Raw genomic sequence first — 144,179 nt, 5'->3', positions numbered from 1 at the left:
AGAATGTTTCTAGAATTTCTCTTGTTATTTTTATTCCCTCTTTCTTTCATAAATTGCATTGGGCCTACGTTGTGTTGATGATTGGTGGTTTTGGTTCTTACATTATAGTAGGCTTGTCAAATGAATAGATTGGATATATTTTGATTTGGATTATGATTGATGGAATAAAGCATTTCATTAGTCCATTTATATCCATTAAAATTTCATTGAAAAACAAAGTCTATCCATACCATTTAAAAATGCATCCAATCCATCCATAAGGACTTTTTTTATGGATGGATATCCACCTTGTCCATAAAATATTTCTAAAAATTAAAGAGATGATTACCTTGGTCAGAGTAACTTTAGCTTGGCCTCAATTAGCATATCCTTAGCTCAACCTTGGCCAAAGCATTAGAGTATCTTCACCTTGACATTGGTTACAAGAATTTCAATTCGTCCATGGTCAGAGTTTATTTAACTTGACCCCAACCAGGATATTTTCAACTCGAGCTCGGTGATAACTTGATCACAATCATAGCATCTTCTTATTGGCTTCAACAAGAGTATTTTCAACTTGGCCTTGACCATATTTGGAAAAGTCCAAGTTCCACATTAACTAAAGAAAGGCCAATATAGAGTATTGTCTCCAAGTTTATTATTGAAAACCAAGCATATAGTACAATCTAAATATTTAACTATAAGTGTATTATTTTATTCGATAGAAATATTTTGTCTTAAATATATTTTTGCTTTTTTAAATTTGAGGGAAATATATTTTTGTTCTCTCAATTTTTTAAAATATCTATTGAATTCTTAATAATTTCAAAGAATCTTGTTTTATTAGTGTCTACTCTCCGGTCATTAATGACATTAGTAGTGTCACTTATATAGCTTACCAAGAACATGCTCACTAATGCCACATGAATTTGAATATGATGCCTCAATGTCGTTTGTTTGAGTAAAATTGGGCTTAGTCGCTTAGATATTTTAAGTAAGGCCTTGGAGTCAACTCTTGTTGATAAAATAATGTAATTGAAAAGCAAAATTTCACTAAAGATAACTAGTTAAATTTTTTAATAACCATTAGTCATCCTTAATATCAATGGACACTTCATATTAATAACATGGTTATTAAAAAAAATTCTTTTGATAAAGTTTGGTCGAGTGTTTTTCTTGATTCTCCAAATTTAAAAATATTTTTTTAGTCTTTAAAATTTAAAAATGATATTTCTAGTTCTCAAATTTAAAAGTTATTTTTTGTCCTCTCCCAAATATAATTATCCACCTCATGATTAAAATTATGGGACATACATGCAAGTAACAAAATTTATTTGTTTCTCACTAGCACTATTATTTCTATAATTTTTTATGCATATTTTTGTATGGAATAATTAAGAAGAATTTTGCAGCGGATAGATGGATTATATGGTAGACATGATTGGGCGACTAAGGCTAGGTTTCAAGAATGCTACTGCATCTCCACATTGAAAGGTGAGGGGTTGAAAATGTTCAGGTAAAGGGATAAGAGATATACAAATAAAGTTATGAAAATTAAGAAAAAAATGACATTTTATTTATATAAATTATTGAAAGATGAAAATAAAAAATTAAATTAATTATTTCTTTTCTTTATTATTAATTTTTATTTAATTATCAATGTTTATTTTGGGTCCCTAAAATATAATTTTTATTTTTTTTAAAATTAAAAAAATATACTTTAGTAATTACTCATTTCTGTTTTTTAATATTTTTTTATATATCAAATATAAAAATTTTATACTGTAATAAGTTTAAAATATGTCAAATATATAATCTAGTTTTTATAACTTCTTTAAAAATAATTCTCTAATATTTTCAGTATGATGTTTAAAATGATTAATTTCATATTTAAGAAATAAAGAATGTCAATTGCATTATCAAATAATAGAAACTAAAAAAATTAGTATTATTTGAAACGAGCCCAAAAAAAATAAGATAAGTAGTCATTTTGATATCTAAATACATAGACATGTAACAATGTTTGAAAGAACCAAAATTATGATTTTGTCATTCAATATGTAAAAAGTGCAATATTACTGATTTTAGGAAGTAAATTAACATTGATTTACACATCTAGAAACCAAAATAGTGATTTATCCAAAAAATATTGTTTGAATTTATTAATTTTTACTTGGCTAAATTATATATTTGGTGCTTTATGTTTTAGTTTTTTATTTGGTTTATTTTTTATGTTTTAGACGCTCCAATCTAGTTCTTTATATTTTTAAAATAAGTTAAAAGGATTCTTCTCAAATAATTATCAATTTCAATTTTAGGATGCAATTTTACATAATACTAAACTTCAATTAAATAAAATCAATATGATTATATTTTGTGGTTTAAGTTGGTTTTTATAATAATATTCAAAAACTGAGCTAAAACACAAAACATATGCAAATTTTGAGAATTTTTATTTTTGTGACTTATAATTTTTTTATCAGTTTTACAATTTACATTGAGTCCTTATAAATGTTATTATGAAATCACAAATTAACAATAATTTTTTTGGTTAATTAATAATGTATTTTTTATTAATAATGAATAAAAAATTAAATTCAACAATATATCATATATGACAAATTGTAATAATGTAAAATAGCATTATACTATTTATTTATTTTGAGTTCATCATGTATTATTTATTCAAAATATTTTTTTAATATAACAAATTATGCAGGAACTTTAGTTTTATAATGTTATTTGGTAGAACAATAAATTTAGTTTTCATAAGTGGTTAAATAAATTTTAAGTGCTTATTGAATTTCATTTTATGTTTTGGTTACTTTGAAAATTAGTGTTCATTTTTTTTGTCTCTTATTTATTTTTATTGTTTATAATTATTTCATTTGAGATTAATTTCTTGCTCTTTTATTATTTATATTTGTTGCCTCGATTTATTTTTATAGCTCATAATTAGTCTAGGAGAGGTTAATTTTTTTAATCTTTTTATAATCCATTTAATCCCTTTAAAGACTAATTATTAGCAGTAAAAATATAAAAAACTAAGGGGAGCAAAACGAGGTCGTGTTGCAGAGCCCACAACGTTTTTCATTAGAAATTTTCAGTTCCACCACATTCTCTGAACTGAAGAAACCTCTTGCGCTGTGGACGCAGCCTCCGCCGTTGGGCATTACCGCCATTGAAGCTCATTCAAGCTTTTTTTCACCGTTCCTCACAAGACTAGGTAAAAGGGTGATCTCACTTTTTCACAACCCCCATTGCTAAAATCTTCGGTGTTGATTAACAGAGCGTTTTGAAAGCAAAAATGGGCTTTCTTATAACCCCGTTATTTTCTGCTTTGCACTCGTTTTGATTCCTTTGAAAACGGAATTTGTTTAGATGGATTCATCTGATAAGGATTTTTTTTTAAAAAAAATTGTTTTGGTCACCAGCTGTTTGATAAAATGCTTGATTGCCACGTGCAATGGATTATTGTCCCGGTGAGAATTCTGACGTGGGTTGTTTGTTTTGTTGATAGCTAAAATGTTTAGCTATAATCAATGCTTATGTGGTTATTGGTTTATTGCCTAAGTTAGTGAACTGACCCTTTCCCCATCTTGCCTTTTGGTGTGTGCGATTTTGTGGATGCATTCACTGGGTTTGTGTTGCATGTTTAAAGGTTATTTGATTGTTGGTTGTAATAAAAGGCCAGTTCCATGTTTTTGGCATTAGAATTTGGTATATAGTACGCGCTTTCTTTTGATTGGTAGCTTGGGTTCCATGTGATTTGGTTTTATTTGGATTTGTAATGATTGTGTGTCTTTTCTTGTAGTGCGATTTGTAAAACTCCGTTTTAACTTTGACGCAACCAAACTCTCGTCCAATTAAGAAGAAAAAACGAAAGGCATGTTCGTTGGACTGTTGGTGGAGACTGAGATAGATACGAAGGCTGCTGGCTGCTGCACAAGCTCAATCCTTTTTAAACTTTGACGCAACCAAACCCTCGTCCAATTCATCTTCACTCAGTACTCTCTATCCCAATGCCCCACATTGTAAATTTTCGGCTTTTCTTACCCTTCCACACACTCAAAACCAAAACCAAAGCCCTTCCTTTCTCCACCCTCGTTGATATCCTCTGTTCCCATCTCCACCAAAGCAATGGTAGTGTTGAGAATTCATTGTCTATGGTTAAGCCTAAGCTCGACTCTCAATCTATCATCCAAGTCCTCAACACCTGCCCACCTCAATTGGGTGTCAGGTTTTTCGTCTGGGCAGGATTTCAGTCTGGCTACAGGCACAGTTCTTACATGTACACCAAAGCTTCGAACTTGCTTCGGATTCATCACAATCCCCAGATTATTCGTGACGTTATCGAGTCTTATGAGGCTGAAGGGTCTTTAGTCACTGTCAACATGTTTAGGGAGGTGCTCAAGCTCTGTAAAGAAGCTCGGCTTGCTGATATGGCTCTGTGGGTGTTGAGGAAGATGGAGGACACTTTCAACCTCCACGCTGACACTGTCATGTATAATCTGGTTATCAGGTTGTGTTGCAAGAAGGGTGACATTGAAACGGCTCTGAAGTTGACCAGTGAGATGAGTTCCAATGACCTTTGTCCTGATCTTATTACGTATATGGCAATAGTTGAGGGATTCTCTAACGCTGGTCGATCTGAGGAGGCCTACTCTGTGCTTAAGGTTATGAGACTACATGGATGTTCCCCCAATTTAGTGATTTTATCGGCCATTTTAGATGGCTTCTGTAGGTCTGGGTCTATGGAAAGAGCATTGGAATTGTTGGATGAAATGGAGAAAGGTGGAGTTTGTACTCCAAATGTTGTTACTTATACATCTGTCATTCAAAGTTTCTGTAAGAGAGGCCAGTGGAAGGAAGCATTGGATATTTTGGATAGGATGAAAGCTTTTGGGTGCCACGCAAATCATGTTACTGTTTTTACTTTGGTTGAAAGCCTTTGTGCTGGCGGTCATGTGGAACAAGCTTATGGATTATTTGATAAATTTGTGGTGGAACATGGTGTTTCCTATGGTGATTTCTACAGTTCACTTGTGATTTCTTTGATGAGGATTAAAAAGCTGGAGGAAGCAGTGAAGCTCTTCAAGGAAATGCTTGCTGGTGATGCAAGACTGGATACTTTGGCATCTAGCCTCTTGCTAAAGGAGCTTTGTATGAAGGACCGGATATTGGATGGATTCTACTTGCTTGAAGCAATTGAGAATAAGGGATGCTTGTCTTCCATTGACTCTGATATTTATTCTATTCTTTTAATTGGGCTTTGTCAAAGAAGCCACCTCAAGGAGGCCACAAAGCTGGCCAAGATAATGCTTAAGAAATCAGTTCTGCTACGACCTCCACACAAATATGCTGCAATTGATATCTTAATAAAGTCTGGGGAAAAAGATCTTGTGAACCAGTTGACTGGCATACATAAGAAGGAGCTTTGATGATAAAATGCTTTATGAAAGAGGTCACACCTATTGTTTATCCGCTGCGTTTGTTCACCCATTTCTTTCCCTTGTAGGAGACACATTATTAAGGTAGTTTTCCAACAAAAATTAAAACTGTTAGTTTGCTTCTGTGTGTTTTGTGTTCAATTCGTTCTTTTAGAATATGGCAACAAACTCTTTGTCCTTTGTGTAGGTATGCAGAGGAAAATATTAATATTTATAAAAAAGGAAAATAGTAATCATGTGCTAAGGGGTTGCTTTCTAGCCAAAGAGATCTGGACACGTCTCTCTAGGAGTATGGTGGATCAATTTATTTTTCTCTCCCAATGTTTTGGCATGTGGATGAGCTCCAACATCAATATTGGAAAAAGAAAGGGTGTGAATTGGAGCCTATATTTGCTGTTGTAATTGACAATTTCTGGGAAGTTCGAATTAACCTTATTTTCCAAAACAAAAGTACCTATGTGCAGTGGCTCTGCAAAATTTTTAGAGCTCGGGTGAAGGAAATTATCAAGGCCTATGACACTTTTGGCTTGGGGAAAAGTTTGACCAACCTTGGGAATATGGGGTCTGATCAAATAAATATCAAGTGGAAAAATCCTCCAATTGGAACTTACATAACGAGCTCAATTGTGATACAACAACCCGAGTAGGAAATTATAAAGCAACTTATGGGGAAATCTTCGAATATCATATAGTAAAATTTATTTTTTCTTATTCTGATAAACTTGAGTTTTGCCCCCTTTGTGCAAGTTGAGCTCTGGATATTTGGAGCATTTGTATAGAGATAGAGAATAAACACAAAAACACTTGGAAGTTGGTTTGCTGTTCTTCCTTTTTCAAACCCATGCTAGCATATTCATGGTTTTGAAAGAATCAAATCCTTATAAACTAACTCACAAGGTAAAATAAATTAATGTAATCAATGGAGAATCCATTATTAACTAGCAGATTCATTTTTACAGTCTTTGCATAAATCGTTTGTTGGTCCTCCTCCTTCAATAATGTTTTGCAAGAATGAAATGAAGCTCTAGAAACAAGTACTTATTTCTTAGTCATTTAAATCTATCATTTGACATGTAGACTTTTAGGATAAAAATGTAAACAGTTACATCTTCAGAAGGATTCAATGACATAGCAAGCAATATCCCTTGTTAGTATTGCACTAACGTTGCTAAATGAAATTGCTAAAAAAAAGTGGTGTTATTAAAATTGTCAAAGTGACACTGCTTGTTGTGTTAATTTTCATCCCTATGCACCTCAAATCAGAGAAATTCATGACATTTAAACACTCCTCATCAACTTTAAAAACAGATCAGCACAAACACTTGAAATAGTTAACAAAGGCTTAGTTTTGTACATTTATAAAAAGAAGCTGAATATCCATTGATTCTTGCCTTCCATGACTAAGATGACACTGTGATAGAGTCCAGCATTATGGGAGTTTAAATGGCAATAGATCAAGTGCCCAAATCATAAAATACTCATGAAAACGAGAACAAAGTACGATATAAAACCAAAAATAAGTACATAGTACTACGACATTAACTAAAAGTAAAAGAAAAAAACTAAAAGCTATGATATAATATCTTGTAACATAAAGTAAGTAAAGTCGCTGTGAATTATCTTGAGACTTTACTGGAAGTGATTATTATGATTCCCTGATTTCTTACGGTGTGAAGTAGTAACAACAGTGTTGTTAGAATAAAACAATAACTATAAAAAATCTGCAAATAAAATGATAATATTTTTACCTTTGAATCAACCAAACTAGAAGCTTCAAAGTCAGAGTTTGGAAATTAACTGTTAATAATATTACACCGACAAAGCATGATGAGTCATACATTAAACTTAACACAATAAACCGGAAAACCCAAAACATACATTAAACTTAACACAGTCATACAAAGCATGTGTAATGTGTTTTTTGAAGATACCTTGCTTGGTTTAAACTTGGGCATTTATGTTTGTTGTGACCTTTCTTCTTATAATACCTACAAGTAGAGGAACTTTTTTTGAGTAATTTCAAACCATCTTTCATTCTCAAAGTTCGTGGACGCCCTTTAGTTGTCACAAGGGGAGGATCATGCAAGGTTATAATAGTGTTAGAGACTTCTAGAATAACTTGATTTATCGAATTACTGAAGTCTTCCTTTGATTCTTCAACTTACAATAGATCAAGCCTTCTCATTAGCTCTTGTATACCTTCAATTGCAACATCATGATGTTTTTTTTTATCTTGATGCTTTTTCATATAGTTCAAGAGATTCAACCATAACACTATTAAACAATAAAATACCAGAAGCTTCATTGTTGTCTTCATGGAAATCTTCACTTGCCAATCCTTTAGCCTTTTCCTTCTTAGCATTAATGGTCCATCGACTTAGAATATATTGTGCAGGGAGAGAAAAACCTTTTTCTTTAGGAATACATTTAGCACATGTCTACAAAGAATACCCCAAAAATTTAAACATGTGACAACTACAACTTGCTTCTTTTGAAATATGGCATGAAAAGTCACATAATAGTTAGACTTCTCTTTATAAATTTCATGAACCTTGTATCTGGAGACTTCAATGGACAATTTAATCTTGTTTGCAACAAACAACTGAGAGACAATCAATTCTTCTTGAAATATTTTGAACAATTCTCATATAAAATTTTGAAGCTTTTTCTTCCATAGCATAACAAGTTTGCATTAATGGTTTTGAATTCACTATTTTGAAAGTCTTATCTCTTTCCATGTTATAACGTGCATCAAAAGTCTTCTCATATTGTATCACAAACTTGTTCGGTGGAGTACTTGAATTTAAAAATTCCTTAAAGAATTTATTCATGGTTTCACTTCTTTGTGTGATGGACATTCCAACACAAAAATTTAGACATTTGTATGAATAGAGTATATCTTTTCTAATCACTTATTATCTTGTAGCCTATATTTATCAATCATTGCTCCCCAATCAGATTCAAATTCTTCAACGGGGATAGATTGGTGAATATACTTCCCAAATTGACTTTTAAATTCACTATGCTCATGATAAATATAATTCAAATACTTAGGACTTTTTTCTCAATGTGTCACATGCAATAGTGATGATTAACCGTAGGAAACACAATTGAAATTACATTAGTGAAAGCAGTATCTTGGTCTGTGATAACAGTTTTAGGATACGCCCCTAAAATTGCTTCTAACCAAGTACTTAACAACCAAACAAAACTCTTTTCAGTTTCAACCCCTACCATACCACAACCAAAACAAATGGATTGTTGATGATGATTAACTCAAGTGAATGAAACAAATGGCATTTTGTATTTATTTGTCAAGTATGTTGGATCAAAAGTCTCTACATCACCAAAATTATTTGTATGCCATTCTAGACCTTGAATCAACCCAAAAACAATTTGCTAATTGTCCATCAACATCCATTTAAAATGCATTAAAAAATCCAGGATTCTTCAATTGACAATTCCTAAAATATGATAACATCAACTGAGCATCCCTTTTTGTAGTTGCTTTTGTCTCTTTCCAGTTAAGTAATTAATAAGATCTTGTTGGCTAAATCCCACATTATCAGCATTTCCACTTTCATAAAAGAAGACAGATGTTATTTTACAAGTACACAAACCGGAATCATGCAGCACACCAATGAGTTTAATATGCTCTTTACTTTTCTTTCTATGCACTCAAAGAAACTTTGAACTTCTTGGGGAAAATAGCACATGATTATGGTCTTTTATAAATCTAGAAATAATCCACCCATCTTCTTTTTTCTTTAAATATACCATTGCCTTGCATCCTATCCTTGTTTCATCATGCACAGCAAGGTTACTATTTTTCCTCTTTGCATAATTTTTGTGGCCAAGATCCCTCTTTTGAAATAAATGGATCTCTTAGCCAATTATCATGCCATTTGTTCTTGATTTAACAATACGACCCTGCGTACCTTGTGTAGTGATTCGTTGTGCCTTCAAGTGATGCAAACTCCATTCCTTCGAAGAACTCTAGAGGGGGATCTAATGGTAGTCCTTATTGAAAGGATCAACATCAAAAGCACTATGGAGTCTATTGTTAGCACTGACATTGGTAGAATCTCCATGTTCATTTATCATATATATCTAGACCTGTATAGTAGTAAAAAATATTCTTAATCAATCGAATGGCAAACTTGCATCAATATTATATAATTATCAATTGGTAAAATCTAAATCCATTCCGTCACCAACAAAGCAAGCAAGCTAATAAAAATTGGAAACAGCATAATCATATATGACTAATTAAATTTAATCCGAAGAAGATGAGGTCAAACAAATAAAATATTTCATTAGAAAAATCAAAGTATTCACCCGTAGAACTCTCTTTCACTCTTTTATGGCACATTTGGCACTTGTCTTAATTTCTTGACTATATTCCTGAAATTGAAATAAGCACTTTGTAGCAGTAAATTACGGAAAACTTTTGCATACCTTCTTTTATTGTTTTTGTCAGCTTCGGTGACTCATGGTGTTGGGACATATTCAATTCGATATTCAACTTTTCCCCTAAAAGTAACATAACTTTTTCTGAGAATGTATGAAACAAGGACCTATCAAACAGCAAGTTATTGAAAGTGTAAAATTAAATTAAGGCAAGTGATTGGTACATACGATAAAGTTTGGAACATTCCTAGTGTAGAACGAATGCAATACAACAAACTTTAAATTGAATTTTCGGTTTGTAGTGTATACAAGTGTGGAAAACACAATTTTTACCAGAGCCATCAAGAACGAGTTTATGGAGGAAGATGGGCAGAGCAAACCGTAATGGGTTTAGGAAAGATGAAGACACACACGATTGACTGACTTGAATGTAATGGAGTTACTCCCGTAATTTTATATTTTTTTATAAAAAAATTTTAGTTATTACACAAGATTGTCATTAGATTCAAAACGTGAATACAAGAAACCCATTTGGTTTAATTTGGAAAATTAATAGTTGTTGGAATTAGATTCATGGTGAAAATAACCAATTATTTTGTCATGGTAAAAGCAAAACAACAAATAGTTGTTTCCACCATGATTTTAAAGAATAGAATTGATTCTTAGGATACTATCTAAAGACACTATAAGAAAACTCGTAGAGTGTGAGAGACCTAACTCAATATCAAAAACTAACTCAAGAGGTGAAAATTGCTCCTCATTTATATATTCTAATGTGAGATTACTTTTAATCGATGTGAGATTTAGATTATTTTCAACACACCCCCTCACGTCAAGCATGGACTTGATGCGTGAATAACAAAATGGTGGATGCTTGTCACCACAAGCGAGAGCTAGCGGAAGCGTGATTAGAACCTACTCTAATAGTATCTTAGAGTGTATAATATGAGAGACCTAACTCATATATTCTATCAAAAACAATGACGTGATTTACTGATATATTAAACTAAAGAAGATACCTTGTTTCCACTGTTATTATTATAAAAAAATTCCACTGTTGTTAATTAATTGATTGCAGGTTCAGGAAAAATAGATATATACGGAGCTTCATCAGAAACGCTAAAATGTTCATCCGCGTAACAACCTAGAAATAGAGCAAAAAAATGGGATCTTTAGATTTCTTGCCGTAAGTTTCATGTTTATGTGCTTCAAAGTTTGATTCTCAGTGACAAGGGAATTCATACTTTGATTGAACACCAGCACTTGTGAAGGCAATAGAAAAGCCCAGGATTCTCTCTAATGATTGAGACTCATTCAAAGAACTTCAACATTTGTGTGATTCTCTTAGATTTTCAAGACACGATTGAGAATCCTGTTTGAATCATTCTAAAATTTCAATTTCAACTGCATCTGGTGCAATATAACAAATATATCAATCACTGACCCAGCACCCAAAATAAAAACTATATCAACACAATCATTTACCCCAAGATGATGACGTACTTTTTCTTATTTTAAAGACCAGTGATTATATCATGCCTATATAAATGTTAGCAATATTGAAGAAAGTACAAAGAAATTGGAAACCAAAGTATAAATGAGTTCCAATTCCAATCACCAAAGTATAAATGAGTTCCAATTTCTAAACATCTACAAAATGTATAAATACAAATAACATATGACTACTAACATTTTGGTAAGATCTTCATTCCATTACTAAACCACACAAATTCATCACAATATAATTAATAGGCTAAATACTTATCTAAAGTATCTGCTACACATTTAGTTTAGGTATCTCAATCAAATTCTCCATAACTACTTATAGGATAAGGAATTAAAAAGGTAAAAAGATTGACATTTCTTTAAAGTCATTTGGCTTAAGGTATTCGCTTATTTAAACATGTAACAACACCGTCGTATCCATTGAAGTAAAAAGTAATACAAACTAACCAAATTTCAAAGCAATATCAACTTGTTCAAAGAATTCAAATACAATACAATAGAAACCAAACTTTTGAATATTCATTCGTATTCTACTTCACCCTAAACCCTTAACAGTAACCATAAACCCTAATAATTTTTTTTTCAAAAATTAAATACCTATTTAACATTTTTTTAATTAAAAAAGGGTCATATGGATCAAGTTGATCCTTAAGTCTCATACGGATCAACTTGATCTGTATGAGGCTTACGGATTAAGTTGATCCTTAAACCTTATACGGATCAACTAGATCCATATGCACAAACCTAATTCCTACTTGATCCATATGCATAAACCTATTTCCTACTTCTAATGCGGATCAACTACATCTGTACGAAAGACAAAACCAAGAATGGAAGTGACAACCATTAACGGGGAGAAGAAGCTTACCTCAACGGTGGAGTAGCCCGTTCAATGCACGTCTTCAATGCCGACATTAGCGGAGGAGAAGAAGCTCCGAAGGCCAACAAAAATGACACGACAGTACAAACATAGGGAAGAAGAATAATGGTGGCGCAAATGGAGGCAAGTTCATGTATGGAAAGTGTGAAATGGTGGATGGGTGCACCAAAATGTTTTAAATTAAGGTGAGGGGTATTTTTGACCTTTCAAATTAAATATTGGGTGCACCATTATTATTGCCGGGTGCACCTAGCATCACCCCTTTTTCTTTTGGAAAAACAATCACTAATTATCCTTACACGCTCGTTTAGCTTGTTTGATCTACTGTGTGTGTATTTTTATTGTGTCTTTACATTTTTAATGTGTTAAATTTGACATATATTAATGTATATATGTAGTTAATAAAAATCAATTAAAATTAATATACATGTCATATTATAAATAAATAAAATTGTAATTTCTCTTATAAGGATGTCAAACCAGGTTAAGAAATAATATATTAAAAAATTTGGGAGTTTAATTAAGTAATTGGTAGATTTTTAAATCCAAAAATATTATTACTTTAAGTGGGAGAGTATGTAATTAACAAAAAGCAGAATGAGGCTGATAAACATCGTGGTAGATCAAAGCGGTTACCAAAAATTGTATTTTCTTTGTCTATTATTATTATAAATCATAGATAAATGGATTTAGGAATAATTTGCACATAATAAATGTTGAGAATGAGGATAATTGGAACATAGGTAATATCTCTTTAACTATTTAATCCTATATTTTTTTTAATTATTTTGAACATAAAAGAGGTTTTGTTGATTTTTTTTCATGAAAATTTATGCACAATGATATTTTCTGATATCTATTTTATGTCATATAATATATATTTTATATTATATTGGTTGATATATACTGTTAAAGCAAAAACATAATATATTTTATTAAAGCAAAAACATGAAGACTAAGCAATTTCTCAGTATGAGCTATTTTTATATATTCAAATTTACATTTTCATCATTGAGAGTTGAGACAATTCCCACATTAACCTGAATTAAAACATAATATATTTTATTAAATTAAAAAAACTTCTTATTTAACTTCTATATTGAACACATAATAACTATCTTAGTTAGCTAAATTTAGGTGAAATAAAAGAAGCAATTTTCAAATCTTTAATTTTATTTTAACTTTCCCATTCATTTTATTCTGAGTTTTTGAAAATTAAAATTTTCTTAACTATTTTCGAGTTTTATTTTATAAAAAATGTTTTTAGTTTAGTTGAAAAAACAAAAAAAGAACTAGTAGTTGAAACAATTATTCATCATCAGTTTTCGATTAACACTGCAACATATTTTAAATAGATACCAGGATATTTTAGTTGAATGAAATAATAATTATTATCAACTTGTGCTCATTGGTGCTATGTTAATAAGCTTTGTTAAAGTTTCTAATTTTGCTAATAAAAAAAAGAGTTTCTAATTTTGCTAGTAATTAAGATAAAGTCAACAAGTTTAGGAAAGTAAAAGAAAACAAAAAATACGTTATAAGTACAATACTTAATTTAATACATTTGTTAATTAATTAAAAATTATTTCAAGTGTAATTTTTAAAATACTTATTACAAAAATCAATAACTTTATCTTATATTACAAATTATAATTAAGTACTACTATATACAAAAAAATACGTTATAGGTAAATTGGAACTAAATTGAAAAGCATAATGATAGGATTCAAAAGAATCAGATACTCTATTAAATTAAGTGACGAAAAATATGCACTTATCTTCATATAAATGTTGCCAAAATTAGTTTAAATTTTAAAGTTTCCATTTGCAATGTTTCTGGTGGTTACGAGACACTTCTCCAACGTTGGCAATTGACTTACCAAAGACACAGAAAAAGGCAATATCATTGTGGCAATGAAAAGATTCCCATATTGATAAAGTCATATAATAAAGGTCTATTCAAATCCAGAATTTTCAAGAAACTGTAACGCACACTTTATATATACACTTCTTCACACACCAAATTCCACAGAGAAAAACAAGAGAACCAATACAAAGAAACGAGATAAAAAAAAAAACAAAAAAAAAACTCCCTACAAAACCAACTCATTAAAATATCCAATTCAATATCCGAAAACAGAGGAAACATGTCTCTGTTTGCACCCCTGTTGTTGAACCAGAGCGACCCCTTCGACCATTTCCGAGCCTTACTCGGTGGAAATTCAGAATCATTGGATCTCGGAGCATACACCCAAATGGATTGGAAGGAAACCCTTGACGCCCATGTGTTCGAAATCGATCTTCCCGGGTTCGCCAAAGAGGATGTGAAGCTTGGAGTGAAAGAAAACAGAGTGCTCTGCATCAAAGCAGAGAAAAAAGCAGAACAAGAAGAACAAGAAGAGAAGACAAAGCTGAAATGGCATTGCAGGGAGAGAAGGAGCAGTGGCGTGGTCTCTAGGGAGTTTAGGTTGCCTGAGAATTCCAAGGTTGATGGTGTCAGAGCTTCAATGTGTGATGGGGTGTTGACAGTAACAGTGCCTAAGGATGAGAGTGAGACCCTGAAGAAGCACAAGAAGGAGGTGCAGATTTTTGAAGAGGATGGTGAAGGGGTTGCTCCAAAAGGAATTGGTCGTTTTGTTTGCTGCAAATCTTAGAAGTTTCAATTTCAACATTTATCGTCCAAGAAAGTATGTTGTTTGGTGAAGGTGTTGTGTTTCAGTTTGCAATGTTGTTCTGGGCTTTCTCTTTGTAGCCTTTGTAAGAAATTTATATGGTTTGAGATTTTGTTTTCTTTTACATTTTTCTTTGTAAATTGAATTTGTACAATGTTGTTGTCTAGTTCTTTGTAATTGGCCTGTGCTTCTTGAGTGGTTGATTGAACATTTATGTCAATAAAAATGCAATCGGTTCCTATGCTTCTTGTGTGGTTGGTTGAACATTTATATCAATAAAAATGCAATCATAGTTTTAAGGTTTATTATTGAATCATGGTTCTTGGTTAATTACTGGCAGACTTGGTGACCATTGCAGCGTTGCTGAATCATTATTTGGAGTCTAAAATATCCTTGCACTTCTAGACCAAGATTGGGTTAGTGTGCTCAAGAATATCCTGGATAACTATATGATGTGTGTTGGATCAAAATGTAAATGAATCAATTGTTTCCTTCATCACACGTAATGGTCAATTATCCACGGTGACGGATCTAGGACTCTAAGTCAAGAGACAATGTAATTAAAAAATAAAATTAATAATAATTATTATAAAATAAGTAAAATAATTAAGGATAAAAGATTCAAATATATAAAATTAGAGGAGACAAAGTATACATCATTAAGATATTTATTTGTAATTTTTATTTAAAAGTGAGGGGGTGCTAGTGCAACTCTCATTGATATGTGGATTTGTCACTGATTACCCGCTCAGCCATCAAAGAACATTGTAATGATTTATGTACCACTTTGAACAAACCATTCCAAATTACCACGAAAGTAGCATATGGTATTCACTATGTTGTAAGAACAACGAGAATTCAATACCATGGCAAAGATGCAAAAACAATTTGTCTGAATCCCACCACGACAATGTAGTATTGAGTCATGTAACATTCTGGATAGTTTTTCAAGCATGTCACAATCATGGCCATTGAGGAAAGTTTCAGGTACACCCATTTTAGCAAGGAAATGCTCTAACCATGGGAAAGATGGATGATCTGGTAAGTACTCTAACCCCAAGCATTGAAGTCTTACTTCACTCCTTGGATCGGTTTTATGATTTACATTGAGTCCTTAAAATTATTATTATTAAATCACAAATTAACAATAAATTTTTTGGTTAATTAATAATGCATTTTTTTTATTAATAATGAATAAAAAATTAAATTCAACAATATATTATACATGACAGTTTGTAATAATGTAAAATAACATTGTACTATTTATTTATTTTGAGTTCATCATGTATTATTTATTTAAAATATTTTTTTAATATAACGAATTATGCAGGAACTTTAGTTTTATAATGTTATTTGGTAGAACAAGAAATTTAGTTTCCATTTAAATTTCAAGTGCCTATTGAATTTCATTTTATGTTTTGGTTACTCTGAAAATTAGTGTTAATTTTTTGTCTCTTATTTATTTTTATTGTTTATAATTAGTCCATTTGAGATTAATTTCTTGCTCTTTTATTATTTATTTTTATAGCTCGTAATTAGTTTAGGAGAGGTTAATTTTTTTTTTATCTTTTTATTATCCATTTAATGCCTTTAAAGACTAATTATTAGCAATAAAAATACAAAAAACTAAGTGAATTTTGTAGAGGAGATAAAACTGAAAATGTAAAAAAAATCGACAGGGAAAACTTAATTAACCTCGTAAACGAGGTCGCGTTATTATGTTTAAAAAATAAACTTTGGCACTGATGACAGGGGAGCAAAACGAGGTCGTGTTGCAGAGGCCACAACGTTTTTCATTAGAAATTTTCAGTTCCACCACATTCTCTGAACTGAAGAAACCTCTTGCACTGTGGACGCAGCCTCCGCCGGCGGGCATTACCGCCATTGAAGCTCATTCAAGCTTTTTTTCACCGTTCCTCACAAGACTAGGTAAAAGGGTGATCTCACTTTTTCACAACCCCCATTGCTAAAATCTTCGGTGTTGATCAACAGAGCGTTTTGAAAGCAAAAATGGGCTTTCTTATAACCCCGTTATTTTCTGCTTTGCGCTCATTTTGATTCCTTTGAAAACGGAATTTGTTTAGATGGATTCATCTGATAAGGATTTTTTTTTTTATAAAAAAATTGTTTTGGTCACCAGCTGTTTGATAAAATGCTTGATTGCCACGTGCAATGGATTATTGTCCCAGTGAGAATTCTGACGTGGTTTGTTTGTTTTGTTGATAGCTAAAATGTTTAGCTATAATCAATGCGTATGGTGGTTATTGGTTTATTGCCGAAGTTAGTGAACTGACCCTTTCCCCGTCTTGCCTTTTGGTGTGTGCGATTTTGTGGATGCATTCACTGGGTTTGTGTTTGTGTTGCATGTTTAAAGGTTATTTGATTGTTGGTTGTAATAAAAGGCCAGTTTCATGTTTTTGGCATTAGAATTTGGTATATAGTACGCGCTTTCTTTTGATTGGTAGCTTGGGTTCCATGTGATTTGGTTTTATTTGGATTTGTAATGATTGTGTGTCTTTTCTTGTAGTGCGATTTGTAACACACCTTTTTGTTCTATTTTGGTTCTTGTAAGGTTTGAAGCTGTTATCATTGGAAATTAGCACTTCTTTGTTAGTGAAAGATTAGAGCAGGATAAAAATGCTCAGACGAAGGCTATCTGTTCTCTCAACGTCAATCATCAGAAGGTCAAATCATAGCAAACCCATTCTCAGATACCCATCTATCCAATCTCACCCCTTTCAGCTCCGTCACTCTCCCAGTGCTTACCGAATAATTAGTCCAAATGCATTCCCGGATTTTCAAGGTTTTAGAGCTTACAGTCTTCTGAGCTTGAATGATCTGAGAGATAAGGTTCCCAGAAAACAGCCGACGAGGAAGGGGCGTGGGATTGGGTCTGGAAAGGGCAAGACTGCAGGGAGGGGTCACAAGGGTCAGAGAGCCAGAAAAGGTATAAAATTGGGGTTTGAAGGAGGCCAGACCCCTCTTCGCCGAAGACTACCCAAACGTGGGTTCAAGAACCCATTTAGCCTCACTTTTCAGGTATGATTTCATGTTTATATTTGAAGATTTGTTTTTGTTTTAATGCATTGGGACATAAGGAAAACCAAAAGTGCAGTCTTTCTTTTGGTGTGTTGAAAAAAAATATACAGTTTCAATTCTGAAGTATTAAACTTGGACTATTACCAAAGCTACCTAGATTTTCTATGCATCAGGGGAAATTATTGAACCTGATAAAATCCACTCATGGACCAAATGTACTTTATCAAGGTCATTTTTGTTGCTAAAAATACTTTCTTTCCCTATATACTTGCTGAATAATGGAGCAAAATAAAAAGAGACATTTTTTTGTCTGATCTCAACCATTTTGTTAGTGTTTAACTAGATTTGTTGCATCTTCTCTGAGTTAGTGAGTTACTACTATTGCCATCTTGAATATTGGATGTCCTTTCACTGTGTGTATTTGGATTGGTGGTAGCAAGATTGATTTTGAATGAAATTGATTTTAGAGAATTGATTATGGTCAGAATTGATAATGAAATGATGCCATTCTTGTTTGGATAACATATATCAAAAAAGTGATTTTTTAAGAGAATATTGTTTGGATACTTTGAATCAAAATTGATTTTGAGGGTTTAATGACCAAAATGGGTTTGGTTGTCTATGTACACTCTTCTATTATAATTAGTTATATATTACATATATAATTAAAATTAAATACACATAATTAAATTTAAGACAATATGTTTAAAATATGCTATCTTTTGCAATAGATCCACATTCCTTATAAAACATTAAAATTGGATAAAATAGATAACAAAAATATTAACTTAACATAAGCATCAAAGTATAAACAATATTAGGGGTATGGGTGAGAGGGTAAATTTTTTGTCAAAGAGGATAAACAATCTTTTCTTTTCTTTTTTAATATTTTTTTGGTTTCATTTTTTTAATATGATTTATCACACTATTATGGGTATGAGTGTGAGGATAAATTAGACAACATGCATTCAAAATTAAATAAATATACCAAGACTTTTAATTATATATTTTTAATCAATAAATAATAAACATACAAATGAGGGCATTGATATGAGGGTAAATTAGACAAAAGCTACCTAGAATTGATTTTGGTAGAAGTAGAAGCTACTTCTACTTCAACTCCACCATGGTTTTTTTCACCATGATTGATTCTACAAAGTTAACCAAGCATGCAAATTTTTGGTCAAAATCAAGTTTGACCCACGTAATTGATCCATGTCGTAGAGATTCGACAAAGTTTTACGTTGGCTGTCGAAAGCCTAACACAACCCTCTCCTTTTATCCGGGCTTGGGACCGGCTAAGAATAGCAAAGCTAACCTAGGCAGGATTATGTGAATCATCGCATTCAAGCAGGATGGATGAAATGGAGAAAAGCATCGGGGGTGTTATGAGGATGTTGCGGTGGATGTGTGGTAAGACTCGACAGGATAAAATTAGAAATGAAGCTATTAGAGAGAGGGTTGGAGTAGCGCCTATTGTAGAGAAGATGGTGGAAAATAGACTTAGGTGGTTTGGGCATGTAGAGAGAAGACCGGTAGACTCTGTAGTGAGGAGAGTAGACCAGATGGAGAGAAGGCAAACAATTCGAGGCAGAGGAAGACCCAAAAAGACTATAAGAGAGGTTATCAAAAAGGATCTCGAACTTAATGATTTGGATAGAAGTATGGTACTTGATAGAACATTATGGCGGAAGTTGATCCATGTAGCCGACCCCACCTAGTGGGATAAGGCGTTGTTGTTGTTGTTGTTGTTGTTGTATCAAGTTTGACCCACCTCACCATGCTCCACCATGATTTTGAATGCAATCCAAACACACATTGTGTAGTTCCAGCTTTATTTCATCTCAAGTAGTTGGAGCTACCAAATACCACTAGTCATGGGGTTATACAGAAGTCGTCTTTCAGAGTATGATCCATTACATAGATGCAATTTTCAAATATCACAATCAAAAGGATGATCTAAGAGCCTTGAGGCAGTTATCTTGTTGAAAGTTTAACCAAACCTTTGTGTGACTGTGTCTGTGTATAAGATCAATCTCTTGCCATCATTATTAGTTTCTTTTTCTGCATTTTCTCCCACTTAAAAAAATGAAATATTAAGTGGGAAGCATTTGACATCCTTCTTCCAAAGCTAGAGTAAAGTGCCATGCTTAATGCGGATTTTGTTTTATTTTTTATTACAAGAAATAATTTGTCTGATATGTATTTTCTTTAAGACTCTGAAACCTTCTGTGAATATATATGACTGAGTGGCTAAGTTGGTTTCAATTGATATGAACCTCTGTTTTCCATATGACATTTCCCATGCATGATTTGCACTAAAAGTATTGTGATCACTGGCATCATATGTTTTTCAACGTTTGTAGTTTATTTATTCAAGAGATTTATCCCTAGTATATCTTAACTGCTTGTATGTGATTGCTGATGTTCATGTAGTAAGGTATGATGTGAACATTGGAGTTAACTTTGGATTTATGAGCATCAAGTAGGTCATTTTTATTCGTTTGATATTAATTTTATTTTATTTGTTCATATTTTAATATATGGAACCCTTAATTGATTAGCCATTAATATGTCTATATTGTTAAATTTCATACGCATCTTTTTCTGCAGCCAATAGGTTTGGGGAAAATTGCAAAGTTTATTAATGCTGGGAAGATAGATTCTTCTGAACTGATTACAATGAAAACACTAAAGGTTTAATGACTGTTACCTCACTTCTTCTGGAAATATTTTTGCTTCATGTGCTTCCTCTCATTTTTCTGGTCATACCATAGGATGCAGGGGTACTAGGGAAGCAAATGAAAGATGGAGTAAGATTGATGGGGCGTGGTTCTGAGCAGATCAAGTGGCCAATTCATCTAGAGGTAGACTTGATTTGAAGTCTATATGCGTTTGGAGGATCATAATCATGCTTTTTGATTCTTACGTTGTTGAAAATGCTTTTCTTAACACTTTTTAATCATCATTGTTATTTTTGCTAAATAGTTTATGATTTCCTTGGATGTTTGGCTTGAAAGTCTGCTCTCTCCTTTCTCCATTGGCAGCATAAGTGAGAAGAATTGGGGGTAGCCAGGTTTTGACCTTGGCAATTAGAATGGTACAATGGTTGTAGGGCATCTAACTTGGAATTTGTTATAAATTAAGTTTGTATTATACTTGTATATTCAAAGTTTATATGCTATCTTTAACCTTTTGGCATTTTTTTCTTGTACTTTCAGATAAACAAACAAACAGTTTGAGATTTATGTTTCCATATTATGCTTTTGTTTGTCAATAGAAAAAGGGACGCAAAATTGGTCTTGTTTAATTTTAAATACCATATATTGTCTCAAACTCTTTTGGTATAAAGCAGGAATGTAGTTTAAGTTTAACAGTGATTTTACAGGTATCGAGGGTTACTGTTAGGGCTAAGGAAGCAGTTGAAGCAGCTGGTGGGTCTGTGAGAAGGGTGTATTACAATAAGTTGGGCTTGAAGGCACTGGTGAAGCCTGAGTGGTTTGAAAAGAAAGGAAGATTATTGCCTCGAGCAGCTAGACCTCCTCCTAAGCAAAAGGACAAAGTTGATAGCATTGGTCGGTTGCCCGCCCCAACGAAGCCAATTCCATTTTTAGTTGAAGCAAGCAAAGATCTTCCAGTTCAGCATCTTAGTTAAATAGCTAACATTTTTGGCACCAGTTTTTAGGATTTTGTAATTCTGTGTGGTGCAAACGTCTGACTCAAAAGTTTTTCATGCAGTTCTTGCAAATGCTCAGGTAGTTAATTCAAGAATGAGATAAATGAATTTCCTTGGGGACAAATGAAAGGGAAAAATCTTGTTTATTATTTCATTTCTTTTAAGGATTTGATCTTGGTCACTCAGTTGAAAAGAGCCATAGTTTCTTGTGTATGTGTGCTTGGTGTAGGATCATAGCCTCTTCATTAAGGGAAAATTGTAAGAACACTCTTCAATTTTTAACTTTTCTCCGGATATGGATGGTACTTGTCAAATGACTTGGCTGAATTTTAATAAATGGACGATTGTTTCAATCCGAATTTGTATTAATATACGACTTGTTATTATCCACTGATTCACATGTAAATAGATACTATTTATTTATTTTTCATTAGACTGAGGGCACAATTAAATATCCTTTAAGATTTTAATTTTCACAATTGCTCTTCTGAGATGAAATCAACACCACTAGTAACTTCTTTCACTGAGTTTAAAACTATCCACATAACATACACGTTTTGGTATAGGTAGAGGAAGAAAATAAGTAGTTTCCTTGATGGATTGGTTTTGTTACTGTTAAGTTTGCTGAAATCAGATATCTGTTTTCTATGTCATTGACTTCTTATAATATGTAATCAACAAAAGATAAATATCTATAGTAGTTGCAGGTCTTGGTTCATTTGTTTCTACTTTTTTGTTTTATTTAAATTAGCAGCATGCTCAGTTGTGCCTACAGAATAGCTTCAGGTACGTGCTAAATATTAAATCCTTGTTCCTGTTGAACTGAATACTGGGATGCAATCACTGTTCTAGTGTATAATTTTTTTCATTATGTTTTTTTTAATAATTTATCACCGATTTTGATTGAAACATGTAGTCGTATCTTGTAATTATATACTATTATGTTTTCTTCCATTCTAAATTAGGTGACTATTCACTGTCTTGTTGCTGATTGCAAATATAAATGCAAGAATTGTTTGAGCTCATTCATCAAACATTCAACAGTCAACAGCACTATAAAATGTTACCCGGAAGAGAACTAACCTTTCATGCTAAAGTAAAATATTCTTCTATTTTTTTAAGAGAAATATTTAATCAATGGGATTATTAACTTTTAGTTCCATTTTTTTAATTTGATATTGGCTCTTTGTCATCAATACATTTAATTTTTACTTCAACATTTTAGACCCTCACTGACCTATAGTACATATTAACTACTAAGAGCTTCCCTAAAATACAAAAGAAACTACCAATAACTGAAAAAAAACAACAGAAAATCCATTTTGGATGTTTGATAATCCACAATTTGGGCACAAGACTGTTACTCAAGTTTCTACCCATAGTTACCAGGTAGGTGGTATGGGTACACGTATGTAGATGCACTCGACCACTTTTTATATTATTATTATTATAATACTTACTTAAAAAAATACATGATATTTGTTAAGTAAATTTTTTGATGTGTTCAGATAATCATTATAGCTTGCACAACTCTCTTTACGAGTATTTAATATCGCTATATTTGTAAAACTCAAAATTAAAACCATTTGTTAAATTAAAATAATCTCATACAAGTTGATTTAATCGTTTAATATGATTCCTTAAGAGTATATTAAAATTATATTTCTATTTCTATCAATCAAAATATAAAACCCAAGCCGGTTGTCTTACGAGACCTCAATGTCTGCCTAGTTCTGCACCAAGTAAAACACCTGCTAACTATAAACAAAGTAATAACACCACCAAAGGGCCATATCAACGCGTTGGCATACATGTCAACCTTAAAGCCAATAGAGTAGTAGTAGTAGTGCCTACCACGTTTTCATCAAACCCCCAACCTTAAATACATGCATCACTCTCTCACATTAATGCATAAAAAACATACCAATACAATATTCTGGCATTGCTGATGAAACATGAGGCTCCACTACCTTACCCTTTTCCTTCTTTTGGTCCCTTTGGAGCTAAGCATCATTTATGGTCTTTCTACACTAGGAAATGTGCCTAAGAAATCATTCAAGCCCTTATTGCCCCCTGAGGCCTTGCTGTCCATTGGTCACTATCACACAACATGTCCTGATACTGAAGGCATCATCTCACAAAAGGTTGCAGCTTGGGTTAAGAAGGACCCTACATTGGCCCCTGCCATCATACGCCTTCATTTCCATGACTGTGCTGTTAGGGTAATCACATATCTCAATCTCTCTTTAAATTTGGCAATGTGTTTCCTATGCTTGTTTCTTGCTTACTTGGAATAAGGTACACTTGAATTGGCCACATGCATCTTGATTCATGCATCACGGATCACTTTAATTTGCTAGGTGTCATTTGATACATATGATGGACCATTAGAAAAAATAGAGTGTTTTGTGTTTATTTGGAGATAAATATTCCTATTTGATTTGGATCATTTTGACTGTTGTAGCCAAACATGGTTGAAATCCAGCATCTAAAATACATTCTCATTATAAATCCTTTTGCACTGTAATCTAATTACAAATAATTTTAGATATGACTTTTAAAATAATTATTATTAAGTCACAATCTTACCATACATGATCACTTATGATTAGACGAGAATTAAAGTATATAAGGATAAGATGACAATTTGAGGTAGAATATGATCTATCACAGGACCATCTTTATAAGATGGTCGTAATAACTGTAATGTTGTTGGGACCGAAACTTACTTCTGGTTTGAAAATAGGATCACATGGATTTGGTGCAAAAGGGTGCAAAAGGTGCAAAAGGGTGATGGATTTGGTGCACCTTGATGTCATAACCCCTAGGACTTTTGACACAACCTATTACACTAACCTTATGAGGAAAGTGGGGTTGTTGTCAACAGATCAATCACTGTTTTCAGATGCAAGGACTGCTCCATTTGTTGAAGCATTTGCAACACAGCCTTTCCTTTTCACTAGCCAGTTTTCAGTGTCAATGGTGAAGCTTGGGAATGTTCATGTTCTGACTAGGCCTAATGAAGGTGAAATCAGAGTTAATTGCAATTATGTCAATACTGTCTAATTGGTGCCCATTAATATGTGGTTAATTTCATTGTTCTAACTTTATTTTGGATGTCAATCAAAGTACAGTCAGAGGATTCGATTATTTATTAAAGAAGTCTAACTCAATTTGATGAACAGTGAGTTGAGTTATTGTGACTACCTATGTTTTTGGAGACAAATTGTGTTATGAGAAAATACTTTTTTCTCCATTAATTTTGTACATTAAACGTATTGATAAATCAGATACAATTACAAACTTACTCTTTACCAAGATGTTAGTAAATTACATAAGCCACACTATTGTATATATTCTTTGAAAAATTAGATTATATTTAAATATTTTAATGAACTTGAAAAATGTGGCCTAATAAAAACATATTTTACGTTGTTGTTATAATCGCGAAACTCTAATCATTTCTTAAAAAATAATCTAAGTACATTAATAATAAAAGTTCATCTTCAGACATAATTCTTCAAATATTATCACCATCTATATTATTGATAAAAAAAATAAATATTTAAAAAAATAAGTATAAATTTTCAGAATACATGAAAATTTCAACAGAATGGATAAATATTAATGTCATTATCAGTAAAAATTCAAGACTGAAAAAAATATGAAAGTTGAAAACTCACCTTGCTCTTTTAACGTACTACTAACATTCAAGCCTCTGTTTTCAAAAAGTGGCTGTAGATGAGCTTTCACGTGATGAAAGCTTTTGGGTTTCTATTTATGAAGTGATAAAGGATCAAAATGAAGAAAGTCACAGAAAGACATTGGAATTCTATTATGAAGAATTTTCCCTTATTACCTAGAATGACTTATATGATGAAAACTAACGACTTTTTCACTTCTCTTTTCCTGCCTAAAGTGACTAAGTGAGCAATCGTGGTTGAATGCAAGGTCTAAGTGAGGTTAGATTAGTCCTCAACAAAGAGCTGGTGGGTATTTAATGAAACTTTCCCAACTGTACCAAATGCAAAAATCTAAAAAGGTGAGGTAGCAAAATAAAAATAAAATTAATAGGTATTAATTTAAAAAAGAGTATATTATAAATATGAAAAATATATTAAAGGGTTCTAGCACTATAATGGAGTAATTTTTTTTAAAAAAATTACCATAATGGATATATTTGAAAAAAATTACAAAAATAGATAAATCATGCTTTGAAGTACGATTCTACTATTTTAAAAATTATATTTTAACCTATTTCAATTGAAAAAAGGAAAAAAAAAATTGAAATTGTATTCTAACATATAATTTTAGTTCTTAGAGAGAAATAATTTTAGTTCTTAGAGAGAAAAAATATTTTAAACAAATGAAAAGTAAAACTGTGCTTTGATATTCGGTTTTTTATAGTAAAATCTTATATCAAAGTATGATTTATTTATTTTTGTAATTTTTTTAAAAAAATACCTATTATGATAATTTTTTTAAAAATCTGTCCATTTATGTAATTAACCCCATATTTAAGTCATGTTTTATTATCAGTGTTGAAAGCTCTCCTAAGGAGTTACTTCAAATAGGATTTCAAATAGGGAAATAGGGTGGGAGTATAATATTAGAGTAAGTTTGGAGTTTTGTGTCATATTAAAAAATCTTAAGATAGTGGAGTGTAAATTACTCTATTTATTAAGGTAGACTCAAAGAAAAAAGAGAGGGAACAACCTAATTGTGGATGCATTTGAAGAACTACATGATATTTCAGAAGTCCATAACAAAATGGTTAAAGGAGGGAGAGTCCATGATATAGGATCAAGAAGTGAGTTCTTTTCCTTCTGAGGAATAGGAAGTTCTTCGACTTCATATCCCTATGCATCACTAATTCACTATCATATTATGGCAATCGTGCATCGTTGTGACGATCTGGTACACATTCGATTGTTGTGTAATTTGAAAACTAAAAAAATTAATTCAACATTTAAGTGATTAAAAATATATTTATGTGTTATCTTTTCATAATTTTAAGAGTTTTTATAAAATTAGTGTCTGACCCCACTTTTATTTTTAAGAAGAAAAAAGTTAATAATAAATTGGATCAAACAATACCTAAGTATCTAGTTTGGTGTCATCTATACATCAATGGACAATTTTTAAGCACATATTTTTCTCTGATTTTTTTTCTAGTTGCATCTCTTTCTCTAATAAAGAAATTAGGATGTTCATTAGCAGGATTGAATTGAGTTTGTGGTAAAATTAAATTGAAACTGATCAAATTTAAATGATTACATTAGGAAAACACTCAATTGTCCTGTCTTGTCACATGATGAGAAACACTCAATATATGTCCATTGAGCTAGATTAGGGTTTAAACTCTAAACAACTATATGCTTCAAGGGTGGTGGCATGGAGGAAAAGAGGCTTCTTCCGTTGGGGAGATAAAAAAGGATTTGATTCTTGCAGACTATGAACTTTATATTACTTGTTTCACATGCATTATGTGAAGATGGACTATACAAATATTTTATAAATTTGGAAGATTAAAAAATTAATTTTTAGTTTAGATGATTAAAATAAAAAATATCTTGTAATTGAAGAATTAAGAACATATTTAAATCTAATTTTAAATTAACGTAAGATATGATAAAATAATTTAAATAGGATTTTATAAATATAAATTATATTATACGAATTTTTAATTTAATATTAAGTTTCTGACTAAATTTAAACTAAAGAAACAGATCATAATTGTTTTTTTTTCAAAAACAAGAGACGTATTTTGTAAATCACCACAATGCATATGAATTTTCATATGCTATGCTTATGGCGGTGGACGGTGATAATGGCCGTCGTCGACCCTCACCACCCCCTTTTGTAAATCAGCACAATCGCGTCTCTCACAGGTTTTGCTCTTCTCTATCCACCTTTCCTAAAAGTCGAATAAGAAATAACATTTATAGCATTTTTGACTTTAAAGATAGTCGCATTTAGTGCTATGGTTCAACTTTTAATTCTATATTTACTATTTAGGTATAACTAATTAAGGGAAATTAATGTTTGTTGTGGTAATCAATGTCAATCAAGTATTTATAGGAAGAAATTTTTTTAGGTGATGTATATTTAACATGTGATATCTCTGTCACAAGTAACTTTGTTTTTCTTTTTTTCATAAGAAGATTGGTAAATTATGTTTCTGGTCTTTAAAATTACAAATGATTATATTTGATGCCTCAAATTTTTTATATTATTTTTGTCTCTTTAATTTTAAAATGTATTTTCAGGCACTCTAAATTTGAAATGAATAATTTTTATTCTTCTTTTGATAGCATTTTATATAAGATAAAAATCATTTAAATAACACCTATAGCGTAAACGAAAGATATTGAGCTGTAGAGGAGGAAGAAACACGGATTGGTGCTGATTCTTCTAGTGCAACCTCTAATAAATCTGAGAATTATAAGGAGGAAGCACGGAATGCAGCACAGAAGCATAAAGTAAAGAGGGTGGAGAGTGTCAATGCTGATGTAGAAGCCTTTTGGTGATCACTGGAAAGTTCAGATTGTTCTATGCATTCTGAAGCTGAAGCACTAGAACATATGAAGAAAAGAGATACATGCCATCAAAGTGTGTCATTGGAGAATAAGACAGGAGATTCAACTGTGCTGAAGATAGGAGATTCGGCTAAAGTTGTGATAAAATAAGACATGAAGGGAAGAATGCATAAATATGGGTTTAACAACAATAAACGTAAGAAGCCAGAGAAGGTAAGGGTGGTGGATGATGAAACTGGCGACAAACATCAGCTGGATGAAGTCCTAAGGATGCCATCTACATGTGTATTTCTGAAGATACAGTATTTATATTCCATCACGCATCCATTGGCTACTGATTACATGTAATAGACTTTTTTTAACATGCTATGTACAAAATGACACCAACCCCAATCAACCCCTCCCCTGGTAACCCCCAATTTCATTCCTTCATCATTCAAGGTCTTCATGTCATTCCTTCCCCGAGACTTTGAAGTACTGTTGTCAATGATTTCTCTACAATTCCAAAAATCTAAGAAAAGTTTGCTTGCATTCACCCCACTTTGACATCCTTTAAATCCCATGGAAATCTAGCTTTGAGTGCACACTATGTAATCTTGACATGTCTACGATTATTGTTACTTGTGCTACACAGTAATTTTCTTTCATGTCTTGAAACAAATTTAAAGCACAAGTATCACAACACATCATCAACCTTAATTTGTTATCAGACTATTGATTTATCAGACTTTTTCATTACTATTACATCTTATCCTGTTTTGAATCACAATTAAAAAGCACAACTAAATCACTTATGACTTATCCTCTTTTCATTAATCCTATTTTGTATGTTGTTGTATGTTATTGTATAAAAGATCATGGGTTCTCCACCTGCCTTCCCTCCTCCTCCTCCTTCTCCTCCTCATTCTCCTCCTCCTCCTGCTCCTTCGGACGCATCAGGTTCACCGTCTACCGTGAAGCGAACACGCAAAGCCTCACGTCTACGATCATTGTCTACTTGACCACCTGGTGCTGAGAGACTAGTGGTCCATGTTGATCCTGCTACCGGCAAGGCCAACGGTCCCCACAGGAAGAAATTAAGAACATATTTGGGGATTGTGGCGCGTGATAACGTGGACGTCACATACGAGAACTGGAAGGAGGTCCCTACTGCTCAGAAGGACCTGATTTGGGAGGATATTCAGGTATTTTTCTTTTCTTATTTCATTTTGTTTAATTAATAGCCAAAAAATACATTATTGTAACAAATAAACTTTATTTGATGTTGTCAAGCGAAATTTGATATCCCAGAAGCTTCTGACAGTAGGACGAAAAGGAAGTTACTTCAGACCGTTGGGTAGAGATGGAGGCAGTTTAAATCAGACCTCACGAGGAAATGGGCCCTTGCAGCTGATCAAGATGATGTCGAGGACACTGTCTGTGAGAAATACGGCATCAGCAAAGAAAAGTGGGCCCAATTTTGCCAGACTCGCAGAGACCCTTCTTGGGAGGTATGTTCCTTGCCATTTAACTTGTTTTTTTTTAAAAAAGTTGATGTTGTTATAGTTCATTCTACCAATTTGAAACATTATTGTTTAATTTCTTCAGGATGTGCGCAAGAAGGCACAAGCCATCCAGAAGCAGAATACTGTCCCCCACGTTTAGTCTCGTGGGGGTTATGACTATTTGGAGCAGAAGCTCCTGGCTGAGAAGACAAAGAAGAAGCTGCACAGTCAGGAAGTGTTGATGGCGTCATCGACCCTCCATCCCCTGTCAGACGCCACGTGAAGTGGAAGATGGCCCGTACGAAGAAAACAGGGGAGATAACGACTGAGGCCGCAAAGGAAATCACTGAGAAGATCGTAAGTCATTTTCAACTAACCATTACAATTATATTTCAATATTTTGTGAATGCCATGTACCACTGTGTGTTTTCTGTGCAGGATTCCTTTGAGGAGCAGACCACACAGGGATCCTTCGTCCCCCATGGATGTCAGGATGTTCTCATTGCTGCTATTGGACGTCCAGAGCACCCTGGACGTGTCCGTGCTGCTGTGGCCGGTGTCACCATCAAGCAATACTTTGGATCGGCTCCACGGATGCCCCGCAGCTCTTCCTCCCTGCCTCCTGAAGAATTGCAGCAGCTGACCCAGCAAATCAGGGACCAGCTAGAGGAGTCCATCACAGAGAGAGTGACACGGCAGGTCATGGCATCCTTCAGCCAGATGCAGTCTCAGCTTCAGTCGCAGATGCAATCTCACGGACATCCACTGTTGTTCATAACACTCCTTTGTTGCCTGACAAAGTAAAGGTGAGTGTGAAGGAGGTTACAGATGCAGATGCTCCAGTTCCTGTACCCACTGATAAGGTTTCCTTAGTGGGCAGACACTTCACACCTTCCTTGCTTGGCCGACACATTTGGTCAAGTCTTTATCACAACAAGTACTTATTGTCCTTACTATATGTTTCTTCTTTTTAAATTAATTCATTAAGCGTGCCTCAAATTAGGCTATTTAACTTTGTTTCATGAACAAGTAGCTGGGTCTCCGGAAAAACCACCTCCAAAGCCCGATCCGGAGGTTGATGATCCGCTTTATCTGATGACATTGACCATCCTAGAGCTTTTCTTAAGGCCTTATCAGGTTAGATGGGATGCCACTGTGTTCGGGGTCTTTAATCCAAATTTCCCCCGCTACATAAAGCACGAAGACCTCTCCGAAATCGCACACGGTGGTCAATGTCTCAGCATATCAGTGTTACAGTTGTGGATTCTGTAAGTCATTTTATATTACTTTTAATTACCTAAGTTATTGCTTTCAATTCATAAATATTTAACTTTGACTTAACATAAATAGGCATCTCACTGAGACATGTATGCGAGCGGGGAATTCTGATATCTATGGATTCCTCGAGCCACAGTCCATTTAGAGGTCTGGGCAATCGCAGTTTGAATCTGAAAGTTACATAAAGACTTGGATGTAGAGTTCAAAACGCGATGTCTATCTTGGAGCCTACCTAAATGGGTAAGTCACAAAATAACTGAATTTAATTAATGTTTACTAATGTACTAACCCATATTAATCTCCACTGCAGCGGACACTGGCAGATGGTGGTCATCCTGCCCAAGGAACACCTAGTTGTCTGGTTTTGTTCATTGCATAACAGGCCAGACAACTACCTTAAGGGGATTATTAATAGGTTAGTGTTCTTTTCAATACATTTGCATTGAAATACCTCAACGTACAACACCAATTTTTAATTGTTACTCATCTAGAACAGTGCTTTAAAAGGTCTTGATGATGCTCCATAGCCTAAATCAAAGGCTCCTGCTAGGTGGATTGTCGTCAAGGTACGTCATTTACATAAAACTTCCACTTATATATATTTCTTTATGTGTTTGTACACTAGTTGTTTAATTAATATCCAAATTTCATTATGTATTTAGTGTAATAGACAAAAAGGAAGTACTGAGTGCGGCTACTATGTGATGCACTGAATGTCCACCATCATTTTAGGAACTTTTAGGAATAATTGGGAAGCGGTAAGTTTATTTAAAATAAAATCGATTTATTTATAATTTGTATTACATTATTAACTTATTATGATTTATTTCATCATGCAATATTTTAACGATCCTAGACCATTGGAGCCAAAGAGATTAAAGGCATTGCGGATCCAGTGGGCACAGTTTTATCTCCGAGTTAGAGATCAAACCTAGGATTTAGGGACATTATCTTTAGCTTAGTTTACTTTGGTTTAACATTTTTGACATTTTCTATGTAATACGAACATTGAATTCATTTGATGATTGTTCTTTATGATAAATCAATTATTTGATGTTTATTATCATTAAAACTGCTTGAAAGCATAATAAAATGTTTATTTGTTGTGAATTGGACTTGAAATTGCATTTTACAGGTACAATTTTGGATTTACTGTAAAAACAGAAAGTCTATATAAAAAAATACTTGAAAACAACATCGATTATTAACAAAAATCGATGTTAATATGGTAAACTACATCGGTTATTTACAAAATCTGATGTCGACATGAACCTTAACATCGGTCATATAGAAAACCGATGTTAACTTTTGTACATTAACATCAGTTATTCATACATAACCGATGTTACCATTTCTATGTTAACATCGGTTATTTATACATAACCGATGTTAATGTACATAAGTTAACATCGGCTATCTATACATAACCGATGTTAATGTACGGATGTTAACATCGGTAATCTATAAATAACCGATGTTAAAGTTTTACATTAACATCGGTTTTCTATGAATATCCGATGTTATATACAAAGACGTACAACAAATAAGTATATGCATCATCAACGTTGACATCGGTTCTTCTAAAGAACCGATGTTAATATATAACATTAACATCGGTTTTACTATAAAACCGATGTCAACTTTCGTCATGCATACACTTTTTTTGCTATAGTTCTTTGTGTTTAACATCGGTTATTTAGAAAACTGATGTTATCATATTTATGTTAACATCGGTTTTTGAAAATCGATGTTAACGATGATACATTCAACATCGTCACTTTCAACATCGGTTTTAGAGCCGATGTAGAATGCCCTAAATAACCGATGTTGAAAGTGCAATTTCTAATAATGTATATAGAGGCACTACTACTGAATAAGGCTGGTTCCAATCCAAGGCTTACAAAATATTCTTCAATTGTTAATTATGGATGTGTAACTCCTGTTGTGTGTATACAAATTGACAGTATTAATTGTTTTATATATTTCTACTTTCATTCAAGTTTCAATTTTGTTATTTTGTACCTAGATCGAGTTGAATAGTTGATGTTGCATTAGTTCATGGAGCGTGCGTGTGACTCAATAGTTTCAAATCCTAACATATTTTAGATGCCCGGGATTTGTTCTCTTCTCTCTCTTTTTACACAGTCATCTTTTCACTTGATTCTTTTCAAATTGAGAATCCATTGAATTTCTCATCTTTATTTTCTCTTTCTCTCACTATCAAAGCACTAGGGACCCTATTTCTTAAATGGGTTTCTGTCACTGTCTCCTATAGATAGAGATTGTTTTCACTTTTTGAAAGACCTCAACACACACACTTCCCCTCTCAATGACTCAAGACAACAAACTATGCAATAGTTGTCTTCCTTTCATTTACCTCTTTCAAAAGGGTCATCTAGGCTTTTACCTATTTCTTAAATTGGCTTTTACCTTCTAGGTCTTTGAGAAGTGAAAAATCCAACAACAACAAAGCACAATGACCAACAAATTAATCAAGTGAGATAGTGACTCCTCAAAGCTCAAAACACACAACAATAAAATCAAAAGTAGAACATTGTTACATTTGTCATGGTGCTATGCGCATTACAACACACACCTACCTACCTAGCCATTAAGCATTCAAAGGACACAAATCACTCTGAATTAACTCACTCAAAATGACACCTTGCGAGCACAAGTTAGCACCCCAAATGGATTGCAAAGTCAGCATCCAAACAGTCCTAACAATGACCACGAGTTCCACAAACCAAATCCTTACAACACACACAAACAAACATCCTTGCAGTGAGCACCAGTTTCTCAAACAAACAAACAATACAACATGTTAAAGACAACAAAGAATCGCGAAACCTGTACCTAGGTAAGGTGGCGAGGTGTCACGGTTTCGTAGAAGAAGAAGACTAAGATCCTTGCAGTTACAAAGAAGAAGAAGAAGCTTAATTACATGGACAAGAAAGTGCAAGGAAAGTAGGGCTCGCGTTATGATATTTTAAAATATAAGTCTAACATCGGTTTTCAATAAAAAACCCGATGTTAACCCACTGATGTTAAGGTTAACATCGGTCTTTTGAGAGAAACCGATGTTAACATATCATACAATAACATCGGTTTTATAAACAATCGATGTTAATTAAAAGACGTTAACATCTGTTCTTCAAACTGATGTTAACAAATGAATGTTAACATCGGTTTTTCAACAACCGATGTTAATGTCAGTAAATTAATATCGATTTTTAGAAAATCGATGTTAACGAATATACATTATTTATAATTATGTCACTGTATTTAACTCAACATCGATTTTGTCAAAAACTAATGTTAATTTATCGATGTTAAATCTTCTTTTTGTAATAGTGATATGATATACTGCTATGTACGTAATTGATGATTACTTGTGTATAGAGCGACTAACAAGAGGATATTTGGTGAGAATTTGGTGTGGTTCTGATAGTAAACAAGGATGAGAATTTTTCTACTAAGATGATTGATGCTTACTAGGGTGTGTTGTATGATAAATGGTGGTTTCTAGGGAGACAACTTTCATAATGGATATTTTATCTTTTTTCTCAATTTTATTAATAATTTAATTTATATATTTCAATTTTATTAGTTTTAATTCTTATATAATAAGTTGTATACAATTATCACTAAATGTATACAATTATATTATAAATTTAATTTTAGAAGTTATCCATATGAATGTCTGTAGAAACTATACTAGTTTATATATAAAACTAACGTAGCAGGTCATGCATGCATTGAACGGTGAGAAAAAAACGAGAGAAAGTGTCAAAGAAAGTCGATCAAAATGGAAGCTGGACAAATTTTATATAAATATAACACCTTGCACCTACCTAGGATATATTTGTCGTAATGAAGCAAGCATGGCATGGCACCTACCTAGCATGGCACCTGCCTAGGTTATATACAACACCTTGCACCTGCCTAGGTTATATATAGCACCCTGCACATACGTAGGACTAAGTAGCAAGCATGGCAGGTTCAATTTCTTTGTTGGGGTTCGCTTTGGTCATTTTTATCCAAATCATGACACAGTGCCATAGCAGCATCACTACATGCTTGCCCGAGAAACATGCTGCACTATTCATATTAGGAGATTCGCTATTTGATAACGGAAACAACAATTACATCAACACCACCACCTCTTACCAGGCAAACTATCCTCCCTATGGAGAAACTTTCTTCAAATACCCTTCTGGCAGGTTTTCTGATGGACGCATGATACCAGATGCCGTTGGTATGATTTTTTCATATGTAGTTGATTTTTTTTTTAAAAAAAAAGATATCATTTCTGCTGAATACTGATTAAGAAAACCAAGTTAGTAAATATAAAAAAAAAAAAAACATGATTCATGATTTATCTTTCTCTTAAGCTTTTCTTATTTATTCTCTTAATCAGAAGTACTAGCAGTAAATCCTCTAATATATTTTTTACTACTGATTACAATTTATTGAGATCTATCAAATTAAGAGAGAAATCCATTAAATAGAGTGTGAAGTGCACAAAATTTTATTATTTTTAGTGAATCTCAACTAATAAAAAAGAAGTTCGATTAAAAGAATTTTGTTAACATTTTTCTTAACCAAAACGTCCAATTGGTGAATGATTCATTCTGAATTGAATATATGGTTAATATTCATTTCGTGGGTGCAACTTTGTACAAATGTAATTTGAACTATATAAATAGCACTTATGTTTATATTATTTTTTATTTTATTTTTAGCTGAGCTTGCTAAGTTGCCTATACTTCCACCGTATCTGCATCCGGGTAACGTTGAATATGTCTATGGTGTCAATTTTGCTTCAGGAGGGGCCGGTGCTCTGCGCGAAACATCCCAGGGAATGGTAAGACCATCATCAAATTTAATTAAATAATGTGTGAGTTATTAACTCTAATATCTTTTCTTCAATTTGTATGGATAATAAAATGAAAACATGTAATTTGAAGAAAAAAAATATTAATTATCTAACGTTTAAGAAATTGAGTGAAGAGTGTGGAAGGAGAGAATATATATATATACCAATCACGTCTCTATCTTTAGCATATAACTTATGATTGAAATTTTATGTATTCTGTTAATGATAGGCATGGGAGTTATGTTCCCGCGTACCTGTAAGACCTAATTAAGGTACACTAACATGTGAGGGGTTAATTAGAGTTCTGAAATGCCTTTGATATAGTTCGGACTTTACTCATCTCATTTCTCCATAATTAATTACTTTTATTAATCTTTGTTTATATTGAATGGTTTTTGGGAAAAAGGCCCCTCCTTAATTAAAGTGTAAAATTCTATTTTAATAAATAATTTATTTTGCGACTTTTCATTGTTCTATTCAATCAAATAATAGAAGAAAAAATTTAATAATTTTTTATTGTTATATCTATCTATTTAAATAATACATAATTTCTATCTTATTTCTTTCCATTCACTTTTTCTTCTTTCTTATTTTTTCCTTGGTTTTATGGTTTTCGTCTTTGTCATTATTCATTGATGGCATGACAAATGCATTAGAGAATAGGTTTCATGTTTTCTAAAAAAATACAGACTAAAATAAATATATTTTAATATAATAAGGACCTATATCAAAAAAATTTAATTTATAAGAACTTAAATATATCAGTAAAGACTTATACTATACAACAAAATTTTACAGAGCCAAAATTAACAAAATATTTTATAGGACAAACTATAAAATGAGTATACTAAATAATAAAAGCATATTTATGCCAGTTAAAATATACACATTATGTAGATTACATTTGACCAAACCATTAGATCAATTTGATTCTTAAATTATTTATAAATATTGACTAAACTCTTATTTTCTTTCCATGCTTTGATTACTTGGTCCACCCTTGTTGGCATGTTTGACCCGTGTCTTGACTAGTCTCATGGCACAGTATGACACCCCATGGATGAATTGTAATGATGACCAATTTGGCATATATAGCTTAATTTTAAAATAGAAAAGTCGAACTAACTTTTATATACAGCTTAATTTAAAAATGAAAAAGTTAAACATCAAGATGGTTGCCGAATTATAATGATGATGAAAAGGAAAATAAATTCAAAGTTATTTTGAATATTTGAATTTTTTATTATTAAACAATTAAATGATTTGGAAGAATTGAAGTCAACCAAAGTCCACAAGAAACTTTTACTCATCATGGATCCAAAAAAATTAGCTAGGAACGATCAGTTAGATAAGATTGAAGTTTTAGTCGGATGATAAGTTTAACTAAGCGTGTCTTGAAAATAGGAGAAAAAATAAGAGCAAAGAGGATGCCACTAAACATAAATTTAGTTGAATCCTATGTAAACTAATCGAAATTGATTATTAGACAACTAAGTAATGGCCTAACTTAATACGATCTTAAACATTTATTTCTTAAATTTATGTACAAATATGTGTTTAAAAACATTTGAAACAACATATATATTAAATACAATTATTTTTTTGACTTTTTTTCTTGTAGCGAACTTGTCTTCCATCTTGTTATTTTCAAATTCATTATCTTTAAGTCTCGCTTATCTCTGAGTTTTATTACAATTTACCTTTAATTAAGTGCTTTTCAGAATAACTTGAGAATCCCTTACAATTGAAAGTCAAATTTTTCCTTCTAACTCACAAATTGCTTGGTCACAATTTTAAATTTTAGAAGTGTTATAATAAATGTTAACAACAAAACATACTTGACTAATCTTGTTATTTCACGCGATAAATATATATATATATATATATATATATATATATATAAAAGAGAGAATCTTGTATGAAAGATTCACTAAACTGTCATAAAAAACATATTAATCTAATTTTATACATAAAAAAAATTGTTAGATAAATATATAAATATTATTTTTGGTTGGTCCTTTTTATAAGAAATAAATGATAGTATATTTTATACTATTAATTGCTTCTTATACAAATGATTGTATGGATTATACAAATCTAATCTTTGTCTGAGTTTTATACTTGACATGTATGTAGGTGATAGACCTCAAAACTCAGGTAAGTTACTTAAAAAATGTAAAGAATTTATTTAGTCAAAGATTCGGGCATGCAATAGCCGAGGAAATACTGTCCAAATCTGTCTACTTGTTTAACATTGGAGCCAATGACTATGGTTCTCTACTGGATCCAAACTCAACCAGTGTACTTCTTCCGGTTGATCATCAAGGATTTGTAGACATTGTAATTGGAAACCTCACAGACGCGATCAAAGTGAGTACAAACTTTGAATTGATTGTTGAGAAATAATTGCTTGTTATGTTCTTTTTAACTTCCTATTTTTATTCATAATTCTAATTAACCTTAATATTATATGATATGCTTTTAGGAAATTTATAATGTTGGTGGAAAGAAATTTGGATTTCTTAATGTGCCTCCGATAGGTTGTTCCCCTGCCGTAAGAATTTTGGTCAATAATGGAAGCACATGCTTTGAAGAATTTTCAGCCATCGCAAGATTACACAACAATGCACTCTCAAAAAGGCTTCACGAGCTAGAGAAACAGCTCAAGGGATTCAAATATTCAGTCATGGATTTTTACAGTGCATTTTCTCAAGTGTTCAACAATCCTACAAAATATGGTATGACCATTGACCTCTATATATATATATATACCAAAATCATCGTCAACATTCAACAATCTATAGGAGATTATAGACTTAACATTTTTTAAATAACAGGGACTAAAATGAATATATTCTAATAGACCAATATAAGAAATTTGCAATTTTATAAGAACAGAAAAAATATCAATAGGGACTCAAACTGCCAAACAAAAATTTATAGGACCAAAACCATTAAAAAAAATATAAGAACTAAATGCATAAAACAAGTATATTATAAAAATTAAAAACATACTTAAGTTTAATTTTGTTTTAGCACACTATTCATTGTTTTCTATTTGACGTTCTGGGAATTGAAGGCTTCAAAGTAGCGAGCGTGGCATGTTGTGGAAGTGGACCATTTAGAGGAGTGGATAGTTGTGGAGGGAACAAAGGGATAAAAGAATATGAATTATGTGACAATGTCAATGAACATTTGTTCTTCGACTCTCATCATCTTACTGATAGAGCTAGTGAATATTTCGCCGAATTGATATGGAATGCAAATCGCACTGTCACAAGTCCTTACAATCTGAAGCAACTATTTGAACTTTGAATATGTTCTACCAAGCAAGATATATCTAAAGAAAGACCTATTATCATGATAGCTTTGTTTCCGAGTTCTGTATCTTGGTTCACTCTGGTATTTTGTGTTCAATAAGTGGGTTGAGCTTGCCAAATAAAAATGGTCTTGATGACTTGAATTCATAATTTCTTTCTTTTTTTTTTTCACTGCAAAAAGGTTGATTAATATTAAGGGGTAATCATTTGTCACAAGAAGTGCAATTACTACCATAACCGTAAGTTACATAAACAAATAAAAAAAATGTTCCAGCAACTACCAACAAGTTCCCTTACAAAATATGAATCCCCTACTAAAAGAATATCAGTACACTTTAAACATAAAACCAGAATACTACCCTGACTGGAATTTGATGAACCCAAATGGCATTCAAAATGAAGCTAGTGTAATTACATTAGCTGCAATAAACATTCTAGCGGTTGTATATTCCATAAATATAGAGATGATTCAAAGCCAATCACTACTAAAAACAAGTATTTTTTTACGACGCATATTTAAAGACAACTATCGAAAAATCCTCATTATTTGGATAGGAGTGACAATTTTGTAAATATTACAAATATTTCAAAGACGATTTTTGTGAAACCGTCTTTGAAACCTTAAAATGATGACAATTTTAAGGAAAATCGTCGTAATTGAACGTAAAAGACAATTTTAAAAAACTGTCTTTGAATGGTACTTATCCTTATTGTGTGTTCCCCCGGGTAACATAAGCACAAATGACATAAACTTCTTATCCTCTCTCTTTCTCTCTCTCTCTTTTTCCACCTTGTTAATGGATCGACAAGTGTACCAATTCGTCCCAAGTAGTAAAGTTAAAACGGAAGTTCAAGTATCGTATTCACAAAGACTTTGTTTGTACTCAGGTAGATGAACATTTTATTAATAAAAGAAGTTAAAGAAAATATATTTAAAAAGGTTATGAAAAAAATAGTAATTTAAATTGACAGAAAATTAAATCAAATAAAAGGAGAAATTAAACATGAATTAATTAAGGACATAAAAGATGAGAAAATCCAATATTATTGTAAAAGGAAATTCAGAAAATGAGAATGTTGGAAACTTAGCTTACCAGAGTTACTTTTTGATGTAATTTTAATGATTTTTCTCTATTTATAATTATTCCAATTTACACCTACATCTACTAGTATACTTTAACTTTGGTCTCCTACATGAAAGAGCCTAATTTATCTATTTTCTCTCTCAAATTCCTTTGCAGAGCTAAAATAGTAAATTGCATTAAGAATAAAGATGTATAACATGATAAACGGATATCAACTTATCCCTAGTGATGACTTTATTTAGATACTTTTCCCAGTTCTAATAGAAAATAACATTTTCCAACGCTAACCTAAAACTTTGCAAATGGGTGATCAAGTCACAAACAATAATATTAAGTACAAGAAAGGATAATGCAAATGTAATATTATAAATAGATAGGAAGAAAAATTACATCAAGAGTAGTTGACTACTAAGTAATTACATCAAGAGTAGTTTTAATTTTCATATAATAAGTTCTATACAATTGCAACTAAATATATACAATTATATTATAAATTTAATTTTAAAACTTATCTGTATATATGTCCGTAGATACTATACTATAGTTTATATATAAAAGGGTGTTGCTAGGTGCACCCAACATTATTGCTGGTGCACCCAGCACCCTACGTGAAAAGGCAAAAATATTTCCGTGTATTTTTAAAAATGTTTTTGTGCACCAAGGTCATTCAGCTTGATCCACGTATGTTATGACGTGATCCGCATAGGTTTTTGTTGATCCGCATAAGCTATATTTGATCCGTAGTTGACATAGATGATCCGCAAGCTTGTTACAGATCAAGTTGATTCGTAAGCCTATCGCGGATCAAGTTGATCTGCAAGTGACTTACGGATCAACTAGATCCGTAACAAGATTGCGGGTCAACTTGATCTGCAAGAAGCTTGTGTCTTTGTTTTTTATTTTAGAAGGGGATTTTATTTTATTTTTGAATACGAATAACATAAAATTTGAACGAATTCAAACATAAAATCATTCACTACAAGAAATATGCCCATTTGCCAGGGATTTTTGACAGGGACATTAACCCCTGGCAAATTTCCCAGGGACTAAGCCAAGGAAACCCCTGGCAAAATGACATTTGAGAAGGCTGGGACCACTTACATTTACACAGGGGTTTGTCCCTCGCAAAAATACAAAAGCCTTGGCAAAAAAAAGAGCGGGAAATGAATTTTAAAACAGCATGTTGTTTTCACATGGCCAAACACACGGGTATGCCCTCGTTTTCTGTAAAGCTGACGGAATCTTCTCATAAGTCAACACGACATGACCATGCACTGCAAAAAGCTGTGCGGCCCAGACGTGACAGGGGTGTTACCCCTCGGAAATGGCTTGCAGCCCCTGGCAAAAAGGAATCCCTGCTTTCCTAGCTGCACCGTTCTGCTCATATAGCTGAAGCTAGGAGGTTAGCCTTTGACTCTGTTGTTTTGCGAGGGGCATTCCGTGAGTTATTCCCTGGGTTTTTTTACACTATATAGCCAAACCGCGTGTTTATCCTCATGCTCAGTGTTGTGTTTTTGAAACTTAGAAAAATTTTCGGTTTCCATTTCCATCCTCACCAGTTCATTTTCAGTCCATTATCATTCAGTTCATACACTTGTTCTATAATTTGGTAACACTCTTTTCACTTATTATATTTTTCTGTTTTTATTTGTTACTACTTATTAACATAAATATTTTTTATTGTATCAGTGTCCAAATTTGCCTCCTCCTGCTGCTCCTTGCTCTCTGAATTTGTTCTATCAAGCTTCAACAAGTTAGTAATTTTTCTACTTATAATTTTAGATATATGATGTTTATATATATGATGTTATAATTTTGCATGATCTGTCAAAGAAAATATGATGTTTCTACTTGCATGATGTGTTATAATATATGATGTTTATATATATTTCGAATTTTGTTGTTAATAAAACTGTTTAATTAGAAACTGTATAATTTTTTTGTTTAATAAAACTGTTTAATTTTGCATGATCTGTTTAATAAAACTGTTTATATAAAACTGTTTATATATAATATATGATGTTAACATTTTTAAAATGATTTTTAAAACAATTAATTATATTTCAAAAACAATTTTTTAAAAAAAACGATTTTTTTAATTATTTTAAATAATTTTTTTTAATTAAAATGATTTTTATTACAATAAATTATTTATTAAAATTTTTTTTTTAAAAAAAATATATAAAGTTTCATAGGGGTTTGCCCCTGGCAAAACCCCTGGCACTGTATGATTTGACTTGTGTCAGTACAGCAGCGCGTCAGAAAAGTGTGCAGATGCGTCAGTGAGAAGACAGGGGCTAAGACAGGGATTTTGCCAGGAATTTTGCCAGGGCCAGCTCCTCGTTTTTTTGCCAGGGGTGAAATCCCTAGCAAACTGATTTGCGATGGGCGTTTTTCCCAGGGATTCAGCCCCTGGCAAAATCCCTGGCAAACGTCCATTTCCCAGGGCTTTTTGTTCTTTTCCCAGGGAATCCGCCCCTGGCAAACGAGCTTGTTTCTTGTAGTGATTCCAAACATAAAAATAATATTACATTAACTTCAAATATTACATTAACTTAAACAGAGTCGAAAGAAATAAAATTAGCATCAAATACGACAACTAAGTGATGCTAATTTTGCGACAATGACATATTATCTTCCATTTTGATTACATGCTTACTAAAAACAACTAAAATTTCTATTAGGCCAAATTTTTTTCAGTAGTTAGAATGCACTAACACCTTCAACATGTCATCGTTGGTTTTCAGTTCAATAATTTTGAATTTGATAATTTTATCTGAATACTCATAGTGACTTGGTTGTCGAAAAAATAATCGTCTTACCATTTGTGTTTCATGAATATCATAAGGGGGAATCCCATGAGGTGCAACTTGTTTGATCAAATCCTTTAGTTCATTCATGGTACATCCGGAAAAAATGTCAAACTTTTTGTGATTTTTTCCTGTGAACGAGTAACCAACAAACTCATTTTGGCGTGGCATGTTCCACCTCCCATTGTAATATAGCAGGACATCATGAGTAGGGGTCATAGTGACTTCAAGTATGTTTAATATACCATCTGGTGTTCTACCAATGGTGCATAATAACTCAATCGGACCAACACTTGAAAATTGATGATTACACATTAACATTGTGTTAACATCATCATCATTTTTTAGTTGCATACATTGAAAGCGAAGATGATTACCTATATCTGTGAATGGTTGTCGCTAGTAAATTTTATCCAAATATTGTCCGTTAGTTAGCTGAAGGGTATTGTGTATTCTAGTTTTTAGCGTTTGAAAATCACAAGCGTTAGGTACTCGAAAAGGTACTGGAGTGGAGGTTTGAAAATAAACACCACTGTCGTTGTGAACAATGGAACCATTTGGAAAAATAAAACCTAATGTGGAGTTCACAATTGTTTGACTGCTTGTTTCTCCCAAGAATGCCATACTTTGTTCAAAAAGTTGAGCTAGGAATGAATGTTTGATTTTTTACAGTATTCGGCTGTGTGATATATATATATATGTATGTATATATATATGTATGTATGTATATATATATGTATGTATGTATATATATATATATATATATATATATGAGTTTCAGTATCATCGATTCAATTTTTTAAAATAAATACATACTCGTGCACATGATTTCTTTGTGTGTTGTCAACCACACCAATGATGTGGCATGCTAACACGCTTTATGTTAACACGCTTGCATTTCCCAATATGTAGTCAAGTCTTACAATGTCCTATCACGCTTTATGTTAACACGCTTGCATTTCCCAATGTGTAGTCAAGTCTTATAGTGTCCTATCATGCTTTATGCCAACACGCTTGCATTTCCCAATGTATTGTCAACTCAGACAACGATTTATCATACATGCGTACTTTATTTTAGTTGCACCAATTTTTTTTCTTCGAAAAAGAAACAATTAACTAATAATTTTTATGTTAACATAACAAATAAACAAAGACAGATAACTCTAATGTTAGATTCAAATTCAAAACAATCAATCATTCAAAGGTACATTTTCAATCATCATTTAAGTCAACATAGTTTCTTTTGTACATCGTGAAGCTTCTATAATGTTGCATTCTACTAATATATGGAGTTGGCCACTACTTCTACAATTGCTAGATCATAACAATACTACCGGCGGTAAAGGACAACGGTCTTTTAAATAAATCTATTGTACATGCAAAAGAAATATTAACTCAATTGTACACAACTGATTGCATAAATATATAAAAAAAAATTATATCTACAATGTACCTGAACAAAATGATTGTCATAGACGTGACCAATACAAATTATGCGATGCACCGAAGAATCTCCCGGTGGTTGACTTCTAAGAGGAAAGAACGTCATGCTTTATTAGTGAGACAAGGATACAAGGATTACATTATACCTTGATGCAATCACATATCTCATGTCGGTTATATCCATCCACTTATCCATAGTGACTTGAATGAAACAAATATAGACGTCGAAGTTAATTTTGAAGTTAAGTCTTAAAAATCAAAAACATAAATTAAATACCTTGGTTAACCCATCAACATGTAGTGACATCCTTAATTCCTTAAATTTGTTCGTGCTACCAAAGAGTTTGATATAGTCTTCTGAGAATTTGTCAAGTTCTATAAGCAGATAGGTGCGGACCAACGACCAAGAGTCTGCACCCATACCTAATAAATCGGAAACCAACCGATACCCACAGTTTCTATCAGCTTGGACATCAACAATGTTATCAATGAAGTCGTGGATAAATGGCTGAAATTGATCCAACATAGGCATGATCCTTCTTGGATTGGATTGCTCAGAAGATGATGCACTACGCTTCACTAAATAATTGCTATTTTACGTAGAATGAAAAGCATCTACATACTCCCAGTAAGATGGATCGCGCTTTGTTGACCTTGGGTTTCTTTTCATCGGTTTCTTCGGTGCACCTTTTGTGTTAAACTTTGCTGGAGGAGGACACATCGAATTTTGATAAAGGTATGCAATTTCGCAAAGCTTAGTCTTCAGAGTAAACTTACCACAAATATCAAGTTCTTCAAATCTTTTGGATATTGTTTCCATTACTTCCTTAATGCTCACATCGGGCTCAGATAACCCTTGGTCTGAAAAACCGAGTCTCCTCCAGAACATATGGATTGAATCTAGTGGGATGCAACCAACAACATATTTGGATAGCTCTCGAGCACAAGGAAGACCGTGCATGGTTCTCATCACACAACCACAAGTGGAAGGATTCTTGCCAGCATAGTGAACACACTCAAATTCAGCAGCAATCTGATTTAAAGCATACCTTGAAATCATTTCAAGAAGCCTCTTGTATAAGGTTTTTTTGAAGACATGTCCAACGACATGTGTACTTGTTTAAAATGATGCACTAATTTTCGTGTGCTGTAGCGTCATCATGTTGTTCATGGCATCCCAGAAACTGCATAAGTCTCCAAAGCTATTATGTAACACTCTTTTTAAAGCCCAGTGAGCAGATTCACCCTACATTTCAAATACACAAATAACAATAAACATATACAACAATAAAAATCCATCAATTCATCAACGTTAATAGAAATAAGTGAACAATTCCATACCTGTTTGTTGTTGTGTTCCCTAAGTGCATCACCTTATTCGTCCACAGGGTAACAAATTTTTCCTTGTGTGGGATTATCCATGTATCCTTGACATAATCAACAAACATTGGTCAAGGTGAACAAACCATTTCAAACCTCTTTAGGCACCCATCAAATTGCTGCTTCGAAGGACAATCAACAAGAGTTCCCCAAGCATCCATGACATATTTCCAAGCATTTCTTTGACCAATTAATGATTTACATTTGGCCTTCACATTCTTGTTTATGTGAAAGCTGCACAACAAATTTGTACACTCAAGAAATGCAATTTTCACTGCATTCATCAATGTTAGGTCTCTGTCAGTGACAATGACTCCAGGGAGGACATCATGTCTTAAAAATATACCTCATAAGCATTCTAAATCCTAAACCAAATTATTAAGACGTTCACCCTCCAGATATGCAAAACTGGCAGAGAATGTCATCCCAGTTGGTGTCATCCCAACAAAATCGAGCAGTGGGAGTTTGTACCTTTTTGTTTTGTAGGTACTGTCTATCAAAAACACCAAATTACATGTATTGCCTAATTTCACTGCATCAGGGTGACACCAAAAGATATCACGAACCACATCTTCATCCTTTAATCTGTGCCAATGAATATACTGATCTTGTTCAAGAAGCTTTATTAGATGTTGCATTCTAGTATCACTTCCTCTTATGGAAGAACGGTATGCACTTCTTGCATTATATATTTGTTTGATGGTCGTACAACTATTGGCATTGTGCTTATTCAGAGTCAGCGGAATGTTTCTTGGTTTGACCATTGACTTTGTCATATCAGGAATAAGTGTTTTTTCAGCTTTAGTCAATCGTCTGACATATGGATGTCCAACTAATGACTTGACCAATTCATGATTATGAATCCCACAAATCAACTTCACCATCCAGCCTTGTCCTCCAAACACTGGCTTGCCACGAAGCTTGAAGGGACACCCACATTTCCTAGTCCCAGTGTCTCTTCTAACAAATTCTTTCTTCCTACACCTATACTCGCCACTCCTTTCACAGCTAATTAACACAAATGAAGTCTTTCATCTACTACCTGTGTTTGTGTCAGACCTTACAATCACCGCCACAAATCCATTTTCATAAGCAAGGGATCGAGCCCACCGCAAAACATCCTCTCGGCTGTCAAACACCTACAAACCAATCCAGATAATTTCAGTTTCCTACAATATATTCATTTTATTAAAACACTCACAATCATGAACATTATTACCTGAGAAGTATTGAATGCATCCGAACAATCAACATGTGGTTCATTCACACCATATTATTCTTCATTTTCATAATTCATATCCACTTCTTCAGACATTATACTTTCATACATCCACTGATCTTTGTCCATCTTAACAATAAATAAAAAATTTCAACACAGACATACAACACATAACTGAACTACACATAACATACAAAACTATATATAATAACTCATCATTAGTAAAAAGCCAAAACCCTATTTCATTCTACAATTATAAACAATTCAAATAAAAAATGACAATACAAACAAAGTAATAATTTAAAAACAAAATTAAACTTTAAAATTTCAAAAAATAGAGCCTATTACGTATCAAGTTGATTCGTAAGTCTTTTACGGATCAACTTGATTCGTAAGTATCAACTTGATCCGAAGCCATGAAATCTACATGCGGATCAAGTTGATCCATAAACTTCTTACGGATCAAATTGATCCACGCGATCTGCGGTACACCAGAATGCAAACCCAACACTACGTACCTCGTATGTCGCCGATGACCACCTTAACACTAAACACTGGTACCTTCACCGAACCAAACCGATCACAAGGAAATGAACAAAATATGGCGAAGCACTCCGCATCGAAGAGAGAAAAGAATTAGGAGAGGATGCACAAATGGAAACACTGTGCCGTTTTTAAAACCTAGGTGCACACCAAATGGAAGCATTGTGCATGGAAAAGTATTTTAAGAGAGAAAGAAGGAGCAGGGACACTTTGGAGAATTTTAAAAATTGTTGGGTGCACCTAGCGACTCCCTACATAAAACTAACATAGCAGCCCATGCATTGCATGGTAAGAAAAAAAACGAGAGAAAGTGTCAAAGAAATCAAAATGGAGGCTGGACAAATTTTATATTTATATATATATATATATAACACCTTGCACCTACCTAGGTTATATATAGAACCTTGCACATACGTAGGACTAAGTAGCAACCATGGCAGGTTCAATTTCTTTGTTGGAGTTCTCTTTGGTCATTTTTATCCAAATCATGACACACTGCCATAGCAGCATCACCACATGCTTGCCTGAGAAACATGCTGCACTATTCATATTAGGAGATTCGCTATTTGATAACGGAAACAACAATTACATCAACACCACCACCTCTTACCAGGCAAACTATCCTCCCTATGGAGAAACTTTCTTCAAATACCCTTCTGGCAGGTTTTCTGATGGACGCATGATACCAGATGCCGTTGGTATGATTTTTATCATATGCTGTTGATTTTTTTTATTAAAAAAAAAATATCATTTCTTGTGAATACTGATTAAGAAAACCAAGTTAGTAATCATAAAAAAACATGATTCATGATTTATCTTTCTTCTCTTAATCAGAAGTACCAGCAGTAAATCCTCTAATATATTTTTTACTATGAATTACAATTTATTGAGAGCTATCAAATTAAGAGAGAAATCCATTAAATAGAGTGTGAAGTGCACAAAATTTATTATTTTTAGTGAATCTCAACTAATAAAAAAGAAGTTTTGTTAACATTTTTCTTAACCAAAAAGTCCAATTGGTGAATGATTCATTCTGAATTGAATATATGGTTAATATTCATTTCGTGGGTGCAACTTTGTACAAATGTAATTTGAACTATATAAATAGCACTTACGTTTATATTATTTTTTATTTTATTTTTAGCTGAGCTTGCTAAGTTGCCTATACTTCCACCGTATCTGCATCCGGGTCACGTTGAATATGTCTATGGTGTCAATTTTGCTTCAGGAGGGGCCGGTGCTCTGCGCGAAACATCCCAGGGAATGGTAAGACCATCATCAAATTTAATTAAATAATGTGTGAGTTATTATAAACTCAAATATCTTTTCTTCAATTTTTATGGAAAATAAAAACACGTAATTTGAAAAAAAAAATATTAATTATCTAAAGTTTAAGAAATTGATGAAGAGTGCGGAAGGAGAATATATATATATATATATATATATATATATATATATATATATATATATATATATATATATATATATATATATATTATATTTTGATCATTCATCCTATTATCATTTGGCGTCACTAATAAAATTATTAAGACCAATCACGTCTCTATCTTTAGCACATAACTTATGATTGAAATTTTATGTATTCTGTTAATGATGGGCACGTGAGTTATGTTCCCAAGTACGGGTAAGATCTAATTAAGGTACACTAACATGTGAGGGTTAATTAGAGTTCTGAAATGTCTTTGATATAGTTCGGACTTTACTCATCTCATTTCTCGATAATTCATTACTTTTATTAATCTTTGTATATATTGAATGTTTTTTGGGAAAAGGCCCCTCCTTAATTAAAGTGTAAAATTATATTTTAATAAATAATTTATTTTGCGACTTTTCATTGTTCTATTCAATCAAATAATAGAAGAAAAAATTTAATAATTTTTATTATTATATCTATCTATTTAAATAATACATAATTTCTATCTTATTTTCTTTCCATGCTTTGATTACTTGGTCCGCCCATGTTGGCATGTTTGACCCGTGTCTTGACTAGTCTCATGGCACAGTATGACACCCCATGGATGAATTGTGATGATGACCAATTTGGCATATATAACTTAATTTGAAAATAGAAAAGTCGAACTAACTTTTATATACAGCTTAATTTAAAAATGAAAAAGTTAAACATCAAGATTGTTGCCGAATTATAAGGATGATGAAAAGGCAAATAAATTCAAAGTTATTTTGAATTATTTGAATTTTTATTATTAAACAATTAAATGATTTGGAAGAATTGAAGTTAACCAAAGTCCACAAGAAACTTTTACTCATCATGGATCCAAAAAAATTAGCTAGGAACGATGAGTTAGGTAAGATTGAAGTTTCAGTGGGATGATAAGCTTGACTCTGAGCATGTCTTGAAAATAGGAAAAAAAAAATAGGAACAAAGAAAATGCGACTAAACATAAAATTAGTTGAATCCTATGTAAACTAGCCAAAATTGATGGTTAGATAACTAAGTAATGACCTAACAGAATACCATCTTAATCAATACAATTATCTTTTTTGACTTTTTTCTTACAGCCAATCTTGTTATTTTCAAATTCATTATCTTTAATTCCGATTTATCTCTAAATCTTGTTACAATTCACCTTCAATTAAGTGTTTTTAAGAGTAATTTGAGAATCCGTTACAATTAAAAGTCAAATTTCTTCTTGTAACTCATAAATTACTTGGTCACAATTTTAAATTTTAGAAGTAGTGTTGTAACAAATGTTAGCAACAAAACATATTTGACTATATATATATATATATATATATATATATATATATATATATATATAAGAGAATCTTGTATAAAAAAGTCACTAAAATGTCATAAAAAATATATTGACCTAATTTTATACATAAAAAATTGTTGGATAAATATATAAATATTATTTTTGATTGGTCCTTTTTATAAGAAACAAATGATAATATATTTTATATTATTAATTGTTTCTTATAAAAATGATTGTATGGATTATACAAATCTAATTTTTGTCTTAGTTTTATCCTTGACATGTATGTAGGTGATAGACCTCAAAACTCAGGTAAGTTACTTAAAAAATGTAAAGAATTTATTTAGTCAAAGATTCGGGCATGCAATAGCCGAGGAAATACTGTCCAAATCTGTCTACTTGTTTAACATTGGAGCCAATGACTATGGTTCTCTACTGGATCCAAACTCAACCAGTGTACTTCTTCCGGTTGATCATCAAGGATTTGTAGACATTGTAATTGGAAACCTCACAGACGCGATCAAAGTGAGTACAAACTTTGAATTGATTGTTGAGAAATAATTGCTTGTTATGTTCTCTTTAACTTCCTATTTTTATTCATAATTCTAATTAACCTTAATATTATATGATATGCTTTTAGGAAATTTATAATATTGGTGGAAAGAAATTTGGATTTCTTAATGTGCCTCCGATAGGTTGTTCCCCTGCCATAAGAATTTTGGTCAATAATGGAAGCACATGCTTTGAAGAATTTTCAGCCATAGCAAGATTACACAACAATGCACTCTCAAAAAGGCTTCACGAGCTAGAGAAACAGCTCAAGGGATTCAAATATTCAGTCATGGATTTTTATAGTGCATTTTCTCAAGTGTTCAACAATCCTACAAAATATGGTATGACCATTGACCTCTCTCTCTCTCTATATATATATACCAAAATCATCGTCAACAATCTATAGGAGATTATAGACTTAACATTTTTTAAATAACAGGGACTAAAATGAATATATTCTAATAGACCAATATAAAAAATTTGCAATTTTATAAGAACAGAAAAAATATCATTAGGGACTCAAACTGCGAAACAAAAATTTATAGGACCAAAATCATTAAAAAAATCATAAGAACTAAATGCATAAAACAAGTATATTATAAAAATTAAAAACATACTTAAGTCTAATTTTGATTTAGCACACTGTATTCATTGTTTTCTGTTTGACGTTTTGGGAATTGAAGGCTTCAAAGTAGCGAGCGTTGGATGTTGTGGAAGTGGACCATATAGAGGAGTGGATAGTTGTGGAGGGAACAAAGGGATAAAAGAATATGAATTATGTGACAATGTCAATGAACATTTGTTCTTCGACTCTCATCATCTTACTGATAGAGCTAGTGAATATTTCGCCGAGTTGATATGGAATGCAAATCGCACTGTCACAAGTCCTTACAATCTGAAGCAACTATTTGAACTTTGAATATGTTCTACCAAGCAAGATATATCTAAAGAAAGACCTATTATCATGATAAATTTGTTTCCAAGTTCTGTATTTTGGTTCACTCTGGTATTTTGTGTTCAATAAGTGGGTTGAGCTTGCCAAATAAAATGGTCTTGATGACTTGAATTCATAATTATTATTTTTGCACTGCAAAAAGGTTGATTATAAACAAGTTCCCTTACAAAATATGAATCCCCTATTAAATGAATATCAGTACACTTTAAACATAAAACCAGAATACTACCCCGACTGGAATTTGATGAACCCATATGCCATTCAAAATGAAGCTAGTGTAATTGCCTTAGCTGCAATAAACATTCTAGCGGTTGTATATTCCATAAATATAGAGATGATTTAAAGTCAATTACTACTAAAAAAAAATATTTTTTACGAAACATATTTAAAGACAGCTATTGAAAAATCCTCATTATTTGAACAACAGTGACAATTGTATAAATATTACAAATATTTTAAAGACGATTTTTGTAAAATTGTCTTTAAAACCTCAAAATAATGATGGTTTTAAGAAAAAAAATCATCCTAATTGAAATAAAAGACGATTTAATAAAATTGATTTTTGAATGTTACTTATCCTTATTGTGTGTTTCTCGGACTATAAGCACAAATGACATAAATTTCTTATCTTCTTTTTCTTTCTCTCTCTCTCGAAAAATTGGTTCTAATAAACATTAATCAAATAAATCTAGATTACCAAAAATGAGATCGCAATACAAGAGAGCAAAGGACCTTTGCGTATATAAGGAAGCGAACTTAATGACTTTCTTTTTGTTGAAGTTAATTTTCACAACGAAGTCTCGATAAAGCATTTCATCCTCTGTTTTGTATATCTCGTAATGCCGTCCACATCTTTGCTAATGCCATCCCACCCCTCTGGCATAACCTTGAAGTTTAGGATGTAAGGAAGAGATGCAACATGAAATTCACTATCATGTGAATTAAAAAACCTCCAAGCAATAATAAAAAAATTACACAACTATTCAATAGTCACAATCCACACAAATCAAATCAATCTCGATGCCAAACACAAAAAAATATCACAACACTAACTTGGGGAAGTATCAAGCAAGAGCTCAATAAAATAATCAAGCGGATGATTCCTTCTTCTCCTCTATCATTTTGAGATAGAGAATGTCATGAACCCTTTGTCGTATGATTTAGTAATCCTTAGCCAGTTTTTGACAGTGTAATCTGAGGGTTTTACTTGTGCAATAAGCTAGTACATTTTGACTTTCTCAGAATCTTTGAGATACAAATACTTTTCCTTTACAATTCTCAGCCTCCAGTTTGGGCAGCTCATCCTCTATTTCATGCATTTCTACTAGAACCACGAAGGACCTCCAGGGTTAGGGTCAGTAGAAAAGGAGAAAATAGGCCGAGGGAATGGGAAAAAGACTACTACAAATGTGACCTTTAGTAATTTATTTTATCTAACACTTAATAAAAATATTATTAAAAACTTTTGCCAACATCTAAAAAATATTACTAATGTGTTTTCTAACATTTTATTAAATATTGGATATGATCCATGTCACTAGAGGTTTATTTATGAAACATGGACTATATACAATATTTGATAAAATGTCACAAAAATATATTAATAATATTTATTCATATTTGACAATATTTTACAAATATTTCCAAATTGGGCCAACTTTTTTTTTCTTTCTATTTAGGTCTCATATCTGTTTGTTAAAATAAAATGGTTTCCTTTTACATGTTTTTCTTTTTCTTTTGTTGGTTGTAATTCAAGGTGATTGTGGTGACATACCACTTATTACCTTTCGAGTGTTGAGTGTAGTTAGTTTTGTTAGAGGTATTCTATTATGTCTAATAAGCTCTTAAAATTGAACTCGTACTTAATATTACTTGCATCTTTTATTCAATCAGTCCAATGAGTTATTTCAATAGAAGTCTTTTATTCTTTGAACTCTATGGCGTACGGCCATATCAATTTGGTGCAATTTATATTTGATGTAAAACATATCACGATATTTTTGTCAAAACCACATCTTATCTTTTATTGTAATTTTAGTAATACTTGTTGCTTTATTTTAGGAATTTTTTATTTTATTTTTTATTTATGGAAATTAGGAAGATAGAATCCTCATTTACTTAGGAAAATTAGGATAATATGATCCTTTGATTAGGAAAATTAGGAAGATATGGTCCTTATTTAGGTTTATGTTGTCTATGGGGCAATTTCTTGTATTCACAAAAAACTGAAATGAAATGAAGTAGTGAGATTTTCTCATAGATCAACCTCTCAGTAATCTCTAGAATTAATTAGCTGATCATTTTCCCAACGTATGCTGCATCAATATCTACTCAATTCTCTAATAAAAAAGCCTGTTAATTGTGAAAAATCATGGATATTAATCAATTTCTTACTATTTGTCAGGGTCAAATTTCCACCAGAAATAAACATGTCAGGACACTATTTTATTAATGATAAAAACTGAAGCCGTTGGTAATGTAAACAACACAAGTCAGTCCACACCGGACGATCAATTCTTTTAATTGATGTGTTGATCTCCTTTGACTGTTTAATTTGAAAAGGAGGTTCTAATTCAATTTATTGTGTATATGATAATTCAACTATTCCTCATATTTTGTCAATAAATTAATTTCTAGAGTAACTATAGTATAGGATACCACGCCACAACCGCTATATATATCTGTTGGCCGTTCTCTGTCATCACTTTTTATCTTTAAAGGAAAGTATCATGAGCACTATAGTAATTTACGTTCAAAACTTCAGGTGAAATATGGTCCAAATTGCCGGCATGCTCATGATAAGTCACAGAAAAGGCTTGAAAACTCATCTAGCTAGTGGAACTTATCCTTAACAGTTTCCTTATGTTGCAGCCTCAAGTAAGTATCTAGCACACTGGAACTTACGCTGCAGAGAGATAAAATCCCTGAAACCCACATGAAAGTTTTTCTAACAACATGGAGAAAGAAAGAAGAATCTGACCCAATTTGTCTTTTGTGCACAAACTAATACGGTCACTCCTACACCGAGCCAACTTTGGGGAATCTAATACTCCCTAATATATATATATATATATATATAATCCAAAGCCAACCACCGCTATAGAGAGTACACACTACACGTCACTCTTTATTTTTATTTTTATCTTTGCTTTCATGCACTAGAGCACTTTATCATCCCAACAACAACTAAGATCGTGGGAAAGGTTACATGGCTTTAGAAACCATTTAACATCTCTCTATGTATGTTATTCAAAAAAGAATAAAAACCATGTAGATAGTGCTAGATTTGGTAAAGTTATGGGTGCAATAACTGGATATGATGGTTTACTAAAATAGCTAGGTTTTGCTTTATATCTAGGAGTGTATATGTATATATGGTATTTACTATTTTATTGGGGGGGTAATGAATAAGTTTGGAATCTCTTTATGCAAATCAAAAGATATTCCGCTAAATTTTTTACAAATAAGGTTAGGGACATTATTATTCTTAGGGGAGAATGGAAAATTTACGTAGGATGGATTTTTAAGACAATAGAGAAAGGTCTTTCGGCAAAAGACTCTAGAACCTTTCTCTCTTATTTCCAAGGTAATTTGGTTTTATACAACTCAATCCACGTCACATTTGAAGAGTTAAAACAAGAAAGCTACTTAAGCAAAGATTCAAACCGATAAAAGGTGGTAACATATATGTAGGATTGTCGCGTAGCCGTTTTACTTGAATATGATTACTTCTCAGCCAAAATTTATGGGCCAAAAAGGATTTGACCTTAACTCTTTTGTTTTTTTTTCCAGCCATCTATAAATCCTCTAGTTAGTTCTTTTACTTTTTGAGTTCAACAAGCATCTTAGCCAGTTTTGGATTTAATTACTTTAGGACAAAAAAATATGCTACTTCTGGCACTCAAGCCGCAAAGACATTGCATCCCCTATTAATTAATGCTTGATAATTTCGTTTTTACAAAGTGCAACCTAAGTCTCAAATATATGCAAAAATATCAACAAGCCCCCCCCCCCAAAAAAAAAAAAAAAAAAAGGTCTCTTGAGTACCCACTACTTAGTATACACTAACATTGCACTATATAGCTGGGTATGTGAAAGAACCAGTCAAAGATTTTGTGTTGTAATAATTAAAGTGGTTGGTATGTCTTTACTCATATGAAAATGATTTTTTAAGGAAAGGACGATAAACAAGGAACAAAGGAAACAGTAAAGAAAAAGTGAGGGTTGGATGGCAGGAAAAAAAGAATTAAAGGGGCAAAAATTATAAAAAAGAAAAGAAGACAGTGACTGTGTGCCAGGTAGATTTGTTCAGATGCCCAGTGGGCCCCCCTCTTGAAGTCAGGAACTGATGCATGATAAAAGGGTTCTTTTCCTCTAGGGCTAAAATTAAAGGGAGGAGAATCATCTCTTGGACCCACTCCATGGCCCAGCAAGCTCACTTCCTCTATACTTGAATGGATCTATATGACGCACATCCAAGGAATTTTTTTCTCCTATGATCTATTTTGAAGAAGGAACGTACCCTTGGGAGATAATTTCGCATGAGATGCTTATAGTATTCTTCTAAACTGAAAGTAACATTTTTAACCCGAACCATGATAGCAACATATGAATAACAGCCATCTCGATCAGTTCAGTTACCACTCCAAAGAGCATGCTCACTAAAAACTAACAATTAATTAAAATAATCATCGTATAAACAACTAAGTACATTGTTTTATAGGCATATATACGATATTAATTATATAGGCTTATTAATTTGTAAATATCATTGAATTGATACTCTTACATTGAATTGTTAAATGCTATAATTCTGTAAATTCGTAAATATCAGTTTAAGGGTTTCTCAAAAAATCATTTTAAGGATTAATTTAAATACAACATTTAGCATTAAAACATTGATTTGATATTTATATATTTTGGAGATCGATATTATAGTTTTTTTAATTTACCAGGTTATATGTATCATCCATAAAAGATAATCATACTCGAACTTAATAAAAGTATTATAAACAATAAAATTCTCCTTAATGCACATGCATATTTAGAGTTTAAACTCAAAAATAATAATTAAGTTGAAATATTCTTGTTTCATTTGATTTATACGTACCATGATATATTAATTTAATATATTTATCATTATAATATTACAGCAACAGTCGGATATTCTTGAAGAACTAATTAAAATGGATATATAATGCTTTTGACAATAAGATGAAATCCTTCCATCCCAATTTTATTTTTACATTTTCTATGCATGTATTTATGTGCTTTCCTAAGAAAACATGTACAAAATAGCATTTCCTTTTTTAATATAAGAATCAAATAAATTATAATCTTACGTCTCAAAAGCCATACACAATTTTAATGTGATATGGCTATATTGAAATTAGCCCAATTTATTTTATTTTATTTTTTTAAAAAAAGTGAAACGCAAGACTACTTTTGTGCGCAATAATAAAGCTAAACCATGATTTGGCTATAGTCACTTTCATATTTCTAAACTGTTTTGTGTATGCATTTCTTGAGGCTAGAGCTAGCCATTATTAATTATTTCAAATCTCGTTAGTTAATGCTGCCTACTTTTAGTTGTTTGTGTTGCTAAGTGCTGGTCTTGATCATCTAACATTCATTGGTTGGATACGCAATCGATGATGATGTGACTAGTCTTCTAAACAATATGATTAGATCATAGAAACAATTTCAGATTGATCCCCCTTTGTCCAACATCCACTTAGATTATAATCACCGTGTATGCCACCGCGTTATACAAAAGTAAAGCCAAAATACAATATTATCTATAGACGTATATTTATCATGTGCAATTTTGCACATATTAAGTGTTATTAAATATTAATTTATTTTTTCTCTTCCCACTAAAATATTAATAGTTTCTGATTACTTTAGAGAATAAATTCATAAAATATATACAACGAAAATTATTTTTATAAAAAGCTTCAGGATTAATATTCATTCAAAAATGAGTACTACGTATTTTTTTAGCATGATTTTAGGAAGAAAATTTCCTAAAACTCAGACTAATGAGTATTACGTATTTTTTTTTAAAATAATTTAACTGGCTTTAATTAAGCATGATAAAGCAAAATAAATGTACGACGTAACCTGTGTATGTGTATGTGTATGTGTTTGTGACATTTTACCAAAACTTGCACGATTACTATAACACAATAGGAGTATAGGACATTGTTTTCTTTTTGCATTATATGAAACAAATGTTTCATGTATATTAATCTTATTCTTTAAAAAATCATTTTCATTTGTATATATTTTATGAATCTATTCTCTAAAGTAGTTAGAAATTATTATTATTTTGGTGGAAAGAGAGAATAATTAGTTGATTGGAAGTGGATCTTAATGACCCTTAACATGTACAAAGTAAATATTTAATGACTCTTAACCTATGCAAAGTTACACAAGATAGAAAAATCCTTATACTAATAGCATGTAGGCATTGTTAAAATAAGTGAAAGAATATAGCAATAACAGCTTTGGAAATAAATTATTAGTAATGTTGCAGCATGTCACTTCTTGCAACATGCTGAAGATACTTTACTCTGCCGCTTTAATTTTCTGTACATGATCGTAATTTAATACATCTGCTTCACTTACACTAATGATTTAGAGAGAGTTAATGTATTTTTCCTTATAAGGTCCATATTTATTTATTATTTCTAGGAGTCTCAAACCCAAGCTCAAACTAATCACTCTATCTCTCCCTCGCAAAGAGACACACACAAAAAGAGTAAAGCACTAATTTTCAATTAAGTAATGTTCTTTTAAGTTTTAACAATATTTTTTTCATCTATTGATGCGGGTTACATAATGAGAGGTTACTCTGGCCTCTGATTTAAAATTTGCATTCTTTCGTAAAGGAAAAGTGTAACAAAAGTCTCTTATAAGTTATATTAATGAAAAAACAAATATTAATTAATACCGTATTAGGACATTTGTATAATTCATGAACGGATATTTGAGTTTGCACGGGCCCAATTAAACTTCGATTGAGCCATTTATGTACTTACATATAGACGTGGGACTAACGACTTACAAGATCCACATGCCTAATATTAATTTTAAATAAATATAGATGTGAGACTCATTTAGGACTAACATGACTCGTATATTCTTAATAGGTTTCTACGGATTTAATTGAATTAAATTGTTTCAAAAGTGAAAAATCAATTGATTTAATGATTTCGATTTTTATGATTCATCATCCAATGAGTATTAGTTTGAATTTTAAATTCGATCCAATATAAAATCATTTGCATTGAATTGATTTTCTATTTTCATATTTTTTCTATGTTTTAGAAAAATATTAAATAAATGATAAGAATATAATAAATATAATAAAATTTAATTTAAAATAATAAATACTATTATTCTTCCTATTCATAAGACCTAATTACTTAATTCATAAAAATTAAGAAAAATGAATAATTTAGTTGCTAGCAATAAATTTATCCTAAATTTGTATATTTTTCTAAAGACATTGATTAAAAAACTAAAAGAAAAAAATATTTTTCTTAGGATATGTAAAATTATGTTATTCATAACTTTTAGGCTCTTTTATAATTTTCATAATAAATATTTTTTCCTTTTACTTTTTTAATAAATATCTTAAAGACACTGGTTAGCAAGATTCTTCTAAAAATATCATTGTCATTAATTATTCTTCTCTCTCTTCTAAATGTATGAATATCAATATAACATCTCTCATATTTAATTAGGCGTATTTTAGTCTAAAAATAATTAATGTAAGGATATAATGAATTAGGTCATATAAAAAGGAACAAATACTACTTTAAAATTAGGTCTTATAAATAGAAATGGAAGTAATATCTTAATGTTATGGATTAGAAAAAGAGTTATATATATATATATATATATATATATATATATATATATATATATATATATATATATATTGTGTGTAGGTCTAAAAAGGAGTTCATATAAATTACTATTATGATTGAAGGGTTGTGATAGAGATTTTTTATGTTAGATATGTTGTGATTCGGTGAATGTGGTTAATTTAAGGTATAGATGTGGTACATATGTATTGTTAGAAAAATAGAGAAAATACAGTATAGAACAGAAGATAAGAGAACTTATAGAAAGTTTGTTGTGTCCTAAAAATCACTGTTCTAAAAGCAAAAGCCGGCTGGACCTCTGTGCAATCCAAATTGTCGACTGCTCCCTAAGGTTAACACAAAAAACCTATGAACACATGTACTCGTGGCCTTAGGCTATGGAAACCACAGAACAATTGTCTAGATTATTGAGTTGTGAAAACAGGAAAAATTGAATAAAACAACAAAACAAAAGAGAAATCTTTTCTACCCTCTTTTTCTCAAAGTTGTGTGAATCTTTTTAAATAGAAAAAGAGTGTAAAAATGGTTCCCCTTGTTTTTCTCTAATAGCTTTGTTCCTTCCTCAATATTAGCCTCACCATCAATAGCCTTTTAATCTATTCAAAAATTACTAATTAAGTGGATGTTACAAAAGCTTATTTGATAACTAATAAAGAGCATTTAAAGAAAATAATTTTTAAAATCTCTACTAATGTGGGACAACAAAATGCAACAATAATATATGCTTTTGTTTTCCATTGTCCAACAATCCCCCACCAATGGTCAAATAGGAAGAAGAAAGAAAGAAAAAATTTGGGCAAAGAAGGACTAACACTTAAGTACCAATATCATAATGATTGAATTGATACGTAGTGAAGTAAGGCAACAATAGTGTCTAGGCAATGAATTATTCTTGAACTACTAAGACTTCAATTGAGACCCCTACAACACATGTATTGCCTTAATATCTGTGATATCCGTGATATTCATAACAAACGCTTTTAATGGTCATGCGTACACCTTGGGTACTCATGAGTGCTCTAGAAGGACTATCCAAGTCTTCCATAAAAGGCAGCCCACCTTCACACTCATGTAGGTGAATCCATCAAGTGTGTCTCAAAAACACCACCATAATATGCTATGGATTCATTAAGAACACAAAAATGCTCAACCTCAAATATAACATATGGTGAGTCCATCAAGTCCATCTCATAAGGACCACCCAGCAACTAGGGCTATGAACTCATTTAAAAGCTCAACCTTTCCACAAATCACTATCATGTGTCATAAAGATAAGAAGTATGATGCTATAGAGTACATATTCATATGGTTTCTTTTAACCATGGAAGGTATCCACCATACTTTCCTTAACACAAAGGCTTAAGCCCCATCTTCCTTAACAATTCAAGGACTAATTTTCTTGTTAGACCTTTAGTAAGAGGATCCGACAAGTTCCTCTCAGATCTTACAAACTCTAAAGAGATCACACCATTTTTCAACAATTCTCTGATTAAACCATGTCTAATGCGTATATGTCTTCTCTTTCCATTATACACATTGTTCATGGCAATTCCAATAGTTGCCTGAGAATCACAATAAAGAGAAACTGGTATAGACTGTTTTCCCCACTATGGAACATCTGTCAACAAGTTCCTCAACCATTATGCTTCTTGACTTGCTAAATCAAGAGCAATGCATTTTGATTCCATAGTGGAACGTGCTATACAAGTTTGCTTAGTAGACTTCCAAGATATAGTATCTACGCCCAAAGTAAAAACATACCCACTTGTAGAGTTAACCTCATCATTATCCGTAACCCAGTTTGCATCATAAAATCCTTCTAACACAACAGGAAATTTACAAAAATGTAAACACCAATCCATAGTACCCTTAAGGTACTTAAGTAAACGACGAAGTGCAATCCAACGTTTACTACCAAGGTTGCGAGCATATCTACTTAGCCTACTCACAACATATGCTATGTCAGGTCTAGTACAATTCATGAGGAACATTACACTACCTATGATTTTAGCATATTCAGCTTGTGAAACACTAGAGCCTTTGTTTTTCTTAAGATGTATGCTAGGATCATAGGGAGTTTTCACAGGAAATTCAGCATAGCAATTAAATTTTTTCAGTATCTTTTCTATATAATGTGTCTGACATAAGGAGAAACCATTATAATCTTTTCTTATTTTAACACCAAGAATAACATCAGCTTTTCCTATATCTTTCATATCAAAATAAGAGGATATAAACAATTTGGCCTCATTCACCATAGTTACATTTGTCCCAAAAATTAACATTTCATCAACATATAAACATATTATCACACATTCTAGTTCAATCAATTTAGAGTAAACACAAGTATCAAAAGAATTCACAACATAACCATCACTCACTAAAGTTTGGTCAAATTTTTCATACCATTGTTTAGGAGCTTGTTTAAGGCCATATAATGATTTTCTTGTTGGACAAATGACCTCAGTTATTTTAAGAAGGGGGTGAATTAATTTCCCACAAACAAACTTTTGACCCCCCTCCCCCTTCTGAATGATAGACTTAGAATGCAAAAGAAGAAGAATTCTCTCTTTAAGAGAATGATATTATAATTGAAGTTCTTAGATAAACTCTTAATAGATTTGCAAGTATTTGGCCAAGGATTGTTGAGAGAGCATTTGGCAATGAAGTTCTCTTGGAATATCTCCCTCTTGCTTTTTGAAGTTAGACACACATATATAGAGACCCTTCGTGCCTTTTCAAAATGGTTTGAAGAGATGTGTCTTTTTAAAAAGTTTTTTATGAAATTCTTCACTGATAATTGATTACAGGTTTCTGGTAATCGATTACATAGTTATATTTTGAAGGGTTATGACTTTTGAATTTGAATTTCCAGAGTTCCGTTGCTGGTAATCGATTACAAATATCTGGTAATCGATTACAGGTTCAAAATTCAAATTCAAAACCCTTTTTAACAGCTATTTTTTAAACTTGTCTTCTGGTAATGGATTACACTGCCTGGTAATCGATTACCAGAGCCTTGGATGACTTTGAAACCCTTTGTTTTGAGGTAAGACTTGATCTTGAAGCAAGACTTTGTTTGTTGAAGATATCTTGTATTAATCTCGAAGCAATGCTTATCCTTTGAAGCAGCCTTGTTTGATTCTTCTTTGGCATCATCAAAATCATGTATACATACATTCACATTTCTCAATTCACACACTTTGTTCTATTGACACTGGACCACAAACCCCTCAGGTTGTTCCACATAAATTTCTTCTCTCAAGCCACCATTGAGAAAAACTATTTTTACATCCATTTGATGTACTACAAGTCCATGAATAGCAGCTAAGGCAACTAGAGAATGAATTGTGGCAATCTTAGTAATAGGAGAAAATGTATAAAAAAAAGCCAATGTTGTTTTTTGTGTATAACCCACAACTACCAGTCTAGCCTTAAATTTATCAATGGTTCCATCAGTCCTTACTTTTTTTTCTAAAAATCCATTTACATCTAATTGGTTTACTTCCCTTAGGCAAATCAACCAAATCCTAAGTATGATTAGACATGATAGAATCTAATTCATTATTAATTGCCTCTTTCCAAAAGTTAGCATTGATAGAAGTTACTGCCTCAATATAGGTTTTAGGATCTTCCTCAATCAGAAAAGCCAATACAAAAGCATAATTTATTTTATCAATATCATTGTTTTCAACCAAGAATGCAGTAACAAAATCTGGTCCAAAACTACTTTCTATTCTTTGCCTTTTACTTCTTCTAGGTTCATTAACTTGTTCATTTAAAGCAAAGGAAGAATCAAGCAAAGATAAAGTCTAGAATTAGAAGAACCAACCACATCATTAACATATTTCTTCAATGGAAATTCTTGCTCAAAAAATTCTGCATTTCTAGATTCACAAATAGAATTATCATTCAAACACAAGAATATACCAGCAGCACTATTTTGAGCATATCCAATAAATACACAACCAAAAGTTTTGGTTCCTATGCTTGTCCTCTTGTAATCTGGTAGACCCATCTTAGCTAGGCACCCCCACACTTTCAGAAATTTAAAGTTGGGTCCAAAGCCTTTCCATAATTCATAGGGAGTTTTATCTAGCTGTTTATAAGGGACTCTATTTAGTATATAACAAGCATACAATACAGCTTCCCCCCATATTTGTTTAGACATACCATAACTTAATAGCATAACATTCATAATTTCTTTTAATGTTCTACTTTTTCTTTTAGCTGTGCCATTTTGTTGAGGAGTATAAGGGGCACTAGTCTCATGGACAATTCCATTTTTTTCACAAAATTCCTTAAGAAAAATTGTCCCATATTCACCCCCTATTAGATCTAAGCCTTTTAATTTTACGGTCCAATTGGTTTTCAACTTATGCCTTATATTTTAAAAACATTTCTTCGACCTCGTTTTTTGACCTTAGAAGGTAAACTTTGGCATATCTAGAAAAATCATCTATAAATGTCACATAATCCCCTTTACCTCCTCTACTAACAGTGTTTTTAAAATCTGCCAAATTGGTGTGAATTAATCCAAGTAGTTCAGTAGTTCTATTTGTGATAGGTTTAAAAGGCTTCTTTGCATATTTTGCTTCCACACATATAGGACACTTAGAAAGTTTATTTACATATGGTACATTAATCAAATTCATATTTTTAAGTTTCTTAATAGAAGCCACATTCACATGCCTTAGCCAATTATGCCACAAATCAACAGATTCAATAATATAAGCACAACCAGTCGAAGAATTAGCATTAGAAGCAACATAAATGCTGTTCAATACAAACAATCCATCAACCAAATATCCTTTCTCCACAAAGTTCCCATACTTAGTTATAACTACCTTATCAACTTCAAAAACTAATTTCAAGCCAGCTCTATTAAGTAAACTACCAAAAATTAGGTTCCTACATAGGGAAGGAACATATAAAACATCACTCAAGGATAAAGTTTTTCCAAAAGTATGTTTGAGAAGAATTTTTCCTTTACCAAGTACTCTGGTTGTAGCAGAATTTCCCATGAAGACACACTCTCCATCAACAACATCCTCAAAGTGGTGAAAAAGCTCTTTGTTGGAACATAGGTGTTTAGAAGCACCGGTATCCAAAATCCAGTCCACCTTGTTATCCACTAAGTTTGCCTCCACTACCACAACAACTATCACTTCTTCATTTCCTGTTAGATGTGCTTGAGGTGCAAACGGTGCAGCAGGCTTCTGGTTCTGATTTTGTTGTCCCTGTCTCATGTAGCACGGATATGCTTTGTGACATGTTTTGCTGTAAACATAGCAGATAAGTTTCTTTTTCTGAATCTTGTTATCACCTCTATTGATACCAATATGATTTTTCTGTTGTCCATTTTTTTGAAATTTTTTCTCTTTTCCTTTCCCTTTGAACCTGTTTTGATTATAAATCTCAAAAACATTAGCATTAACAGAATTTATAGAAAATAAAGCATGCTTATCTTTAAGTTTATTGGCCTCTTCAGTCTTCATATGATTGATCAACTCTTGAAGTGACAAATCTCTCTTCTTGTGTTTCAATTAGTTGTAGTAGTCACTCCACAAAGGTAGGAATTTCTCCAGAAGTACATTAGCCTATAATATCTCACACATCTTCATTCCTTCATTTAGTATGTCACCAACCATATTTTCATATTCATGAACCTGCTCCATGATTGACTTATCATCCAGCATCTGAAAATGTAGCCAATTCCCTACCACATATTTTCTTTTTCCAGCATCATCATCACCCTAATAGTTTTATTGTCCTTTTCATATTTCTTCTTAGCCTCTTCATCAAGTTTCTTGGTTCCTTCAAAGAGCGGTGTGACAACAGGAGTAGCAGGAGAAGGGTTAGCAAGAGAAACAGGGTCAGCCAGAGGATCTTCAGATAACACATAATCAACCTCTAAGGCTTCAAACAAAATCAACAATTTTTGTGACCACCTCCTATAATTTGTGACATCTAGAGGTTCCAATTTCAACATATCCGAAATCATTCTTAGAACATTCATCAACATTTTTGTTTAGTGTTGTAATAATGTCCTTTATACCATGTGTTTTGCTTTCAGGTTGTTAGAAAAATAGAGAAAAACACAGTATAGAACAAAAGATAAGAGAACTTATAGAAAGTTTATTGTGCCGTGAAATCCACTGCCCTGAAAGCAAAATCCGGCTAGACCTCGGTGCAGTCCAAATTCCTGACTGCTTCCCAAGGTTAAGACGAAAAACCTATGAACACGTGCACTTGTGGCCTTAGGCTATGGAAACCACAAAACAATTGCCCATATTATTGAGTTGTGAAAACTAGAAAAATTGAATAAAACAACAAAACAAAAGAGAAAGCTTTTTTGCCCCCCTTTCTCAAAGTTGTGTGAATCTTTTTAAATAGTAAAAGAGTATAAAAATGGTTCCCATTGTTTTTCTCTAACAGATCCATTCCTTCCTTAATATTAGCCTCACCATTAATAGCCCTTTAATTTGTTCAAAAATTTCTAATAAAGTGGATGTTACAAAAGCTTATTTGATAACTAATAAAGAGAATTCAAAGAAAATAATTTTTAAAATCTCTATTGATGTGGGATGTCACCGTTGCAAAATCATGCAATGTGAGTTGTAGAAAATTATGCTTATTAAGGGTAGCATGGTCAAATGTACTTAAGGAAAACATGGTCATGTTTTTTATTGTGTCTCAATTTTGAATTTTTTTGCACTAGAAAGCATGGTCATTCATATGGGAAGCATGGTTATTCTTGGGGCATTTGACCATTTTGGGTGATTTAAAAAAAAAATTACTAAAAAGGGTTGGTCTTTAAACTATTTACCTGTTATGGGTCTTTTTGCTACATTGGATTTGGGTGGCACCAGTCAAAGTGGCGCCACCAGTTTGTTTTTGGTCATGCAATGGGTAACGTCATCATGTTTTATGCCACCAGTTCATCTTTTGTCATGTAGTGGGTGACATCATCATGTTTTATGTCACCCCTCAAGTTATCAGAATAGGTGGCATCATCCTGTCAGGTGTTACATGGGAGGCACCATCGTGAAGGTTGCCTCCTTCGTTTTGTATTTAAGAATTATAACTAAATAATTTTAATAATTAATTTAATTTAAGTATTTTTAATAATTGAATAATTTAAGTGATTTTAGGTTTTAATAATTTTTATTTAAGTGACTTTAATTAATTTTGAATGTTATTTTAGTTTTATAAATTGTTGGTCTTTAGGGTTTAGGGTTAATTGTCTTTAGGGTTTAACTCATATATGATGTATTTATAATAATTGCTTAAAATATTTTTTTCAATTTTTAAGCTCATTTTATACTGATTTTGATATCGTTTCTGGCTACACAGATGGTAACATTGGAATGACCGACATAAAAACTAATGGAATCATTATCATTTTATGGAAAAATAACACATTTTAACTAAAAAAATCACCCACAACACACCCACTTGAAACTATTTTTTCCCCTAAAGTGATAGTTAATAGATCTTTTTTCGATTTTTAGGCTCATTTTATACTGATTTTGATGTTGTTTCTGACTGCACGGATGGTACCATTGGAAAGATTGACGTAAAAACTAAAGACCAATAATTGATAAAAGTAAAACAACATTCAAAATTAATTAAATTCGCCTAAATTAAAATTAAATTTAAAATTATTAGAACCTAACATCACTTAAATTATTAAATTACTTAAAGTGAATTAATTATTAAAGTTATTTAATTATAATTATTAAATACAAAAGAAAAGAGACAACCTTCATGGTGACACCTCCTCTAAAACACCTGGCAAGGTGGCACCACCTGATCTAACAACCTGAAGGGGTGATATGGAAGATGATGGCACCACTCACTACATGACAAAAGGCGAATTGGTGGCATGAAACAAGATGATGCTACCTGTTTTGACAAGCCTACCTAAAGGGGTGATATGAAACAGGATGACGCTACCCACTACATGATAAAAGATGGACTGGTGGCATCACTTTGACTAGAGCCACCTAAATCCGATGTGTCAAAAATCACCCATGGTAGGTAAATAGTTTAAAGACCAACCCTTTTCAGTAAATTGTTTTTGAAAATCACCCAAAATGGTCAAATCGGTTCTTGGGTTGTTATGCACTCAAAAAAGACCCTCTGGAGTGAATTGTAACTATTCTAACTTCAAAATAATGTTACCTAAATATTATATATGAATTTCCTCTGCTTTCCAATTATAATCTTTTTTTATATATGAAGAGAACCATTCCATGTCATATGGATCAATGAATGAAAATATTTATGTGTATGTATGAATGAGATATGATATTTAAGAGCCAAATGTATGGCAATGATAAGTCACAACAAATTTTCTTGATCTCCAATCTTCTCTAGCAACAAGCAACAATCATCTTAAGGTCTATAAAAAGAACACAAATTGTTGAAACTCGGTCCAAGGAACAAAAATAAGATAGATAAAGGTAAAATCAAGAAGCCAAGACGTACAAAGAGATTATCTTGTTTTTGATACTAGTCTTCCTTTGCCTAAACACTCTAGGAATTAGAGCCAAATCCTTCCAACCTATAAAGTGTTTGTAAACACCTTCACTCAAGAAGCCTTACTGAATGGAGCATCTCAAAGGTATCATAGGAGTCTATCCTTAAATTGAACCCCCTTAGGAAAGGAAAAAACTCAAGAGAACAATAAAAAAATTATTGCTTTTGTAGTTTGGAGAGAACACAATAGTTGTTGTAAGAGTCAAGTAGTAGTTGCTACTTAGGTGTCAATCTTAGAGATATTTTTTTGGAAAAATACTTGGGTATATAGAGGTTGTAGAGACTCAGAGAATAATATAGGGATATTCACGGTGCAGTTTCTTCAATTTTTAGACAAAAAAAATCATCTGAACCAAACATAAAATAAATATGTGATTCAGATTGGTTTAATTTAAATATAACATCAAATCTGAATCAAACTAAATCAATAATTTGCGGTTTGATTTGATTCGATTTCACAAGTTTTTTATTTTTTGAATCTATTACGATAGTTTAAATCTATCAACTAAACTTACATAAATATTATATATGCTATATAATTTTAAATATAAATTTTATTTTTATTAAATTTTGTTTATCATGCATGTGTTTGTTGCATCTTCATCATATCTTTTCAAAAGTCTTTAAATCTTAACCGAGTTATTATCTCCTGTATTTAAACAAGATTTTTTGAAGAGCTTTTAACTTCAGAAGTAGCATATGTCATGAAAAAGAAAAATCAGAATTCTAGAACTAAACTCAGATTTTGAATCTCTTAAGGAGCAACATTTGATAATATATTTTGCAATGTTTTGATTTATCATTTAATATCTTAAATGAGAAAGGAAGCATCTCCCTCTAACCAACTTATGAAATCCAACCAAGAAACTTAAGAACATTTCAGAAGCAACGTTATTTGTGTAAAAAAAATGAGTTGAGTATCACTATTCAACCTCATCCTTCTGGTAACCAACTGAATGTTGGGACCAATATTGTTACGTTTTGCCTATTGCTAGGTGTTATGAGGCTCAAGTACAATGTTGTTGGAATTGTCCCTTCTATAAGGTCTAAGACGTGAGAATATATTTGTACATAGATAATCTACATTCTGGCTCATGCATTCAAATGCATGTGTCAAGTGGTTGGATGAGAATTACATTCCCGAAATTCGAAATGTGAGAGTTAGGGACCTTGGAAACTTTTCGGTGAGAAATCCGACAGGAGACTAGGTTAATGTACACTTCATGTTGTAGGAACTCAATTAACATCCTAATGTATGCTAAGCAACTCATAGTTTGATTTATCTGCCAACTGATTTTTGGCACGTATTTTACGTTTGGACAAGAGGGTCTGGTAGATATTTCTATCATGTTAAGAGACAACTAACTGATTACTCTAAACGTGACAGTTAATTAACTATGAGTATCCAACACAAGTTGTCACACCTGGTAGCCTACCATTTGTATCTAACACATTTATAAACTAGACTTATAACCAATAAATATGATGATTTTCAAACCCATAATATATTGGATCACATAATTTTGGGATAATATGATGTTACTCATTCGATTTGTTTCATGAAACCAAATTCACTTTATTAATAGAAGTTCAAACTCAAAATGTATAATATAAAATACTTTTAGGTCATCATTTAATCCCTAACTGTTATATATAATAAATTTATTTTAACTTTTATAATGTTTATCTTTAAAATTATATAAATCATGATTTTTATTAGATGATAGTGTAAAATAAAATTATATTAACAATGCAGAAATTAAACTCCGTATTTAATTAGGTCTTACCAATTAGGATTCTATTCGAAAGATTAAATGTTTACAATGTTATACTTTGTTGAATGAAGTTTTAAAATAACTCACTTTTTTGGAGTTTCACCATTGAATCTACTTGGTATATTGTGATGATAGATGAACCGTATTATGCCCTAGCTACGTTCACATTGAACCTTACCTAGGTACAGGTCTAGCTGATAACCATCCCCGGTTTAGGAATAACACTGTACATAGAATTTAAAATATGGAAAAGCCTAGGTAATACAAATTCTGATGAGCCCAGAATTTAAAAGTCGCAGCCTACCGTCTCAAAAAACATAAAATGTCTGCAGCAGAAATACTGCAAATGAAACAAATACCCCGGTAGGTACATAGTCTGAATCTTTGTACCACAAGATTGTAGTTTTCTTTCTCTTTTTCTCTCACATTATTGTATTATAAAAGAAAACCATGGGCAGCTTTGGTATAATAGCTTGCACATGATGTTACAATACGTATAAGATTCTATACCTTATTCCATTTTGCATGGAATTCTAAGAATCTAATTATGATATCTAGAAAACGCCATGACATCATAAACCACATGCATATACGTACACCTGAAACAAGTAGTACATACGCATCAATTATATTATGCTATCTGTTATATGGCTGGAATACGTAACAGTATAATGATGAAAGATACTATATATTATACGATAAAAAAAATGTGACAGCGATTATTTAACTAAAATAGGCCTAGTATTGCGTGTTGTAGGGTTGGACGGTTTGTGGCCCACACAGCCTTTTGAAGGGGACTCTGATTTTTGTTAGTTTGTGAGCAGACAAAAGCAGAGAAGCTTCTTATCCTCACCCTCTAGGTTTTCACACAACATCTTACACATAGAATCTGTTCAAAAGCCAAAGGCTTACCCTTTGAGACTTTGGCCCCTCAATTCTCATCATAATTACTCAAACCAAACCACAACCCTTAATGCTTTATTTCTTTTGTGCTTGCCACGTAAAATCTACACTTTGTAATTTACATGAATTCCAGGGGCATGTCCCCACTACTTTGATCTCAACAGTGGCCTATTTAGTTCAATGTCTTATAAGCTGTTTTGGTTCATGTCCTGTGCCACCCATTTCCAAATCCCCCCACCCCCGTCTCTCTCTCTAACATTGATCTAACTTTGCAATGGCACCAATGAGTCTCCCACCTGGGTTTAGGTTTCACCCCACTGATGAAGAGCTTGTTGCTTACTACCTGGAGAGGAAAATAACAGGTCGCTCAATAGAGCTAGACATCATCGCTGAAGTTGATTTATACAAGTGTGAACCATGGGATTTGCCAGGTACATTATTTTACATATTTTTATTATTTATATGTCACATCATATGATTCATCATTACAAAAAATATTAGCATTTAGCAAGTTCTTCATTTTGTATTATATATATATATATATATATATATATATATGTGATATCATATGATTCACATCGTTTCATAAATATTATAGCATTTAGCAAGTCCTTCATTTTGTATAAGATATATAATCATTTATATTTCATGGTCCAACTAAACTATTATTGTATCTTCGTTGAAAAAAAAAAGATAAATCATTCCTCCCAAGCAAGGACATGGAGTGGTACTTTTACAGTCCTAGGGACAGGAAGTACCCAAATGGGTCAAGAACTAACCGTGCAACACAAGCTGGATACTGGAAAGCTACAGGGAAAGATAGGCCAGTGCACTCTCAAAAGAAACAAGTTGGCATGAAGAAGACATTGGTGTACTACAGAGGTAGAGCACCACATGGGATTAGAACCAACTGGGTTATGCATGAATACCGTTTAATTGAATCAGTTCCTGGTGCTACTCTCTCATCTTTGAAGGTATATATATATTTTATGGTACCCTTTTTTCTTATTTATCTATTTTCAATCAAGAAAATGAAATCCATGTTTGGCATTATGGCGAGTTTTACATTAGTTGCCGAGTGCCTAACATAACCCCTCCTCCTTAATTCGAGTTATAGGCGGAGTTCATCAAGAAAATGAAACGTTATTTAAAATTTATAGGGTATATATATGAGGTACAAAAACTTGTACAAGAGTCCTATTTGAGCTTTTACATTCAATTTATCGACCTACATATGTAAATCTATAATACTTATCGAATAAAATCACCAACAGTTTATATCATGTGCCCGTTACTTGTATCTTTTGTACAGGTTCATTATTTGCTTTTCTCTATCTCTCTCTCTCTATCTTGTTGTTTCTGGGGTATTAGGCGCTTAATTAATAATTTTGAGGCTTAATGAATATAAATATAATTATAAAGTAATTGAGGCTAGGGTTTTGAAAAACAAAAAAGAATATGGCAAATAAAGGAAGAAAACAGTTTATCGTACACTGTTTCTTCGATAGGTTATTGTCTAGAATAATAATAAAATTCATACGTTCCAAAATTTTCTCTTGCTCTCAACTTATTTTTTTTCTATCTCTCTCTTTTTTTCCCCATATCATTCATCACATCATCTCATAATTTCCATTTTTTATATAGGTGTAGCTTATGTTGGAGTGTACGATCATCATTTTCTATTGTATAGGGAAATGGATTCTTTGTTTTTCCTTTTTGGCACCTTTGAAAGTGTAGCTGATAATAATTGAGTGATTAACGTATATAGAAGAAACCTAAAAAGTCTCAAAAGTCTTCATAAGACGAGACCAATGACCAAATCCTTGCTTAGTGCTTGCTTTAACTAAGTCTTTTCCCAAATTGGTCTATCATTGAAGGAGGGTTTTAGGTACACTACTTTTAAGATTGATATATATATATATATATATATATCTGATTAAGTGATAATTAATTGGTCATAGAGTCAAGTTCACTAGACCATACCCATTTTCTATGCTCAGCGTGAATATAGAGTAACTATGCTAAACCACATATCTTTGTTTTGAACCTTGTTCTTCAAGGATGCACATGCCTGCAATATATGTTCCTTTTTTTTCTTCTTTTTCTTTATGTGATGATTTTCTAACTTATATTTTCTCCTCTTTAAAAAGAACAGCTTGTGATCGACACACACTATGATGAACAATTCAGATCCATGGACTTAGATACTTACTATTGCATCGACCCTTTTCTTTTGCCAAACTCTTTCTGAATTTGCTTTTTTGTTCGTTACTCTTTTCCTGCACTCATTGTGTTCAAACCAAACCAAAAAAGAAAAAAAAAAAAAGAACTTAGATCATGAAAAGCTAACTAACATACACATGTACTGACAATATTTTCATCACATCACAGGATTCCTATTCGTTGTGTCGCATTTTCAAGAAGACGATTCAAATTCCAGCCAAAACTAATAATAAAGAGGAAGAACAAGTTGAGAATGCAAAGAAGGAATCGATGTGGATCTCAGAAGAACAAATGCTAGGGGAAGACTCAAGTGGCACTGAGATTTCTAGAGAAATGGAAGCTGTGGATGAAAAAATTCTCAATCATGAACACCCTAAATTTCCTTGTGACGCTTCTTCCTCTGATCTCACTCAAGGAACATGTACACCAACAGATACCGGTATAGCAGAAGATTTTCAACCACAATTTGCATGTGATGAAGCAAACAGTGCAGCCAATTCATATACAATGGGAATAGGATACCCCACAAATCTATTTCAGGTAACATTTAAATTAAATTTTAAATTTCAAATTTGTGATGAATTTCATATGATTGTTTGAGTTTGTATCATATTGTACTAGTCACGTAGACGTGGCATGAACATATAGTTTTATAGGAGACATATAAAAAGCAAGGTGGGCCATAGCATGATCATTATTATATGCATTGATCTGATTAGTATTTTAACTTTTCCTTTTTCTCCATTGTCCTTGGCATTTATGTTCATGATGGCTCCCTTTGCCAATCCTACATTTCCAGCGACATTTACTTTATATTGCCGCTTTATAAATTCAAGGCTTCATTGTCACACCTCAAGTAATACACATAATTTTTTCCAAAAATACTAGGTACTGGATCTTAAATGCTTGCATATTTGTGCATGAGCTTGATCCCATCCCTATTTGTCAGTTTACTATTGACATATATGTTGTAATTAGTGGGGCCACATAGCATATTTTTGAGTTTCCTTTTGATCTTAAAGTGAAGAGAGTTGGAAGTATGATGAAGTTCCTATCTTTTCATAAAGCTCATCACTTCTCTAAAATTCATTTGGACTGACTCCAATTAATTTAGCTTTTCTTCATCACCATCCCCTATAACTTCTTTTGACTGACTACTCAAAACGTTTTCCAAAGTAAAGATGTCTTTACTCCCCCCCATTTTCCTCACGGGGTTGATACGTTTTGTAAAACTAAAGCACACATATAAAAAATCTACGTACACATCTTTATCTTTAATCACATTCTTTTTTATGAGTAATGTCTGGATCATTTCATATTTTAGCAAAAGCTAGTTCAGTGAGAAGCGGCTTCTGAATGGGTCAGCATTCAACTAGCTTTACAATGTTCATACAGCCATATATGCATTTGATTGGGGACTTCAACGAGTTCATTATTTGCCTCTTCCAAATCAAAACAAAACACCTTTTATTTCTTTTCCTTTCTAACCTATGAACCACAATTCTAACCCCACTTTTCTTTTGCCACTTGCACTACTCCCAAGTTGTGCTTTAGTTCCAATTTAGCATGCGTTCTACAAGTCTCTTCATAGTCAAATCACCTGTCCCTATTTCATATCTCCTTCTACGTTCTCTCAACTAAAAAATAATACTTTAGTAAAAACACTAATTTCAAGAAAGAGTGTGTTATTTTCTTAGTCACATCATTTTATTTTAATTAAGAGTTTCTATGGTACCAAAAAAAAAAGTCTAAAGGTTTAAGTACAGTTGTTACCAATGAATGAATTTTACATTGCTGATCCAAAAAACAAAAACCCAATAAATCCTTAAATATTTCAAGGGTACCCTAGAATTACTCTTTTTAATTAGTAAGGCAAAATATAGAGACTGGTGGTTTCAATTAAATATCTTCTCAATTCATCATTATGTATCAATTAATCCTCCTATACTTTAGTACATTGGCATTGGAGATTAATACAATTTCTATTATGGTGCAGGATGTACAAATACCTAGCTATGCTGGCATGCATTATCAACTCCCGTACACACCTTTGGTGATGGAAGATTTCCCACAAATAAATTTACCGGAGACAAAGATAACGAAGCCAGAAGTCACTGATGACTGCATGTTATATGACAGATACAGGGACTGCATGAATGGAACACTAGAAGAGATCATCTCTTTGTGTTGCACTCAAGATAATTCCGTCCCTTTTCCCATGCTAGAATGATTATACTAACCCAGATGATTCAAACTATAGCATCAAAATATTCATTAGACACAGAGAAACTTGTGTTGGCTTAATAACGACACAAACGGGGATTGTTTTTCCAGCCACATTGAAAAGGCTACACATATAATGTACTAAACATATAGTAGAAGATGCTGAGCCAAGGGAACCTCGCATACAATTTGTTTTTCATTTTGTTTTCTTCTTTCTGTGTTCTTCCTTTTTCTATAGGGGTTCTTCCTACTTTTATAGGAGTTCTTCCTTCTTTTATGTTGGTGTTCAAATCTCTTCTCCACTTCGGAAAGCAATGGATGAGGCAAATTTCCAGCTGTGATGTTTTATATGCTTCAATGTCTCACAAGTGCTTTAATTTAATTCATTTTTATCTTCGAAAAATTTACATATTCGAATATTTGAGATATCCACATTATCAAGAATTTGAGATATCCGATATATATATATATATATATATATATATATATATATATATATATATATATATATATAATATGCCTATCTGGACATAAATAAGTTCGATCAAAATAGTGTAAATTGTATATAAGAAGTACTATATATAAAAGGTGGGCAGAATTATAAAATTGGCTTGGGATTAGAAATGAGTATTTAATTGTTGGTTGAAGGGAGGAGGAGGGAGAAGTTGTGAATCCCAATCAACTCCAATAATATTTTTAACAAAAAAAAACATTGGTCAATTAAAAAATACATAAAAGATGGGCCATGTATAACAGATAATAAATAAAATCTTGATAAGAATTTTGAAATTTTTGCACAATTCAATACCAAATTTAGTCAATCATTTCATAAAATTAAATTAAAAAATTATAAAATATTAACAAAGTTCAGTTCCTCTAGAATATAATGTACAGTATTTGATAAAGTACTAACAATATTAGTCCATATATAATACTTATATGATAGAGTTTATCATACCTAATCCATTATTTATACACACTTACATTACTTTTTTTATTTCATGCGTACATGTCTTTTTCATTCCATATTTTTATAGCATAAGATAGGAAAAATTCTTTTAAAAAATATTAAATAACATAGTTTCTTAAAAGAATGAAGCAAATGTAAAAGTTTTCTTGCGTATTTAAAGTCAATAATATTGTTTCTATCTTAAATTAAAGCATCATCTTCTTTCTCTAAATTTGTTATTATATGAAATAAAATACATTAATTAATAATATGTTTATATTTGTTTAAATTATAGTAAATAAATGTTTTTTTAATATTTCAGTAAATTAAAAAAATGATTATTTTCTTAAAATAAACGTGCAAAATTTATTGTTATTAGGAAAATGTTGTTATCTATATGTGTGTTGGAAAATTTTGTTATGTGTGTGTAATGTTATGTCTGTGTGTTTTTATTCCCTTCATTTATAACTAATATTATTTTGAACAAAATGAATAAATTATCATTGAAATGTTTGTGTTTTTTATTCAATTTATTTGTAAATATTATTATTTAGGACAAATTGAATAAATTTTCATTAAAATATGTACTTATGACCTTCATTTTCATTTGATAAAAAATTGATGACTTCAAAATTATATATTCTTAAAAATGTAGATTTTCTTTTAATTTATTAAAGGGTTAATTATATTTTTAGTTCCCGAATGCTTTCAAATTTTCACTTATAATTCTTGAACAGAATTTTGATCAGTCTTAGTACCAAATATTTTTATTCGTTAATTGTTTTAGTTCCTATCTTCAAATTTCACATCATTTTTTGGCAATTATATAAGGACAAGAAGAAAGATGGGTTGAATGGCGTAATAGACGACGATGGATTAAAATGAATTATTAATTAATGGTATCCTAAATGCAATCCTAGTGAGAGGAATGAGAAGAAAGAGAGTGTACGAGCCTAAAGGTGGATGGGTTACCACAGTGGTACATGACATGAGGTATGCATGTTGGACAAAGCATTAGTCCTTGGGGATGATGATAAGGTGTAGGGTTTGAATGTTGAGCATATCCAAGACAAGTAGTTTAGGCCAAGACGTCACCCAAATAAAATGTAAAGATGTACGTCCTCTATGACTTGGGTAGTCAAAGGAATTTGGGCCCAAAGTATGAAACCAAACTAGTTAGTCAAAATAATAGGTTAACAAGTGTGAAGAAAGATCGACTTTACTCATATTGTTTCTTAATGCTAAAATATGAAGAAAGATCGACATTAATTTTGGTGCTTTAATGTTAACCTTATATTTAATTTATGAATATTGTTTCATGAAGAAAGATGGACATTAAAGCACCAAACTAGTTCAGTGAAACGTAAGGTTCATTTGCTTGAAACATGATGAGAGGTAAAGGAGATGGAGATGGAATGGAGATTTCATGATGAGAGTCATTGACACTAAGTAGCGAAACAAAGAAGAGGAAGATTTCCTTGAGAAAGCCTAGTAGGTTTAATTTAGTATTTTGGTTTTATCGTTTTGATTGAACCGGTGCTGAGTTATAGTCTTATAGAAATGTGGGTAGACAATAGGAATTTTTGATATTATGATATATTATTTTTCTTTAGTTGACTAAATAGTTAAAATGTATTATTCATTTTAAATGGGTATAAATGTGAATTAATGTCAATTGTAATAGAATTTCTTGATGATGAATTGTTCTTGTGTAAATGTGAATTAATAAATGAAATACCAATTATGTTTTAAAAGTTTTTGTTGTGCCACGGAATTTTGTAGAATAGGTTATCTCTACGATGAACAATATTTAATTTATAAATATTGTTTCTTAATAAGTACTAATGAGAAGAAAGATCGACTTTTGGTGCTTTAATGTATTTAAATTTGGAAAACAAATTCACACACACGTGATAAATTTTAAGCATTTTTATATAATAATTAATTTTTCAATTAATTATCTCTTATACTACTAAAATATTTGTATATGGCCTCATATGCTACCGAACAAAAAAAATAGAGAATTTAATTGTATTTTTTTGTGAAAAATTTGCAAGATACATTAAGAATTTTAGAGAAAATAAAATTTGAATGAAATGTATAAAAATATTTTTAATGCTTAAAATTAATCATTGGACTAATGTTATCAAAAAGAAAAAATTCAAAGTATATTATTAACATAAAATTTTCTCTAAAAATTAATAGTAAAGAAAATAATAGAATATTAGCTTCAATTAAAATATTACTCTGTGTTCATTTAATAATTTACAATTATTAATAATTGAGAAAAGAATAATTTTAGAAAATATGTTAAAATATTTAAACACACCCACACTATCTCCTTCTAAGGTGGTTGGGTAAGTTAAACGATATATTCTTCCCGGCACAACTTTTCTTCTACACCCAACATTAGTTGTGCAATTCCAATTGCGTGTTTCACTTAAAACTAATATATGCCGATTGAGCACCCACCCAACATTTTCGCCTCTTTTCATTGAACCTCTTCTTCTTCTTTGTGCTTTCTCCTTGTGTCTCATTTCCTCTAACGAGTTTGTTCTCCTTATCCGTGAGTCTCATCCTTTTTGACGTCGTGAGCAGTGCCATAAATGGTGAGACTTTTTTATTTTTGAACTCCATTTACTCAAAACATGCGAAATACGGATTACCAATTCATATTTTTGTTAATTTATATACTTTTTATTTAATAAATAATTTATTAAATATTTTTGTTTATTTAAAAAATATTGTATAAATTTTTGTTGTTTTTTTTAATTATTTTATAAATAAATATTTTAATACTTTTCTGTATTTTAAATAGTTATTTATAAAATAGTTAAATAACAAAAATTTCCCAATTGTTATAAATATTATTACATTAATACTATTAAATATTTATATAAATAATGATTTTAAGTATAAAAAATACATAAATCAATTTCTTCAGTCATTTATAAATATGTAAAAGTATTAAAATAGTTATTTATAAAATATTGAAATAGTCATTTATTAATAAATAAAAATAAAATTGTACTTTGTATCGTCAGTTTTATTAAAATTAATGTTAACTTGATTCAAATTTTGTTTTACAAATTCACTTAACAAAACGAAAAGTACCCTAGAATAAGTTTTTTAAATTTAACCCAAACATGTACCGAATCAATTGAACACCGTATCTCACCACAAAAAGCAAAAAGGAGGGATTGACTTGTGGATAGGATAATAAAGAGGACTGCCATCATTAATTATTCTTTCTCTTGAATCTAATTGCGATTTTCCTTTGATGAACTAGGCAATTGCTGAACGTCAAAGTATGGAAGTTGACCCAACCTTTCTTCTTGTTAATGTCAAGACTCAAGACTAGTTTTCACTAAGATTACCCTGTCACCCCAACCTCAAGCCTAAATGAATCATCAATGAGAATCAGGGCCATTCTATGAATAAAGAAACTATTTTTTTTTTATTCTGAAGCTTTAAGCTTATCAATAAAAAAATTATTATTAATTTTTTAAATAAAAAAGACCACATTTTGACAAAGAATCCAACATATCACAATTTTTTCCTTTTTTTGTGTGAACCAAGATATCCTCCACTCAAAAGTCAAGGACTAATTTTCAAGGTATTGAGATCTATTTTAAGGGTTGATATCTTTCAATAAATGTTTTTCCATATGCATGAGTCAGAGATCAAACCTATAACAATATGCTTAAGAGACAAGGTTATTTACTAATCATGTCACAGCATATTGGTTACATATCACTGTTTTATTTAATGTAAAAAAAAGTATCTCTCAACATTTGTTCTAAGTTTAACTTAAAGCACCAGACTCCAAATCTGGGCAACCATGAAATGCCATTTTCATCACATCACATCACACTAAGAGCGGAGTTTATACAATAAAGACTAAAGTGCGAATAGCAATTTACACATAAGATGTCAGTTTTGGTTCATTTTGGGCCTTTTGCGTTCCCATTTGACCCCAAAGATTTCGTTTTAAAATTCAGTTTTGAATGATTTATCTTATTTTAAGAAAATTAGAAAAGATTAATTTAGGAGTGTTGTCGTCTTAATATCATAAATTTAATGTAGCGGACAAAAGTTGTGGCATATTGGAGATCTTGAACCTATTTTGGTGAAACAATTTTAGCAATTATTTTATGTTTGCCTATATTTTGTGCTAAAATAATTAATTTAGGTATGTCGGTGATAGGATGGGCCTCTCCAGGCCCAAATAGGTGGTTTAAACATCAGATGATTTTGATATTATCCTTTTTAATATTAGTTTTATTTTAATTTTTTTAAAAACTAGATAATGCTACATGTATGGTTGTCATCTATTAGGATTATTATTTAATGTAAGCTTTGCATTCTCTTGAGGTATGAATGAAGAATATGAAGAAGAAAAATTAATAATTTCTATGTTCACAGGATATTTATATAGTGAAATATTAATACTACTTTTTAGAAATATTTTCATTTAAAAAGTACTATCTCATTCTTAAAGGACTACATATAAATTAAGATAATTCAAATTTGAGTTATCAGTCAATAGTAATTCACGTAAGTTATAAAGGGTAAGGGACTATGATGTTTAAATCCTGTGATATCCATTATTTTTCTCAAAATTCACCTGATCGTAACTATGATTAAACAGATAAATAAATAAGGGACGTAAGAAGCAAGATTTGCACAAGAATTTTCGCAGTTTCTTCTGACTATGTTTATTTTCTTAACAAGAAACCACTAGAAAAATCTAAGACTTATCAAGATCCCATTCTCTAACAGCTCCAAACCATTTTCAAATTTCATGACATACAATTTTCATTTCTCTTCTTCATTCCAACTAGTCTTAGTCTTAGTCTTAGCAAAATTACCATATTTTCCAAATTCCCGGCGGGTACAAATAAATATATATATGTATGTATATGTGCGTGCGTGTGTGTGAACGAAACTTTGCTTTATAATATACATAAGCAATGAATATATTTGAGGTATGGTCTAAAAGTTCCATGCAAGTTCATCCATACAATTGAAATCATAAGAGATGAATTCAGAGGTAAGTACACTCTCCAACAACCCAAAATCAAAGTTAGAACTCTCAAAAGAAGCACTAGTTTCAATATTGCCATTGTTAGCTTCTCTCACATCAATTCCCATATCCTCACAAGTCTTGTCCTTCTCATGCTGCACCTGCACTTGCACTTGCGTTCCCTCTTCCAATGTTTGAGCACTGAAGTCTTCAACATTAACTGTAGAAACCCAATTCACATTGTTGTCATTGTTAAACAATTCAACTGCCGAGGGGTTCATGTATGTAGGTGAACAAATGTTGGTGATGGCGTTCTCCATTAATAGTTCATAAGTCAAATGTTGGCGGGGTTCTCCATTATTTGAAGTTGTTGTTTGAAATTCTGAGGAAACATCGACAGAGGGGATTTGAACAATGTTTGCTGGAGGTTTAGGTAAAGTAGAAAAGGTTTTACTAGTATTTTCCAAGGGTGCATTTGGTATGTGCGAACTCATAATGAAAATGGAATTGGAATTTTGATGGATGTTGGAGATGGTACATACTGAGCTTCTCCTATGAGAAGAAAGGAGAGTGTGGGTTTGTGGATCTAACCCTTGTGAAATGAGCTTCTTTTTTATGCAGGAGTTCCAGAAATTCTTGACCTCATTGTCTGTTCTTCCTGGTAGGTGCTTGGCTATTTGTGCCCATCTGCAGGAGACCAATAACACATGCATTTATTAATTTGCAAACCTTTGCAATGAATTATATACATGTTATGTAAAATCAGTTTTAGCTCTTGTATTTATCTCTTTTCTCATAACATTAAATATGTCTTATAGACACAAAATTTGAATATAATCTTGCATTGGACATGCATGAGAGCATGAAGGAAAATTTGATGAAGATCTTGTTGTAGAGTTCATTAGATTAAGGTCATGAATCATGATTATGGATATCAAAAGGGTAATATTCATCTTTATTTGATCAGTGGTTCCTTGATCCTTGGTTGTGTGCAAAATCTTGTAAAGGACAGATTATACTGCTCTCTTTTATATAATAAATATGTTTTTGGTCGATTAAAAAATAATGAAGGTTTCTGTTCTCCTTTTACTACTTTTTTTTTCATCTGTCTCATTTTCTGTGCTTGTAATTTATCTCCTTTACCTGTTTCCAAGAATTCTATGAATGTCAATAATGATCTGCTCTTCTTCAGCAGTGAAGGAACCCCTCTTCAGATCTGGCCTCAGATAATTAATCCATCTCAACCTGCAACTCTTCCCACATCTTTGCAAGCCTGCACATAAAAAAAAACCACAACATCTTTCATTTTTTCAATCACATACAAGAAATTATTATATGATCCAGTAACTACTATATGGCAGTGGTCTCCATCAATCTTTACATGAAACATAACTATATCTTTCACCAGCTTACAAGAAAGGAGCTAACAAGACTTTATTATACGTGTCAGACGTCAAGTTGATTGAGACCATGATAATACCAGAATATGTAATATTTTTCATCACATAGACACAACTACAGAAGAGAGAAATGCATGCCTGCAAATTTTGGCACAGAACTCCAACTTTTCTGCCCATGTGTGTTGATATATCTGAGAAGTTTCTCATCTTCTTCAGGAGACCATAACCCTCTTTTGATCTTCTGTTTGCTGCAGCAACGGTGTCCCATCTCTAAGTTCTGTTAGAAACACTCCTCTCTAGAGAGAATATTGAGCTAGCACTTGAGGTTTTTCTTGCCACACTTCATTTATAAATGAAGACCATGGTGGTGATATAATTCATGTGGGTCCTCCCTCCCAAAAGGAATCAAAATTGTGACTCATTGTAGAAATGTATTGGTGGGGTCAAGGAGTGAGAGGGAAGGTTAATTGCTAGAGTGTCAGACAAGGGCAAGAATCGATGGATCCTTCCTATCATTTTATCCAAACGGCAACAAATGTGCATTAATAAGACTTTTGGAAAAAAAAAAAAAAAGAGGACCAACTATGTGATGAGGTAATGAGCGTACTTTACACATTTACATAATTTGTTTAGCCGTTTAATCAAAACATATGGGATGCCATAAAAATATGACAGAAAGGGTGTGTCTCACTCTTTTTTTCTTTTTTTTTTTATGCAATGTCTCACTCGTTTTAGAAACTCTTATATGATATATACACATGAATTACCAGGGTGATTGATAATAGAGGAGGGAAAATATTACTTTTTTATTCTCTTTCCATAGTTTGAAACATCTTAAAAAGTAGACCCACAAACCAATTAAAATCTGTGTTTTGGGAAAAAGAAGAAAGGTGAAAATAACGAAGAGAGAAAAAAAAAATAGATGTTATAGATAGTGTGATGTGATAAATAAAAAAGTGAAAATGAGATAAAAAATAAAGTATAATACAATAAATTATATGATTAATTATAAAATAATTAAAAGTAAAAATAGGATTGATCCAATTTTAAAATAGCTAAAGTTCGAGCTTTAGGCCTACCGAAAAAATTTATTATTTGTTATTAATTTTTATTAAATAAAAGGTCCCAAGTGTTGAGAAAATTTTCATATATATTGATAAAAAAAAAGGCTCAATATATAGCTTTCACATTTAAAATTTATTTTTTGAAAACAAATTACTTTAATTTTTACTCGAAGTTGGGCCGGCCGACCCTGATAAAAAAGTAGGATTTATGCCTTTTTTATGAAAAATTTCCATGTAATAAAATAGCAATGATAAAATACTTATAATATACTTTTAATTTTTAGATAAAAAGTTTGATGATTACACATATATATTGACATTGATATCATAGAATCATTGTACTTTGTCGAGTAGCGGCTCAATATAAAATTATGATTACATGTCTTTTTTATAATTACCATAAAAATTAATAAATTTATTATAAATAATATAATTTGTGTTGCATAATAACATGATCAAATAAATGATTAATTTTATATTATTAATCAATTGAAAATAATAACTGATATAATTTTTAAAGATAAAAATCAATATATAAATTTATCTTGTATAATAATTCAAATCTTGTATAATAATTTATAATTGAATGACAGTATAAAAATTATTTTACAATTTTTGGAACATAATTTTTTTTTCAGCATATCTATTTTATGTTATGGAAAAAGTTGTAAACTTAATTCTTAAAGTTTATTCCTAACAAAATGTTGCCTTTTTGTACGTATATGTTATTCCTTTGCCACCTACAGTACTTAACTTTTGTTTATCCCATAAATAGTCAAATGTGATTTGCCTATTCAAGAAACCGACAATCAATAAATTAAAATAATGGAAAAAGAAACGACCCCATTGGTTTAAACAAGCAAATCACGTTTAGAGAAATGAGCTGGACTTGAAACTTCAGGTTCACTCATGAATATTGGTGACCCTCTCTAAGGTCAAATTGAGTGTGTTTGTAGCCATATGACACTGACGACTGCTGATTGAAATTCTCTTTCGATTTTCGTAGACTGAGACCCATACCATTGATTGCACTGCTCGGCAATAATTAACTAACATAACATGAATTTGCAAACAGAAATGTTGAGTCACAAATACGGAAACAAGTGTACTTGAACAACAGGGACACACATGAGGATGAATAATTTAGTTTATGTATACTCTGCATTGCACGTAAGGCTTTGGGAAAATTATATATGGTGTCCTAGTAAATCTATTTCGGTGGGTCTATCAAATCTTCAAGAAAGTTAGTATGATCTTTGAGAATAATTTTATGCCATTTTGTTTTTTTTTTTGTCAGAATTGATTGATTGAGGGCTAGTTATCCGTGTTGGAATCTAAGGGAATAAATAAATTTAGTAATTCATAACTAGTTAAACCTACATAAGTCGCCAAATACATGATTAAGTTCATTTGTTTTAACGAACAAAACAAGTTCAAACTTAGTTTTAGGGTTAATTACAACACATACATGTTTAATGATAAAACACACATATATGCTTAATGATAAATAAAAAACTGGAAATTTTATGTGAGAAAAAAATGTATATTTGATTAATTGTATTTTTTAAAAAGATATCTTTACAATATTATATGTTTTGAAATATTTTTTATCTTTTTTTTCTTACTTTTATCTTATATTTTAACATAAAATATGATGGAGTTTAATTATAAAAATGAAATCTCACATTAAATACAAATAAACAAGTTAAACAATATATAAATGAGAGTCACAAATTCAATACAGATTTACTTATTTAATTTATTCATGACTCATTGGTTGATACCTCCCATGTAGAAGAGATTCATACTAGGGTTGAAGTATGAAAATGAAATTCAACATGAGATAAGAGTAAAAGAGTTATAAGGCAGATTTGATGAAAAAAAAAAAAGTGAAAATTTATAGATTCGAATCTTTTTTACTAATAAAAACTAACAAATTATTTAATAATTTATTAATAAAAAAATTGGGTAGGAGTGAACAAATTAAACACCCACACATTAAAATGTGATGTCAAATTTATTTATATAATTTGCTTTTGTGACCTATGAAAAAATACAATAATCAAGCTATAATGAGTTAAATAGGTTAAGTTTAAATTTTATACTAAGTCAAATTTAAGTTTTAAATTTAATTGATTTAAATAAAGTACTTAGATTTAAGCAATTTCTTTTATTACAAATTAAGATTGAACGTCAAATGCTACTTGACTCATTCACAGTCGCTAGAATTATCCATTAATAAGCAAACATTTCTTCACTTACTTCAAAAGTCTTAGTCGAATGCCCTCAAGACAAGTGTCTTTGTTACAGTTTCACTGTTTACTAGGAATGAGAAAAGGAGAGGTAATTAAATAGATCATATTCATATCTCATGTCTCTCTCTCTTTTTCTTTTTTTTTTTTCTCTTAAAGAGTGAAGCTAAATGGTAAGGATTCAAGTCCGAATGATGGTGGGATTATATTTGTGACACTTTTTAATTACACACACATATTCCTCATCATTAGCATTGACATGTTTAACCTGATCATCACATAATGTAACTATGCTATGAAATAAGAATAACTCGTGAGTTTATAATATAATAATTGTGTTTTTGATAGACAGTTTATAACATAATTTGATAAAAAAACACATTATGAAAAGATCATTTGATCATATTTAGAAGAAAATTAACCTGTTATATAGGAATAACTCAAGTGATTAATAAGTGGAATGCAATTTAAATACATGTAATATGTATTCAACTTCAAATTAATATAATGATTCTTTCATATGTACACCAAGACAATTTCGGAGGTGATCAAGATATGAATGAGAAAAAAAAGATGCGGTAGTGAGGGATCGAGGTTGAGGCCCCTATCTAAATTAACCTACTTCATTACAACCCCTTTTTTTTTAATGCATTAAGCAAAGCCACTTTCCTTAATTCCCGTTAGAACAAATTAATATCCATGGCCAGTGGAATCTGATGGAGGGGATCGTGACTGAAATAATTTCAAAGAGAGCAGAAGTATAGAGTTTTTACTTGAACATCATAAAAGTTTGACATGAGAAAAATGTGCCGTCATTAGTGTTAGGGATCAAATTATTGCCGTGCCATCATGGTGGTGGACAAGAGGAATTCTAATGATAGTAGTTGTGAGGAATGACTCTCACGGTTGAAATTGTCCACATATATAAGGTCCTCATAACTTTCTCCACATCATCATTGCCATATTTAAGACAATGTCAATCCAAAAGAAATAAACATTCTTACTTATTAAAGTATATTTCTTGTCTTCTATAATCATATATTATTATTACTAAATTTTTGACCCATACACGGGATAAATAAAATGTGTGTGAGAGAATATGTTTTTTTTTAGATTTTTTTTGTGTGTTTTTAAGATAATAAGAATGTTAAAAAAAATTGATAAATAATATGTGGTAACATGAATACAATATATCTATTTGTGCATGGCATGTATGTTTATGGCTAAAGTGACACAACCCTTATACTAATAACACCAAAACTCAGTAACTTAGTAGAGTCTTGTATTCCACCATCTTCAAAGTAGGCAAGTGATTTATATGTTATCAATTTATCTTTTTTCATTTGATTTGTTTGAAGACGTGTCAACCTCGATCTTTCAAATATTTTTACATACAATAAGATTTAAATAAATTTATTTGTGCTTATTCGGTTGCATGTGGCATGTTGTATATATGTATATGATCATATTTAAAACATTAAAAAAAACTATTATCACAATATTAGCCTCCTCTACTTTTGACCTATTTGCTTTTCCAATCAGTATAAAATCTTCAAGATTCACCTCACAAAAAAATAAAAATATATTAAATATTTGACACTTGCGGACAGATTTTAAATTGTATAAGATATATAAAAAATATTTTTAACTGTATATGTTAAATATTCATAAACTTGGAGTATTATCTTTATATATTTTCATTCACGTGATGTATCATTTTTCGCATAAAATTCATTTTCATCAATATTATTCTACATGTGAAAAAGAATTATAAAAATATTTATATGTTTATACATAAAAAATACTATACGTTCCATCAAACATCATGAACAAATTATTTACTTTTGGATTACTTTATATAGAATCATAGAAGCAAACATCTATGCTATGAAGGTGTGACATATATAATCTAATTTATGTGCATCCAACATGTCTCTTTTCTTCTCTTTCTACTATTCACTCACATTGGAACTCAAATCAGATAATACTCGTTTCGCTTTCTTGTTTCTTTCTTTTTTTCTTCTTCATCAAAGCTTTTCACTTAAATTGTTCGCGTGTTTCCTCTTCAAACCCTAAAAATCCTTAATTTAGATAAGACTAATGCAATTAATGCTTAAATTTTATATTCTTTATTATTTTTTATGAATATTTTTTTACATGATAAACATTTCTTATATAAAATATTATATTAATATTTTTAATTTAGATAAGACATAAAAAAATACTAATTAAAAAGGAAGATTAAAAAGATATAATTAATTTTAAAAAATTGAATTTCAAATTTTAAAATTATATCTCACTCAATTGAAGAAAGTGAATCAAAGAGATAATTTGTTAAACAGTAACTTAATTTTTAAAATGTATTTTGTTTTATATTTGTTAAAATTTAATCTTGCATTACTTCAATAGATTCATAGAAGTATCTCAGTTATGAAGGTATCACCCTTACCTTATGTGTAACGAAATTATATATTTTTTTCATGCTAGCTACTTTTACTGCTCACTTACGTTGGGACTCAGATCTTGTACCACCTTTATGATCTTTTCACCGTTTCTATTTGTTTCTTCTTCTTCAAAGCTTTTCATACGCATTGGATTACTCTCTCCAACCTAAAAATCTTTAATTTAGATAAGACAAACATAATGATTAAATATATTTCTTTCTTTATAGATACTTTAATTATGGCATAATAAACATTTCTTATATAAATAGTTTTATTAACACTTTTTATTTTAGATAACACTTTTTGCATAAGAAAGATTATATCGATGCATCAATCTACAAGAAAGATATAACTTATTGAACATACAAAAGATTTAAAAATCGTATAAATTTTATTTTTTTTGAAAAATTTGAAATCAAAATTTAAAAATATTACATATATATATATATCACGCTCAATTAATGAGATTAAAGAATAAACTCTTATCCCTTAATTTATAAGCAATACAAATTTGTTAATTTTTATTTACATAATTGTAATATTAAAACATTGAAAAACTTATACATAAGTTATCTAATTTATATTTTAAATAAAATCAATTATAGAATATTATAAAAACTAATGAAAGTAAATATTTTTTTCATTTTCCGTTTCTCTATTTTCTTTATCAAAGCTTTTCACTCGAACTTAGGATCAACTAACATTTCATCATCGAGTGCGGAGTTGAGAGTCTCCTTAACAGTCATCTGTATCGAAACAACGGCGATTTTGATATTAGATAGTAAGAGATAAGAGATGACAAAAATAATATATACCTCTTTAGCGGCAGAAGAGAAATGTTTAATTGTAGAGAAGGCAAGGCGAATACTCTGCAAATAAAATAAAAAAAAGTGTGTGTTCATCATATGAAATGCAATTGGAATAGGAATAATATCTTGTGCCTTATAACATCCAACATCTTGCTTCCTTTATCTTCAATCAAGCTTGTAAAATTCCTAAATCAATCAGTGAAAACACGCTATCGTAGAAAATATTGTAGAATTTTAAGTCTAAAGATAAGATACATACATATTCAGAATTAATAAATGCAAAGTGAAAGATTATATTTTACTAGATAAATTTTAGTTAAATAAATGTATTGGAAGTTATTTTTATTTCAAATTCCAAGAGAATTGATTTATTGTAGTTGGTGATAATTTTCACCATAAATAATAAAAAGATTTAGCGGAGAAACAACATATGGAGAGAGAGAGTGTCTGAAATAGAGTACTCGATCAGCGGTTTATAGAGTGATACACTATTTGGGTGAATTAATCATTTTTGTGATAGTAAAATATTTTGAGACAATTCTTTGGACGTAGGTAAGAGATGTCAAACCATGTTAAATTTTTATGTTTGTTATTATTTTTCTACGGTATAGTATTTGTTATGTTCTCACGATCTTTTGTAAGTGTGAATAATTTTATTTATAGGAAGGTTGATTACCCAACAAATATTAACCTGCAAACAAAAAATTCAACGAAAATGTAGTGAAAAATATGAAAAAAAAAATTAAAAACCTTACACACCTTTTAATAATGATTCTGAAGGAAAAAATAATATAGAAGAAAAAGAATACACAAATAATCTTATACCATATTGTTTATATAAGGAAAAAGTTATAACCAAGGAAAATTAATTTAATTTTATAATCATATATTAATTTTTCAAATTGTTGCATCTAACTCATGTGAATGTTATCTAATGTATCTGAGGAGAAAAAACAAATTTTAAACTAACAATGGTATTGCATTTAACTGATTTCAATTGGAATGCTTCTCTTTTATCTTTATATATAAGGAAAAAATTGTAACTAGAAAATTAATTTAATTTTAATTATAATCATACGCTAATTTTTAAAGTAATTGCATTTAATTCATATATTGATGTTATCTAACGTAACTGAGCAGAATGTTATCTAACGTAACTAAACTAAAAATAATTAAGAAAATTTAATCATTTAATTTTTATTAATCATATTTTCATAACCCTGAAAATATTTATTGATTTCAAAACTGATTATTCAGAATGCTATTAGATTAAAATTTTCTTTACAAATTATCTTTAACTAATTAATGGTATTAACTAATTGTATTAAGGGTAAACTATCTTTTTAGTCCCTAAACTTTTTAAAATTTTTATTTTAATTCTTAAACTTTTCAAGTTTATTTTTAGTCCCTTAACTGTTTTTTCATTTTCACTTTTAGTCCTATAATCTTTTTTTTAATCCTTTTAAGGAACTAAAAATAAGGACAACAAAAAAGTTAAGAAAGTAAAACTCAAAACTAAATAAGAGTTAAAGAACCAAAAAATGGATGAAAAAAATTCAGAAACTAAATTTAAAAAGTTTAATAACTAAAAAAATAGTAAACTCTTCTATGAATTATATATAACCAAAAAATTATAATTGAGAGGATTGAACACGACCATTAAAATTATAAACATAAAATTATAATTAAATTTTATAACATATTTGTATTTATTTAATATTTTATGTGCAGTAATTAATAATAATAATAATAATAATAATAATAATTTATGTATTGAAACCAACCGTTAAAACAAATCCCAAAAATTGCTCAAAAAAACCAACCCTTATTATAAAATCTTTAATTTAATTATAAAATGTAATGAAATACTTATATATAAAAAATATCATTCATTGTAATATTAATTAACTATTTTTATTATTATTTTTAATTTTATGCATTATAATTTTATGGTTATATAATAATTAGCTTGATATTTTCTTTTTATTTAAAACAAAATTTAATTTAAGCATCATGTAATTTAAGTGAACTAAGGCCAAAATTATTTCATTAGTAATTGATATTATTGTAATTGATTCATGATTTTGATTATTTAAAATATATTATTAGGTTAGGACTATCCACTTGCCATTGGACGACTTATCCTACATTGAATTTTGATGATTATAAAAGTATAAATTATTGATGAACTAATGAGTAATGAACATGACTTTCTACATAAACGAGCTAACATGTGTATTAAATCATGTTTTCTAGTATGTGTCCACTTATAATTGGAAAATAATTTTATTAAGATATATTCAACGTCCAACACATTGTTAAAATAATTGCATCCACTTATTGTGAAAATCAATGTTTGCACATTGAATTGTTTTTATTCGTGCCCACTAAACTTAAATCACTTATACACTTCATTTTATATCTTTATAAGTGACATCCAACAAAGTGCGAAAGGACAATGTTAGCCACAAAGGGAAATGCATGAAGTTGCTTTTTGAATTTCATATTTATCTCTCTTTATTTGAATTACTAACATTTGAATTTAAGAAATTGACATAATATAAAGGAATTTGAAGAATATTCCTTCAAGGGTCTCTTTCGTTGTGGAAGATGAGCACATGCAATTGGCAGGACTATTATTTGTTTCCTCTCCAATCAGAGCACACCACATTGCACCACTTACAGCTGTGAGACAACGCTCATTTCAAGACTTGACGTTAATCCCGTAACGGATCTTTCACTGAAATCTATAAAAGGTGTATCTTGCTTAGGAAATAAAAAACAAAGATATCAAATGAAAACAAACAAAATTTCTTTGAAGCAAAACTCTGTTAAAATCAGTGAACAATACACGTACACTTATATTGTTTATCCTTTGCTAAGCAATTATTTTTTGTATTCTAGCTTAATTGTGTATTCACTCTTTAAGTGTTATTGAATCGTTGTATTCATTCAAAATATTGCTTGTGAAAGCCAGAAGTGACTTATTGTTAAACAATACTTGGGTGTCCTTAGATTCAAGAGGAGTCTAAGGGTGTGCCACATCAACTTCAAACACAGTGATACCTACAACATTTTTATCCACCTCATCATTATCATTAAGCTCCACATTTTCCTCAGCTATAGGCTCAGGCTCATGTTCTCAACTTCTCTGACTTTAGTCTCCCTTGGTTCTCCATCAATAGCATGTTGTGCTAACTGTATCAGTCCAGAAACTCTTATTCAATACATTGTTTTGTTATGCCTTCATCTCTACATAATTCATCGAATTCAATAGAATAGAATTCCAACCCATTGTCAGTCCTAAGACACTTTAATGTCTTTCCTATCTGATTCTTCATAAGAATCGTTCAATGCTTGAAAATTTTAAAAGCTTCAAATTTTTGCTTCATCATGAATACCTATGTCATCCTAAAGTAATCATTGATGATCGAGAGGAAATACCTTGCCTCTCCCAGTGATGGAACTCTTGAAGGCCCCTAGCAGTTAGAATAGACTCAATCCAGTATGGCCTTTGTAATGTGCACAACCTTTGGGAACTTCGTCCAATATTGCTTCCCCTAGATGTAGTGCTCACAAAACTGAAAAGATTTCACCTTGTGATTTCCAAGTAAGCCTCAGTTGGTCAAAATATCCAAACCTTTTTCACTCATGTGACCCAGACGCAAATGCCACAAAAAATTATCAGACGAGCCACTGGACGCATGCCTTGCAAATTGGGAAATAGCAGAGATAAAGCCTGTCATAATGGACCCCTGAAGGATGTACAAATTTCCTTGCTTGGTTCCCTGCATTACCACAAACTTCCATTTCCATATGATCTTCATAACTCCACCTTTAATCCAACAAAAGAAACCTTTTGAATCTATGGCACCCATAGATACAAGAATTTTCTTAAGCTCTGGAACATGACGAACTTCAATTCAGGTTCTAACAACACCATCATGCGTTCTGATTTGTACAAAACCTATACCGACAAACTTACAAGGAGCATCATTACCTATGAGGACGTTACCACCAGACTTATTCTCATATGTCACAAACCAATATATGTGTGAACTAGGGATGACAATGGGTAGGGTTCTATAGTACTTGTCCCCATACCCGTATTTAAAAATAATACTCGTACCCAATCCCACATCTGCATGGTAACAATTTTAATCCACATCCCCATGTCTACTAGGTACCTATATACTCATACTCGCACCCGCACCCCGTACTTTACTTATGCATAAGTGTTAAGTGAAAAGACATTTGTGTCTTAAAACGAATCAGGACCCTTAATTATTTTGATTAGATGTAAACAAATACGAAGGTTAAAAGTTGAGTCTTATGCGCTATTAGAACATGCCTTGCGAAATCTATGTATGATGTTTCAAACGATAGCTAGATAAAAGCATGCTATGATATGACATTAAAGATAACATTTAAGACTTTATTTAATATTATGTGTTTGATATCTGTTTTGAAAAAACATTCTCCTAGGATCTTTGGAATCCTAGTGATAAAACATTTTCAAATCATTTTAAACTTGTGTAATCGATTACACAATACTTGTAATCGATTACCAGAGTTTCTAAACATTTTGATTTTCAAATTTAAACATGAAGAGTCACATTTGTTGATGTGTAATCGATTACACTATAATGGTAATCGATTACCAATGACTGATTTCGAAAAATAAATTACCAAAAGTCACAATTCTTAAGGTGACTTGTTTTTGAAGATTTTTCAAAAGTCACAACCTTTAAGTGACTAGTTTTCAAAAGAGTCAAAACTTTTAAAGTGACTAGTTTTTGAAAAGAGTCACAACTTTTAAAGTGACTAGTTTTAAAGAAATTGCCAAGAGTCACAAACTTTAACTTGAATCATCAAATGATTATAAATATGTGATCATGGCACGAATTTCATATACTAAAAAGACTGATTCCTTTCATGATTAACAAATTTCTTTCAGAGTTTTTGTTCAATACTTTCTCTTCCAAGAAAAGTTCATTATTCAAAAACTTGTGCTACTCTTCTTCTTCATTCACTTCTTTCTCTTGCCAAAAGATTCAAAGGACTAACCGCCTGAGAATTCTTTTGTTTCTTCCCTTCTTCTTCTTGACAAAAGATTTCAAAGGACTAACCGCCTGAGATATCTTCTATTTCTTACAAAAGATTTCAAATGACTAACCGCCTGAAATATCTTTTTCCCTTTCCCTTTATACAAAAGATTTCAAAGGACTAACCGCCTGAGATATCTTTTGTATCCCCCTCACAGAGAATTCAAGGGACTAACCGCCTAAGAATTCTTTGTCCTAACACATTGGAGGGTACATCCTTTGTGGTACAAGTAGAGGGTACATCTACTTGGGTTGTTATACTGAGAACAAAAGAGGGTACATCTCTTGTGGATCAGTTCAAGTGGAGGGTACATCCACTTGGTTGTTCAAAGAGAACAAGGGAGGGTATATCCCTTGTGGATCTTTGGCTTGGAAAGGATTTTACAAGGTTGAAAGAAATCTTAAGAACCGTTGGTTGCTTGGGGACTAGATGTAGGCACGGGTTGTTACCGAACTAGTATAAATCTTGTGTTTGTCTTCTTCTTTCCTACACTCTTTAATTTCTGCTGTGTACTTTTAATAGCCGCTTTTACTTTTGGTTAAGTTATTGTTTATATTCTTTACTTTCTTAACTTAGTAGTAAAAGCCTAGTTAAATTTAGTAACATTAAGAAGGATAAATTTTTTAATTAGTCAAGACACATTAATAATTAATTCAACTCTCCCTTCTTAATTATTCTAAGATCACTTGATCCAACACGTATAACTACTTGTGTTTGATCTTTATGTGCTTTCTTTCTATTTTAACTGACCTAGGGTTTGAATTTGCTTTTAGACATTTAAAAATATCTTTTGCTTGACGAAATTGTGTTTCATCGTCTAACTATGTTTTTGAAAATTTGTTATCTATTTTACAAAATTTTTCTTTAGGTGAAAACTTTGTTAGATTGCATAAATGACTTTAAAAATTTCTAAAATTACAATTCAACTCCCCTTTTTATGATATTTGTCTTTACAATAAGGTTAAAATAATAAATCAATAAAAAAATTAATAAAAATAATTATTACGCTTATAGTAAAAATTTATTCTTAAATAATCTAAACATAATATTTAAAACATGCACACATAATATTTATTTTGACGCAAATCTTTTCATTTTTCGTCTTCTTTCTTCTTTGTTCACACACATTAAGTACTATTTGAATAAACTTAGAAACCTAAAGGCAAAGAGAAATTTTTTTTTATTGACATAAATCATTAATCATTATTTGAAATTTTTTTAAAATAAGATTGATCGAAACATATTACAGCTAACTTTATATTTTTATGCAATAACAAAAGTTTTTGAGATACTAAACAAAATGTCTCGTATTTTAAAGACCCAGAACATATAAGTCTATATTAATATAAAATATTTTTTTTTAATCAGCAAAGAAAATTCATTTAAGACATAGAGTTAAGGATGCAAGAGATACCCAACCTTACAAAGTCATATATATTTCAGACGCTCCAAAAATAATAATCTTTTTGAACCATCTACCCCTCGAAAATGTATCCTATCCCAGGCCCTTTAAGCTAAGAAAAGTTTGTATACAACTATACTATTATTAGCTACGCACAAAAAGATAAATCCAAAATAATGTAACTCATGTTTAGTAAACCAGCCGCACAAATCAGACGAAATTGAAGTGGAAAACCACCTCCTCAAAGTCGTCATCAATTGTTACAATCCCACATTTGATCATAAACCCGAGTCTATATGATAGTTTACAAAACATAATTTTAAAAATTGTATCAATCCGGTTGGTTCCAACCAGAAATTAATCACATAAATTAGTGACCTGATGAGTCTATTATTAAATTGGTTATATTATCAACTTGGATTGATTCGATTTGACTCAACAGTTCTATAGTTAAATTTGTAAACTAATCATTGATCATGTATTAATTATTTTTAAAAAATATAAAATTTAATAAAATAAAAAAATTATGATACACTTAAGAATTGAACCAAGAATTTAAAATTTGATTAAGTGGCCAACTTATTATCAAACTATTATGATTAGTTATAAACTTATGATGCATTTAATATAAAAATTTATATATTATATTACTTACACGATCTGTTTAATTATTGATCAATCGGTTCGACCAATATCTATCAACGATGATTAATTTAGTTTTCAAAACACTGATGCAGAACGTCCCAGTGACATCTCAATGCACTGTACCAACAATTCCTGATCATATGAATTAATTTAACATATATATCCGTTAATATTATATTATATATGCGTTGATAAGTATGTCCTATCATCTTCTCAATAAATTGCTAGTTTGACGTAAAACAAAGTATGTAATTTTATTATCAAAATTACTTATATTTTGATAAATGCTTTAGGCATGGAAATAAAGTTAGTTAATAAAATATGAATTATTTTTTATTTGTATGTAATTTCATATGTAAACTTTATTTACAGTCAGTTGGGCTGATTGTGAGTTTTTTTTTAAATGTAATTTAAAAAATACACGGTTTGACAAAATTGAAGTTTTTTTTTCTGACTGGACAAAGCTAGGGGGTGCAAAATTGAAGCTTAATTGATTTTTAAGTTAATTTAAAAATATTTTTATATTTATTTTTAAAATCAAGAAAAATGATTAATGAATTTGATTTTTAATTTTAAAAGATACATTTTCACCACAACCACTGTCACCATCATTCTAAGGTTGTCACCACCACAATTATTATTGTCTATGTCACCATCTTTTTGTCATCATCATGTCATCATGGCCATTACTATTAGTCGTCATTACTATCATCGTCATAATTGTCATTACGATCACCATCATAACCATTAGTTTTGTCTATCTTTATTATTAGTATTGTCAACATGCTTGTATTATTTTTTAATATATTTATGATTGTTGTACAAATTTATATTTTTCAGACTTTTTACTATTTATTATTATTATTTTTTAGGAGGTTTAATATTTTTTAATTTTGATTTTTTGAATGTTAATATTTGTTTTATATAACATTATTTCATAATGAAAAGGGATAAGATAGAATGATTACTCATTTTAACCATTTTTAATTTATAACACCTTTTTAAAAACTAAAAATTGGAACTAAAAATTCAACCAAAACTGATTTTAATTTTTGAAAATTTCAAAATTAAAAATAGAAAACAACCTCAAACAGGACATAATAGTTAATAAAATTTTTAAGTCTAACAATAAAATTGAAAACAAAATCAACGTAAGAAATTATTAAAGGGAATATGTTGATTTTACTCAGCTCTGGCCTCTGTGCAAGCCGCCATCCCTTTCTAAATTGTTTTCGTTAATTCTTTGACGAAGTCCTCTATATATTATTGTTATGGTCACAATTTTACAAGAAACCATAGTGGGGTCCCTAGTTATTATTTGTAAGAAACCTTAATTATTCCCGTGGTTCAATTCTTAATTAGTATCTTGATATTAGGTGACCAAAGTTTGACATAAACCCTCTCTCAATAACGTCAATGCACTTATTATAACTATATGGCCGTGGTATTCTTGTCTGGGTGGATATTTTTTTCTTGGGACAATCATTATCAAAGATGTTATGTAATTCGCTTTCCGAAACCCATTCATGAATTCTTATGATATTTTATGCAATTTCTTCTTCAATAAAATATGTCTTTGAGTCTTAATCGATGTAAACTGAAGTCCGGAAGTTGAAATAACATATACAATTAATCTACTAATTCAATGAAATTTAATGGGCAAGTTATCCAGTATTATTATCATAGCAGTTGAAAGCTTCACATATACTAGATTTAGAAAACAGGACTAAAGCAACAGTTTTCAACCTTTAAAAGAAGTAGAAAGGCTACACATAAAACTAGATGATGAAGTGCCCTAGTGAACAATCAGTCTTGCACTTCAAAATTGATGATATTCTAATCGGTGCACATAAATAAATAATTAGAATAACATCTCAAACTTGACTTAAACAAAACCCTAACTAATCCTTCTATGCATTCATGTCACGAGCTATGACTTTCAAGAATGTTATGTCTCCATTATCATTCCCATCCTCACGTTCACTCACACTCTCCCCCTCCTTTCTCTTTACCCGCACGTCCTTCTTATATGTACTATTCCACAACATGCACAAATATAAATACATACATAAATATTATACGCAAAATGAAATAACTTCTATATGTTTATAAAAGATTAATTTTCCAGAAAAGATCATTTAAGAAGTTTGAGAAAATAAAGCATTATTTCTTTAAAATATCTAAGTCAAATCAAACGTCCATTTAATGATTTCTTTAATAGCAAGAGGGTGTTAACATGCACGTATATCCATCATGGTACTTGATGAAGACCAAGAAAAAAGCAAGCAACGGTGTGTATGGTCGGCAAAAGTTGTAGGGTTGAAGACTACACCAAATTTGTCCCATTATAAACCTATGTTGTAACAAAATGGTAAAACTGGTAAGGATCATCTTGTCAATTATATATAACGAGGGGTAAATTTATAGTAAAAGGAACTTAATGCACAAACCGCGCTTGAAGTCACCAAGAAAAGAGAAGAAAAAAAAAAGAGTAATGCTCTCATTGATATATATAAATGAAGAATCCTCCAACAGCGTGACATTGCAACATCCTTTAATTTGTGTGAAATTTATAGCCATTTATAATGTAAATAGGTCATGAATGAACCCTTGCTAGCTACTGGTTTCCATGCAAAAGAAATCAAGAGTGGGTCTTGAATTTGATTTTGTGAATCTTGAACCTATGTGATAAATATGAAAAATTAAGTGACAATAATTAAACTTGGTTCAAAGGAATAATAAAACTTAAATTTTGGTAAAGTAAGTAACCTACATAATTTTTGAATTAATTCGGAAAATGAGAGAATATTTCCTCTTAATGTGAGAATCCAAGATGCCAGGCTGAAACTCTTTTAGCATATCTGTAAACATACTACAAAAATAAAAGAATCAAATTATATATTTTTAAATTTATATCTCTTCCTATCACTTCATTAATCTATTTAACTATGATGGACACAATTGTCATTCTTAGGTTCTTACATTCCTTGAAAGAAAAAGTGAAGAAGAGGGCTAGGATAGAGGGTTCTATTTGCCAAGCTTATTTATTAGAGAAAACATTTACCTTTGCTTCTTTTAACTAACCATATGAAATCATCACAAGACGGACTAGAATGCCTGCAATGTTGATAGAGGTGAAGGTTCTTCAACTAGTCCTTCGATTTTTGTTTTTAACTATCCGGGACATGTGCCAAATCCCATGAATATTACCTAGAAAAACGTGACAGGGAAGTTGCCCAATTGTACGTTCTTCAACATTGTGAAGAAGTTGAGCCATATTTATAGTAAGTAGGTGTAGAGGGCATTTACTAATGAATTTTTATTCATTAAGTACATGTTACAACTTGCCTATTATTTTCACTTAATTAAAATATAGATACAAATGCACTGGGATAAGATCCAATTACACAACAAATATGGATTACGAAATTGTTAGAAGAAGCCTTATTTTTCTAGATTATTAAAAAACTAGTTACCTTCTACACAAAATTTAAAACATATTCTTTGCTACTAGGAAAATGCGGATTAGCCACTAAAGACTTTCCGACGCAAACCGCAACCGATTTAGTCACCCATATCGTCATTTTGGCAGAACAGCGACCAATTGGTGACAAAAAATTTAGGGGAAAAGGTCGTCACTATTTCAGTTGCAAAGAGTGTAAATTTTCAAAGAACTTTGGAAATTATAGCGACCAATTTGGCGACAGAAGACTTTTTCCTTAGTTCTCGGTCGCTTAAAGAGTTAATATGGAAGAAACAGCGACGGAGTCAATTTGGATCACTAGATAACAATATTTTTAGAGTAAATAGCCATTTTTGTCCTTGAATGTGTAATTTGTTGACAAATGCGTCCCTAAAAGATGAAAATACAAAATTTAGTCACCAAAAGTGTAAAAGATGCGACAAATATATTTGACCGTTAACTTCCGTCCCTCACCGTTAATAAAATAACCTACATGGCACAAAGGGACGAATTTGTCACTGAAGTGATTACTAATGTGGCCAAATCGAATTGTCAGCATGAGGACATATTTGTCATATAATATTTTTTTGACTTTTTGTATTCTCACTCCGCTGATAAATGCATTCTTGAAAAATGAAAATACAAATTTAGTCTTCGAAAATGTAAAAAGTGTGACAAATATATCTAGACGTTAATAGTAGATTGTGACTAATTATTATAATTTGGAAAGATTTATACTGATTGCGACAAAATGTTTTTAACAAACTCCTAAATTAAATTGAATCTAAAAGAAAAAAGAATACTAATTTTATAAACTCGTAAATAACTTTTTTATACTCACATGCTTGATGAAAGGTTTATGTAAAAAAAAATGTTTATTGTAAAGCATTATAGTTAAATTAGATCCATGAATAATTTTTAGAAAAAATTATAATTGCAATGACACTTTTAATTTGTAAAAAACACTCACCTCCTTGCAATGATTTTTTAAATGATCAGTCAATAAAAAATAATTGTATATGATATAAAAAATAATTTAAAAATCAACAAACTTTTATTATAATTTGTAATTTGATGTCATTGCATATACTAATAGACATTCATATTTTATTATGAAAAATTTATAAAAAACAATTAAATAAATAGTGTTTGATTAAACAAAAACAATGATTTTTTTATCGTTTCACAGTAAAAAAAATTGTGTTGATAGCATTTATTCAAGAGTTAACAACCAAAGGATTGAATTTTTTTTGTAGTTGAAGAAAAGTAAGAAAAATTCACCAAAGCAATAAAAAATCACTTCTATTGATAATATTTTGTCGCAATCATTATAAAATTTTCAAAATTATAATAATTAGTCACACAATCTACTATTAACATCCAGATATATTTGTTTGCACTTTTTACACTTTCAGGGACTAAATTTTGTCTTTTCATCTTCCAGTGACATATTTGTCAGCGAAGTGGAAGACGAAAAGTCAAAAAAATATTATATGACAAATATGCTCCTATGCTGACAATTTGATATGGCTATGTTGACAATCATTTTAGTAAAAAATTCGTCCATCTGTTCCATGTAGACTATTTTATTAACGGTGAAGGACAAAAGTTAATGGCTGAATATATTTGTCGTACTTTTTACACTTTCGGGGACTAAATTTTGTATTTTCATTTTTCAGGGATGCATTTGTCAGTGAACTACACATTCAGAGACAAAAGTGACTATTTACCCAATATAATATGAAGTTTTACGTTAGTGTTTGACTAAGTCCAGCAAAACCCAAATGCAACATTGGTGATTGATGAAGGTCCAATAAGGCCTAAGTTTAACACTAATGATTGTCTAAGGCTAATAAGGTCAAACTATAACAATAATGATTTACTAAGACCCACTAAGGCTCAATGTAACACTAATGATTAACTTATGTCCAATAAGGCTTAAGTGCAACCTTGATGATTGGGCAAGGGCTAATAAGGCCCAAGCGTAATACTAATCATTGATTAAGACCAAATAAGGCTCGGATTTAAAACTAATGATGGTTCAAGGCACAATAAGGTCAAATTGTAATAATACTGATTGACTATGATCCAATAAGACTTAGTGTAACACTAATGATTGACCGAACCAATAAGACTCAAGTGCAACCTTCATGATTGATCAAGACCTAATAAGGCCTAAGTGTAATATTGATGATTGACGAAAACTCAATAAGGCTTAGGTGTAGTATTGATATTGACCAAGGTCCAAATGTAATATTAATCGATTGACCAAGTCAGATTAAGACCCAAATCTAACGTCGATGATTGATGAAGTCTTATTAAGGCTCAAGTGTAACACTTATGATTGATCAAAATCCAATACAACTTAGGTGTAATAATAATGATTGACCAAGGCTTAATAAGCCTCAAGTGTTAACAGACCAAGGTCCAATAAGGCCTATGTGTAACATTGACCAATAACCAAGGCCAAATGAGGTTTAGGTACAATACTAATGATTGACAAAAGTCTAATAAGACCCAAGTACAATACTAATGATTGACAAAAACCCAATAAGATCCAATTGTAATAAAATTAAGGGTGTTGCTAGGTGCACCCAGCAGTATTGCTGGTGCACCCAACATTTCCCCTTTTTTCCAATTTTGCCCTTCACGCTTTTACGGAAGAACCTCTTCCGTAAGACTTTCCGTAAGATAGTGTCTTACGTTTTTTTTTTTTTTAAAAAAAAATTTGAAAAATATTTGTTACCAATTAATTTAAAAATAATGGTCCAAGCAAGACTCAAACCTATGACTTTCAAGTTATTAACACAACACTCTAACCAACTGAGCTAATGAGTCAATTATGTTATAAAGTAAATAATGTTGTTATACATAACACTAAAATTTCTAATGTATATTTAATGTGCATGTAAATTTAAATAATAAATTTTGTGACAATTAATTTTGATATAAATCATACAAATTATTTTATCCGTATATTTTTTTAAAAATTAAAAATATTTACTATTACAAAATTTAATATATATTAAATTTTGTAATAGTAAAAAAAAATAATGCACAAATGAGTAATTTAACATGTTAATAATTAAAAAAATAAAACTTTAAGAAATTAAAAAAAACCAAAAAATCAATGTATATTTATATTGATTTTTTGTTTTTTTAATTTATATTGGTTTTTTTTAATTCCTTAAAGTTTTATTTATTATAATTAAAAATTATATAAAATAAAATAAATATATCTAGTGATAAATTCAAATTAATATAAATAAATTATTATTGTGATTAAATGTGGTGTATAATCATCACAAATATCAATGTGATCTAAATAAATAAATTAATATCTTAATAATATTGATTCTAAAAATTAGAATCAACCATTGAAATCACAAATAATGGGTAATAAATGAAATAAAATAAAAATTAAATATTTTCACATTAATGTATGATATTAGGTATCAAATTGATGTGTTTCTTTTTTTAATACCAATTGACCATTAAACGTAAATTAAGTTTTGATTTGAAAATAATTAAACTTTCTTTATGACAACTCAAATATTGTCTTTCTTAATTTTTGGGATTGAATTTATTAACACTTTAGTAACATCTAAATAAGCACCCAAAAAAATTTCTAATAAAAATGTACATATTTTGATTTGGAGGGACGTAATTTTGGTTACCAAGAAAATAAAATAACAAAAGAAAAAAGTAACACTAAGTCATCATGATAATAAAAAAAACACCAAGTGATTATCATTTACTAACTCTACAATTTAGAACTTCCTAAGAACCCTAAAGCCCTAAATTCGCACCACACTTCCTTCACTTTGATAGCAGTACAACTAAAGTTGATTCCCATTTTGTAGGCAGAGCCAAGAGAAACATTACCAAGCCCATATGTTTCAAGGACTAAGTTTGTCATCATTGAGAGTATATGGTTTATACTATTTGTTAGCTTCTATTTTGTCTTATTCAATTGTGTTATTCTCCTTCTTTTATTTCGAGCATCTAATGACTTGTGTATTGAGAGCCTAGTATATAAGCCTTGTTTTTGGGCATTAATAAAGTAGGAATAATTTACAGGCATTTTCTTTTCTTATTTGGAGTTTTCCCTTGTTCTCAAATACAAGACAATTTTGTGTCCTTATCAATTTGGCGCTTTTAGTGCCATGACTGAACACAATTCTTGCTCGAAGTCCCTTAATCATCTTGAGGATACAGTTAAGTTCCTTGCCTCCAACCAATCCGACCTCTCATCCAAGGTTGATTTCCTCATCACTCAAATAGCCAACCTCACCACCCAGAAAACACCCACCTCCTTTCTTCACCACAAGTCGTTCATGAAGTTAGATGTCCCTAGTTTTAATGGTTTTAACACCATGGGTTGGATCTTCAAAATTACCCAATTCTTTGATTATCATCAAACCCCATAACCAGAACAACTTTCTGTTGCTTCATTTTACATAGATGACCCAACTTTGAGTTGGTAACAGTGGATGTACCACAATAGCTTCATCTCGTTATGGCAGGGTTTGTTACAAGCTTTGGAGACCTGATTTGCTCCCTCCTTTTACGGTGATCCTCGTAGTGCCCTCTTCTTGTTATTGTAGCGTGGTTTTGTCAATGACTACCTCATTGACTTTGAACAACTCACAAATTGCATTGTCAGTCTTCCCCATCAATTCCTCTTAAGTTGTTTTATCTTTGGCTTGACTCCCAAGATTCATTGTGAAGTCCAAACACATCAACCTATCACCCTCTCTCAGGCTATGGCCCTTGCAAAATTACAAGAGGACAAGTTTAAAGATCATCGTAAGACCTATCATGGTAAGCCCTCCCCTCCCTCTCCCCCCCTGCTCTTTCACTACCAAACCATCCTTATATAGTTACTCAACCAACTTCCCTGGCTACCCTAACCATACCTATCTCCACTAACCAAAACCCACCCCTCTTCACTTCACCCCCCAAATCTTGCTTCAAACAACTATACTCTACCGTTATCGCCGAGCACTGTGAAAAAGGCCTCTGTTATTATTGCGATGCCAAGTTTAGTTTGAGTCATCGTTGTAAGGCCAAATTCTTCCTCCTCCTCGTCGACAACGACCCACCCTCCCTAAGCTAGGGTGATAACCTCTCGTCTGAACCCGACATCACCTCACCCATTGACCGATAACTAGACCCATCTTCGGCCTAGATAAGTTTTATTTCTCTTTCCAGTGACTCTCACCCTGAGGTGTTGTGTTTGGTGGGCCTCTTGGCCTAACATTAGGTTATTGTTCTTATTGACGAGGGTAGCAGTCAGAATTTTGTGCAAGACAAAGTTGCCAAGTTTTTAGGCCTTGCAACCTAACCCACTCCACATCTTCATGTCATGGTTGGAAATGGCACATTCCTTGATTGCAACTAGATCTGTTGTGTTGTCCTGTTACTGATTAAGGACTATAAATTTCACGTGGATTTGCATATGCTTCCCATTAGTGGTGTTGAGGTCATTTTAGGTGTTTAATGGTTGAAAGGTTTGGGCCCAATTTGGACCAATTATAGCACTCTAACTATGCGGTTCAGCCTTAGCGGATCACTTATCGAATTCAAGGTCCACCAGCCAAATTTTCCACTATCTATTTCAACTCCCTAGGTTAAGCATATTCTTCAGACAAATGCTGCAAGAGATTTTTATCACATCCAGATATTGTTGAAGCCACCTACTCTTCACTCGCTTGACATACCTACCCACATTGACCCACAAATTGTGTCTTTTCTCCAACTTTACCACCACTTCTTTGCCAATCCACAACATTACCCCCGGACCGCCCCACAAACCACCAAATTCACCTCATTCCTAATTCTTCCCCCACCAACGTTTGTTTGTATCGATACCCACATTTCCAGAATGTGAAATGAAAAGCAGGTTAGCGACATGCTCCATTCGGGTTTCATTCGGCCAAGCCGGAGTCCCTTTTCTTCCTTTATCCTTTTAGTTAAGAAGAACGATGGTTCATGGCACGTTTGTGTTGATTACCGAGTTGTGAATACCATCACGGTGTGTGACCACGTTGCATCAAGAGGATTTTTTCCTTAAGGGGTCCAAATGTTTATTTAGCCCACAACAACTTGAATTTCTTGGCCATATTGTTTCCCAAGAAGGTGTTGCTCCTGAACAATCCAAAGTGCAAGCCATGCTCGATTGGCATCGCCCTGGCTTCGGACGTCCTATTCATGGCTTCCTGGGTTTGACAGGCTTCTATAGGCGTTTTTTCAAAGGTTATGCTTTGATTGAACCTCCTCTTACAAACTTACTCAAGAAGGGTGATTTTTTATGGACCACGGCTACCTAAGGAGCTTTTGATTCTCTCAAGAAAGCTATGGTTTGTGCTCCTGTTTTGGCACTACCAGGCTTCTCCATCCCATTCTTTGTTGAAACTAATGCATCCGACATTACCATTGGAGTTGTTTTGATGCAACAGAACTATCACATTGTCTACTTCAGTAAACACTTATATCCTCGATTAATGTGTGCTTCAACCTACATCCATGAACTTCATTATATCACAACCGTCGTCAAGAAATGGCGACAATACCTGCTTGGCCACCTCTTTGTCATTGTCACAAATCATAAAAGCCTTAAGGAACTCATGACCCAAAGCATTCAAACCACGGAACAACAGGTGTATCTCTCCAAGCTTTTGGGATACGATTACATGATTCAGTATTGTGTTGGCCACCACAACATAGTTGCTGATGCGCTTTCCCGGCCCTCTGAGAACTCTGTTGCCCAATTCCTTGTCCTCTCTATGCCTTACTTCCTCTTTATGCATGTAGCACTGTCATCCTTATCATTGTGGATATATAGATTTTTGAAAGGGGCTCATTTCAGAGCACTTCCACCACACTTCATTGCTTTTCAGCTTGCTTAATTATTTCTAGACCTCTTTTGGTAAGAGTCCACCCTCTATTCCACTATATTTGCTTGGTTCTTCACTAGTGGAGGCTGTAGACCAGTTTCTTTCTGAGCAACAAGAAATGCTCACCATGCTCCATCGTAAGCTAAGGCACAAACTTTGATGAAAATTCAGGCTGACCACAAACGATGTGAGGTTCATTATATTATACATGATTGGGTGTATGTCCATTTGAGACCTTAATGCCAACTGTCTATTTCTAGAGGATACAACAAGCTCTCCAAACGATTTTATAGCCCCTTTCAGATTTTGGAGAAATTAGGAACTGTAGCCTACCATTTGGTGTTACCTTCCTCTTCCAAAATAAACTTCGTCTTTTATTGTTCTCTACTAAAGCCGCATAAAGGTCCTTGTTAGTAACCCAAGAATAGACTCAAGAGTTCGAGGACCCGGGAGAACCTCCAAGAACAATGTAAGAGAATGAGAGATAACTATTTTCTTTCTTATTTCTTCCTGGGTACCGTCAAGGAAATATATAATTGATTACAAGAGCTAAAAGAAAAAAAGGCTAAAGGATAACATAACAAAAGCAATAACAGAAAGCAAAGCAAAAATTTCAAGTGTGGAAGGCCAACACCAGTTGAAGCTATTCAGGGGCTAAAGAGCAGCAGAGATTGGGGATTACAACGCTGACAAGAAAGATTGGCCAAGGTTTGAAAGGAAAATGGTGGTTGCAACCCATATTTGCAAACCAAATGGTGGTAAAAAATTTCTTATAATTGTCGTCTGAACTGATAATCATATAATCTCCTGAAACATTTTATAGGAAATTTTAGTTTAGTTTAGTTGAATTTTCTTCTTTGAATAAGGTTTTCTCTCTTACATAACATTTCTTTTGTGAAAATAAAAGAATGCTTCATATGTTGAGGTTTCTTTTGTAAAATCATGTGTTCAACTTCTACAAGAAAAATGCTAATTATCGACGATTTTTTTCCAATTGATAAAATTTCGTCGATCATTTAAATATACCAATGGAAATTTACAAATTGAGAATCTGTCGGTAAATTTAAAATACCACTGGATGTTTTCTGACGGATAAAAATTTGTCAGTAATTTAAATTTACCAAAAAAATCACCGACGGAAGTTTTAAACATGAATTACCGACAGATATTATTTTGTCATAAATTTTGAATTTATAATGGAATTTCCAATAACAAAAAATGAAGAAAAAGAGAGAGAATCATCCCATTTGATATCGATGATGCCGACAAATTAAAAAATGCCAATAAAATACTTAAATACCTAATCAGATTTGTATGCCTAACGTTCTTAAATATGATTCTATATATTAAAAGTTTTATTATTGATTAAAAAGGTTTGCAAAATATATTTGCATATAGAAAAATTTAAATATATATATTAATATCATATATAAAAATTAAATAAATTGATAAACATATAATAATTTGTTTTTTAATTTTCACTCTTTACTATAATTTTAAATAAATTACTATAAATTATTTTATCTTTAAATATATATTAATAAAAAAATAACACACACATGTACATGTTTTTATTTATTAACATATGTAATTTACCTCTAATTAATTAATTTAAATTCTTTCTTGATCCACGTGTTTTTGGCTAACTAATCACAATCTCCATCCTGTGATTAATTCATCTACGCACCAACCTACATGCACAGCATTGGGGGAAATTGTCCTTATAAAGTAAATATATTTTGCTAGAATATATTAAATAAATATTATTTTTGTCCCTATGAGATGATTTTTTAAAATAACGACAATTGTAAAAAGTTGTAGAAGATATAAGAGAAAATAAATTGGTAATAGTACTAATTTTATCCACTTTAACTTTTTAATTTTTACTATTTTCAATTTCTCTAATACGATTTTAATAAATTAAGCTTATATTAAATTTTCTGAGAAAATATTAGACTATTTTTTTCCTCAGCTATAAACAAAAACTTAATCTGCTACTAAATTCATCTTGAAATATATCACTTTTAAGGATGGGAATAAGGCAGGCCATTGAGAGGGGCTAATGGCTTGGCCTCTTTAATGCCTAGCTTGTCCAATAAAAAAGCTACACTTGAGCTTTTTAAAAGAGCCTATTTAGCTAATTAATAAGGTATGTTTGAGCTTATAAAAAACCTATCATTTATTCAAATATAATAAAAATTTAATATACATTTTACACTTATATATTTAATATCTTAATTTTTTATTAATACAGGTTAAGTTTTTAGGATAAATGTACTATTTTTTTATTTAATGTTGACATAAAATTTATTAATAGATAAAGAATCAAATGGGCAAATAACATTTTGTAATTTATAGACATAATTGTGTGGGGACATTAACAATGTGAATTTTAAAAAAGTCAGGTCTGACTAACCTAAAAAAAGTCTATGATTGATAACAAGTTAGTCTCAGATTTTTTAAAATAGGTCAAGCCTAACTTATTCCAATTCCTAATCAATTCTATTATCTGTTTGTTTTAATTTCTTGTTCCAACACCAAATATCATGATTATCTTCATTTTCAGCAATGACATTATATAATTTCAATCTATTTTAAAATTAATATTCATTCTTTAATTCTAGTGTTTCCATATGCCACAAAGTCACAAATGAAATAACCACACACTAAAATTCATACCTTATTATGAAAAATTAATAATATTGAACATTTAATTTACAATATAGTTAATTGATCAAGGCCCAATTGTAACTGTGATGATTCATCAAGGCTCAATAAAGTTTAAGTATAACACTAATGATTAACCAAGACCCAAGTGTAACACTTGTAATTGATCAAGACCCAAGTGCAACAATGATAATTGACTAAGACTCAATAAGGCCTGGGTGTAGCACAGATGATTAACCAAGGCCCAATAAGGCCTAAGTGTAGTACTGATGACTGACCAAGGCCTAATAAGGTGTAGGTTTAGCACTGATGATTGATTAATATCCAATAAGGCTAGGTGTAGCACTGATAATTGATCAAAACCCAATAAAGTTCAAGTTTTTATTTATTATAATTATAAATTATATATATAAATATTCATCTTATGATATATTCAAATTAATATACTAGTATTTAAATAATATTTGATAATATTAATTAATAATTGAAATGATACATGAGATGATATACAATTCCAATATTATATTATATTTTATCTTACATAATACATGATAATAAAATAAATAGTTTATTTTTTTAATTAGGCTTTTCTTCCTTTAACACATACTCACAATTAATTTCATATTGTTTCAATATTGAATTGATTTAAAAATAAACAAAAATATTAGACTAAAATATGTTTTTCATCCTCATAAATATGGAAATATTCGTCCTCACAAAATTAAAATGTGATTTTTTGCTTAAAGCAAGATTTGGACATTTGAACCTACGTGTATGACTTTTTTACAACGTTTATATGCACAATCAATATAAAAAAAATATTACATTTTGTATCGGTTATATGTATAACCAATGTAAAAAAATGTTATATTTACATCAGTTATATATATAACTGATGTAAAAAGTCATAATCTTAAGTTCGGATTTGTCCTAACCTACGTTTGAACCAAAATAATGGTACATTTCTAATGTTATTATCCTGCCCACCAAAATTTGGCACAATTTTCACCTCTGGATACATTTTCCTTTTCGTTGCCCTGAACCAAACCCATAATCTACCTAGCATCACCAACCCCAAACCCTCCCATCCCTAATTTTTTAATACATATTCCTTGTAGTTGGGAAATTTTTGCATCCACACATTCAGCTGATCGTAACTAGTTAATATAGATCAGACCACTCTTATTTTATCTCAATAAATCTAATTTAAAGGTTCTAATTCACGAATGCATGAATGTAGAGAGTCCATTTTCTTAATTTTTAACCCTTAATCTTCCCTATCACCTTCACACTCACTGCGCACACTATGCCGAAACTCCTAAGCCTAATGCCAATGTTGTTCGGTTGTTCCCAAGCCTTGGCGGCATGAAGGCTCCAATGTCATTGTACCTCCTAGGCTTGAACCCATGCCCCTTTTCTCCCTTCTTGAGTGTTGGTTTCTCTTCCTGCTGTAAGATTCATCTCATTTCTCTTTATTTTTTTTCTCTTAAATTTTAATTTTATTTTCATTGTTTTCATTTTTCTTCTTCAATCTTGCGCAATTTCCGTGGGCGAGAAATTTCAGGTTGGATCTCATTGACCCAATTTCAAAAACAACATATATTAATTAAACTAATCACATCCAGCTTCACCTAAGTGTTTTATCCAATATTTAAGTTAAGACACTGATAACTAGTTTAATCTTTTGAGAGGAGGGGAGGCGAGTGTAAAAAAATGTTAAAAAGAATTTCCTGTTCCAATCAAGATTGTTCTAATTTATTTGGTTATTGTATATAGTGAAAAGGGGATATTACTCAATATACTGCTAGCTTTATTAGACACTTTGAATTAACAGAAAACATTTTGGAACTTCAACGCAGAAACAAACCTGCTGTCTCCTCAACTTTTCATTTTCCTCTTCCAAACGCGAGACTTTGTGCTCCAATTCAGTTGTGTAAGCTTGTTTATAGTTATCATTTAGGTTAAGGATATTTACTAAGGGGAACTGCTTGAAACTAAAAAACTATAACATGGCATTCAAAAGAAAGATAACACTCACCTATTTCCTTGCTCTTGAATGGGCAACAGGTTTAACCATAAAACTAATCCCTACATATGCAATTTAACCATAAAATTAGAAGTTTATTTCGACAGAAGACAATGCATATTCATTCGTGGACCTTAACACTAATTTCCATTATATAGTTCTCTCAATTAGGTTCCAAGCCTACAATCCAAACAAACCCTAATTTGTTCTCTGAATTAGATTCTAAGTCTACAATTCAAACAAATACAGATACTAACTAGAGAACTCACCTCGCCAAGCTGCGGTGCCAGGTCAAGAAAGCTTGCGTTTCGCTGGCGTTCAGCTCATCAGCGGACATGTTGGGAGTCCACAGTGGGTGGCGAGGAACGCGGAGGTTGCTGGCGTGGAGCGCCTCCTCTTGCTTTTGTTGCTTCCTCGCTTCTTTTGGTGTCGTCGTTTCATCAGGCACGGAACCTGGTTCACTACTCTCACATAACAACAACAAAAACAAATGTCACAAAGAAATTGCAAAAAGAAGAAAGTGGGCGCGTGAATGTGAAACGAAGAGAAAGAATGCTCACAGACTGATAAGAGTGGTTGAAGCGGCAGCGGTGAGTTTGGGGAGGGGTTCTAGGGATTGCTCGACGACGGTGTCGATGTTTGAGACTTCGGTGAAGGATTCAAGGAACTTCTTCCTGTAGAAGCGAGACAGCAGGGCTCGACCTAGCCCCCTTTTTTGGATCTCGTTCTGCTTCTTCCCCATTTCTTCTACACAAGAAAAAAAATGCTTGGATAGAGAAAGAGAGAGAGAGAGGAAGGTGGTTAAGGAGGGGTTATCCATTACAGGCGGGGAGGGAAAGGGAGAGGGATTGAGCTACCTCCCTCTGTGAACGAGACGACGCTATTCACATTAGAACTTTAGGGTTTATTCAGACATGCGCGAGTAGTAGTAATTTTAAGAAAATAAAAAATCATTTAAAATATTAACAATTCAAAGACGGTGGTATATAGAAAACCGATGTAGTTTGCTTAGAAACAAAGGCGGTTTTACAGTAACCGTTGTTGACATGTGAAAATATTCATGTAAATTTCAAAAATGCCACCGTGATATTTACTACATCGGTTTTTTAATAACCGATGTAGATTTGATGATGTTAAATCATCTTTTTGTAGTAGTGTCTTATGATAATGAAATGTCTATATTATAAGTCATTTTATTATGTACATCAATTTTTTTTAATATATTAGAAGTTCTTAAATTATATATTACTTTAATATGATAAATAATTCTTTAATATATGAAATTATCAAATAGCTTTTAAATTTAAACAAGAATTAATGGATAAGTACTAAATAGAAGAGTTTACACTTGAACATTTTTTTTTTGTAGAGTTTACATATATTTATAGATAATAATCATATTTATTAGTTTTTTATTATAATTGTCATGTGGTTTTTTATTTATTTTTTATGTGTGTACTTTAAAAAAAATTAAGAAAAAGAAAAAAAAATATCTGCATTGAAAGCCAAAGCAACGATGATGAAATGTTGATGTTTAAAAATAGAGGCACACATTAGAAAGGTTTTGATGTATAAAAATAAAAGGAAAAAGATATGTTTATAGGATTTTTTTAGAGGAGATACGGTTACACTTATCCTAGATAAAATCGAGGATTCTAATTATATGTTTTAAATGTTAGCTATTTTTATTTTACAAGTTAAATTTATTTATTTATTTTTATTTTATTAGTTATAAATTTTGTAATTGGTTGTCTGTAAGGATGATGTGTAGGATTTGTGTCCATTCAAGAATTTCTCCCATTTTTAAGTCCAGCATTGCTTGCTTCTGAGATTTGTTAATATTTAATGATATTAATCTATATGTGTTCATATTGTTTTGCATGTTCTGGAGCAGTGCCAGGAAAATCTTGTATATGCTTGTGAGTGGGATCCCCATGCTGTAGAAGCACTCCAACATAATCTAAAAGCAAATTTTGTGGTTGATTGTTGTATCATACTTGAAGGAGATAATTGAATTATTTACTCTGTTGTTCACTTTTTTGAACGAGTCACTGAATACTGACTATAAAAGTGTGATGTCTAAGGAAAATGGGTCCATCAATTCTTAACACTATTTGATGTATGTAGAAGGAAATAATTTAACAGAAGCTGTTGATTTTTTTTATTTGCAGAGCGTGGCTGATAGAGTCTGTCTTGGTCTCATTCCATCTAGTGAGCTTCAATTCTTCACAGCTGTAAGGGCTTTAAGGTAATTGGAATACCAATAAGTATCATTGCTTTCAACATGTTTATCTCTTGTTACTAGTTAGGGTTAAGTCATCTTAGGAATCTATAAAATACTACCGCTAGTTGCATTTTGTTTCCAGACTCATTAAGTTGCCTGCTTATTTAGCACCATATAATTTAATTATAGTTGACCCTATAAATGCCAATGATATTATTTTTTTACTGCATTTCTCTTTTACAAAATTCCTCTTGTGTTCTCCAAGCTGACTATCTATGATGATTGACATTGAAAGAATTGTGGCACTGAGTTCTTGAACTTATTTTCCTGAAGTTAGTAATGTTTATCTCTAAAAATATAGCCAATGTGAATAAAATTAGAGAGGAATTGTCATATTAGGTGATATAGCAGCAGTTTCAATATTTTAGCTGGAAATTCATTGTGAATTTGTCATGCATTATTTTAGTAGAAATCATCTGCCGTTTTTTCTTCACATCCTAGTTCCTAGGTAATTTTCAAATTGGCTTGTTTGAACTATTTGCAAATTCTACCAATTTTAATCAAGATGATCCCAGGGCAATGGCTCAAATTTCATGCATTTTAATTGCCTGGTTGAAACCCCTGCATCTGGAAATTGGAAATTGTAAAACCAACGGGTAGATTTTATTATAGGCTTGAACCGCTGAGACTGATCTAGAGAACAAAGTCTTCCAACAAGTCTCTCCTTTCTCATAGCCCCAAATTTTGAAAATCAAAACTTGTTTAAAAATACCAAGAAAAATTGACAGAGTCTCCTTTGTATTAGGAGCTCTTCCACGTCACAAAAAAGCAAACAAAACAGAAGACAATATGCATGCAACTGAAATGTGCACAGCTTTACAAAAATAGTTTGAGAAAAACCTTAAAATTTCATTTTTTTTTTTTTTTTCCAACATGCAATGCAATGGAGGTTCACTACATCATGGTTGACTCCTCCTACGATAAGAGGGAGTTCTTTTTTATGAACTCAGCCCATGATTGCCATAAGTGGTTTCACACTTTCACTTTCATCTGTTCCTAACTTCCTAATTCCTATGTCTGGTTTTTGTTAGTTTGTAAGTCTTCTTGTAACATTGATGCTATTGGTTTTGAGTTGTGAGTGTGAATTTGTGAGTCTTCTTAATTTCTATTTTTGAGCATTTAGAAGATTGCGGGAAAAGTGTTGAGTTGTTGATCTAGGAAGTGTTGGAATGGAATTAATGATCTAATTTTCTTTTTGTGTTGATGTGGTCATGTGGCCTGATATTCAAATATGAAAATGCTAGTTTGTGGATTTTCCATCGTGAATTCAAATATGGAGTTCGACCATGACTTGTTTGAATCATCATGGATTGTTCTGGATGCTTTCGCCGTGGATTCCTTCATGAATATGTTGGTTGAGATGCATTATAACGCTGCTGCTGAATTTCATATTATATATAATTAATTTAAGCTTAGTGTCACAAATTCACGCTGCTGCCGAATTTCATATTATTTATAATTTGGTTGAGATGCTTTACGCTGTTATTTGAGTTTAGTATCACAAATTCACAATGGCTTCAGTGTTTTTGATCACTATATACATAATTTTTATGCATATGTATTGTACATTAGTATTAGTTACGTATTTTAGGTAGGGATGAACATGCATGATAAAAGCGGGTATAAAAGAAGATTATAAACTGAAATTTTATTGATTGTTTTCTAATTATAAATTTATAATCCTGCACCAGTGGGGAAATAGACTATAATACATAAAGAATAGCATTCCTTGCACTGTTGCGCTTATTGCTTTCTGGTATTTATCTTAACATATGTATGTCAATTATTTCTAATTAAATTTGCAATTCTATGCTAATTCTTAATCCTTATTTTTATGCTATGTTGGCTTCCTTTGGCTTTTATTTTATTTTATTTTTTAAAATTTTTTTTATCCATTTTAATGATTTTTTTACCATTCCTCTTACTTTGTAGTGAACTTGTGTTGCAATGTTGGATCCACCTTTAGAAATGAAGTAATTCATTGCTTAACTTTGCTCAATTTCTTGTTCATAGCTATTTACACTTGGAAGCCAAGGACATAGATTACTAAGTATGGTAATGTTGTTTTTTGCTTTTAGAGATTAACAATTCCTATGCTTAATTGATAGTGAATCAATGAATAATAATTTGTTGGAATATATTGAGATTCCATGGTGATTTTTCGTTGTTTTTTTTACTCAATTTAGTATTAAATATGACTTGGAATCATATATGAAGTCGTGTTGCTTTGTGTGATGATTTGGTTGTTTGCTTTGAGTAGGTTATTTAGGTCTCTGAATACAGATGAATATGATTGGTGAAACATCCACGGGTGGGCATGCACTAGAAAAACTAGAAAAGCTTAGCTAGGGAACATAGTAAGTTGGTTTCTTTGGACTTGGACTTCAAATATTGGCTCTTTGGCTTCATTACTATTATTTTTCATAGTCTATTATAACACTTCGTTTTTCGTAAAATAAATAAAGAAATTTTATTTAAAAATTAATAGTTTTTAGAAATTAAATAAATGAGAGGAAAGAGTTTTTGTTAATTAAAATAAGGATTTCATAGTATTAGAAAATAAATAGAGTAAAAAGAAGTTTTAGAAAATAAATAGATGTTTTAATTGGTTATTTATTTAATTAAAGAGTAAAATAGAGTTCATTTTTATAAAATAATAAAATAAAGAAAAATGGAGTAAATAATAACCCCAAAGTAGTAGCCAAACCAAAAAGTTGTTCTAGGATTCCATGAATTAACCATAACCCTTGTTAGAGATGACTCAAGTAAGTTTAAGTTTTCCAGTGAGATCTCTGTAGGAAGTAAACCCTAAGTTCGTAGAGAAGTCGATCACCGTAAACTGTTGAGTGTTATGTTAGATGAGTAGGTCCTTATTGGTGGTAGTGAAGTATCCAAACTTAGCTTTCAGTTTAGAGGAATGCTTATGCAAGAGGCCAAGTAGCGGCCTATGATTTCTCGAGAGCTCAAGACTCATGAAAGGATTTATCCTATGCATGATCTAGAGTTGGTAGCCATGGTGTTTGCCTTCACGATTTGGAGGCATTACCGTTAGTCTGATACGTTGTGAGAACCTTAGAAGTTGGAATCTGAGGTAGAAGAGATGGGTAGAATTCTTAAGAATCTTGTTGTGAGTCTAGCTTCATCTGTTCGAGCTAGCTTAGTAGTTGATGCTTGAGTAGGAAAATCCTTGTTGTAATCAATTTCTTAGTCAGGGAGTTAGATATCATGAGTATCAGTTGAACCTTTAACCTAAAGTGTGAACTTACCATAACGGTGCAATTATAGGTGTGTTGAGATTACCTTTAAGCATTAGTGAGTTCAGGGAAGTGAGGAGTTTATCTGTTTTTCTTAGCCAGCTAGAAACCATGGTTATGTATCGGATGAAAATCTTAGAATGAAACCGTTAGAATCCCATGCACCTAAGTGGGGGTTATTAGTTGAGTATACCAAAGTGAGGAAGGTCGGGTTGACGGGAGAAACCTAGATCTGAGGATAGGTGAATCATGTATTCTCGAGATGTGTGGACTAGGATTGGTAGAGCGGTGAAGTCTCAAAACTTATACCTCTTTTCTTGAATCGTCTCATGTTCAAACAAAGAGTCGACCATGTGGCCAATCGTGTTTCCTTGTGTTGGTTTGTTCGTTTTAGATTCTCATCAGTGTCTCATATGATATTACCCAACTCCAAATAGTATGTCATTCAGATTCTATTAATGTTGAGATGTCACTCTTGTGAGAAAACTTGTCTTACGAAATACTATCATTGAGGAAGTGAGAATCGTCAGGCTTAGTCGTTGAGTGCAAAAGGAGTCTTGTGATTGAAGTCACTGAAAAGCGCTTCAGGTGAGCACACAACTTGGTATTGAGAACTAGATGTGTAATCTCTTTTTTCTCATTCATTCGGCAATGTTTCAGTCCTTTAAGCTGGGTGGAGTTGTAACACCTCGTTTTTTCATAAAATAAATAAAAAAGTTTTATTTAAAAATTAATAGTTTTTAGAAATTAAATAAATGAGAGGAAAGAGTTTTTGTTAATTAAAATAAGGGTTTCATACTATTAGAAAATAAATAGAGTATAAAGATGTTTTAGAAAATAAATAGATGTTTTAATTGGTTATTTATTTAATGAAAGAGTAAAATCGAGTTCTTTTTTATAAAATAAAAAATAGAGTAAATAATAGGATTAGAATACCTTAGCTATAAATAGAGACATACCAAGTCAGTTTTTACATTTACGATATGTCTCTATGCTCTTCCTTCCTCCCAAATTCGTTCTCCCTTCTTTCTCTCCCAAAATCCTATTTTTTCCTGCATACACTTAAACTTGTCCCATTAAATCTACATTTTCAGACAAATTGACTATTGAATCATCTTGAAATTTGGACACCACCTTAAGAATTCACTGTCTCATATTTACACCGTTGGGATTTATGAAATAATATCTATAGAGAGAGAAATTCTCCTGGCATGGAGACAATGAAATTGAGGCTCCAATCTCTTCTTCTTCTCTTTAATGTTTGGAAACCCTAGTAGAGAAACTAGAGAAAAATCTTGAGGAATCTTAGAGTTTCGCTAGAGATGTCATTATCACTGTCGGACAACACACGTGAGCCCGCTTAAAGGTAAGGGATGAGATATTCACAATTGAGAAGTAGTGAGAAAATGTGTAGGGATCGATGATTAATTGGGATGAGTTTTGGAGTGCTTCTGCAATTTTGAATTTTGATTCTATCTTTACAATTATAAATGAGAATTATATATGTTTGACAGCTCAATTGATGTTCCGATACGAAATTGCTGTGAAATTGATGTGTTGTGTGTGTGTGTGTGTGTGTGTGTGTGTGTGTGTGTGGGTGTGTGTGTGTGTGTGTGTGTGTGTGTGTGTGTGTGTGTGTGTGTGTGTGTGTGTGTGTGTGTGTTATGTCATGCAAATATTACTACTGTGTGATGTGTATATGATTCATGAGGCATGATAAATTTTTATATTGGGATTATGAAATTGTGATTGAAATAGTGTAAATGATAAATTAAGTATGTGTTAAATTGTAAGATACATGTGTATTGAGATTTGTAGGCATTGAGTTGTGAACTATGAACCATACAATTACACAACTGTAAGACCCTTTAAAGACGGCGAGTTAATGCGCGACGAGTATTCTAATGGGATTCACTATGGGAACCCGACCAATTTAATCACTTTGAGATGCGATAAGTTAAAATTATTTTGAGAACAATAGAGGTTTCGTGTGTTTTCTGTAGTTCATAGATAGAGTCTGAGTGTTAAAATATTTTTTAGGTCGAACCTAAATCAGGAGGGAGGGGTCCTAACAGACTCTTCGGAGTCTAGGCCTTAGGAATAAACACATCCAGTTTAAGTTCTCCTTTAAGTCTATGTCAATCACACATGGTTGGAGCATTCTTGCAAAACAACGTGACCTTGATTAGTCTCCCTATGATTTTACCTAATGAGAGTAACTTGACTTATCAATGTATGGTTTGTCTTGTCATGTACTCTTAGGTGCCAGACAAGATTTTTTACTGACATCATACCACATTGCATAGAGAATTGAGTCTTAGTGTATTTGTTGCATAACATTTGTGTAATGATTATTGTAACTTGTTACGTGATGATGGGTAATGAATTGTGAGTCTGAGATGTTGTGTTGTACTTCAGATGTGTTGTTCTGAACATGTGATTAATGTGAAGGTGTGAAATGTGATTTTGCTATTAAATCCTTGGGACAAGCGCTGTTACGCAATGAGTGGTAAAATGATGCGAATTGTGCTAAGTTGAGCTTGTTATACCTATATTATGTGTGTGATTTTGCTTATCTCTACCTGTTTAGGAATGTGATAACTCACTCCCTGTGTGTTGTTTGTGTTTGGATCCTGTGATCATCTTGAACCTTGTGTTCGTGGGAGCAGATGGTTAGGTGGATTGCTTTAAGGAACCCTGTGTTAGAAGACATCGAGACACAATGCTCTAATAGGATGTGGCATTGGAACATGAGTTTCTGTTTTAATTGCATGATATTCAAAACATGTTATTTTACTTTATTTTATTTTGCTACTTAACTTGAGTTCTTTTGTAATCTTGAACGACTTTGTTTTGAGCCAGAAATGTTTTCATACTCTTAATTGATAAATTTTTAATTTGGTGATTAATGTGAACGTGAAATCTTTTACCCACATGAACTCTTTTTTGTTTATTGAATAAATCATTTTATGTAATTCTGGATTTTCTTGTATTTTATTATATAAATATGTATATTTAAGTAGAGGATGTCACACCTATCATTTAGAGTGTGCTTAATTTAGTATTAGGTAATAGAAAATTAAAAAGAAGAGAAAATAAAAAAATTATAATAAAATTAAAGTATTATTAACAATATCATTTGATTTATATCTTCCTTACATTTTAAAGTTTTCTAATGTTCATTTTTATGTGTTATTAATGTTAAGAAGGTACTTTTGGACATCTTTTCATGTATTGGGAATTAGTGCATAGATTTTTAATATTAAAATGTAATATATATAAAGGTTGACTTTTTTTTGTTTAATATGAATATTAGTGTATTCATCACTTTGGATGCATAAATAGTATTTGAAACTAAAATAAAAAAAAAATAATGGTTTTAGAAGTTAGATATCAAATTGGTTAATGATAGTTATAATAAAGTTTAAAAAAATCCAGATATTTATGTTATTATCACTACTAGAATTAGTGTTTTCTAAGTCAGTTCTATTGGCCTTCTATGACGGTTTTGAACCTTCGTAAAAAAGTATATCGTAAAATGGCAAAACATATACGACGACAATTTTGGGATTGTCTTAGTATATTGGCTTTTTAAGATAGTTATTCCAATAATCGTCTTAAAAAGGTTAGAAATACTAATAACCGTCTTAGAATGTTGTTAGTGTAGTTGAGAATCTAAGACGGTTATTGGGATAACCGTCTTAGAAAGTTAGATATATTAAGACGGTTATTGGGCAAATCCTTAGTGTAGTTGTCTTTCTACAACGGTTATGAAAATAACCGACTTAGTATGTCTAACCTTCTAAGACATTTGAATAACCATCTTAATATGTCTAACATTCTAAAACGGTCATTACTATAACCGTTTTAGAATCTAATTTTTGGTTTTTTGTTTTTGGTGGGCTTTTTTAATTTTTTTTTTTGTTGGCTCTCTGGTAACTTTAAGCAAGGCACTATACATTGACGGTAACCAAAAGCATCATCATCAATTTCAACTTATCAAGTTTGTCTACTTACAATTGAATAGAATCATTTAATTTATCAAAGGTTTTCTTTCTCCTAAAACAAAAACCAACAATAACAAATTTTAATTATAACAGCTTCAACAACCTTCAATCGATGATTGAATTAATAAAAAAAATACCCATTTGCCCGAAAGAGCTCCTTACTATGCAAAGGTACGTGAAAAGATCATTGTACGTAACCTTACCCTTGCATATGCAAAGAGACTTTTCGAATTCAAACCCATGAAAATCAATGATTGAATGAAAAATTAAATCTAATTAGATCACTATATATATATATTGCAAACCCCTTATTAAACTTGCCTGTGGGTGGAACAGGGGGGTCATCAACCAAATTTGTAGTCGAAACGGGCATATCTTCTCCTAAAAATGCTTACTCAAACAAACCTAGAGACTCTAATATTGATGCATGTCTAATAGGATTATGACAAACACATTTACTTTTTTCAAGTGGTTGTGCTTCGTTGAAAACAACATTTTCAAAAGTTAACCTAGCCGCAGAGTATCATGGACTTCAATAATTTCAGCAATGCCTCAAAATAGATGTTTGTTAAATGAAAAATAAAAACCACTAGATCACAATTTAAGTCCTGCGATATGAAACCAAATCATGCATGATTATAATATTCCAAAGTAGATAACAAATAAATAAATACAACATAGCAAGAAATTTCATTACCGCTTTGGCATAGCTCTGGCCCATATAATCAATGCCATTTAACCAGTGGCTATGAAAGCCAACTGCAACCATTTCAGCACGAGAATAGAACTGATATCCAACATCAATACCTACCATTACAAGAAAAATTAAAACAACTGAATAAGGAACTACCAGCAGGAGAGTTGATCAAGCAAATGACGAGATAATTATTTAAGAGAAACATTTACCAGTGTTAGAACTAGGAGACAGAAAATATAGGCCAAGGGTAATAGCAATGTAAGATGGCTATTGGCTACCAACCTGGAATGTTGCCAATTCTTTTCTCAGGTTACAATATCTCATTATTTTCCATCATCTGCCAAAAATCCCCAAATGGAGGATAGTGTTAAAGGAAAACAAATACATCTTAGAAAGTATAATTAAATTGATTTCAATGAATGAAATTAATCAAATCAAAACAAATAATAGTATAAATTAAATTAATAAATTAATACATTAATACACATTTAAAAAACATTTAACTGTTCAGACTTAAATTAAATAGTCCATGGAATTGTTTCAAAGATACGACTCATAATTAACTGATTAACTAAATACATTCATAAGATATCAAGCATCCATCACTACAAAGAAAAAAAAAAAGGTAACAAAAAATGGATAATGTAATTTAATGGCAATGCTATGACAAGTATCAGAAGAGAAAAATCCTATACTAGATCATCACAGAAAAAATATCCTGAGATGCAGCCTGCCTCATGAGACCAACTTATAAGTTTCCTACTTTATCACTAAAAGTTGGTTGCCTCAAGACTCACTTTTGCTACTCTGGCGTTTTCATTGGCTATTCATTAATGTGAACTTTCATGTGCAGTTTACTACTTTATTGTAGATAATAAATCATTTGGGGTGACAATACTTACAACTTGGATTTGTGAGCTTGAGTGTACAAACACAGATATCATAAAGTGCCTCATTATCAAGGACCATGCATTCATTAGTAATATCAACTAGTTGATGAATAGAGAGAGTGGCATTGTAGGATTCAACCACGGTGTTAGAGACCTTTGGAGATAAGAACACTAAGAATGTCAACATCATCCTATCCGGATACTCTTCTCTGATCTTTGAGATAAGCAAGGTACCCATTCCAGACCCAGTTCCTCCTCCCAGTGAGTGAAAAATTTGCAACCCTGTCATGATCATCAAACAGACAATTCTCATATACATAAAACCATAAATAATTCAACAGCTTTATAAAAAAGACAAAATCTGAATGCATTCCTTTCTTCCTAGTGTTTCCCTATCAGAATTAGAGTTTTACCTTAATAAAGGTTCAATTAAATATTAACTTACGTTACCAAGTAAAACTCTAATTTTGATTGAGGAACAAAACAAAAAAGTATTTAAAGAATTGTAGCAAAACTTTGTCCTTTAAAATAGATCAAATTTAGACATATTTCTTTAATTGCTTTTTCTGTTATCTTTCAATCAAAATTAAAACTTCACTTTATTAATTCACGAAATAAAATATATGTTATTGAGGTAAAACCATTATTCTAATTAGAGAACATCATGAAAAGTACTTTAGGAACTGCATATAAACTAAGGTGAAACTACTACTCTAGTTAGAGAACAACATGAAAAGTAGTTAAGTAACAACATCAAAATTTTGTTAGTGCAAAAGGACATAACAATAACATGTCTGAATGTATGGACAATAAATTTATCAATTTACTTAGAACTTGAATTAACTAAGTAGTAGTACCCTGCAAGCAGTCATAGTTCTCAGCTTCTTTTCGAACAACATCAAGAACAAAATCAATAAGCTCAGCTCCCTCAGTATAATGCCCTTTAACCCAGTTGTTACCAGCTCCATTTTGGCCGAACACGAAATTATCAGGCCTCAAGACTCACTTTTGCCTCAAGACTCACATTTATTATCTACTTTATCATTATTACCTTTTAGTTGAATTTAATTTAGACACATGTCCTTGAATGGTTCAAAATCAATTCTTCTCAATTCCAAAGCCAAGTAGCAAACAGGTCCTTAATAATACGAGAAGCATCTTATCTTCTCTGCCACAGGAAGAAGAAAAAAACAACATAAAGGAGCCACATGCAAAAAAGAAAAAAGAAAAAAACTAACCTTCACAAAAACAAAAGTAACTCAAAAGTTTTATATAGATTGATAGATTGATCATCAACACAAAAGGGCACCCAAAATAGCACAAATGGGAAAAAAGATAAAAAGAAAAAGACGGACAATATAAACCAAAAACAAGAAGGATAACCTAAAAAACTCCAACTAGGAAAGGTAGGCATTGACTATTCACAAAACAAATAAATAAATAAAATACCCAAAACCTAAAATGAGCGTAGACAATCAAAATGAAAAAAAAAAATGCAATTTGGAACAAAAGGGTGGGTTTTATGAGACAGTAAACCTGCTCTGGGAGACATCATAGATCTGGGCCTTGATGGCCATGAGCAAGGGCTTCTCAAGATCGATGCTATCGTAGGCCTTGAGCTCCTCCGCTGTGATCTCGTCGAGCTGAACCGGGGGGTGTAGAGGCGACATCTCCTCCTCTTCCTCCTCCTCGATGTGGCGGTGGCGGTGATGGTGGTCGTCGGAGGAGCCAAAGAGACCTGTGACAACGTAGTAAATGGCAAAAAGAAGCGCCAGCACCGTGAAGAAGGTGGAAGGAGAGAAGCCAGTGTAGGCTACAATGGCTTCCTTCAGGGTTTCCCACAGCTGCACAACCATCACTCCGTGTTAGAGAGAGAGAGAGAGAAAGAAAATTTATGTTGTGTCTTTCACCTTGATGGCTTCCTTCAGGGTTTCCCACAGCTCCCACAGCTGCACATATGACCGCGACAGCAAGCCACCAATAGACTTAATTAGGGTTCCTTCAGCAAAACACGTCTTGTTTAAGTTTCCCTTAATTACAAAAATGCCATAGACAACAATTCTAAGACGGTTATGTACGACCGTCTTAGAATGCACAACGTAAAAACAAAAAATATTGCCCCTAATTACAAAAATGCCACCGTGGATTAATAAATTACCAAATGGATAATTTTAAAAAAAAAATAAAAAATGAATAAATCATGCTTCAAAGGAAATCATGCTTTAAAAGAAGATTTTATTTTTCTAGTTATTTTTTATTTTTTAAAAAACATTTTGGTAGTTAAAAATCTTCACAAATTGTTTCACAACATAAGAAACAAACAAATGCACATATCATGGCACCTAAAAAAGCAATTTGTGGTGGGTTTTTAGCCACCATAATATTTTTATAATAATTTTAAAAACAAATTGAGAAAATGAAATTGTCTTTTAAAGTACAATTTCTTCACATTGAAATCTTTTGAATCATAGTTTATCCATTTTTGTAATTTTTTAAAAATTTATCCATATATATATATATATATATATATATATATATATATATATATATATATATATATATCCTTTAAGCTATCACATATTCAAACTTAAGTTGAATGTATTTGTATCTTATTTTTATTTCTTCTATCCATTTTTTACATGTTTGATAAAAAAAATTAAAAATAATGTAAAAACAAACATAGGAAATAAAAAATTAAAAAATACATTTGCTACTAATGAATTTATCTGTTAGAAATTTACAAAAAAACATCGTAAGTAATTACCAACTAAAAAATAAGTAGATAATTACCGATGGATTTATCTATGGATTTATCCATCAGTAATTCCTATAGACAGAAAAGTCTACCAATAATTATTAGCTATGACCTTTTTACCGATGAATTTTTATTCATCAAAAATCCATCAGTAAAACTTCATTACCAACGAAATATGTCCATTGGTAATAATGATATTTCTTGTATGAAATCAATTCTATTTTGGCTATGCAACTTTATGTTATAATATAATTAACTAGTAACATTTTTAAAATGTTGTTATTAATATGTAAAAATGTTACAAAAGGTTAGATAGGCGACCTTTTGAAAATGTTACTATTGATATGCAAAAATGTTACAAAATGTCATATTGGTAACATTTTTTAAAATGTTGCTATTTGTATGTAAAAATGTTATAAAAAGTCTTTAGCGGCATAGGTCTAATACAATATTTGATAAAATATCATAAAATATATTATTAGTAACATTTGTATTTAATTTGGTAACATTTTTTAAATGTTACCAATAACACTTTGTTATAGTGTTATTACTTAAAATTTATTAAAAATTACAAAATGAGAGAGGTTTATTAAATCAAATAACATAAGATCCATAGTTTGTTGTTATTAATTTCCAATAAGTTTCAAAATATAAAAGAGTGTGTATTCTTTTATCACCATAACATTATTGTAGAGTATTTATCAATTTTGTTGATAACTAATTTTTGTTGGAAAATCTGAGTGATCATCTTTAGTGAGATCTCTCTTTCTAACCACATTTTCATTCACAAGGTTTGAACTTGAAACCTTGCTTAAGGGTATCGAGTCCAGGATTACATGGACCGGCAACTTGTTGCTAAAAGAGTGTGTATAAGATTTTTTTAAAATAGAGAGAAAGAATTGATCGTGAGAATGTGGTTCAAGTAATGTTTTTAAAATTGAATCAATGATTAAACCGGTCAAGACATTGATTCAAGGTTCATTAGTTCTATTGTAGTTGATTCGTGGTAAAATTAGTGTTAATAAAATAATCATAATAATAAATAATACACAAATTAGTATCAAATAAATATAATATCATAACTTTATAACACTAAAACTAAAATAAAACATTATTTTCTAGGTTTTTAACATTAAAAGTACAAATAAAAATCTAATCACTAAAATATATCATAATAGTTAAATTTAAATTCTAATAAAATACAATAATATCCATTAACAAAAACAAGTTTACATTTAGAATAAAAAATTATAAATCATTATAAAAGAGTAAAATATGTTTTATAAGAAAAATTAATAATAATCATTGATAAAATAATTTATACCTATTTATAATCTTTATTAATTTTTTAAAAATATTTTACATTAAATTTAAAATTTTATAAAAGTACTAGTTCAACCTGATTTTCTGCACCAGTTCTCACCAGTTTTGAAAAGGTCTTTGGTCATTAGGCCACTTCCTAATCCAACTGGTTGAACGGCTAATTTGGTCCAGTTTTAAAAACCATGGGTTCAAGAGTAAATTAAAAGAGTGAGTTTTTCTATTATGTAATTTTTTTTTCTTTTTGTGTGTGAGAGTGAAAAAAGAGTATGAAAAGGATAAATAAACACTCAATAGGGTGTAAGAATGGAAAGAAGTGAGAAAAAATAAAGAAAAGAAAGACAAAGTAATATATGATAGTATGTTGTGTAGGTGAGTGCGGAGGAGAGAGAGAGAGAGTGAGTCACAAATGAATCCCTAGATTTTTGCAATGGGATGAAATCACCTGATGAGCAATTCGAGAAATCTTTTTGGGGAGTGAATCTACTCCCAAATAAAAGAATGAGGAATTATGTATGGAGAAATTTCTCCTGATGTGTGTACAAAATCAGTTATATGTAATCACCAAATGTAAGTAAAATTTTTAGCTTTTTCTAAAATCCCTGATATATTTTCTCATAAAATTTTAATTCAACATTTTTGGAATTAATTAAGTTACAAACTGAATACGAAAGAAAACAAAATCAAATATTAGATTTTATTGAGTCAAAACAAATTTATTTAAATGAATATTTTTGTTCTTTATTTGTATTACTTTTACTCTTTTATTTTCCTCTTTATTTTTATCCAGAAAATAAATAATTCGGTGGTGTTTACAAAAAGTATACTACAAAATCATGAAATGAATTTAATAAAAAAAATACACAAGGGTGTTAATTAAGTGCACAACCAAACAAAGTAAAGGGACGTAGCATTTATTTAGACTACTTCGTTTGTTCTTGCTTAAAATATTTGTGTCCAATGTTGCACAATCATCCTCTTACATTTACATGTGGATTCTATATCAAGCAAAAAATTCACAGAGCTAAAGATTATGATGTTGAAAAAGAATTGATACTATATTATTACTCCACAAGATTAGGTTACTGTCCACCAGATTTGATCTTAACTTCAGAGGCTGATGGACTATCAAACTTATTCCAAAGGTTCAAGATACGCACCCCAAAACATATATGTCAAGTACACACTTGACTATATTTATATGCTAGGACTCCTCAACCATATGAAAATCACCCTTCATCCATTAAAGCTAAGACCTTAACTTTCAAGATCAGGATCATCACCCACCCTTTCTACCTCCTCCTTTGTACATTATAGATAGCAGCAATACCAACTCTCACCAATCACCATATCAGTTGATGATGCCGACCTACCACTATCTAATTTTCCAGCTTGCATGGTGAAATTGTTCGGGCCAAACAATTACGTACCCTCGTGTGTAGCACTAATCATTAAACTCGATCGTTGGAAAACTTAATTATTATTGTATTGAAATCTAATGTGTTAAAGTATCAATATATGATGTTATTCCAACACACATTTTTTAATATATGCCTCTAATATACACTTTTATTTTAAGAAAAAAAGCTAGAAAACTACGTTTCTATTTGTTTTTATAGAAAGAAAAAAGGCAAATTAGAAAAGAGGTTTATACTTGTCTTTTTCCAATACTTCTGATTTTTTTTATGTTGTGTTTAATTTACATTTATTATAAATTAGTCTCTTTGTATCTCTCTCCTCTCTCCTTCCATTTATTATAAATTAAATGGAATAAGGAGAAGTAAAAAAAAAAAGATGAAAAAAGACTTGAACCAAATTATATATATAAAAGAGAAACTTATAAATACTTTAATATTATTGGAAACATATTTTGTGTATATATGCTTATGCGTAAATACCAGGTATAATCTGCACTGTTCAAACAAATATGAGCGTCCATTACTCAATAAAAAAAATAGATGAAATATCGTTTTTAGACAAACAAATTGGTACTTATCTGTGATTTAAAATTCATTATTTGGATGTTTTTTTGAAGAATTTAAAATTTTGAAATTTTAAAACAAAATTTTAAACAACTAAAAATCTGGAATTTTAATTTTCTTCTAAAGAATGAGAAATTAAAATTCTCTTCTTACAGTCTTCTTTAACCATCTAAGCTCCTAAAATATCGATCGGGTGTGGACACAGAGGAACACGTATAACTAGCACACCAATCATATCTTCTCTTTTTTTTCATTCATTCTTTTCATCTCATTATTTTAATTTTTTTTATCCAAACACAAAATTTTGAAAATAAAAGAATTTCAATTGAAGTATTTTGAAATTCTTAGAATTTCAATTGAAGTATTTGAAATTCTATTTCAATTGAAGTATTTGAAATTCTTAGAATTTTAAATTTCTCAGAATTTTAAATTTTTCCATCCAAACACATTCTATGGATATTCTTTTGCCCCCATTCTGACTTTGATGAGTAATCTATACTTTGGTCGAGTAGAGATATGAGTACGGATAATATCCATTTTTTTAAACGAGAATAGAAACAGGTATGGATATATATCTATATGTCTCGTTCTTTGTCCCGACATATATAATTATTAAATTATCTTTATTTTATCTAATTTTTTTAACTTTGTTTATTTTTTTGAAAAAATAATTTTAGCTTTTGTTCAATTTTTTAAATTATTTCTTTCAAAACTTAAATCTTTAAATAAATAATATATTTAGTTGTCTTCACTTGTTTAAACATTTATTTTTTTATTTATTTTTTCAATAATTATTTTTTAAAATTATAAGCGGATACGGATAGGATAGGGTACGGTTATACATGATATCCAACGTGAATGGGAATGAGAAAAAAAATTTCATACCCATCAAGGATGAAAACAGGTACAAGAATAGTTTTGGAAAGCAGGAATGGAAACCACATACTCGTTACCATCCGTTATCATGTGAAACCCTTTTCAACCTAGTATTAAGTGTCATATGAGAAGAGGTCAACAAATATGGGCTTGCAAAGCCAATGAGATCAATTTCATTGCAAACGTTCCACTCATATGAAAAAGGTTTCCTGGAGTGGATTGTTTTGACAAATTAATTGTTAATCACACTTTTAATTTGTACTTATGTTTAAGAAGAGGAATAACAAAATGTGAGGGAAGCATTGGAGCTTGGTTGTGTTTTTTTACTCTCTCTCATGTCAACGAGTTATGCAGAGAATGACTATTGTTTTTGGCTTCATTTCTCTGTGTAACTTGTCTGCCACCTTTTATGTCTAGTATATACCTATTTCTTTTGCTGAGAAAAAAAAAAACTGAATTTAATTTATGTGTACCTGTTTCAAATAGTTAGTATAATTTTTTTTAATGATTGTAATTAGGACATTTGACTCTCATATGGTTAGTATAAAAATTAACAGAGTTTGGAACCATTGCTACAATTGGGTGGGGGTGTCTCTAGCTCAACCCTTGGATTGGAATCAACATTTTTTCCAACATCAATGTTTCTGGTTGGGGAGAGTTAAATCTAAAGTATGGAGAACAGTTTGGTCCTCTATTATTTGGGTTCTCTGGACTCATCGGAACAACATCATTTTTCCCAGAAAATGTTGGATCTAGACTGGATTACGGAGCAAATTCAGTTAAAATCGTGGAGCAAATTAAGTTAAAATCGTGGAGTTGGATTACTTAGCAAATTACAAAACAACATCAGCTTAACCCCATCCCACATCATCATCAACAAATCAACCAATGTAATCGATTACAAACCTATTTAATCGATTACAATCACACCCCAGAATAAAAAATCAACCTCTCTGAAGTTCATTTTAATCGATTATCACATAATGTAATCGGTTATAATGATTCAAAACTATAGAAAGTTACAATTTTTAAGAGTCAAGACATCATCTTTCATCAAAACCAAATTGTTTCTTTCAATCTAAAATATTCAACAACGGATTTAAGCTTCAACAAAATATTTTATAACATTTCAAAATATTCAAAATAAAAAAGAGGTGAGCTTCCCTTATCTATCAACTCAATGAGTTAACTTTGGGATGAAGAAGAAAAAAAAAAGGAAAAGACTTTGGGTTCAAAATGAAAGCTTTCCGTCACTCCTACAATAATTCTACATCATCCATATCATCCCAAACCCCAAAACTAACAGAAAACACGTCAAAACCTTACAAATGAACACTTTCATGAATTTTTAAAGGGTGTTCATAGGGGAAAAACGAGAATGAACACAATGAGATGAAGAATGGGATTTACCTCACCTATGGACAACCAACAAACACTAAAAGGGAAGGAAAAAAGCTTCCTTTTGTATAACACCAAAGCTTTAAGTTTCTCCAATGGTGGTTTTCTTGGAGGGAAAGCAGTGAGTGAAATGAGAGATTTTCTTTTGTGAGAAGTTTCATGAGGGGTTTATGAGAGGTTTTTTGGTGACTCTTTAGTTTCTCTCTCTATACCTTGACTTCTACTAAGCACAGCTACCTCTCTCATAAATCAAAAGTCCATCCATCTAAGCCCAAGCACACTAAAACCTACTAATACACATAGAACACATGCTTAATTAATTAATTAATTTATGAGAGCAAAACGTTACACATATAATTGACAAATAGAGATGAAATGAAACCAAATCAGAAAAGGTGGCTTTAAATAATTAAATGTGAGGATTCAAAATAAAAACAATAAATAGTCTAAAAGAAACTAATTTGTTTCTTATTTTTAATACAATAAAAAAAATAACTCTATACAAGCAAGTACTATTTTCCGGATCAAGTTCAACACAAAAAAATACATCCAGAGCCTTCTTTGTGTCTCATGCCTGTAAAAAGAATGTCAGTTAGTTTAATTGATTTTTTTATTAGCAAAGTAAATTTGTATTATGAATATAGGTCTATTTTTTTAGGCATTTGCTGATAATTAAAAGATCACAAAATATTTTGATACAACCAATGCCCCTTGCCTAACCAGCTATAAAAGCATAAAACCTCAGCTACCCATTATTAACTATTCCCCCATGGATATAGCAAGAACCTTCAAGATATGATACTGTTTAAAACCAAAATCAGCACAAGGGTTGAACATAGAAATAAAGCTTTGTCACTTTAACCATCCAAATTTATTAATATAGCCTAATAATCCCAAAAAATACAACACACTGGACCAAGCAAGACAAGACCAAAAACATTTAATAATTAATGCCTATCAAACCCCCCAAGCAGATTTTGGTACCCAAGTCCTAAACCAAATACATGTAGACACTTTTTTCTTGGACCAAATACATGTAGACACTTTTTTTTTATAGGCAAAAATACAAAAGCATAAGCATAAGGTGTGCATGTAACTATACAAGTTTGAGAAAGTCCAAAAAATCCCCCACATAAAACCAAAATCACCCCAACTTTCTCACTAATACTAATAAGTTTCAACCCCAACATCTTATAATATCCCAAACGGCGTGGCATATTAGAAGATATTGGGATTTTCCAGAATCCAGGACAAATGACAGTACCTAAAAAGACTAACCACACTCCTCCCATGTATATAGAAACGATCTCACCCCATCAAGCAAAGTGAAATCACAAATAACATGTAGACACATTATCATAACACACATGATATCATCCTTCGGCCATTTAAAACTTCTGCATTTAGTAGGCACACATAAATCGCATCCAGGATACCATATAATATATTAGTTACTAACTAATAAAAGATTGAAGAGTAAATATGTGCTAGAACTTAAAAAAAAAAAATCAAAATTTACTTATTGATGTGCATTAGCTTCAACTCTGTCATCATCAGGTATATACTCGTTGTTTTTTGCAATTGAAGATAATCCACCCAGTATAAATATTTAGAACACCAATAATTAATTAAAATTTGAAGTTTCCTTTTTAATCTTTTTTTTATGTTTTGTAGTTTTTTTAGTATTTTATAAAACAAATTATTAAGATAAAAACATCAAATAAAATAACAAGAATCCACTCGTCCTTGTTTTTTTTTTTTTTTGTTCAACATCCTATTTTTTAGTTCTATCAAGTTAGAATTTCAGCTAAGTAATTTTTAATTAAAAATGGTTGCTTTTAATTAGGCGTGAGTTGTGCTCTATACAGTTCAAAGGCGCATAAAACTAACAACTGCAACAACATGCCTAGTGCAGTTACAGGCACCGAAGGTGCAACAATGATAGAAAAAATCGAAAATAAAAACTTGATGAGATAAGATCAATTAGGAACAAAATCTATAAAATGATAATATAAAAATTCTGATAATTTTATTTCAAATAAAAAATAACGATAGTAATAAAACATAATATTTAAAGTAAAACAAATTAAGAAAGTAGATCGAATATTCCATATAAAGAAAAATAAAATTTTAGTTCTGAAGAGAATGTAAAAATAAAAAATAAATAAAAGTTACATTTACAAATCCTCTTTACTCTAAAATTATAATTTTTGCACTTCTAAATTTTAAGGTTCTCTAAGATTTGAACATTTAATTTTTTATCATTTTAATTTCAATTTTAATATGATTAAAATTTGAAATCTTGACACATTATACCAATTTGAATATTCTTAATCAATATTAATTTGAATTTATTTTTCAAAATATGACACTTTATTAATAAAATCTTTTTTTCTTGCTTTATAATTATTCACATTTTTATTTTAATTTAAAAACTACACAATGCTCCTTTTATTTTTTTATATAGAAATTTTATTTAAATTTAAAATACTTGCACAGATTAGGAAAAACTTGATGATTTAATACAGATTGAATTTTCACTAAAAGAATTTTAATTTTTAGTGACTAAAATTTAGTGATGAAAGTAAAATGTGTCACTAAATATATCGTTATAGATGCATTAAGTAATATTTTTCCGGAGACAATAACATTGTCAGTATAGAAAAAGAATTTCTCACAGCGACCATAAATATTATTGGCATTCATTATTAACAACAAGCACATCCGCATAGAAAAACATTTTTCCCAACAACAATACCATATTGACATAGAAAAGTAAATTTTTGCAACGACAATGAACGTTATTGACATTAAATATTACTTTTCACAGCAATAATGAACGTCACTAGAATAGAAAACTACTTTGTGTAGTGACAAATTTTGTCGTTGGCATAAGTATAGTTTTTCTTGCAAAGTTAACCTTATTAACAAAAGAAAAATCTTATTCCAACAACAACCAAATATTGCTGCCAAATGTTTTAATTGTCGCTAAAAAAATCACTTGTGAATTTAATTATTTCTTGTAGTGATATAACATTATTTATTTACTTTATTGTCTTTCCTTAATTATCTAGGAATCATAAATACTAAGAAATTTATAACAAAAACCTACACACTTTACTCAAGTAATTGACTAAAACCAGTTATTTATTTATACGCATGATCTAAGAGTGAGAAGAAGAATAATTTAAAGTTTGAAAATAAATGTGCTTACAAAAAATTAATAAAAGAAGTTTACATACATAAAATAAAAATATTATTTAATCGCGACTTATGTTTTTATCCATTAGGTTTATCTATTATAGTCTCCCAAATTGAAATTTACATTTGTTTAGCCCATCAAATTGACAAATTTTTTTAGTCTCTCTTGATTGATTTTTTGCAAATTTGGATATACAATTTATGACAAATTTTTATCATAGGAGGGACTAGAAAACCATTTTATGAATTTAAAAGATTAAAAAAATGCATATTTAATTTAGGGACTAAAAGATAGACTTCCAAATTTGAGTTTTTAATTTAATCATTTATTAAATAGTTTTAAATTCTCTTATAATATATATTAATTCTCCTACTTATTTAATGAAATATTTAAATAAGATATGGTAGATTTTAGTAGGATATATATCTTTTAATTATACAAAAATTAATATTACCTTAGTATGAGTAGAATTAAGTTGAATTTAAGAAAAACTTTGATTCTCAATCTTGTAAACGAAAAAATATAATTAAAAGATAAATATCTTATTAAAATGTAATAAATTATATTTTTTAATAAAAATAACCATTATCAAGAACTAGTTTTTAAAACTTAAATACCTGTCTGTTATAATAAATGAGATAGAAACGAGGCCCCACTTTTTTAGAGAAAAAAAATACATGATCAAAGGAAGATGGGGCGATGATTAGCTAGGGATGATCCTTCGGATTTGATAATTCCTTTATAGAAAATCTTTGTTGGATAAGATCATAGATTACCTCAAAAAGAAGATTTGGTAGATTTGTCCTACTTACATGGCGTGCAGGGTTGCAGCACCTAGCTCCACTCTGTCTACCAGACCCTGCTGCAAGTGCACTCACACTTCAATAATCGTGCACTTAAATATGTTATGTAATGGTGTTCAGATTACCAGCTTCTTTTACTTTGATTCAAAAGTACGCTTATGTCACTGAACTGAATTCTGAATTTACTAGTAAATAATTAGTGCTTTTCCCTCTTATCAAGAAATTCTCACATGACTTAATTAATTTCATCTGTGAAATAGTTTTCAAAATACAATTGGGGTGTTACTACTGTTCAGAATGGGCTGCTGATTTGATCGTGCTCAAATTAATAATAGTTAAATATTTTTTTAAGACATGATGCCAGTGAGTGTTTAGTATTTTTTTAACCAACACAATGAAATTTGTTTCTTTGGTGTGAACTCTTGGCATTTCAACAAGTTTTAGTCTTTTAATTGACTATTAGATTAATCTTCAATATGGAATATAGTAAAAAAAAATTAATGTATTATCAACCAAAATATACTCATTGAGTCAAATGTTTAGTATGTTAAAACATAAGTTAAATTAATTAAGTGATTGAGATGCTGAAATTAAAGTTGAATCATTGACAAGAATAATTATTTATTATATTTATTTGCCTCATTAATAAAAAAATATAAGTTAAATTAAATTTTTGATGTTCCTATATTAGGTCTCACATGATACTTATGTGATAAAATATAAAATAAAGTGAACAATAAAAAATATCTTGGTAAGAATTAAATCAATGACATAATATAATGACAAGACAATAAATCACTATATTACTTGTTTAATTTAGTTAATTTTGAAAACAATATTTTTCATGTATCATTGCATCAAGAGTTATTAATTTTATTAAATTATAAAAATTTATAAATTAAAAAACTATTTAATACATAATTATTTTTTACTTTTATTTTATATCATTTTACATAATTGTATTTATAATACTTTACATATTTTTATTTTTATTTTACCAATTTATAATTTAATTTCATAATTTAATATGTAAATCATTTAAATAAATTATTAATATCAAAGCTAAAAGGCACCTTAGGTCCCATATTTAAATAATCTATAAAATAAAATACTAAAACTTTATTAATTTTTATAATTAGAATAAAAAATAGTATAATTTATTTATCAAAATAAATTTACATATGTAACTTTCTTGATTTATATGACTGGAATTAAATTTTTATGGTTAAAACGAAAATATTAATATGTAAGTTTTATGAAAAATAAATATTAAATTTTATAAATTTATAAATATAATAAAAAATAATTTAAATATTAAATTGAATTTATGTAATTTATGGAAATTACTAAACCAATTTACATATTAATTAATGTAATTATATTGATTTTTATAATTTGAGTAAAAATAATTTAAATATTAAAATCAATTTAACAAAATTTGTATAAGTTATATAAATGATTTATGTAAATAATTTACATATAAATTTATGGAATTCAATATAAATTGGTAAAATTAAAATTAAAATATGTAAACTTATTAAAACAAAATTATGAAAAATGATTTAAACTTAAAGTAAAACATTTATACATTAAATAATTTTTTTTAATCTATAAATTTTTGTAATTGGAAAAAATTAATAACTTTGGACGTAATGATAATATAAAATATTATTTTTAAAAATTAACTAAAGCAAGTGACATATGATTTATTGTTTTATGATTATATAAAAGATGATGATTTTAATTCTTACAAAGAAATTTTTTTATTTTTCACTTTATTTAATCTTTTATCAAGTATTATGTTACACCAACATAAGTATCACATAAACATCAATAGGTTACATCAAAATCAAACATTAATTTTCGACAATTAACTAACGGTTAACAATGAAAGAACCAACATATAGAAATTGGATGTCTTGATTTAAAAATAAAAAGACCAAAATCATAAATTCAAAATTGTAAGAGGCCAAAATTATAATTTAGTTTAAAATATAAAATATTTATTTATAATAATAATAATAATATAAAAATATATATATGTCTTCTTTCTCAATTTTTAGTAATTTTTATTTTTAATCCTTAAATAAATTTTTGACTAGTTTTAATTCCTATAGTTTTTTTTTCTATTAATTATTTAATGTTTTTAATCCTACCAATAAGTATAACTGTTATAATTGCAAAAAACGTCTTGAACTTGCAACACTTCAAGTGACTACCACATTAGAATAGTAGTCTACATGATAAGTTATATGATTGTCATATCATCCTTAATGTGTTAAAAATACTGATTTTTTTAATAAAAAAACAAAAATATGAGTTATTTATAAATTTTAGTTTTTTAAATATCTATTTTTCAGTATAGCTCAATCATTTTTTTTTTTTGCGTCTCATTAGAAATGGTATAGTGGGTACTATGCTCACTGATAAATTAATTTTTTTTGTAATTTAATTAAATATATTTAAAATTAAACACATTTACTTTTTTAAGACATACACGCGTAATTAAACTAGGGAAAATTATATATAAAAAATATTTAAAGAGAATCAGTTACAAGTTTAAATACAATTATTTTAGAAAAAATGAAAATTGGAAATATAAATGTATTTGAATATTTATAAATACTTTTTATAAAATTCTTTAAAGAAAATCAGTTAAAAGTTATAAAAAAACTAATAAATTAAATCACTATAAAGACTTTTATAAATACGAATCACTCTATATCTAATATTTTATAATTTGATATAAAATGCATTTGAATTTTGCTATATCTATAAAAAATTTCGACGTACATGCATATAGGAAAACGTAAGACAGGAACTGTGCCAAAATTTTAAAACTAGTGGGTACATAAAGGCTGGGACGGATCCATGCAGAGAGGTGGGGGACAATTCCCCCATAAAGTATTTTATTTATTTATTTTACTTACACATATTTAATAAAAAGAAAATTTCCCTCACAAAAAATAGATGTTGATCCCATAAGATAATTTTGTTTGAAATGAAAATAAGAAATATGAAAAATAAATTAATACTAATTTTTATCACTTTATTATCCTTCTCCTCTAAATCATTAAAAATGAAATGTGCAACAATCCAGAATTGTTTGGTTACATACAAAAGGAAAAATACTTTTTTTTTTATAATAGGAACAATAAAAGTAAAAATACCATGTAGAAGGTAATTGTAATTTGTAAAATCTTAAATATATATATTTTTTTGTCATGAACTTATATATTTTGTAAAAGCTTATAATATTTTTCTTTTTTTTAGTGTGGTATCAATATCCTTATCTAAAAGATAATTAAAATTAATTCCTAAATTTTGAATTTTTGAAGGCCATCCACCCTCCCTGTTTGTATCAAATTGATTGAAATATATGTTCGATCGTCACAAATTTTATAAATTCCTCACAAAGGTCGTCATTAATTGTGATCATCAATTGTGAATGATTATATTCCTTCACAAAATTTTGTCATTATTTTTTATTTTTCTAGTGGTGAAAAATGTTGTATATATTCTCTTTATTGTCAATGAAAATGCACACAATTGCTTATAATTAGTATCTTTACCTTTATAAACAACGTAAACGAATAAAAAAAAATCCAACTTACAACAAAAATATGCAACTGAAATGATCAAGTAGCTAGTACACATGACTTGTAGTATTATGTATAACCAAAGAATCAACAAGCATATAGTACACATGACAAGTTATCAACATACTATGCTCCAAAAACTCAAATATCGAAAAAAGGGAAAACTTTGGTGATGGAAAGAGATACTACTAGTAATCGATCAAAGGTGGTAGGCCAATCCCCATGGGACCTATGGTGGCATGGGGAATGGGTTAGCTCGAGAGAATAAAAGAAATAATTAAACAGTATAAAAATGTAACGACAAGAGTGAGTCCTAAAGCAAGTGGAATAAAGCAAATAGACAGCCCAACATGCGAGTTTGTATTATATAATAATGTCTTCTATCTGCTGTTGAACAGATAATCTGTCCCTTTTGTCTCTTCCCCATCACTCCCTCACCTCACTCACACACACACACACACACACTCTTTTAAAACTCCCAAACCGCATCCACATTGATACCTCTTCTTTTTTCTTGTGTTCCAATATTATCTCTCTCACTATATATCTTCACCTGCATTCAATTCAATTCCCTTCTCCTAATCATTACTCTTTGAGACTCTCTTACATACCCCAAATATGGGTTCTAAAGCCCGTTGGCGCCAGAGTTGGGCTCCACAGCCTTTGACACCCTTAATGGAAGGCCCTGGCCCTGAAATGCAAGAGGAAGGAACCAAGAAAGAGAGCTCTTGGGAAGTCATAAGGGAATGGTTCAGGACTCAGAAGATCTCCCCAGGTGGAAGCTTTTCACAATCATCATCATTCTATGGAACCATTCATGCCAAGACACAAGATTTGAGGTTGTTGCTTGGTGTCTTGGGTTGCCCCTTGGCTCCTATTCCCTCAGCACATGATCCCACTCTTAGTATTCACATCAAAGACACCCCATTTGTAAGCTCTCTCTACACTTCAAAATGTTCCCTTTAGACCAAACTTAAATTAAAGTTTTAATTTAAATGTCTTGGCAACCCCATTGTGACTATAGTTGCTTCCCCATCAACTATTAAGATTTTAGAGTATGGTACTATTAATTCCATTTCAGTGCATGGTATGGTATGGTTAGGTGACACGTTTTCCATTAATGTGACTTCAAACAGGAAACTTCAACTGCCAAATACATTATCCAGCAGTATTTGGCAGCCACAGGGTGCCTAAAACAACAAAAGGACACAAAGAACATGTATGCCACTGGGATGGTGAAGATGATTTGCTGTGAGACAGAGATTTCATCTGGGAAAAATGTCAAGTGTTTGGGGACAAGAAGCAGTGATAATGGTTGCTTTGTGCTTTGGCAGATGCTACCTGGTATGTGGTCTCTTGAGTTGGTGGTTGGTGACCACAAGGTGGTTGCAGGCAGCAATGGCAAGACCGTGTGGCGGCACACACCATGGCTAGGCACACATGCAGCCAAAGGCCCCCAGAGACCCCTTCGTCGCATTATTCAGGTATAATAAGTTAAAATTGTTAATTATATATAACATACTAATTACCAGCATTTGTTTATAAAAAAAAATTGTACCTAAAATTAGATTTCATTAACTAGCTCCTCATTAAATTTCCTACAGAAATAAATTATTGGGTCTGATTCGTTAGAGTGAACATTGAGAATGACACTTAATTTAATTGCTATATATGTTAAAACTTGTCCTAGTACAAAGAGAAAAAAAAAAAAAAAAAAGTGTTTTTGTTCACAGTTTTCTTTCATATATATGCACCAAACAAAATTTGAACAATTGTGCATCGATTCTATTGGTCTTTTGTTTGGTGGGTAGACTTTATTTGATGGAATTGAGGCTTGGGGGGGACATGGCCCTAGGGTTCAAAGCATGTTGTACCAAACAAATATAAAGATTGAAGAAACAACAAATTGAAATCCCAAAGGAATATATGAAGGGTATATATCGAGCTGACAATGATGGAGAAACTGTCCCTTGCTTTACCCTACAATGTGGACTTGTTTTCTTTAAGAATTAGTATACTTACATGCCACGTGACTGTCAATATGACGTCATCTATGATTATTTGTATAGCTCATGAGTCATGATCTTGGGATTGCCACTTATTGCAGGTGGCTAAGGGTACCTTGAATTATCCTTTTGCTTTTGCTTTTCCTTTTTTATTTTGCACTTTAATGAACAGTCCTTCCCCTCTCCCACTGCATTATTGCCCCTGCTTTCATGCCTAAATATTAATTTCCTTTTTCGTTTGTACTTGTTTCACTCTTCAGCAATGTTTGGCATATGATAACGTATCATTCCTTCCCCGCTCGTTTATGAACAGACAGTTTTTTCTTTTCTTTCTTAAAAAAAGTGTATAAATAAATCATAAAATGGCCAAATAAATTCAATTTTATCATTTAAGGGACTGTTATAGACGTTATGTTGTAGTATTCTTAAAGAAAAAGGCAAACAATTTATACGGATAACTTACACAAACATCATAATTATTTGGCATCCAAGATTTTCACATGTTTATCGTCTTGACCAATATAAATTTTATTACGAGAAAGAGTCACTAAAACTTTAGTGAATGCCACGTGAAACTGGGTGAAACGATGGATATATATACTTGGTGTCTAACTTTTGAAAACACGCAAATTTAATCATTGTTTACATTTAAATTTAGTATTTAATAGCAATTTTTTACCAACACATATTTAAAGAGAGATTAAATTCATATATTTTAAAAAAATTAGAGGAATCAATTCATCGATTTAAAAGTATAAGTATCAAAACCAAGTTTAATGGAAAGTATGACCACAAATATACTTTTTTCCCTTTATTTCCAATTCTTCTATCTTCTAAGTGTTTTGTTGCTGTTCAAAACAGGGTTTGGATCCAAAGACCACAGCGAGTTTATTCACCAACGCGCAATGCTTGGGCGAGAATCGAATCGGGACCGTCGATTGCTTCGTGCTAAAGGTCTCCGCCGATCGTGCGGCGGTGGTTGAAAGAAGTGAGGGCCCAGCAGAGGTGATAAGGCACATACTCTACGGTTACTTTTGCCAAAAGAGTGGACTCCTCATATACCTAGAAGACTCCCACCTCACAAGGGTTCCTACGCAGGACAATGATACGGTGTACTGGGAGACCACCATAGGGAGCAGCATCGGCGACTACAGGGACGTTGATGGCGTCCTCATCGCGCATCAAGGGCGGTCCATCGCGACGGTGTTCCGGTTCGGGGAGCTCTCCATGCAGCATAGCCGGACCCGGATGGAGGAGATTTGGACCATTGATGATGTTATGTTTAATGTACCTGGACTCTCCATGGACCATTTCATTCCTCCAGCTGATATCTTTGACAATATAAATTCTCCATGATGATGATAATAACCTAACTTTTTATTAGGGGGGTTTTTTGGGTTACTTTTTTTTTTTGTTAATCTTTCCTTGTCAATGTGAATTGTAATATTACTTAATTTGGGGGGTGGTATAATCAAAGAATTGGTGGGAGAAGGTGTAATTTTACTTGTTTGCTAATGTAAGGTTTTAGAGACCAGTAAGTAGTTAGTTTGTGTGTCATGTCATTAAGCTCAAATGACAAATTCAAGAGGGGGGTGGAATAATTGTTACGTACGTAGTCAACTGGTATAAGATATTAATGATGGCACATAATTATGTACTTCCTTTGGATAAATGGTGGGATATTGATCATTGATGCCATTTTAATAACTTTTTTGTTTTACATTTTACCTAATATTTCTCACCAGAAAATATTTATTGCATTTTCTAATATTTGTATCCGGAAATGAATTGCTAAAGCCTGGAATCGGATGGCTTACCTTATTTGTGCTTTTCTAATGCCCCCACTACTAAAAATAATTCTTTTTTACGACGCAGTATTTATGACGGTCGTCAAATAACCATTTTTGTTTGTATAACGATGACAATTTTATAAATATTTCAAAGACGATTTCCATGAAACTGTCTTTGAATGTGGACAATTTTAATTTTTGCCCTCACATCCGTTCCTCTCTTGTTCACAAACCTCATGTTCGTTCCTCTTCTTTTCATTGGTTGTTCTCTTTCTCCTTCTTTCATCTTCCCATTACCCTCTCTCCACCTTCTCCCCGGCATCACCATCGCCCCTAACCCCACATTCCTCCTTCGCCTCCATTCCCCTCTCCTCCACTGGAACAACAAAAGACCCTAACCCCCAAAAAACTCAAACCCAAAGCCTCCATCGTCTGGGCTTCTCTGTGGTCACCATTGACGCCGACGTCAGCTTCTGCAACTTCGACATCCTCCTCAAACTCGAGAACCACGTCAACTACACCATCATCGAGGTCCTCAACGGCGACTGCCGCCTCAACCAAGCCCTCGTCTACGATAAGCACTGGTCCAACTTTCAGAGCAATGTAGTGACTCTGCAAAAGTGAAGTCAAGGAGAGGTTTCTTCGAGGCAGTGAAAGAGATTTAGATTCTATTTGAGAAAGCGTCGAAGTCAGGGAACCTCGTTTTGGTCGTAGAGGTAATTAATCCAGGTAAATATTATTTTTTCTAGTCTTAAGCCTTCGTATTGCCAAAGTTGCATTTAAACTTCTCTATAAGGTTCGATCTTTGACTCTCTTTAATGCTTTACCAATTTTAATGCATTATACATCGAATATAATAATACTCTTTTTTTAGTAAGTTATGTAGAATGTCAAATCATTCCTATGTCGTATAATTACTTTATTTTTCTTCTTTGTAGGGCTGATTTTGAGAGGACGGGTCTAAGCAGCTTAGTCACCATGCAAGTTAGGGACATTCAGGGTGAACCTACTTCACAGGTAATTATGTGTTTTACTTCTTTTTGTTATATCTTCCACTACTTGTGATTGATGCTTGCACAAATCCAAGACTTCCTATTTCTCCAAAGCTTATGCTCTTTCATGTAATTAATTAACATTCATTAATTTATTTATTATTGTCTTCAATTTCAGGCCAAATAGATTGATCATACAATACTAATTTATTATGTGAATTGTTAACTCGTTGGCAAGTGTACCAATTAATTTATCACAAGTAGTAAAGATTAAAATGGAAGTCCAAGTGTCGAATCCACATGAACTTTGGTTGTACTTAAGTAATGCAAACTCAATTATTAAGCAATAAGAAGAAAGAGAAGAAGAAAGAGATAAAAAATTGTAAGTGTGAAATTTAGAGTAAGGCAAAGAAAAAGATAACAGGAAAAATAAACAATTCAATACAAAAAGATGAAACCAGAATGTGATGATGTTGGGACCTAGCATGCCAAAACTACTTATAATATATTGTAGTAGATTTTCTCTAATTAATGAAACCTCTGTTTCCACCCGCATCTACTGAATTACCCTATCTTTGATTTCTCGCACGAAGGGCCTAGTTTATTTATTCTTTTCCCCCAAATTTCTTTGCAGAAATAAAATAATAAACCACATTAAGATAAGAGATGTAAAAATTCGTGGGCTAAATAAATGTCAATCTATTTCTAGTAATGAATTTATTAAGATACCCTTCCCCGGCTCTTTAAAAAATAACCATTTTTCAATGCATCA

The 144,179-nt window shown here is 31.1% G+C and overlaps 10 protein-coding genes, 1 non-coding gene and 1 pseudogene across 12 annotated transcripts; 8 read left to right on the top strand and 4 right to left on the bottom strand.

Moving 5' to 3' along the window:
- Window positions 1-3,023: 3,023 nt before the first annotated feature.
- On the top strand, window positions 3,024-6,373 carry LOC100814218 (pentatricopeptide repeat-containing protein At5g47360-like; annotated as a pseudogene).
- A 7,746-nt stretch (window positions 6,374-14,119) lies between these two features.
- Window positions 14,120-15,138, top strand: LOC100813153 (16.9 kDa class I heat shock protein 1). Its single transcript, XM_003545895.5, has one exon. It carries the CDS (start codon window positions 14,373-14,375, stop codon window positions 14,877-14,879), a length of 507 nt encoding a protein of 168 aa, XP_003545943.1. The 5' UTR covers window positions 14,120-14,372; the 3' UTR covers window positions 14,880-15,138.
- A 1,482-nt stretch (window positions 15,139-16,620) lies between these two features.
- LOC100809931 (50S ribosomal protein L15) lies at window positions 16,621-21,965 on the top strand. Its single transcript, XM_003546787.5, has 5 exons — window positions 16,621-16,826; window positions 17,470-17,936; window positions 20,550-20,633; window positions 20,714-20,803; window positions 21,325-21,965. The coding sequence occupies exons 2-5, from the start codon at window positions 17,535-17,537 to the stop codon at window positions 21,589-21,591; spliced, it is 843 nt and encodes a 280-aa protein (XP_003546835.1). The 5' UTR covers window positions 16,621-16,826; window positions 17,470-17,534; the 3' UTR covers window positions 21,592-21,965.
- Window positions 21,966-23,425: 1,460 nt separating this feature from the next.
- Window positions 23,426-24,929, top strand: LOC100812613 (peroxidase 7). The gene is made up of 2 exons (XM_041009537.1): window positions 23,426-23,834; window positions 24,359-24,929. Exons 1-2 carry the CDS (start codon window positions 23,568-23,570, stop codon window positions 24,404-24,406), a joined length of 315 nt encoding a protein of 104 aa, XP_040865471.1. The 5' UTR covers window positions 23,426-23,567; the 3' UTR covers window positions 24,407-24,929.
- A 9,970-nt stretch (window positions 24,930-34,899) lies between these two features.
- Window positions 34,900-39,262, top strand: LOC100809397 (GDSL esterase/lipase 5-like). The gene is made up of 5 exons (NM_001255686.3): window positions 34,900-35,171; window positions 35,659-35,780; window positions 37,929-38,162; window positions 38,278-38,530; window positions 38,872-39,262. Exons 1-5 carry the CDS (start codon window positions 34,907-34,909, stop codon window positions 39,105-39,107), a joined length of 1,110 nt encoding a protein of 369 aa, NP_001242615.2. The 5' UTR covers window positions 34,900-34,906; the 3' UTR covers window positions 39,108-39,262.
- Window positions 39,263-47,844: 8,582 nt separating this feature from the next.
- On the top strand, window positions 47,845-51,955 carry LOC100808852 (GDSL esterase/lipase 5). 2 transcript variants are annotated; one of them, XM_014767493.2, is made up of 5 exons: window positions 47,845-48,290; window positions 48,821-48,858; window positions 50,622-50,855; window positions 50,971-51,223; window positions 51,566-51,955. In XM_014767493.2, the coding sequence occupies exons 1-5, from the start codon at window positions 48,026-48,028 to the stop codon at window positions 51,799-51,801; spliced, it is 1,026 nt and encodes a 341-aa protein (XP_014622979.1). In that variant the 5' UTR covers window positions 47,845-48,025; the 3' UTR covers window positions 51,802-51,955. The 2 variants fall into 2 exon arrangements, with proteins under 2 accessions (XP_014622979.1, XP_003546833.1); XM_003546785.3 differs by having other exon boundaries at window positions 47,985-48,290; window positions 48,737-48,858.
- Window positions 50,489-50,584, bottom strand: MIR10405D (microRNA MIR10405d). Its single transcript, NR_161727.1, has one exon. It is a non-coding gene; the product is annotated as a microRNA MIR10405d (primary transcript).
- Window positions 51,956-71,067: 19,112 nt separating the features above from the next.
- LOC100808325 (NAC domain-containing protein 86) lies at window positions 71,068-75,741 on the top strand. The gene is made up of 4 exons (XM_003546784.5): window positions 71,068-71,385; window positions 71,648-71,928; window positions 73,346-73,717; window positions 75,174-75,741. The coding sequence occupies exons 1-4, from the start codon at window positions 71,229-71,231 to the stop codon at window positions 75,405-75,407; spliced, it is 1,044 nt and encodes a 347-aa protein (XP_003546832.1). The 5' UTR covers window positions 71,068-71,228; the 3' UTR covers window positions 75,408-75,741.
- A 5,475-nt stretch (window positions 75,742-81,216) lies between these two features.
- On the bottom strand, window positions 81,217-83,081 carry LOC100811532 (transcription factor MYB86). The gene is made up of 3 exons (XM_003545893.5): window positions 82,914-83,081; window positions 82,519-82,648; window positions 81,217-82,062 (listed from the first exon to the last, which is right to left on the bottom strand). The coding sequence occupies exons 1-3, from the start codon at window positions 83,041-83,043 to the stop codon at window positions 81,345-81,347; spliced, it is 978 nt and encodes a 325-aa protein (XP_003545941.1). The 5' UTR covers window positions 83,044-83,081; the 3' UTR covers window positions 81,217-81,344.
- A 38,050-nt stretch (window positions 83,082-121,131) lies between these two features.
- Window positions 121,132-123,842, bottom strand: LOC121173566 (tubulin beta-1 chain-like). Its single transcript, XM_041009632.1, has 5 exons — window positions 123,818-123,842; window positions 123,542-123,685; window positions 122,697-122,966; window positions 121,795-121,904; window positions 121,132-121,149 (listed from the first exon to the last, which is right to left on the bottom strand). The coding sequence occupies exons 1-5, from the start codon at window positions 123,840-123,842 to the stop codon at window positions 121,132-121,134; spliced, it is 567 nt and encodes a 188-aa protein (XP_040865566.1).
- Window positions 123,108-124,643, bottom strand: LOC100810991 (membrane steroid-binding protein 2-like). Its single transcript, XM_041009536.1, has one exon. The coding sequence runs from the start codon at window positions 124,538-124,540 to the stop codon at window positions 124,205-124,207; it is 336 nt and encodes a 111-aa protein (XP_040865470.1). The 5' UTR covers window positions 124,541-124,643; the 3' UTR covers window positions 123,108-124,204.
- A 14,376-nt stretch (window positions 124,644-139,019) lies between these two features.
- Window positions 139,020-142,332, top strand: LOC100810457 (uncharacterized). The gene is made up of 3 exons (XM_006598164.4): window positions 139,020-139,549; window positions 139,756-140,103; window positions 141,487-142,332. Exons 1-3 carry the CDS (start codon window positions 139,238-139,240, stop codon window positions 141,979-141,981), a joined length of 1,155 nt encoding a protein of 384 aa, XP_006598227.1. The 5' UTR covers window positions 139,020-139,237; the 3' UTR covers window positions 141,982-142,332.
- The last annotated feature ends 1,847 nt before the right edge of the window (window positions 142,333-144,179 follow it).

This window comes from Glycine max, chromosome 15 (assembly GCF_000004515.6).
Source record: "Glycine max cultivar Williams 82 chromosome 15, Glycine_max_v4.0, whole genome shotgun sequence".
In the NCBI taxonomy this organism is placed as follows: Eukaryota; Viridiplantae; Streptophyta; class Magnoliopsida; order Fabales; family Fabaceae; genus Glycine; species Glycine max.
This window is presented reverse-complemented; position numbering and strand designations above follow the sequence as displayed.

Bases quoted from the DNA above. Each gene is read 5' to 3' on its own strand.
- LOC100810457 (XM_006598164.4), top strand. From the start codon at position 139,238: ATGGGTTCTAAAGCCCGTTGGCGCCAGAGTTGGGCTCCACAGCCTTTG. The intron at 139,550-139,755 runs GTAAGCTCTCTC...GACTTCAAACAG, and splicing joins ACATCAAAGACACCCCATTT to GAAACTTCAACTGCCAAATA. The intron at 140,104-141,486 runs GTATAATAAGTT...TGTTCAAAACAG, and splicing joins CCCTTCGTCGCATTATTCAG to GGTTTGGATCCAAAGACCAC.
- LOC100809931 (XM_003546787.5), top strand. From the start codon at position 17,535: ATGCTCAGACGAAGGCTATCTGTTCTCTCAACGTCAATCATCAGAAGG. The intron at 17,937-20,549 runs GTATGATTTCAT...CTTTTTCTGCAG, and splicing joins CATTTAGCCTCACTTTTCAG to CCAATAGGTTTGGGGAAAAT. The intron at 20,804-21,324 runs GTAGACTTGATT...GTGATTTTACAG, and splicing joins AGTGGCCAATTCATCTAGAG to GTATCGAGGGTTACTGTTAG.
- LOC100808325 (XM_003546784.5), top strand. From the start codon at position 71,229: ATGGCACCAATGAGTCTCCCACCTGGGTTTAGGTTTCACCCCACTGAT. The intron at 71,386-71,647 runs GTACATTATTTT...GAAAAAAAAAAG, and splicing joins TGAACCATGGGATTTGCCAG to ATAAATCATTCCTCCCAAGC. The intron at 71,929-73,345 runs GTATATATATAT...ATCACATCACAG, and splicing joins CTACTCTCTCATCTTTGAAG to GATTCCTATTCGTTGTGTCG.
- LOC100809397 (NM_001255686.3), top strand. From the start codon at position 34,907: ATGGCAGGTTCAATTTCTTTGTTGGGGTTCGCTTTGGTCATTTTTATC. The intron at 35,172-35,658 runs GTATGATTTTTT...TTTTATTTTTAG, and splicing joins CATGATACCAGATGCCGTTG to CTGAGCTTGCTAAGTTGCCT. The intron at 38,163-38,277 runs GTGAGTACAAAC...ATATGCTTTTAG, and splicing joins ACCTCACAGACGCGATCAAA to GAAATTTATAATGTTGGTGG.
- LOC100811532 (XM_003545893.5), bottom strand. From the start codon at position 83,043: ATGGGACACCGTTGCTGCAGCAAACAGAAGATCAAAAGAGGGTTATGG. The intron at 82,649-82,913 runs GCATGCATTTCT...TTTTATGTGCAG, and splicing joins TTCTGTGCCAAAATTTGCAG to GCTTGCAAAGATGTGGGAAG. The intron at 82,063-82,518 runs GTAAAGGAGATA...GGTCTCCTGCAG, and splicing joins CATAGAATTCTTGGAAACAG to ATGGGCACAAATAGCCAAGC.
- LOC100813153 (XM_003545895.5), top strand. From the start codon at position 14,373: ATGTCTCTGTTTGCACCCCTGTTGTTGAACCAGAGCGACCCCTTCGAC.
- LOC100810991 (XM_041009536.1), bottom strand. From the start codon at position 124,540: ATGGTTGTGCAGCTGTGGGAAACCCTGAAGGAAGCCATTGTAGCCTAC.
- LOC100808852 (XM_003546785.3), top strand. From the start codon at position 48,026: ATGGCAGGTTCAATTTCTTTGTTGGAGTTCTCTTTGGTCATTTTTATC. The intron at 48,291-48,736 runs GTATGATTTTTA...TTTTATTTTTAG, and splicing joins CATGATACCAGATGCCGTTG to CTGAGCTTGCTAAGTTGCCT. The intron at 48,859-50,621 runs GTAAGACCATCA...ACATGTATGTAG, and splicing joins GCGAAACATCCCAGGGAATG to GTGATAGACCTCAAAACTCA.
- LOC121173566 (XM_041009632.1), bottom strand. From the start codon at position 123,842: ATGCTTCTCGTATTATTAAGGACCT. The intron at 122,967-123,541 runs GTACTACTACTT...TGATCATGACAG, and splicing joins GAACTATGACTGCTTGCAGG to GGTTGCAAATTTTTCACTCA. The intron at 121,905-122,696 runs GTAAGTATTGTC...TTGTAATGGTAG, and splicing joins CAAGCTCACAAATCCAAGTT to GTATTGATGTTGGATATCAG.
- LOC100812613 (XM_041009537.1), top strand. From the start codon at position 23,568: ATGAGGCTCCACTACCTTACCCTTTTCCTTCTTTTGGTCCCTTTGGAG. The intron at 23,835-24,358 runs GTAATCACATAT...GTTTGAAAATAG, and splicing joins TCCATGACTGTGCTGTTAGG to GATCACATGGATTTGGTGCA.